Source organism: Melospiza georgiana, chromosome 5, assembly GCF_028018845.1.
Source record: "Melospiza georgiana isolate bMelGeo1 chromosome 5, bMelGeo1.pri, whole genome shotgun sequence".
Taxonomy (NCBI): Eukaryota; Metazoa; Chordata; class Aves; order Passeriformes; family Passerellidae; genus Melospiza; species Melospiza georgiana.
The window spans coordinates 18,083,466-18,226,891 of NC_080434.1; the positions used below are offsets into that span (position 1 = coordinate 18,083,466).

Consider the following 143,426-nt stretch of genomic DNA (forward strand, 5'->3'; position numbering starts at 1 on the left):
TTTTTGGGTTCATTTTTTAAGAAAACTGGTTGAAAGACACTGAACCAAGATCTCTCTATTTCACGGCTTCTAAGGCGTGTCTGATTTAATATAGTTTGAATACTTAAAGAATTACCAAAATCAAACAAGAAAACACACACTCCCCCACCCTTCCTGTCTCATTCCTAATTATATTAGGAAAAAATTTCTTCCCTGTGGGGGTGGTAAAGCACTGGAACAGTTGCCCAGGGAAGTTGTGGATGCCCCGTCCCTGGATGGGGCTTTGAGCAACCTGGTCTAGTGGAAGTTGTCTCTGCCCACAGCAGGGGTGTTGGACCTGGATATTCAAGGTCCCCTTCCAACCCAAAACCATTCTATGATTTTATGATTCTGTGATCCCACAATATATCTAAAGGAAAAAAAATAGATAAATTTGAGGTACAGCTTTTTCTGCTTATGACAGTGAAATAGTGACAGAAAAGTAAAAAGCTTGTTTTAACTTACTGCTTTGTCAAAAAAATCTGTAGTCTAAATTTGTTTTTTTTTTTCCTCACGAGCTTTAGCAGGGAGCATAATTCCACAAAGCTTCATTTTTTATTTCCCTGAAACTATCCAGGGATGTTCTCAGTAACACATAAGCTCTTGAAGAAATAGTTTTTAAAACATAATATCTCTGCCTAGCTGTTGGTTATGAAAACAGCTAATACAGCAATTTTTGACGAATGTAAACTGTGTAAAGCACCAAGGTTAGGCAAACGGGAGACAACAATCACGGATTTGTAGGTCTCGTGAAGTCGAAAGAAAGCGGCGGGAGGAAGCATCTGCTGTCCCCGCTGGCAGCAGACCCGGCGGCGGCCGCTCCCTCCCGCGCCCGGCCGGCACCTGCGGGCGGCGGCTCCCGCTGCCATTGGCCTGGCGCCGCTTCCCGCCTCCTTTGAAAGCTGGGGAAGGGCGGGCGGCGGCCCGGCACTCGGGCAGCCTCGGCACTCGGGCAGCAGGGCCGGGCTGGGGCGGCGCGGGCCAGCGCGGGAGGCCGCAGGTGAGGCCGGGCAGCCGGCGGGAGCGCTGTCCGCTGTCCCCGCGGTCCCTCGTGGGGGTGCGGGGCTCCTGTGGGCTCAGCGAGCCACTCGGGGGCTTCGTGCGAGGTGGTAATGCCGGAGCGACGTTTGTGTGCTTAGTGCGGCAGCGCTTGGCTGGGCAGATTAGTGCTTCATAGTAACTGGTAGTCTTCTTTTTCTTTAAATTATTTTTGGGAGTTGGCCTGTTAAGGTAGGCTTGCTATCTAAGCAGCTGAACTTGTGCTTGATCCAGCTGTGGTGATTTATAAGCATGTTTCTTAAGGCCCCTGCCTCTCTAGTAGTAGGGCAGGACTGTGTACTTTGGAACTGGGGCTTATGAAGGAATGATGGAAAAACTTGTCTTGTGATTTCTATTGTGGCTTATCTTTTCATCTGCTTGTTCAGATGCCAAAAAAATAGTGACATTAATGGTGAATTTACAAGGTAAGCTTTCTTCTTCTTCTAAAGCCCTTGAAGATGAAAAAGAGTCAGTGAATGGATTAAAAATAATAATCTGGAGACCTAGAATTCATGTCATTGCTGAAAGGCATCTAATTCAAAAACTCTGGAACTTATTTTTCTTAGGGGGTGTTTAAGGATTTAGGAAGTGTATACTGATGAAGAATCTCTTCATTGTATAATCCACTTACATTGGGCTTTTGTGTGTTTTACTCTTTTTAATTGAGTGGGAACAATAAATCTTTCTGGAGTTCCTCTATCTGTTTTAAGGTAGAAGTATGAACTAGCACCTTCACAGATATAAAAGGGCTGCCATGAGAACCAGGGTACAGAATATAATGTTAGACCTGCCTAGAAGTAGTTGGCAGGATTACCCTGATTTATATGCTACTTGAAGAAAAGGCAAGGAAGAACTGTTAGTGACTATAATTATGGCAGTGTATGGCATACTTCAATATTAAATATGTATGTTTTCATCTGCCCTTGACACATCAGCAATAAAGGCTGCAAATGCATGTGAACACCTAAGAACATATGTACTTATACAGTTAATTAGTTCTGAAACTACTTAGGCAGAGCACAGGTACATAGTTTTTGCCTATCAGTTTCTGCACAGAATTCTGCTATGGCTTGGCTACACAAAAAAAAAAAAAAAGCAGCTTTTTTTTTTTTTTTTTTTTTTTTTTTTTTTTTTTGTAGTAATACTGTTTATTCTGTCTATTAACTGTAAAGTCAGCTTGAACTAGAAATTTCTGTATGGTTCTTGGTTCCCCCCACCACAAACCCAATCTTGCAGCTTCAGTTCTCCCATGGCAGGACTAAGCAGGATTCTGGTGGTAGCTACTTCTGAAAACTGCCCAAGTGTCTCTTTGGAAACAGTCAGAATTTTAATGCACAAGCTGGCTGTGTTCTCTTATAGAATTACTGTTTCCAATAATATCCCTGCTGATCTCATGAAAGGGGGAAAAAGTAAACAGTAATGAAAAAGATGCTGGGTTTGTTCCAAGTGAATGGAACAGTAATTTTTCCCCTCAAAGCTCTTTTTCTGTATTCTCTCCCTCTCATCTGCCTCCCTGGGAGGTGAAAGGGAATGTGACTTGTATGTGAGTCTCCCCATGGAATTCTGTCTGTGTGTGCAAGGTTTCTTTTTCCTCAAAATGAGTTTTCATTCTGTAAGTCTTGTTATCTCTCACTTAATTCCTGTCTAAAAACAATCTTCTGAATTCAATTTAGTTTAAAGTAAAGGTCAAGAGATGTGCTGCTATTTCCTCTGGCAAGTTTTGTGACTTCACAAATTTGCTGCTTGCTTTTGAAGGTTTGTTGTTATGCAGGACTTGCAAACAGTTTTTACCAGATTAGTTCAAGACCCTCTCCTGGAAGCTGCTCCTCACAGGCCCACCCCTGAGCTCTACACTTCAACCTCTCATCTGCATGGATGGGCTTGTGGGGTTGGGTGTAAAGTGTAGCCTTGAACAGAGTAAGAAAATGTACTGCTACTTTTTCCTTACTCAAATGCAGTGATTCAGAGAATATTATTGTAGAGTAATGCTGGTGTTTCAGCTTACTGATCTCTCTACATAATTTGGAAAAATGCCAGTAAAGTTTCCGGTCTTTGCTTTTAACCTGTCTTCAGTGGTTCTTTTTTAATTATGGAAAACTAGAGGAGGCCTCATTGCTTTGCCTGTAGATAGTTGTTTGGGGTTTTTTTTGTTTTTTTTTTCACTTGTGTTGCTGTTTCTACTCTTGATCTGTTGCTCTGTCTGTTATTATCCTCTCTGTATAACAGCTTGAAGTAAGATATGATTCTGCAAAGGCACGCATGTGATTGTGTCTGCAATGAGGCATATGTAGATATCTCTGTAATCAGTTAAAAACAAATTCCCTGGCCATGGTACCTTTTTCTTTTTCTTCTATAGATTTTATTTTAAAGGAAGCATTACCTACTTAGGCGAATTGGATGGGGGTGTGGTGTGAGGGGAGATTACAATGGCAGTAAAGAGAGCTGTGAGGTTCCAGCAGACCTCTTTGGTTCAGCACTACAGGTGTGTATGTGTATTCACCTAGCAACAGGAACAGCAGTAGCCTTGCTGAATTGTTTATCTGGTATAAGAGACTGTTTGCATTAAGCCTGCAGGAGATAAAACTTGGAAATCCTGGCACTCTGTCTGTAGCAGTGCCCTGGCTGTCACTGTTGGACCAGGGCAGTTTCCCTGTCCCACAGAAATCCGAGAGTGCAGAAAATTTTTCCACTCTGTGCTAGAATAAAGCAGATTCTCTCTTCCCTTCCCCCAAGCTTTTGTGGAAAAAAACAAAGTGTGAGCAACCCAAGCAGAATAGCCAATAGCTGGGTGAAGGGGGCTTTCCAGGGGTGTGACGAACAGAGGGTCAGGTGCCTTCCTCGAACCCGGGCTTGTGCGCTGGGTGTGTGCTGTGCTCTGTCATGTGCCCGCTCGGCGCGCAGCCGGGTGACTGGGGCAGGACAGGTGTGTATCGGCCGCAGCGAGTTTCGGTGAGGATGAGTTGACACCTTCCTCCCCTCCCTTCCTCCCCCGCCAATCACATGCTTCTTACACTGGAAAACTCCCAACAAAATCTGGCTGCTACGTAGTGATGGGGGAACTCTTTGGAAGACAAAAGGGGGGGGGGGGTGGAATACCCCTCCACCCACCGAAAAAAAAAAAAAAAAAAAAAAGGCAAAAAAAAGCTAAACAAAACCCCAAGGATAGCCGAGTCCAGAGGCGGGGGTGAACACTTGACAAGCAGGGGGTTTCAGTGCCAGTCATCTCTCACGTGAGCAGGTTTGGGGAAATCAAATCCCCCGGCACAACCGGGAAGGCCGTGGCTGCGGAGGGCGGCGGCGCTCGCCTGTGGCCTGGCTGCGGGGCGGCCCCGGCACCTGTGCCCGCGCTGGCTGCGGGGGCGGGCGGTGCCCTTCCCGTAGCCGGCGTTTCAGGGCGGGCGGGGCAGGTGTCGGCGCCCCCTTTCGCGGGCTGACGCGGCTCCCGGGGCAGCCGTGCGGGGCGGGAGGAGCGGAGCGGGCGGGCAGGGCCGGGGTTCGGGCCGGGATGGGCCCGCCCGGGGCTGCCGCGGGCCCGGCCGAGGCGCGCGCCGGGGCGGTGCGGGCGCGCGGCCCCGCCGGGAGGGGGCGGCGCGCGCGCGCAGAGGCGCGTGTCGGGGGGGCCGCGCGGGCGGGCGGGCGGGGCCGGCACCTTGCGCGGCGGGCGGGGGCTCCGGGAGGGCCGGGCGGGCCGGCCCCGGACAGCGGCGGCCGCGGCAGCGCCGGGTGAGTCACTGCTTGGAAATGGAGTGGGCGGGCGTGCGCGTAGCAGAATGAATGATGTCAGGGAGCACCGCGGCGAGCATGAGGCTCGCGGCAAACGCGGCGGCGGCCGCAGCCCCGAACGAGCGCTGCCCCCGGCGCCCCCCGGCCCGGAGCCGCCCTCCAGCGGGAGAGCCCTTCCAGCTGCGGCACTGCTGAGGCAGGGAACCTCCGCGAGAAGTGTCGCCTCCGCCGCCGCCCTTAGAGCCGGTCCCTTTCGCCAGGAGCGAGAAGAGGCTGAGGCTGGGAGAGGAGCAAATTGCAGGGGAAGGTAGAGATTGTGGCAAACTTTCTAGCTGCTTCTGCGTGCTGCTGCCTCACTGGTGGGAGTGTCTGCCCGTAAGGAACTGCAGAGCCCAAACCCAGGAGCCCTGAGGCTCCAAAAACGACTCCAGCCGCCTTTGGAGGACGATCTGCCAGCAGTGCAAGATTTTGCATATACAGCTGAGTAGGTAAGTTGGGAGCGGCATAGGTGGCTTGAGAGCGTGGCGTACCACAGGTGCCCGCTTGGAGACCCCGTTTCACGGGAGACCTGCAGCTGTCAGCCGGACAGAGACTGGGAGGAGCAGTGCCACGCTTGTGGGCTCCCGTTTCTCGCGGCCCCTCCAGCTTGGGAGGGCACCCGCTGTTTTGATTTCTCTTGCCAACGTGGAACTTACCTAGGTTGAAAGTAAAATTCTACGGTTTTGGTGTGGGCAGTTGCGTACCTACCTCTTAGAGCAGTACCACATACCTAGCTACTCAGGAGGGGAATTCAAAACGTGGGATTTCAGCTCAGGAACACAAAGTATTATTATAAGGCTGTTGTAAAGGTCTTTTTTTGTAGGTTTGGGGTTTTTTTTTTCTTTATTGTGTGTCTGCTCTGTTCAAGCCACTCTTAAATTTCCTGAACTGCTGGTAAACTAAACTTTTGACTTAGTGGCAGGTTGCATTTCTTTTAATGTTGTGTGGTTTCTGGCGTAAATTTCTCTCTAAATTCTTGTGAAAAGTAGTTGATCCATAGTCTTCTGGCAAATTATTAAAAATAGGATACAATGTAGAATATCTTTTGTTCAGTTTAGTCCATTTCTAAACATTTTATTTTGTTTCATTTGAACACGTAGGAAATAAAACATCTGTCCTCAAACCACTTGACAGCTTTTAATTTATGCACAGTTAATTATACAAGTGAATGGTTCTGTAGAAGTATTAGCATAAACTGAGCAGGTGCATGGTTCTTCATCTGAGACACCAGGCCTTACAGGAGTTTTGGCAGGCTTCACTTTAAACCACATTTATTAAATGCTTTGTCCAAAATCAATTTGCCTTTTTAAATTATATTTAATGTAGTTACTTAGATGTATTATTATTTGACAAGGCAGGTTTTTTGAGGCTCTATAGCCTAAATATTTTCTCGCTGTGAAACTAATAACTTTTATTCCTTATTTTGCCCTAACTTAAATAATCTAGGGCTTAATTTACTAGAAAGATCAATGTGCTTGTTTCCATATTTCTTTCCTTTTAGATTGCTAGTCCAAAATCAGACAGATTATCACATTCTGCTGAAAAACATATGCTTGTCTTTGTCCTTCACAAAAATATTCCAGTGTACCCTGGATCATATGTTAGTCTTAGAGAGCATTGGACAAATCAAGTGGTGATCGGGAGAAGCTTTAGGTGAAAATCTAATGGGACAACAGTAGTAAGGTGATAAAGGCCCCTAATGAAGTAGATTTCTGTGCTGTCCTTGAAGTGAACTTACACAATGGAGAAATGACAACTTGAAGAGAGCAAAGATAGATTTTTTTTTTAAGTCACCAGTTGGTAATCTCAATATAGAATGCTTTTACTCCTATATTTTAAATATTGAGCCATGCATGGCATGTTGATAAGCATCTCCTTTTCTGCATTGTAAAAGTGTGCTGTAGTTGTAATACTGTTAGACAGAAATTAATTCAGAATTGAATGTTTCAAGTAGACATCAGAAGTGTTATATCAGGGATACTGTATAGTGAAAAACTGAAGATTTCCTTATCAATGCAAAAAACTCAGCCCACACACGTACCTCCCTGTCTCTGGAAGAGCTGAATAAGAGACTTAGTCTTAGGTATTTTTAATTCTAAAGCCTGGAGTTATTTATTTAAAGTGTATGAGTATAGCATTTTAAAGGTATGAAGACTGAAAAGCAGTGTATTGATTTTTAAGGATTAACAAAATAAGTATTGAAACAAGTGATGGATTTAAAAAAATAAGTAACCTTTTTAAAGGAGCAGAAAATGCAGAAGAAGGTTTTTCAAGAAATGGCTCATTACTTTTAAATCTCTTGGAACAGAAGTGGTCTTTGAAGATAGAGGTATTTGTAATAAAATAGCACACCTTTTCTATTTGGATTTTTTTCCCTAATTTTGGTGGGCTGTTGGCCTGTGCTAGTTTTTGATGCTGTTTGTGGACAATACAGATGTTGTGACATATTATTTAGTATGGCTGTGGTATTGCACTGGTCTGCACAGATGCTGCGAAGATTAATGTAACACTAGATCCACTGTCTTCAGAGATCTCTCCCTGCTGGGAGAATTGTTTGTACCATGGACACCACTGTCCCCAAAGATGCTGTGCACACTAAGAATGTCAGGCATCCAGGCACCGCTGTCCCAGCAGATGCTGAAGACCTTAAGAGCTGCTAATGGGCAAGTTTTATGTAACACAGATAGCTCTGTGTTACGTTTCTAACAGAAAGTCTATTCTGGACATTTCTTAACTCTCCTGAAAGCCAGCTGTTCTAGTGAGGCTCCAGGGTGTTAGTAACCACAAGCATCTCCTGTGTGAGGGTGCTTGCCTAAGTTACCACTAACAGCTACCACCGTTTCTCTTCCTCAGAACAGATCTTGTGGGGATATAGGTGATAGAGAATGAAGTACTTCTTACCAATAGAACTGGTTTTGGAAGTCTGTGGCTGTTGCTAGGAATTTTAATAAGACTAAAATATGAAGTAAAAGTAACTCAGCTTTAGGGAAACATGGTACTTACCCTCTAGCTAACATACATGCAGTATCTGTAAAATAAGGGGACTACTGTGCTTTGAGGTCATGCTTGTGGTTGCTGAGTAAAACTTTCTGCTTACTGTCTGTCAGGTGGATCCTGCTTGCAATCTGATGGCATTTAAAAATGTTGGAGTCGAGCCTGTTGTATAGAAGAAACAGTTTGTCAATGTCTGAGGCTGTTGAGGTGATCATTACAAATAGAATGGTTCTTAATGAAACAGTGTTTGGGTTTAGATCATCAGAGAAAATAATGAGCATTGGTAATCAGGAGACCTTCACTGCCTTCATTCTGACAAGAGAATTTTATAGCAAAAAAGCATATATTACTTATTTTTTTCATAAAAAATAGTTTCTCCAATATGTAACTCCAGAATGGCAGAATGTCCTGTTTATTTGTAGGTACCTGAACAAAAAAATCAGATGTCACTTACCCTCCCCAGTTGACAGAGGTTGACTTTCAACTGCCATGTGTAAATTTTAAGAACATTTCACTTATTATTGATAAAATTTGTATACAAAAATGAAGTTGCTGATATTAGGAGATCTGTGAGGGTTCTGAAGTCAGATCTTGGCAGTCACACATTGCAATGTCTTCCTGTTCCTAGCTTTTCTCCTGCCTTTTAGAGTTCATCTCTTTCTTATCTGTTGTCTTTTGTTTCTTTTTCTTCATAGTGATTTCCTTAGGCTGAATCTTACTAGGATCCTGTGCCATGCAGTGAGCTTTGCAGTAAACTCTGCAGTGTTGTTGTGTCTGTGGTTACTGATGCAAATTAGGATTAGGGCTGTACACCTGTTCTTCCTTGGGGAAATGCTGAGCCTCTTGGGTACAGCACTGAATGTTTTCAAAAGTTGCATCATCTTAATTTGGTTGATTTAAGCTGAACTGGTACAGAGCATTTAGGAATATGGCTAATTTTAAGAATGGCTAAATTTAAAATAAATTCCCCCTGGATTATTTTTGATTTAGAAGTAATCTGAAATCTTAAATGAATTAAGAGAGTTGGATTCAGTTTTTCAGATAAGATGTAAGCATATCATGGCTGAAACTGGGAAGGAAGTTTAAAGTACAAATAATGATTAACTGTATCTTCAGTTACAGTAAGGTTACTTTGATGGTGAGATTGATATCACAAAAGGAATCAACAGAAGTGAGCAATAAACCCCAGGAAGCTACTTATATTTAAGGTATTTTTTCTAACCCCCCATCTGGGAATTACAAACTGCCTGCAGCAGTTTATGATCACAGGTTTTCAAGGGTCCCCAGGCAATTGATGTTTGTGAAATGTTTCAGAGACAGGTTTACACGTTAGTTGTCATAAACCAGTCTGGCCCCTGTAGTGTTCTATAACCTCCACACCTTTGGGAAAGGCCTTTTTGCCTAGAATGCCTGTTGCTGTCTTAGGCCTGTGTCAGTCTTGCTGCTACTGTAAGCTTAAATATTCAGAGTGAAGTTTCAAGTACTAATATGGACTAAATACATATAAATAAAAAAGCCCAATATTAGTACATTTGTCTAAATTAGTATATATATATTATTTCTGTCTTTATGCAAGTTCTGACAGCGAGGTGTCACTAAGAGCTATCGAAACTAACGAATTTGTGTCTGTAGTGTCTAACTTAGAGAAGGATGGGTTTTTTGTTTTGCTTGCTCATACATCCATGATCATAGTTCATGCCTCTAATAATAGAACTTGAATTTGATTGGGTTTTTTTGGTTGGTTGGTTTTGAGTGTGTGTGTTTTGGGTTTTTTTTAAATCTAAGTTAACTATAAAATAAATGGGAGTCTTTAATCCTGTCAGAGTGCAGAAATCTGTCCAGCCTCTACGAACAGGCCTATTGGATCTTGTAAGACCTAAGCACAAGGTAATGTTTTCCATTTCTTGAAGTATTTTTAGAAGTATTTTGGCATATGCTACCTCTCTAAAAGAATCTTTAATATAACTCTTGTGTCTGTAAAAGTCCTTTATTAAGAAGTCACCTGGTCTCACTACTTGGTTATTTTTTTATGTTGAAATATGTTTGCATTTTCTAATCTTTCTCTTTTTGGAGTGTGTATTCTGCTTAGCCTCCTAAGATCTTAAATTGTTGTGTGATGAATGCTGAAAGACTTCTCACAGTTAGTTTCAGCCATGTGAAAGGTACATAACAGTGACAAAATGTTTACTTATGCACACACCCAAGTTCCTGCTTATGTTCACTCTAGTGCTGGCCAGTTGGTTAATGGAGCAGAGCTAAGTAAGGAGACAGGGTCTCCAGACTTTTTTTATCCAGTTTCAGCTGTGTTATGCTTATGCCCTGTCCAAGAAACTGAATTCAACCCTATATGCTTCATTTAATATTCCAGACTACTGCTAAATCAGAAATAATGAGGCAGTCTCTTTATTTAGGTGACATAATTTGCTGGAGAGAAGCAGCAGTAGAGAAGGTCATGCCTCATAGTCATTAATTCTGTCTTTCATCTGGAGGGCATGATATAATCCTGTAGCTTGTTGATAGTTATAGTATGCTTCCACAGTAATTACAGTTTATTTGATTATTTTTTAAATTTCTTTTTTTACTTCCCCTCGTCAGCCTTGTGAATGGGAAGCTGCACTTGCTGTCTGTAGATGCTTTATGCCAAATACTGCTTCCCATGTCTTGGTTTGAGACTGAACACAGGCTGTATTGGAGCAAAGTGTTCCCATCACTGCAGTTGCTTAAAAAGGACATCTTAAAAGCTGTAATGCTGTGTTACTGTCTTAACAGTGCTAAAGCAGCCCTTAATGTAGAATTCTGTTTCATCTTCTGGCAGTTATTCTGGTTCAAATTTATGTACTACAGTTTCAGTAAAAAAATCAAAAGCATTTACACTGAAATTCTGAAAGCCCTATTTTGTTTTGGTGGGATTTTTTTCTGTAAAACTGAGAGATATTAATTCTTATGACTCTCATTTGGATTAGTCCATTGATGCTGGGTTTTTTTCTGGTAACTTAACTTTTTCCGGAGTGTATAGAAACTGGATATGTTGTAGCTTAAAAAGTTAACTCGTGTTACTTTTAGTTCCTGTTTATTAGGAGCCTGACAGAAGTCCTACCAAAGCTTGTGGTTTTTCCTGTTTTCATAATGCTGTACTAATCTGTAAGGATGCCAGGTATGAGTTCCTTACAATGCCAGTCTGAGAACCATGAGCTTGTCTTCATTTGATTTTACTCAGATTTTATATGTTAGAGTGTCACTTGACAAGAGTTCATTCTTGTCTTCTGGCATACCATCTTGGTCTCTTAGAGGCCAAAATTTGGCTCTAATTTATAAGTAAAAAAAATTAGTACACTTGCTTAAGCTGTATTACTGAAATGCAGATGCTGTTTTTCACAGAATTGTTTGCAAGTTACTTTGAAAGCATGTGTATCCTTTGCATGCAGCTACAGGGAATGATCTTGAAATTTTTGGGAAAAAAAATCAACTCCACTTGATGTGGAAAATATGCCAGAAAGCTAAAGCTAGTCCTCCAAAGTGAAACTCTGTTTATTGCCATTCTGTGAGAAAGCACGTTGGCTGAAGTTGTTTGAATCCTATTATTGGCTATTGAAAGTGCTCATGCACTAACATAAAAAAAACAACACTCCAGTGTTTTTGTTTTCCTAGAAAATTTTTTTAACTTTCATGGTGGACTTCAGTCTTGTGAGGAAGGGCTGTGGCATCCTGTTTGGCACTGAAGCAAGAAGTATTAAAAGCATTGTTCCTTCCAAGGTGCCACAGTGAACTTAGAAGTTAAATTGGGACTTAATATTAAGGCAACTTATTGAAGAGTTTAGTGTTATGAGTTTGAACTTCTGTCCACTGCAGTGATTGTATCCTGAGTTTCAGATTATTCAAAATTCATCTTTTTAGTGATAACTATGACTTGGAAACTGAATACTACACATGCTGCACAGCTGAATGGCAAGTGCTTTCCAATGAGAATGGTTACTGCAGAACACAAAACAAAGGCCAACAAGAAAACCTTAGTCATTAGCTTCCTCCATGCCAGTCTTAAAAATGGCTCAGCTATTTCCATGTGTGCAAACAAGCATAAGTGTTAAGATAGGTAACATTTATTCATTCTTCTGTTTGGAACAAACTATGTAATGTAGGGTGGAATAATGTGTCTCTCTCTGGTAAAGTCAGTAACTTGTACTGACTTTTAAAGGTTAAGATGGATGAAATAAATCTCAGCTGACCATCAACATTGCAAGACTTAATACCTAAAATAGCAGAGCTTAAGTTGTTAGGCTAAATAAGTATACTTCTTGCTCTTAAAGTATTTTTCTTTGAGGTGAAGTGCTTGGGGTTTTTTAAAGTGTGATTTTACAGATTGCAGGCAGCTTATGCTTTCTTGTGTGCATTACTCCTAGTCACTAGACAATCAGAACTAGGTAAGGTGCATGGCTTAGTTTTACTGTGCAGAATGTTCCCATAAAGTTTCTTTTTTGGTTTTTTTTTCCTTAATTTGTAGTAAGATGAAGTTTATATTAAAGTCTTAAACATCATAGAGGTTGACTAAACTCTTTACCTCTTCTAGATTTGAAGAGCTCAGAACTGAATGACAGAATTTAAAATGGGATACTATTCCCTTTCCAAGGCCTGGAGGGCAGAGGAGAGGGTAGGAAGGCAGAAGCTCTCTGTTCTTCTATTCTGCAGCAAGGGCAAACACTAGAACCATGTTTTCTACCTTACTGTAACTCTTTTGAGTGTGCACACATATGTGCCTTCTTCCTATTCTCCCTCTGCATCCCATGGTAGTAGAATCAGGAACAAAGCTTTTAGCTCTGCAAGCCTTTCTAGAACGTGTGACAGAGGCAACACAGTTTAGTCACAATTTGACTGTAATGTGTGTAACATGCTGATAAAGTTCATTCTTATCAAAGTCTCTATTGCACTTACAAGGACAGCTACAGGAAGAATATTGTACTTTGGCTTCCATAATTTGCTTGAAGAACCATTATCTTGATTCATCTTCCATAACACTATTATGAAGATGCTTCTGATTTTAATGGTTTGTATTGCTCAGAAGGTTTTAGATTGATGTTACATAGCTTATAATTTGGTCATGCATTGTTGAGAATGTAGCCTGAAAAATGTCCTGGTGTTTATGGTGATATTCTAGAGTGTTTCCAATTAGATTCAGAGAAAAAGGCTTTCTCCTTTCATCCAAAGGCTTATAAACTGCAGGATGGTGTTTTTAGTGTTGTGTATTTGTCATAGTGTATGAATGGAGAAAAAGACAAATCTTAGTGGACAGAAAATGTATTGCTATTTAGGATGATGTTGTCTTGTCACTATTACGACTGTTTTATAACACTGTTTGCACACCTCTCATCTTCTCTTTTCATGAGTCCCGTTGGTCAAGGAGAGTTCAAAGGTCTGAGAGGAGCTTTGTGTCTGTTTACCTCTTAGCCAGGCAGCACCCACCCAGTGATTGCCCATTTGCAGATAACCAAGCTGTAAGTCAGATTTTCATGCTGGTACATGTCAAAGAACAGGCAGCTTTTTACCTAAGTTACAGCTCTAGGAGCCTGTGCTGTGTGTGAGCCCCTTGTCTTGTGATTTTCTGTCTCCTGTATATGTTAAGAAAGTGGTTTGTGTAGTTAGACTGAATAGTACCTGTTCCAGTTGGTGTTTGTTGGAAGTTTTTGTTTGCTTGTTGCTTTGTGTTTGTTTTTTCAATTGCCTGCTGTGAAGTCTGCACATTAGCTAACATGTTGAGGGTTAGTGGCAAGTCACTTCTTCCTGCAAAGTGTCTCAGTATGTGTTTTTGAATATTCAGTGTTCTGGTGCCTGAATATGCTTAAGGAATTTTACTGCAAGTTTTTATCCTGGACAATTCAGGTGATTGCCCTGACTGCCTCTTGTAGAGTAAGAGATCAATTTGTGCTCTTGCCCCATAGAAACACAACTGAACAAGTGTCAGTTCTGTCTAAATCTGTTTTATAAATATTACTGTCAGACATGAGGAAGCTTTGGGAAGCCATGAACTTCTCTGAACAATCCTTTTTAGATTTAAATCCAACTCATGCTGTTGGATTTAAAGTTCAATACTTAACTTGTTTGAGTGTATTCTGTGAAGCTCTCCCAGGAATATAGGGAAATGTAGGCTATGCAGATGCCTCAATTCTAGAGATGTGGCACTTATCAGACCCACACATCTGAGTATTCTATACTTAGGGCAGCTCACAATGTGCTTTATGTGAAAAGGCAATTAGATTTGTTCAAACTTATTTTTTGGGCTGATTTGTTTGCAGTCTTTGCTGGACTGTAACACTGCTGTGTTTAAAACCTGTTTCTTTTCTGTTCTTTGTCTTGCATGAGATATGGAGCTCATCTGGAAGGTTTCAGGGAGGAATAATATACCTACTGTAGGGCATAGATTCTGTTCTGAAGATCTGTGAAATTCTGACTCAATTTTTGTCCTGTGCTAGAACAGCATTTTGCATTCCTTGTGTTAAAAGACTCTTTTGAAACAGGGTTTTTTAAACTTTTTTAGTGTTAAAGTACTAGGAAGGAGAGAAAATGGATCTGCTCTGGGATTTCAGATTGATTTCTTCTGTTCTTTACCAATAGAACTTACCAATGCATGGGTAACCTGTGATCCACTATTGTTTATACAGGTGTGCAATATGGATAACTGCACTTCATGTGGTTCAATAAAATTAACATTGACCTGTCACATAAGTTAAACATGCATGGCCTAGACTGTTTGCATGAGCTTAACTAATTAATTCTGCTGCACTGCCAGTGGAACAGCTTAACATGGGCTGGAATATGCTAGTATCCCAGCCTGACTTCTGCTTCCAAATAAATAAAATGTCTTCCTGGGTGGCAGCTGGGTGGCCAGTCCTGAACCATCCCCATCTTTGTATGTTGTCTTGATAAAGCAGTGTTAAGAAATTCCTTGAGCTGGGATTGGTATGAAATGTTTCAGGCCATCTTGGTCTTCCCCAGCTGTCATTAACATCTTAGCACACCTCTTGAGTTACAGTTGTAACCTAATATAATGTGGAATTTTGATTTCTTCCTAATTGGCTTGCATGAGTCTAGAAGGCTGTTGCCTTTGCTCTGCAGACCTGTAATTGCTCCTGTGGGGGTGTTTCTTGTTATACAATGTCTGTCATGCAGGGTGTGGCATTCACCTGTTTAATATTGCCATGTGCAAGTTTTGTGCTTCAATTGTGCACCTTTGAGATGAAGTTACCCAGCTTTTAAAGTGGTGCTCAAGTGCAGCTGATGTGGGGACCTTCTAGGTGAGACTTCCCTTTGTTCTCTTTGCTGTATGTCTAGAATAGATTTGAATTTAGGGTGTTCTTGGTGCCACTGATAGTTGGATGTGCCCTCCTCCTCCTGGCAAGATGATACTCCCCCAGAGGAGAGTAGTTGACAGCAAAGACACCTGCAGTGGCTCTAGCTGCAAAGTGCAGGAGCAGTTCCTGCAACAGCTGCTGTTAGAGGCTGTGCTGTGCAAGCCCTTGTCCTGGCCTGCATAGCCAGGTCAGTACCTTAAAAATGGCCTGGCTTGCTGTAGTGCTCTGTTAATGAAAGCTCCTGAAATCCAAGCCCCTATTGGGTCTTGAATTCAGGCTATGCTCTCGACAACAATTTTCTCGTATTATGTCCATTTGTCCTAAATTTAGAAGGCTACTTATAAAGCCAGAATGTGATCTGTCCTTGCTGATAGATGCAGATTTTTTGACATATTTGGTATTTTTGAGGAAAACTTATGCAGGAACACAGCAGAAATAGCAGTATGTAATAAGATAGTGTCCTCCTTCATGGAAAAAGACAGTTGCTAGACCAGAATAATTATTTTTACTGTGCCCTAATTTTGCCAAGTTCTTCATTCTCCTCTTTAAAACTGCCTGGCACTATTTCCAGTTGAACACTTAGTTCTGTCCTTAGACTTTTGCAACAGATCACGTGGTATTAGTTGATTCACCACTTATTTACTGTACACCATGGCTGCTTAGCACATATTCACATCACTGTTCTCAGGGAGTCTAGAGATGAGACTGACTTTGTCCCAAACAGTTTTGTCAGCTGCAGTTCTGACTGAAGGAACAGTTTATAGAATCTTTGGCCCTCCATGTTTCAGAGAGTCTACATGGCACATCTTTGGCCTCCCTTCTTCTTCCCAAATTATTCTGTATCTAGGTGTCTGCTGGACATTGGGATAAGAATGCCATAAAATGCTTTTTGGATACTTTAAAATAGAAAGTATTCTATAGAAATTAAGCTTTAGGGCCTCCCATGAAAATGTGACCAAAAATAAGGATATATGTTTGTAAATCACTTTTTTTCAAATATCCTTCTTGAAACATCTTTTTTGATGACTCATTCTTTACTTCTTCTGCCCTAAAATTTTTCATGGACGGTAAGACAAAGATCAGAAGTGGTCCTGGTTTCCAGCCTGTGGGGTTTTTTTCCTGTGGAAGTAATCTCTTGACTCAGAATTTTAAGTTACAGTAATGTTACTTAAATGAAGAAATGGAAAATAAATAATGTTCAGTGCAGCATAATGTGCTGCTGGTATGAAACTGCCATTTAGCAGGCAGTTTGATTGGCCAGCTTCTATTTCCACTTCACATTCAGCCTTGACTGATTTGAGTGATCATTTGCTTGCCTGTGCTTCCAGAGAGAACAGGTTCAGTGATGACCAGATGCCTTCCTTGAGTACAGCACATAGTTGAAGGTGGGGAAGCTGCTACTTGAGGTACATGATGATACAGTGTCATATACATCATCCTGTGTAGATTGAGAGTCACCTCAGTACCTTCACACCAGGTTTTACCAACTGGTAGGATAAGATCAATGTAATTTCAGTCATTAATTTAATTTGTTCCCTTTTAGTTATGCTGTGTGTGCATGATGTGCAAGATGTAGGTGTTACAAAGCAGTTGTGTGATGTTGCAATGGAAGACTCTAATGGTAGCTTTTTAGGAGCAATGATGACTTTTCAGCTGAAGATGCTATTCAACTGTTTTCTTGCAGTTTTAATCTTATATTTTAATGAGTGGGAATTTGAACATCACCAACTTTCTCATTTCAGTCCTTTCTAAGTTGGTTCTTTTTAAAAGCTCTTAAAAAGCAAAAAGAATTCTCAAACTATTAGGCAAGAAGGGGAAGACAAATAAATGAAAGTACTGATGGGAATGGTGAAAACCTTTATGCTGAGTCTCACGAGCTGCTTGGCATGAAGGAATTTCGTTATTGCCCTGGTGTTCAATGCAGGGTTGTTCTTACCGAAGGCTGCAGTTCAGCAGGGAATAATGAAGAGAGGTTGGAATTATTTTGGAGATGTTTAGCTAGGTTCTTAAATAGTAGCTCTGTGAGGGGCAGTAAAAACATATTAAAAGGATTCTTGGCCTCTTTTTATGACCTCTAGGGTGGGGCTGAAATGGAGATAGCAAAATATATGAGAAGGGTATTACAGAAAGTTTTTAGATTATAGTTGTTATTATTTTCCACTGCTGCCCCACTGTTAACATCCTCTCAGAAAAATTATTCAACAATGATATCCTGTATTGTGGGGAGATAGGATAATCACTTCTCCTGCCTGACAAGCTAAGGAAATAAGTGTTCTGTTCATCAGTCTGTGGCAGAAACAAAAATGAAGGAAGTGTTGAAGTGCGCAGTACTTAAGTGTTTAGTATTTAAAGCTAAACACTGTCTTTTCTTAATTAAATAATATAAAAAGGAAATATTTTTTTCTTGCCAGCATAATGTGGAAAGTATTTTCTTCTATAAATAGAAAGCTTTGAGCTAATGGAATACTTGTTGAAGTTTAAAGAAAACCATGGCACTGCATTGAAAGCTTAGGCTCTGATGCCTTTTTTTAACTGTATAGTGCTTCAAGTTGGTGCATAGAACTTCAGTGAGAAACCCAGTTACATATGGAAAACATAATATAATTTTGGTTATTGCAAACTGGAAGCTTGAAGAGTATATTATGAAAGGGTTCTTTGCTGCTTTTCTAATCCCCTAAGTAAACATGTCTGGATTGCTCTTGGTAATTGCTGAAATTTGTCAGTACTCTTGACTTGGTGTTAGGATTAAATTTACCAGGTTTTAGTTCTGAAAGTGTGTCCACAGAAGCTTGGGGGGGAGGGGGGCATTGGCAGGGTACTGTTAAGGAAGCATGTAGTGTATGAGCTAGATGTAGGTTTGGATGTCTGAGCCTGTAAACAAACAGCTTGAATGAGGGATGTGTATTCCCATCTCTGGTTGACAGGGGTTGCTGATTGTGATGCACAAGCCTTAGGCTGCTTGGTGGTAGGCATGGCAAGAAGGTAAAGGGGAAGACCAAAATAGGAACTACATCATGTTTCTTGATGAGTTTTAGTCACTGTTTACTGTGAGCATCATCCCTCTTAACTAATACTCATAAAGTTTTCCAGGCAACTACATCAACAGAGCTGAGCAAGCTGAAAACTGTTCTTAGGGAGAAGAGAGGGGAAGCGAGTCATAGATTCTTTTCTGACCGATTTTAACACTGTGCATTGTGCTAGTCTTCTATTGTTGGCACAGAGGGTAAAACATTGGTCAGAATGCCATCAGACAAGGGTGTGTGTGGGTGTGTAGATATGGGTGTTTCTGCTGCTTGAGTCTCTGAACACGGCAAGTGTTGCTGCTATGTACAGAGTCACAATTTGTAATGTGCCACATGAGCTTGTAGTATGATACTAATTAGTTTTAAATATGCCCTGTCCTAAGAACTCATGTGGGGTGAGGACTACAGTCCTATGCTTTGCAAGGACTATTGTCTGTTTCAGGCTTTTAAAAAGGTGAATTATGAGATAGAGGACTCCGTGTACACCTCAGTGCTAAAAGCTTTTCTCTGGATTGTGCAACTTTTCTGTGTCTTATTGCTGATATTGTAAAATGCTGTGCAGATTTAAGCAATTACTGTCCTCTCATTTTAAACTTCTAAGGAGGAGGGTTATTGTTGCTGTAGAAAGTACACTAGAATGTTCTCAGAAATGTGACCTCTTACTTGCATGTGGGAAAGGCTGTGGATGTTGTCTGGACTTCAGCAGGGCCTCTGGCACTGTCTCCCACAGCACACTCCTGGAAAAGCTGCAGCCCCTGGCTTGGACAGGAGCACTCTTTGCTGGTTCAGAACTGGCTGGATGGCCAGGCCAGAGAGTGGTGGTGAACAGTGCTGCATCCAGCTGGGGGCCTGTCACCAGTGGTGTCCCTCAGGGGTCTGTGCTGGGGCCAGCTCTGTTTAATATCTTCACTGATGACATGGATGAGGGGATTGAGTCTTTCATTAGTAAATTTGGGGCTGACACTAAGCTGGGAGTGTGTGTCGGTCTGTTGGAAGGTAGGAGGGCTCTGCAGAGAGACCTGGAATGGTTGGAAGGATGGGTGGAATCCAGTGGGATGAAGTTTAACATGTCCAAGTGCCGAGTCCTGCATTTTGGCCACAACAACCCCCTGCAGCATTATAGGCTGGGGACGGTGTGGCTGGACAGTGCCAGGCAGAAAGGGACCTGGGGGTGCTGGTTGGCAGCCAGCTGGACATGAGCCAGCAGAGTGTCCTGGTGGCCAGGGAGGCCAAGGGCATCCTGGGCTGTGCCAGGGATGGTGTGGCCAGCAGGAGCAGGGAGGTCACTCTGCCCCTGTGCTGGGCACTGGTGAGGCCACACCTCGAGTGCTGTGTCCGGTTCTGGCCCCTCAGTTTGGGAAGGACATTGAGATGCTGGAGCACATCCAGAGGAGGCAACGAGGCTGGAGAGGGGCTTGGAGCACAGACCCTGTGAGGAACGACTGAGGGAGCTGGGGGTGTTTAGCCTGGAGAGAAGGAGACTCAGAGGTGACCTTGTCACTCTGTGCAGCTCCCTGAGAGGTGGCTGTGTCAGGTGGGGTTGGTCTCTTTCTCCAGGCAGCGCTGACAGAACGAGAGGACACAGCCTTAAGCTGTGCCAAGGGAAATATAGGTTGGATATTAGGAGAAAGTTTTCACAGAAAGAGTGATAAAGTACTGGAGTGGTCTGCTTGGAGAAGTGGTGGAGTCACCATCCCTGCATGTGTTTAACAAGAGACTGGATGTGGCATCCAGTGCCATGGTTTAGTTGAGGTTTTAGGGCATGGGATGATCTTGAAGGTGTGATTCTGTGATTTTGGAAGTAGCATATAGGGGAAAAATTTGTCAGGCAATATCTTCTTAATAATGACTCAAATATTTTTAGGGTATATCACAGATCAATTTACTGTTATGTAACTTCCTTTTCTAGCTGCCTGATTGCTGATAAGCTGTCACACAGTCACTTTAAAGCACACATTAGTCATTGTGACTCCTCACTGCCCTGTACTGAAAGTGGTGACTAATCTCTGGGTCTGACTTTCCATTATGAAGTGCAACCTTTACCCTTGGTAACTAGGTGGAGGACTTCACAAAATAGTCTAAAACATTCCTGCCTCCTGTGCTGGGTCCCCCTTACCTCACAGCCAGTGTCTGCAACTTTTGAGTCAGCTAGGAAAGATTTGAGGCATTTGTTGTGTTGCTAGGCTCTTAACAAATCTTTAGACTTTGCTATCTCTTTGAGAAGAATCTTGCTTTGGGTAGTGGCTCTTAATCAGTGTCTGTGAAGCTCTAGCAGAATGAAAGAAGCCAGCCTGCACATAAAAGCCAGATCCAGAGGCTTATTTTGGCACTCATTTTTGGCATTTTGTCTGATGAAACTGAGGTAGAACAGTGACTTCCATACTTTGTACAGTGTTTATAATAGGCTTTTGTAATGAATAGAAGAAGGTTACGAGCCAAACATTTTTTTTTTTTGCAATGTTACAAAATATGCAGTGGTAGAGAACCTTTTTGCCTTTATTCAAAAGCAGCTGATTCAGAGCTTAAATATTGCTTCAGGTTAGCAGACCTTTCTGTGCAGATCTGAAATACTGAAAGAGTCTCATTTTAGAGAGTATGGGTTAAACGGAAGAAGATTTAAACTTATTTTTCTGGTATAAAAAAGTTGTGAGGGAGTCTTTAGGCTTTAATGTTGGAATAACATTAATACTTCTTTCAGCTCTGTTGAAAAGGGATTTAGCAGTGTGCGTTGACCGTGAGGGCAGACAACATTGTCCTGAGCTGTATTTAATAGGAACATAGTCATTATTTGTAGGAAATGATTATTCATTCCTCTCTGCTCAGTACTGCTTGGCTGTCTAGAATACTGTACATGGTTTTTGGTCCTTCACCCAGGCAAAACATGAGATGGCAACAAGGCCAGCAGGGGGACGATGAGGGTGGCCAGGAGGCTGGAGCACAGGCCTGGCAGGGGAGGCTGGGGGAGCCTGGGTTGCTTCAGCCTGAAGAAGAGCAGTCTCAGAGGTACCTGACTGCAGCCCCCTCATACCTGCAAGGATGCCATCAGGAATTGGAGACCAGGCTCTTCACAGCACTGGGGAGATACAAAGGCTGCAACTTCTAATAAGAAGTAGATAAAAACCAGTAGACTTAACAATTAAAAAACAAGCAAAACAGCAAAAATAAGTCCAGCTTTCACTGTGAGAACAGCCATGCAGTGAAACAGGCTGCATGGGGAGGTTGTGCTTCTTTGTAGGCATGAAAAGTACAGCTGGATTGAAACCCTGAGTCACTGCTGATCCTGGCCAGAGGCCCAGGGACCTCCTGAGGTTTCTTCTAACCTGAATGATTCTGTTTGTTCTGCTGGTTCTACAGATGTATGACTGACCATTCTCAAAACACTTGTTTTAGGGAAGACTGTTAACCTGCAAATAAAACCAACTTTGTCATGTACATATGGTTTATTTCTAGAATGAGCTACAGTAGCACTAAAAGATAACAAGTATTGGACAGCTATTGTGATCTTGTTTCTTGAAAGATAAGGGTAATACTAATCACAAGGAAAATCTAGCCATGTCATGGTGTTGCCTTTAAAGGACATCAGACTCTTAGTTACCAAATACAGTCCTTCAGAGTCTGGGGACCAAACAGTTCAAGAGTTTGAAGATCCCTTCAAGCAGTTAAGGCAAACCTACTCTGCAGTGTTCAAAATGATAGAGCTTAAAGATACTTTTTTCCTTGCTTGTTCAGTTCCTGAGGACAGGTTGGATGGGGCTTTAAGGATTTGCTCTAGTGGAAGGCGTCCCTGCTCATAGCAGGAGAGTTGGAACTAGATGACTTTTAAGGTCATTTTCAACCCAAACCATTCTGTGGTGCTACAAAATGGGGGTTTTTTGGGTGCTTTTTGGGACATACTGTTTCAGAAACCTGGCACTGCTGTAGAATACGCTGGATAATGAATTACTAGGAAAATGAAACCTAACATACTTGTTACTATTAAGAGATATGAAGAAACAGAATTCTACAGGACTGGTAAACCTTGTTTACAAATGGATAACTTGTAACTTTGAAGCTTTTTCTCCTCTCTTTAGTGTAGGGATTTAGTCCTTAAATATGTCTTCTGTTGGTATATTAGTAATCCTAAATGAGGGACTTACAAATCCCCCTCTCAGGGTACAGGGAGTAACTGCTCTGTTTCTACTGCTGCAAATAACTGCATATGATGTAAATAGTTAATTATTTTTTTAATAAAAAAAGCTAACATTTCTGCAAGTGATAATGTGATGATAATGAACAGTACTTCTGTAATCCAGCTTTGTTTTACTTGCAATTCTTTAGCATCACAGCAGTTGTCTTTGGAGGTTTTGGGTGGTGTTGGGTTTGTTTTTTCTTCCTACCAGCAGCCTGCATGCTGTGAGATGTACATATAGCCTAGAGGAATGGATAGTGAGGTCTGGAATGCTTTCAAAAATCAAAATTAAGGAGAAACTCTAAAAGGAAATTTGTATTCATTGCTGTGTAGATGACAGTGGTAACCTGGCTTTTTTTAGTTCTAGTTCCTTAGGTAGTCCTAAAAATTTAACTGATCAAAATACAAGCTAGCAAAAAAATTGTCTGCCAGTAACTGTGTGATACAGATAAGTTACTTCAAATTGTACTTTGTTTGCACACCCCTTTTCTTCAGTTACCAAATACAGCTGTATCAGATATTTGATTGATTACCAACCTTAACAAAAAGCTTTAATATAGTACTATCAGAAGTCTTCCATTTTGTATATGAAAGTATAGCTAGCTTCTCTTAATGTCAGAATAGATCAGTCTCACAGTTTTGGATATTCTTGTTCAAGTAGTGTTTAAACAACAGGTTAAGAACTGCTTATTTGAAAACCCTGTGCAAATTGTGACTATTCAGTCCTTCATAAATTATAGAAATTAAAATATTTTGAGAAATGTGCAAGTTCCAATTCTGGATGAGAAATACTGTTTGGGAGCTAACTTTATGTGAAAATGACCTTTAGATGAAAATTGGATGACTAACAAGCTAAATAAAACTCTGTTATTCTTAAGTTCTAGCATAAAGAGCCAAATGCAGACATGCTTTCTGGTGCTTGTCTCAAAGCTGTGCCCCCCATCAACTATTTCTTTCAAATGACAGTCAAATGGGGATGCAGAGAGTTAAGGGCTGCTATTTGCATGGGAGCAGGTAGGAGCTCATGATAAAATATTAGGACACTTCCTCCTTTAGCATCTTGTTAATTCTAAAGATTTTCTTTGAAATATGTTGTTACTTGAGGCAGTTATGATTTTTGCTGTAAAGCTGCTGCTTAAGAAACTCTGCTTCTTGATAAGTTAACATTCATTTTTAGAAGGTATAGAAGCGGTTTCAAAAGAAAAACTTTCCTAAAACTTGGAGTTATCCTTTATAGGAATTTTATTTTTCCTTTTGGGTTACTTGGCCAGTTATTAGTGAGTTTGAGACTTCCCCAGTAGTTGCTCCCTATTTTAGAGCAATTTAGTATGCTTTGCAGACCTAGGTGTTGGCAGGATGGCCAGGTATAAGCATTGCTGCCTGGTTGCTGAAGGCCTTCTACTAGGCAGTTTGTGGGCATCTTCTGGTTTTGATATTGGGAAGTTTTGGATTTGACAAAAAAATCAAATGGATATTTTATCGAAAGGATCGTAAGGACAATGTGAAGCTAAAAGGAACCACTTTGGGTGGTGAATTATATTTGAATTGGGGACAGGAACTTGGCAGATGAACCTGTGCCTTTCTGGGGAGTTCCTTTTACAGCCAGTAGCAGAGGATGATTAGGCTGGTGGTGCTCTGTATCTCTCACTTCTCTGGCCAGTCAGACTGGCAGCAAGGGACTGAGAGACTTTTGTCTTTTTCATCAATAGAGTTGCTAATTTCTTTTAGAATATGGAAGAAAGAGATTGAAAAGGTACTATAAAGAGAAGCACTTACCTTCTTACCCATCACTCATCTGATGATATATAGCACCTTTAATTATCAATGTAAACAAACTTTTGGCTGCAGTATGCACTCTGCTTGAAATAATCTTGATGAGCCATCAGAAGTGGTAGATCAATATGCCTTACAATCCATTTAAAAGTACCAGGAAGGAACACAACTTTCTCCTGCAAGCTGTAGCTATAATTGTTTTGCTTAATAAGTTAATATGAGAACACGAGCACTACTTGACTTTTTAAGTTCTTATGTTATTGTTCATCTGTACTTCAGATACTCTTTGATCTTTAAGGTTTGGATCACATTAAACATCTGAAAGTAAAATCTTTCACTTACAGCACTAGGCACTCTAGGTTAGGTATTTGTGGAGAACAGAAGGAAATAACTAAGGTAGCTTGCTCTCAGTTAATGCATAATTCTAATAATGTTTCAACTGCACAGGATGTAAAATTTGCCAGGTTTTGCTGAGTGCTGCCTCAGTGGCTGCTATATGGGACATAATGGTCAGAAGTGGGGTCTTGACTTAATAGATGAATGTTAGGTACATGCATTCCAAAACATAAGCAATTGGGTTCAGTTTTTCTCTACTGTCACTAATGTGTTCTGTCATATGCTTAACTTTAGTGGTAGACAGAAGGAACAGAAGAGTGTGTGTGTTAAGAAAAAGACTTGTGAAAGCTTAAATACTATTCTGGTGTAGTTTTGAGTAAGTCTGTTGCTTTTGTAGATGCTCTAAATAGGTATTTTTAGTTGTAGGAAGCATCAGAAGTTGTTGTCTGGCTGATCTTTTCTTGGAGATACAGAGATCACAATATGACTGGTAAGAGGGAGAAAAAGCATCAAAAATCACCACTTGTTTTCTTGGGTGTCTATTGTTTGTGTGTGTTGTGTATGGATAGTTATACACTTGTTGATCCGGAATTTAGGGAAGGTCAACCAATGACAGTGGATTTCAGAAAATCTGCTAGGGCATAAATTTAGAAATGCTTCTCAGCTATTTCTGTCTTCAGTTTTATTTGTATGAACTTCATATTTGGGATCTGAACTTTTACTTCTTCTCTTTTTCAGTGGTTGGAGCAGCAGCCAGGAAATCAGTGAGATTTAGGTGCTGACCATGTTAAATGTCTTCTCTGTTTGGTGGGATGAGGCTGGAAGGACCAAAACACCATCACTTGACTTTCCAGGCTCTTTTTGGTTTAGATTGTCCTGTATCCATGTTCTTAAGCAGGTCCTGTGGTGTATGGTTAGGGAGACTGGCAGGTCCAGCTGCCATCATGGTGAATTAATTGCACACAAAGCATGGCAAACTGGCAGCCTGCAGTTGGCATGCAGACACTTGAGGGGGTAGCAGTGCTGAACTTCTCTTGCAGGAACCACTAAAATAGGAAAGAATCACAATTTACTGGTAGATGGGGAGCAATTTGTACATGGTAATACTATTTTTGTCATAGGAACTGAACAGAGTAAGAAAAATAGGTGCATCACAGCTATGGTGAGTAAGTGATTTCACAGAACTTTAGAGATGGGGAAATGGCCTTTATTTTTACTAGTGAGATATCTGTTTTCTAGAGATGAACTTCATTCTTTGCTCCTTGTAGAAAAACTTGTTATAAAACATGTGCACGTACATGTTTAGGTTGCAAAACTTTTATGAATTAGCAAATGCAGCCTGAAATAAATCCTGAGTAATAATGACTTTGTATTTGTTCCTGTTTAAAAACCTTCTAAATAGATTTGTTTTTAAAGTAGCTAAAGGACAAACACAGGTTCATTTGTCATCTGCTGTTTGTGTAGTGTACCATAACTAAGAATCAAATCCAGGGATATATTTCTCAGTTATCTGAAATTTCAGACATTTAGTGGATATTACAATGGCTATATAAATGCATTTTTGACTTGATGGAATACTCATTTAGATCTAATGAAATTTAATGGAGCTATCCATTGAGTAGATTTTCTAGATGAATCTAAATTAATTTATGCCCTACAAAATTGAATTCTGTAGTACACTTCTGTTTTTTATTCCCATCACCTGAACTGACAAGATTTGTCTGATCTATGTGGACAACCCATATTAAGATCTGTAGCAACTGTATGGTCAAAATCAGGATATTTTGTATGGAATATCTCTAAGCAGTAAAATTCAATGTTGCTGTGAATATGGAGCAAGTTTGCATGTTGCTCCAAATACTAATTAATTCTGATAACTGATAAAGCAAGTGATATCATGATCATTAAGGTCTGTGGGTCTTGTTCTTTAAAAAAAAATCCAAGCCTAAGTTGTTACTAGTTCTTAAACTGATATGAGAGATTTATCAAGTAGGAGTTGGCTTGAATTATTTCAGTAATTTGCCTTTTGACTGTGTTTCTAAGTAGACTTGGATGGAATTGAAATACTTAAAAATGCCTGTTCTGAGAATATTTTGTTCACTGTCATATTACTAGTTATGAAGACTCTCAGTATCTGTTTTGGGTTTGTTTTTTTTTTGCAGATTATTCAGCTCTAGAAGAAAGATTTGTCTTCACAAATTCCTTTGAAAGCACAATGGATGCATTTTAGAGTTCTACAGAAGTCATCTAGGAACAAGAACATTGGACTTTGAGGAATAACAGAGTTCAGAGAGCCCAGAAATTGGTCACTAATAAAGCCTCTTTGGCCATACAGCTTGGAAATGAATACCATTGAGACAGCAAAGCTTGAAGAGCACATGGAGGGTCAGCCAAATGAGACTTCTAATGGCTACTCACGACCTACTCTCTCAGTCAGTGAAGAGAACAAAAATGGCACTAGCAAACCAAAGGGCTTGTCTAATGGCTTGCGAAAAACAGCAAAGAAGTATCCTGATTACATCCAGATTGCTATGCCTGCTGAATCCAGGAACAAATTCCCTCTGGAATGGTGGAAAACAGGCATTGCCTTTGTCTATGCTCTCTTCAACTTGATTTTAACAACTGTCATGATCACTGTGGTCCATGAGAGAGTACCTCCAAAGGAGCTAAGCCCTCCCTTGCCTGACAAATTTTTTGATTACATTGATCGTGTGAAATGGGCTTTTTCTGTATCAGAAATAAATGGAATGATACTACTTGGATTATGGATATTCCAGTGGTTGTTTCTTAGATACAAGTAAGTTAGCAATATTTTTTTTTCTCTGCTGTAGGTTTACATTGCTCATTTTGGGTAGAAGAAATCATACAGTGCAATCCTTAACAATATTGTGGAATAGGGCTGGCAGGAAAATAACAAAGGAATAGCTTGTTTACAAAATGTTGTAGAGTGTCTATTCCAGATATGAAAACACAGGTTTTCTGATTATTGAATGTCTTTGAATTCTGAATTTCTGACACTTGTATTAGTCAAGTTAATTCTGAAACTGGGCTTTTCAAAGTGTGTTTACTGACCTGGGGATGCTTAAACTGGGGAAATCATGATTGTGTAAGAAAATCTTATTCAAATTTGAGGAAGAGCCCACTGTCCTCTTCAGCTAAATAGAAGTTTTCTCCTGTGTCTTCGCTAAACTATTTAAGTTGAGAATGGGGTTATAGTATGGGACTAAAAAGAAAATGCCATTGAATTGAGGAAAACTGCCTGGCCACACCTTTAAGTTAGACTGAGGCCATCTTAAATTGGTGAGAGTTTCACTCTATAAGGAGCTAACAAGACTGAAAGCTGAAGAGGGATGTTTTAATGCTTGATTCAGCAGAGTGTGTGGTGAAGAGCTGGGGTGAAGCTGCTCTTTCATTCTGTGAATTCAGCTATCTAATGTAGCTAAAGCTCCATAACTGTTGAACATCCTGCATGTAAACTTTGTACTCAATCTGTTTCCCCCCTTTCCTTACTTTCAGATCAATAGTGGGACGCAGGTTCTTTTTTATAATAGGAACTTTGTATCTGTACCGCTGTATTACCATGTACGTTACCACCTTACCTGTGCCTGGAATGCATTTTCAGTGTGCACCAAAGGTAAGAGTCTTTGCCTCTTGCTTCTTGCCTTAGTCTCTGCATTAGTCCTGATGGCTCCTTACATCAAATAGAAGATAATGTTTCAGGTATTAGTAAATAACACAAATTGCTTTCAGTTGATGTCTTCAGAAACATAGGTAGTGATAAACCAAAACTTGTGTGATAGCAGAGCCTCAAATTGTTGATGGAGTTGGCTGCTCCCTTTCAGAACATCTTAGGTTGAAATAGTGTTGCTACTAAATCAATCAACTTGCTTCTGAGGCTCAAGCTAGTCACTCTTAATACTGTAGCAATATTTTTTCTTATATGGTAGGATACCCCAGGTCAACACTGTAATTCATAGCCTGATATGCAAGCTTTTGTTGCTGTATCCCTGTAAAACCCCACACTGTTACCTGCTTTGCCTAGTTTCTCACACTATTTGGTCAAGAGTTATTGCAATACCTGAACTCAGCTGCCTGTCTTGGTTTCCAACCTGCAGAATGTATAGGAATGTGACTTAAATTCAGCTGCATAAATGAACTGATACATACAGAAACATGGATGTACTAATAGTTTTACAAAAATATTTTAAGAATTTAATGACGCTGGAGTTAAATGGTGACATAAAGGAGTTGTTACTCCCACTTTAGGTTACTAATAAAAAGTTGTAGACTTAAAATTCCTTGGAACAAACTATTGTGTTAGCTGTACTGAAAAAATGTATTGCCAGTTTAGTGGGGGAATAAATTTGTCACCTCTTGTATAAGATTTCTAGTCTTGAGTTACAGCATCATGGCTGTTGTCTTGTACATTGAGACAACTTGGGGATATAGTGGATGAAATAATTCTCTTGCAAATCAGTGTCTTTTTGAAAATGCTTTATTTAACTGCCACTATTGTAAAGATTTAATGGTTTTGTTCTAGCAGCTTGGGGAATGACTATGTAATAGACTGTATTGAGGAGTGAGAAGAGGTAATCAAAGGAAAATGCAAATGTCTCTGCTGAAAGTGCATTTTGCTAGCATGAAACCAGGATTAATTACTTGAACCCTGGAAAAACAGTTGATGATAATTTTTCTGGATTATTTTAATATGTGAATAGTTTTCTGATTATGGAAAACAGTTATCCATTTTCTTGGGGTTTTTTTCTAGAATAATTTAAAACAGCTAGATAAAACTGCCTAGTATCTATAAGAAATCAAAAGCTGGTCCTAATACGTGCTTTAAAAATGTACATCCTCCAAATGAGTTAAGTCCTGAATGACTTTGTAATTAAATCTGAAATGGAGCAAGTTTGAGGGTTTTACTTGGTAGTAACACTGGTCAACTCTGGACAGAATAACAGAATTTGTATGAAGGTTGTACCAGTTTTTAATGAGTTTCATTGATTATGTCAACTGCTGTGATGAGAGATCTGACCTTACAAATTTTTAATGTTTACCTTCTCAGTATATTCTGCATCTCATTCTCATACAATGCATATTTTAAAATAGCCTGGAAAAGTATAGATGAAAAATAGACCGACTATAAATCAGAAGTATAGACCAAATGCTAGTGTTACCAAAATGATCTTTATCACCTGTCAACTGGGAAATGCATGCTTATTTAAGAATATGTGAAAGAAACCTGAAGAAAATTAAGATAATTTGTCCTTTTATCCCTGTCTCCCTGACTCCATATATGTTTGCACAAGAAGTTTATTTGAGTCACTTACGATGCTTCTTTCTGGTGTTCTAGTTGAATGGAGACTCTCAGGCAAAGGTTCAGAGAATCCTGCGACTGATTTCTGGTGGTGGTCTATCCATAACTGGATCCCACATCCTGTGTGGAGACTTCCTGTTTAGTGGACACACTGTAGTATTAACGCTGGTCTATCTGTTCATCAAAGAGTGTAAGTGTTTGTATTTCAATGCACTTTCTTGTTCATGTTCATTGTACCAGCAAAACAAATGACAGAAGTACATGTGAAACTACTGCCCTCCAAAGGTTACTCATCAGTTGTACACAGCCTGTATTTATATGGGTTTGAAACAAATTGAGTGGAAATGGAGCTGTGGCTGTAGTAAAATCATAAAATGGTTAAGGTTGGAAGGGACCACTGTAGGTTATCTAGCCCAGCCTTTCTGCTCAAGCAGATTTCTGTAGAGCACACTGCACAGGATTGTGTCCAGACAGTTCTTGAATATTTCCAGTAAGGGAGACTTCACATCGATGAGGTTTCCCCTCACACTTCTCCAGTCTGAGCAGGCCTGTTGTCCTCTGTTGTTCCTCATAAGAGAGGTGCTCCAGCTTCCAAATCATCCTCATAGCCCTCCACTGGACTTGCTCCACATCTGTCTTGTACTAGGGAGCCTGGAACTCCAGATGTGCCTCACTGGGCTGTGTTGAGGGTCAGGACTACCCCCATCAACCTGCTGGCAATGATCTTACTAATACACCCCAGGCTACTCTGCCCTTTTTGGCCATGAGGTTGCTGCTCATGGGCAGCTTGGCCACCAGGACCCCCAGGTACTTCTCAGCAGAGCTGCTTTCCAGCAGGTTGGCCCCACCCTGTAGTGGTGCACCAGGTTCTTCTGTCCCAAGTAAGTGCAGGACCCTGAACTTGCCCTTGCTGAGTTTCAAAACGTTCTGCCCATGCCCATCCCTCTACTGTGTGAGATCTGGAGGGCAGCACAGCACCACTGCAGAGCTTTGTATTCTCAGCCAACTTGCTGAGGATGAACTCTATCCCTTCATCTAAGTTGTTGATGAGTAAGTTAAACAATACTGGGCCCAGTATGAACCTTTGGGTTGAGGTAGACTCTGCCACTGATTAAAAACCATCCAAGCCCTGCCATTCAGCCAGGTCAGTCCACCCTCACTAATTGTTCAGCCTTGCCTGTGAAGCTATCATGGGAGACAGTGTCAGAAGTCTTGCTTGAAGTTGACATAGACATCCAGCTGTCTCCTGGAATCTATCCAGCCAGTTGTCCAGATTTTAAAGGCTATCAGGCTGGTTAAGCATGACTTCCCTATGGTGAATCCATGCTAACTACTCCTGACCACATGCTTAGTGATGGCCTCAAGGGTGAGCTGTTCCATCACTTTCCTAGGGATTGTGGTAAGACTGACTAAAAGTGTTATAGGCTTTAATTAAGGGCTAAATATGGCTAAACATGTCACCTCTATCTTTATGTAAGTGTTTATTGCTTGATTAAAACAAGATAGATAGCTTTTCATCATTTGTTGACAGATGATTAAAATTTTGGATAAAGCATGCTGTAGTAATTGTGCACACTAGCTCTGTGCAGGTTAGCTGCAGGGGGTTGTAGGCTTGAGCACAGCATCATTGCACAGTTACACTGCATCTAGAAGCAAAGTTACTTTTCTCAGGTGTGCTATACATTAGTTACTGCAAGTGAAAAGTTAATTCATGATCTTGGGTTGTCTTGTGCTCCAGTCTCCTACTTAATGTTTCTTGTAGTTGATAAGAATTTGGCAGAAGATGCAGTTATGGTTTCTCCCTGAGCTTTACATTGCTGTGGGCAATGGGAGGAAACTTCTTCTGTGCTGCACTGAGAGCATCTATTGAAGTGTGAGAGAACTTAGCACTGACCTCTAAATCTAATATATGGTAAGCAGTGCTATCCTGGGAGTTTGGCCACTCATGAATGTGTAGTGGGGAGTTCCCTTCTCAGTTCACATGTTTGGCGTTGGAGTCTTCCCTCCTGTTGTTGTATCCCAAATTATGCAAATGCTAGCTTGGCTCATGGGAATGTGGAATTCTCATTGAAACAAAAATAAGACTAAGCAGCATTAGTTTGATGCCTTCCTTGTATTAAAATGTTGAGGGAACAAGGTGCTGCCGTGCTGCGTTCTGCCTTAAACAAAAAACACACTATAAAAGGGCCTCTTGCATGTGATAGACTCCAAATCACAGATTTGAGATGTTCTTTGAACAGTGGTTTAAGATGCTGATGATTCTTAGACCTAAGAATCATCATCGTTTTCCTTGTTTTTTCTGTTATGGTGTATTTTAATGCTACTCATGTGCTCAATTGTACCAGGAAAGATGAAGACAACCCAATATTTTCTGGGCTAATTTCTCCTTTATATTATAAGGGATTGGTGCAATTTTATCATGCAAATTTTTGTAATAAGCTCTTTGACTGCTGCTTAATTGTTAGGCATATATTTCACTGAAATTGTGCTCTATAAGTGAGAAATGCATAGCTTTCCTTTTTTTACCTCCCATATAACAATCAAAATGTCATCTGAACCAGGGCATAAGCCCTATAATTGCTCTGAATTAGAGGCTGCTTGTGGTGGTCTTTTTTGCTCTTCCAGTAACATGTCTTTGGTGTAAGATGCATTCTGAGGTTTTTATGTCGGGCTTAGTGGAGTTTTTGCTCTGTTCTTCTCTTCCTTCTGTACTCTGCCATTTTTTCACTTATTCTCTGCACAGCACGTTTTTCACCAGAATAGTTGTTCGTATTTTTAGCCTTGGTATGTCTGACTTTCTCAATGCTGTTTTCATCAACTTCTTGAGATTACTTGGCTTCTCATCTTAAAAAATAAAATAAAATCAGTAGATGGAGATCTGTCTGCAGGGTTTTGGGGAGAGTTAAGAGAATATTTTTGACACTTGCAGTTGTTTTGCACAGGCCTCTCGGCGCCTACTGGGTAGGCTTGTTGAGATCAGTAACTTTTCTGCTGGTATTGTGTGAAAGTAAAGGCTGACCATTGCCCCATAAGAAAAGAGGTGCCAAAACCTCCCACTGTGAGTGAAATGAAGCCAGTTTGCCTGTCAGAAGTTATGAATGATCATTGTGGCACTCAGGGCATTTTTTCAATGGGCAAAGAAGTACAGGAGAACTTTTCCACTGATGTGGCTGAAATGCATTTTGAATAGCTTTGCTCCCATTTGTTAAATCTTTCATCTAAGGGTATGAATTCACATACTCTTCTATACAGTGTATTTTGTTTCATAGAACTGAGGCTTCATGCAAATCAATTAAAACCTAATAATTGAGTGTCCTTCTGTTTAATTTGTGATCTCTGCTCAGGTTGTATCAGTTCTAGAGACTTGATTTTACTCGAATATAGACTGTGAAAAGAAAAGATTAATTACAATGAAGTTAAATAAGCAAAGTGTATGTTTTATCTCAATTTTGTCTCTTCCTCTGCACCCTAAATCCTAGAAATTATTTAACTGGAAAACTTAATTTGACTAGAAAATGGGTGGCAGTCTTGTCTAGCTAACCCATCTTGTGCTCACTTAAAAAAGTAAGAACACTGCAGTAAGTTTGTGTAATTCATTATGTAGATTCATACCAATCAAAACAGGGGATCTGTACCAGTGTGATAGCAGGGGATCTGTACCAGTGTGATATGAGTTGTGTTTTCAAATTTAGCAGCCTTAAATGAATTTTCTTATCTTTCCCCCTTGCTTTTGTGGATTGTTAGAATAACAGATGACTTTTTGCTGTGTTTTTCCCCATCGCCTCCCTGTCTCACAGATTCACCACGTAATTTCTGGTGGTATCACTTGATCTGCTGGCTGATGAGTGCTGCTGGCATCATTTGTATCCTGGTTGCTCATGAGCACTATACCGTAGATGTCATCATTGCCTACTATATCACCACACGGCTCTTCTGGTGGTACCACTCCATGGCTAATGAAAAGGTGAGTGGCCTTCACAATCCATGCATAGCCTACATTTGTTACAATTGCCTGAAGGTTAAATCTTCTTAAATATTCTTAATCTCAGAATAAAAAGATGTTCCATATTGAAGTTTAATCAGAATGGGTAATGAGTTTCACTTCATTGTTATTTAAGTAAATAATATTAATTTGCCTTAAGAATATTTTTGAGCTTTTGAGGTTTTAATACTGTAATTGATGTATAGAATACCCCTTCTTTGTCTCAGCTTATGAATAAACAGTAGTTGAGTAATAAAATTTCTGCATAACTGAAGTTATCTAGATAGTCTCAAGCTGCATCAAGGGAAATATATGTTGGATATTAGGAAAAAGTTTTTCACACAAAGGGTGATAAAGTACTGGAATGGTCTGTCAGGAGAAGTGGTGGAGTCCCCATCCCTGGATGTGTTTAACACGAGACAGGATGTAGCACTCAGTGCCATGGTTTAGTTGAGGTGCTAGGGAACAGGTTGGACTCGATCATCTTGAAGGTCTCTTTGAACCTTGTGATTCTGTGATTGCTACAATTCTAATGACAATTCTTGTGTAAGTGTCGTTAAAGGTACACAGTTCAGAAGGTTGTTGCTGCTGTTGTTTCAACACTTTCAAGCAGAAGCATAGCTCTTAAGCCCATTTAGTCTAATTCTCAACTATTACTCATCAGTGGAACCATGTCATGCCTGAAAGCACTCATACTGAAAAGTCTCGAGTGCTTTGTTGCCCCAAATTTTCCACTGCAACAAAGCATCTCTTTGTGGTAAAGATGCTCAGTTTGTAGTATGCATTTGGACTCTAATATCTGTCTCAATTCTGTGTTTTTAGGCTAAATACTCAGAGTCTTTGCAGAAATGCATGCACATGCATTGCATTTTTGCTGTTGTCTTGACTCAGTGTAATAGATTTTAAGCTTTTAAACTGACAGTTGCCTTTTCCTTTTTGCATGCTTGTGCCAATACAGACTTTAAAGGTGTCTTCGCAGACGAATTTTCTCTCTCGAGCATGGTGGTATCCAATATTTTATTTCTTCGAGAAGAATGTGCAAGGCTCTGTTCCTTGCAGTTTTTCCTGGCCAATATCTTGGCCTCCCAGCTGCTTCAAATCTTCATGCAAAAAGTATTCGCGGGTTCAGAAGACAGGAGAGGACAATGAAAAATCTACCTGAAGAAAAGAAGAAAAGCATCTGCTCTGTTTTTTTTCATTTTAGATTTTTTTTTACCAAAACATTAATGCTGTAACCAAAGTTCTTAAGAAGACTGTAACTGAAGAAGTGGACCAAGCTTCTGTGCAATTGATGAAAAGACAATTGTAGACATATATATTGCATTTCAGATGTTTTCTTCTCATCTGGCTGTACAGACCTATTCTACTCTTCAGTGCTGATGAAAAGCACCACTGATGGGATTTTTTTTAATTAAAGGAAAAAATGGAGCAGGATTGTGCTTTATTAATGAGATAGAGGTGCCAAAGACCACAGTCACACTTCCATTACTATCACTCATCTATCACTCATCCACAGAAGCACCCAAAAGTCTCCTCTTCAGAGCTCTGCAGTGCGTAAGGGCAAAAACATTCTAACATGTAAGCGCACGATATTGGCATACTGAGGTGTATAAAAAAATAACACAATTGTGGGAAGTGGTTTGTTGCATTATTCTTGTAATGAAGGTAAGGCCTTTGTGTGAATGGTACAGCTAGAAGCAAGTCTGGCTTTTTTACACACTGTGGGTATGAATATCTTAGGACCCTAAAATACTACTTACCACTGTTAACTCCCATGTATTCTACTATATACCAATTTTTACATTTTTATTAGTAATTTTATATTTAAATGGTTGTTACCTGATGAATTTGCAAATTAGAAACAGCTGCTAGCTCAAGGAGCCTAAAATTTTATTTTTAGTAAGAGACAGTTTCAACATCTGAATCTTGAATTACAACTGGCCTTGTGTATATAGCTCTACAGTGCCTGTCAGTGTATATAGATGCAGATATACACAAAAGCACATACCTTAAACAAAATTACTCACTGGGAAGAGTAATCCTAGAGTTCTTGATGCAGGCAGAAGTTGTACAGCTCTCACCTGCTTGAGGAATGCAAGGCCAGGTCCAAAATGGGGCTACATTTAAAACAAACATTTTAATTTTAGTAGCAATCTCTTGCTGAAGCTATGTAGCAGGTTTGCTTGGGAGCCATAGTTCTCCAGTGAATTTCTGTCTTTTACCTCTTGACACATGTTTCTGTGACTTACTTTAAAAAAACAACCAAACAAAAAAGTGCTAAGATAAAATATCTACAACAGCAGCATTTCTTCAATTACAACATAAAATAATTTCATATTAAATGACACTGTGGTAGGCCTCAAAAATAGATTACCTTTTTTTCCCAGGGCTGCAGTCCAGCTAAAATGGCTATCTAAACAAGTTGGCTGAGAATGGGGGAAACTACCATGGGGTGAACATGTAACAAAACCACAGATTAACAGCTGCCTGTTTCTTGTTGGTTTGTTGTTTTGTATTGTTGTGAAAGCAAAGTAGAAAATTAGCACACCATGTTTAGCCATTTATATTCTGTATTAATTTCTGCAGTTAACTCAATATTATTTTCAGATACTCACTAAAACCTAATGAAAAGATAAAACTGCATTGTGTTGAGGTGATACTAATATAAATGAAATGCTGCATATTTTAAGAATGTCTTGAACCGAGTGACAAGTGTGAACACAATTTAAATAATGACAACTTTTTAAAAAGTCCAGAGTTAGTTATAAAATGAAATACAGAGTATTCAAATATAAAAATTTTCAGTTAAGGGGATCTTTTTCTCTGAGTTGTACATGAGAATATTTTTGTGCATTTCAAATATTTTTGTGCATTATCAAAATAATACAATAAAAAGTGTTCCTTTCAATACATTTTTGGAAAAACTTAGTTAAGAAAGAAATTCTGCTGTGGTTTGGTTGTGTTATTTAAAATGAGTTTAGCGGACTCTGATAATGTGCCCCTCAAGTTGTGTGTATATGGGCATACCTGTGCTTTCATTTGCTTGCTTCTAGCAGACCTTGAACAGCTTTGTAGCTGTATCAAGTATCAAAAAACTTTTGAAAATCCTTTTTCTCTGTGATACAAATGAATCTGTTCAACACCAGTCAGTATATCTCCCGAGATACTTGTTATATCAGTACTACTTCATAGATCATCATTTTTAAAGCTAAAATCTAAGCTTTGTGATACCTTAAATATGGTCATGTTAATCCACTTGTAGTAATGCTGTCTTTTAGGAGTTATGAAAGGATTTCTTTGATAGTCACTGTGCCTTGAAAATAGCATGATGAAAAGCATTACCTAAGGAGCTTAGAGTGGTTTTCATCTGTTGGCTGAAAAATAAATACTTTGACAGTGGGTTTTCTGTAATAGATCTGCACAGTAGGCTTTCTTCATGCAGGATGAGGTGTTTGGGGTTTTCTACACTTATTCCTGTTTCAGAAGGAAAAAAATGTGAAAGTGATGAAATAGAACTAAGTAAAGACTCTGCTTTTGTTGGGCTGCATGAGCTTTTATTCTACTGCTAAATTTGTTAGAGACTTCTGTTTTAGTACAACAGGAAAGTTTAAGTAGCAGCTCTAGCTCAAAATACTTGGTTCCTGTTCTGGCTCAGTCCTCCCTTAAGTACTTAATATTTATCCATTGTATGAAAGCTCTCAAAGGGATATTTGTGTGTTTAATCAGCAGAAAGCCCCAGTTTTCTATCCTCTCAATAGCTTTTAAGTGCTTTTACAAACTTGGATGGTATAGCTGTATTTGATGACTCTTTAGACCTATATGTAAGGTGATAAAATGGGGTAAGTAATGATATATTCTAGTTCTTACTGTTATAGTAATTTATCCAATATAAACCACAACTGCTGTGTAAAAAATTACTAATTGTAACATCTTGGTGATCATTATAAACAAATACCACAAAGCTTAAAGTATAGTTTCATCATAAGAAGCAAGAGATTGCAGTAGGTAAAAAGGAGAAACTTGGACTTCCCTTAGGAAGTAGGTAGGATGGGACCTATCATCAAGTGGTTGTTGTATTATTTGGTCTGTGTATTATGACATACTTTGCAGGGTGTCACTAATTGTTTCTTTTCTAGTTACAGTAATATTTCTCAGATGTCACATGAGCTGCCCCTTTCCTGTGACTATAACATGCTCCTCTCGACTGAAGAGCATTTACATGTTGAACTTTACAGACAATTGGTAAAAAAACCCCACTACATTTGTGCATATCAGTATGATTTAAATGCCGATGGGCTTTCTTAAAATGCCTAACATAAATTTAAATCTGGATTTTAAATGTTAACTTGAGCATTTAAAGAAATGTGCTGCTAAGTGGTCATGCTACAGATGCCTACTCCTAACGCCAGAAATTGTTAACATCTACTTGAAAGCCCTGTAAATGGACGCCTTTTTCGGTACGTGCTTAGCACTCCCGTGTGGACACAAATGGTACTGTTAGTTATCCTTCACTGCTGTTTTCTTGGAAAGATCGCCGCAGGTGGCGTAGTAGCAAAAATAGCTGTGCTAAACATTGCTATGAACCTTAGTACGGGATTTGCTGCCCTCCTTAAAAAAATCTGGTTGGGAGCAAAGGAAACGAAAGAAAGCTTATGTTAAAATACACTACCTTCGTGTGATAGAGAAATAAAGCTCAGCAACAGAGACAGAACTGGGAAGTCTTAAAAGAGATGAGAGACCATTCTCTTAATTGGATTATTGCAAATCTGCTTACTAGGGTCTTAAATCAGAATCTCTGTTCAATCTCTGGCTTTCTCTTATCAGTAGTATCTGGCTAGACAGTTTATCCTGAGTTGTTTGGTACTAACCCAAATTCTTTTTCTCATTTCATTAGATGGAATGTTCTAGAGACAGATCCATTAGCTTCAGTGCAAGATGAAGTCTTTCCCATTAACTTTAAATGAACTTTCTCGTGCCTCTATGTTACTGTTTATGTTTGCTTGCAGGATTTTTTTTCTTTGTTAGTGGGGTTTTGGTTTTTGTGGTTTTGGTTTTGTTGGTTTGGTTTTTTTTTTTTATGCATAAACCTTGAATCTTAAAGATTCATGGGCTTCTTTTGAAAATGGGTCCAAGCTGCCATATGAACTGGAACCATTTTGCCTTACTGGCAGATGTAATAGTTGTAAAACTCCATTGTCATCTTGATATTTTCACAATATACATGTTTTGGACTTACCTAGAACTCTTTACATGGGCACACAAAATTAGAGTAATGCTATGAGATTGATTTTACAGTGCCTGGAATAGAACACTTCAATACAGAACTGTTCAACGTCTTAAATTCAGTTAGTGAGAATAGGGATATTAAAAGTAAATACTCCTATTAGGCATCATTCAAGTGGGTACTGCTGCTTAAGTACTCATTAAAAAAATATGCTAGCACGCCATTCAAGTAACTATGATGCTTCCTAGAATCCAGAGAGAAGTGCTGAGAAACAAAGGCATTTTGCATGAAATTGAGCTTAAACTACACCTAACTTTTTAGAAGTGTAGGTTTAAATTGTGTAATAGTTCTGAAAAAAACCCCTATAAGGAAGTAGCAATATTAAGCACATCATTCTGTGGTACAGCTGTGTGTCTGTGCTGGCTCTCGTCCGTAACTTACAACATAAAAACAAAACCCAACCCAGTGATAAATGCTTGGAAATTAAAGTACTTAAATATTATTAGCAGTCTTTTATAAGTTGTTCCTACAAGCTGTCACTAATAGTTTCTAAAACAAGAACAAAGTGCTGCAATGCTTAAAACATACTGAAGCTTTTTTCTAGTTGGCTTCAGTTTCCATGGATTTAACCATAAGATTAAATCTTATTAACCTATAAAGCAGCACATGAGGATGTCAGGCTGGATACAGGTAGCTCATGTATTTCAAGGAAACTTTCCAGTTTTGAACTCATCTTTCCTAACTAAACACTCAATGCCTGAATGATTTTTAAAGATGAAGTAACAATACTGTGTAGTCTCTAATGTGTGTATGAAATACAGGTGTTGAGGATTCCTTCTTTCTACTGTAAGTCAGTGACTAAAAACCCACAAAGGTCTGAATTGCTTTCAGTGAAAATTTTTTAATTGCAAAGGACTTGGTGTTGAGCAAATAGCTAGCTGCTTTTTTTCTGTGGCACTTGGCTGTGTATTAACCTTTAAGATGCAAATTAGAAAGGAGGAGAAGGCAGACCACTTCTTATTGGGAGGAGCAGTGTGTTTGCTTTTTGAATTAAAATTATATTGGCTGCATGTTACATGCAGTCTTATCTGTACTACAGTTGAAAAAAGATGCTGTATTATACTGTTATAGTTAGTGTTTGCACTTTTTAAAATGATTCTGTAGTGGTTGACCCAGTCCTTTTGCTGGCTGAGGAGTGAGTGTTTTTGTCTTTTACTTGCTGTCTGTATGGTGGAATGTAACTGGTTTTAGTTCTGGTAAATGTTAATGAAAAAATTGCAAATATCTTGGATACAGTGCCTAAGGTGTCTGTGCATGGGCTTCTTCTAGGAGAAATATTCTTCTTTCAAGCTGTGCCTAAAAAATAATAATGTTAGCTCTTGCCTTTTCTCTCAGCAAAATATGATCTTTAAGAGGTTAGCATTTGTGACACTGCAAAGAATTACTACAGAAGACTCTTCTTTGTGCCAAATGAGTTCAATTTTTACAAAGTATCTTTGAACTATGTTTGAAGATGACTTTTGGGGTTTTTTTTGCTTTTTTTTTTTTTTTTAATTAAGAGAAAAAGTAGTCAGAAATGAGTCTGAAATAAAAGCATCTCAAGCAGTTGGGGTCAGGCACCATGCAGGCACATGGGTGTGGAAGGGGTTTCTCTGGGATCAGCAATACTGGATTCAGTACACAGCGGCTTCTCTAGGAATGCAGACCAGGCTGTACTTGTACAGTACAGATGGCTGGGAGCATCTCTGTCTTTTTGAGCTTCTTTTGGACTGACAGTGCAGTGCTAAAGGTGACAATAGTTTAAAAAAGTGAAGGTCACTTACAAATCAAAACTATAAATGGGGCTGAAAAGGCAGATCTCTGTAAAACCACTTATCAGAGAGCTGCATTCCAATTCAATGGAGCATACAATTGGGTGTTACTTCAGGTGTGTGAGTTGCATTTAAGATGAGTGGGACTGTTTGCTTTCTACTTTTTTTTTAATTAAAGGTGGCAGGTGTGCTGAGAATACCAAGAGGAAATTTATCTCCCTGCTTACTTTTACCTCTGCCATTGAAGTGTCTGTGCGTGAACCTTAAATAATATTACTGAACTCCAACCCCTCTTTACATTTGGAGTAACTTAGCAGTGCTTTGTTACTTCTGTAAAAACTGGGTTTGCATTCCACTTGTTTCAGTTTGTTGCCATTCAAAATGCTGCTTATGCTGAAGCCTCCTGTCTAACTACATCTGCTTCTACTGATTGTATTTTCTAAATGGCTCAATACAGAAGAGTAGAATTTACATTTCAGAAGGCTTCAGAATTAATCCTAAAGCCACAGGCATTCTTGTCAGACACATCTTTGCACAATTTGTACTTGATAATAATTTCAAGTTTTGAAACCTGACGTGCTAGGACATAGTTCTTTTCCCTCAGGAATCAATTCTTGCTTCTTAAATGTTTAGCACATTTGTTTGTGTTTACTTTCATGATTCAGGAGAGCATGTGTGAGATGTGAAAAAGGTTCTGCTAGTTTTTGAGGTCAGGGTTGTACCAAGGAACCTGAAAGTAAAAGCAGAAATAATGGTTTGATGCTTGTGGTTCTCATGCTTTCCGTGTGACTTTGAAAACTCTCAAGACTTCCCTAAAAACAGCACAGGACCTCATTTTGGCTGCAACATGGTTTCATCCTTGTCAGCTGACAGCTTTTCTTGCAGGACTTCTCCCAGGCTGGATCCTAGGTATCCATAGCTCTTTATGTCAATTGCAGCTGTGTATCCAACCTTGGAAAAACTAGGCAAGAAAAGCCATTGGCTGCTGAGGAGCCCTCCAAGGTAGTATGAGAATGCTGTCGTGTGTGCATGATAAGAATCTGATAAGGTGGCATTGTTTTGTAGCTTCAGGGTCCAGTTCTGCAAACACCGTGCAGTAGACTACTGCAATAACAAACTGAGAAACCTTTGGTGCTCTAGTTTCTACTGATCTTTGCAAATTGGCTGTCATTTTCATAGAAATTCTTCACAATTAGCAAGAGTTGGCTTTTATGTTGTCAAACTTTCAGGATGACACTTTATAACTGATACTTTGTCAGGTAACTGAGTGTTATGGTTTGCTGTATATGTGCAAGAGGTACTAGAGCTAGAGTTGTGGTTTGTGCTGCAATCTGTTCACTGTGTTAAAACAACCCAAACCAAAACCAACTATTGCACTAGCTGTACTTTAAAGAAAAGCAATAATGGGAGCATCTTGTAGCTTTTCCCTCCAGAGGTGCTGTCTGTCATGGTCACTTCACTGTCTGTCACTTTACCAACTGTGAATTTGGTAAAATATGTTGAAGAAATTGTCCTATGTGTTTTACTTATTTACTTGGCACGTACAAGTTGAATTTTTTTATTGTCAGCCTGTGTACTAATTAATACAGGTGGACTACTTACATAACCACCCACATATTTAAAAATCTAAAACCTTATATCTATTTATGGTGCTAATAATCTCAAATATTATAAAGAGCTGTTATTCTCTTATTAAACATGAACACTAAGGAAAGCTGTTGTGACACCTTTCAATAAAATAAAATTTCTCTACATTTTAAGCCTGTTCCAAATGCTTTTTATATACATACAACACTTTTCTATTTCTGTTTTATATAAAAATGGCAAAAAACCTATTTTAATGCAGGAAAACATTACGTGTGTATATTGTTCTGAATTACATGTCAAATTCTAAATTTTCATACATTTAGGATAGCTAATCTTCTGAAACTGTCTAAAATATAAGAATTTCACTAGGTAGAATGAAGGGACAGACTGGCAGTTTAAATAAAATAATTCTCTGGCTTCTTCATCACTGTTGAAGCCTTGGGGACAGAGGGAGAGGATGTGAAGAGAACAAAGCTTTATTAGGAGGTCACTGATTATATAGTGTAGATGTATATTTCACTAAAACTTTAAAAAAAACCCAAACAGCTTGTGATGGATATGACCATGTAGCTGTCTAAAGAGCAGAAGTGAAACAATGTAATTGTCAAGGCAGGTCACAGTAGGACATTATAAAAACATGTGAAAGAACCTTAAACTAGATTGTTTTTAGGTAGTGAAACAGCAAAGTAATATTCTAGCTTTGTTTGAAAGCTTCACAAGCAACTTTTTCTTAATATGAAAAACTATCTTGTGCCTTCTGTTTGCAGAAGTTATTGTTGCCTTCCTCCCTGCCTTTGGTTGTGATTTTATTGTATATAATGGACAGCACACTTCCAGATCTTTCCAAGAGGCATTTTTAGGCAGCAGTACCTACACTTTCTATCCACAGAGAATACAGAGCCTTTAGTTCTTGTTGAAGGCCCTTACTTGTGAGCTTACAGTTGTGAAGTATCTGCCTGTGACAGGTGTGGAAATCCTGCTGGAGTCAGCTCTTAGATGAGCATGATGCCCTTAATACATCTGGACATGTGAACATGCAGAGTGGGTGCCATGCCCAGGTGGCACTGCAGCACACCCCTCTACTCTGAAAGGTTGTACCCCACGCTGCTATGCTTCAAATATTAGAATAAATTCTCTTTTATCACTTCCACCTAGTACTTCAAGAAGTAAATGGGCTTCTCTGAGATCTATTTGATGGAACTTCTATATCAGTGCAAAGAATATTCCATGTTTAGAGTAACTTAATTTAAAGCAGGAACAAGCCCACCATCTAGGATGAAACCAGGGCTGGGTGGGGTTTTTGTTGTGTGAAGGTGGGTAGTCTAGTAACAATAGTCTGGATTGTCTTCCTACTTGTGTCCATGCCTGCTTTTATAGTAGGACCCTTGGAAAAGCCAAAGATTGAACAAAGTCATCCATAATAGTCCTAAGCCACATTGAAATATAATTTTCCTATTGTAATTACTAGATGTTTCAGAGAAAATTTACTGTATTTTTTTAATTTACAAAAGAAGTGCAATACTTACAGAATATTAAGAGGCAAATTGCTGCATGTTTCAATGCCCTGCAGAAACAAAACCTTTATGAGCATGTGACATGCACTTCACCAATGTGGGGTTTCTTTAGCTTTAGCTGCTGTGTTACACAAACATGTTTCAGTGCATTTGTGTAACTCAGAACTTGCAAATACTTTCAATGTGCTTTTGACAAGGAGAGTGTTTTTTATGAATAAAGTGCCTGTGGAAGTAAAGATCCAAAAGTTGCGTGCAAGCTCAAATAAAGCATGTAAAACCACAGCCCATACTTGAAGAGAATGGGTGCTAAGTCAGCAGCTGCAGAGAACAGCTGGTCAACAGTCCTAAGCCTTGATGGGACTCAAAGATTAAGTTTGAGCAAAGAATATTATGTTGCTTTTGAGAGTTTACTGTGCTAATTAAACTTTCAATGCTTCTGCTTGGGCCTTAACTCTGTAACTTGGTTATCTTTAAGGAGAAATTAGTTCCTTTGAACTATTCTATTTTTAATGTTTTTTTCATGATAGTCTTTACTCTGCTGGGGATGTTTGTTTGCTTGTTATGTGGAGCTATTTTTTGACCTGTTAGAAGTGGAGTCACCAAATGCTTTGATTACTCAGTTAGGGGTAAAAGAGTTTGAAGAATGGTGTTTCCTAAAGTGCAGAATTAATGGGGGTGTATTTTTTATTACACTGATGCTAGGACTGAACAGGAAGGACTTCCATGGAAAGTACTATAGTGCTAAAGCTTGTATATGTAGTTATTGGAGTATGCAGAATATTAGTAAAGTACTTGGATATGTTTTGCTATTAATTTCATGCTTTTAAAAGAGGCTATTTGGTTCTAATTTAAATTGGAGAAACTGATTTTAATGTTGCAACAGCTATTATTTCAACTTGAAATATCTACTGGTATGTTAGAGGAAAAGTAATATTTTATCACTTAGCATTTTGAAATTAATCACATTTTCTATCAAAATTAATGTGCAATTTAATCTCTGGACATCCTAGAATTGGCTATATGCCACTGAAACCAAACTTTCAGCTGCATACATAGGGAAGGAAGGCATTTTTTAAATCTAGTTCAGCTTCTTGACGAGACTGAGAAGGAAGTGGGGCTAGATTACTCTTGTACAAAGAAAACAGACAAAAACAGTAATGTGTTTCAGCTGTGCTGAATACCTTAGCTTCTTATTTTTACACTACAGAATTTAAACTTTTCTGGAGACTCAGATATAAAATATCTTTAGTTCAGCTAAATTTTCATCTGTTTTTATATATTTTTTCTAATAGATGCATTTTATTTGTATACATTGTAATTAGCTGCTGAATTTCTGCCAAATATGGAGAAAATAAAAGCTGAATTCTATTCTGCCAGTCTAAATCTGTTCTTAGTTTTTATCTTTTGTTCAGTTCGTGGCTGGTAAAATGTCCACTTGCTGTTTAGATTAAAGAGACAGTTGCCTTAATTGCTCAGAGGAAAACTGACCTTGACTATTTAAAGATTTATGTATTTCTGAAATTGCTGTAACTTCTGTATAATTGCAATAAAACCTTTTTAATGCAGTTCAGCCACTATTTTATGAGCAACTTGTCACTATCTTTACTGAATGTTCAACTGTTTAAGAAAATAGTTTGTTTAGCAAAACCCTTTTTATTGGAAAAGCTCCCTTTATTCTGTCCATTGTTTTGGTTTTTGGGGATCACTTTATAGAGGGAGCACTGTGGGCAAAACATGAATACTTTTCTCTATTAGTGAGGGTATACCAAGAGCGCTTACTAAACCCACTGATGTTGCAGTAAATTATTGGGAAGATCAGACAGTGGCAGTTTATGATGTCTAATTACCTCTCTAGGGGTTAAATTTTATATTGCTGATCAGCTGGGAAGAGTGCACTCAGGTGTTTACTAGAGGGAGGGGGAAGTTACCCTCAACACCGCTTCTGGGTGGGTGTGGGGGATTGGGGTGTTTGGGTGTGTTTTGGGTTTTTGTGTCTGTGTTTGAGGTTTTTATTACTATTTTATTTGAGGGAAAGGAGGAGAGCTACATGTCTTTTTTCTCTAAAATTTAAGTGCCTCTCTTCGAAGCCTCACTGTGCTGTTTTACATTTGCTAAGCAGGGGACCTAAAGCTGGGACGTGGTTCTAGGTTCGTCCTTGGCTCTAGAAACAGAAAGTTTCGGTGTATTCCCTCGAACTGCCGGATTTTTGTGTTTGGGAACGGGGAAAAAGGATCCATCTGCATTTCCTTCCCTCCTAAACAGCTAAAAAAATAGACATTTGCGTAAGGAGCATTTGAAAGCAAGTCCTGCGGGGGGGGGGGGGTGGGGAGGAGCGCTTACTTTTGTTGTTATTGGTTTTTTTGGGTTTTTTTCCCACGAGCAGGACAGCGCTTAACGTTCAATCCTTTACAAACCGGGGCTCTGTCGCGCCGTGCCGTGCGCGGGGGCGGTGTCGGGGCCGGGCCCACTCCCCGCCCACAGGCCCGGCGGGCCGGGGTCAGGGCGCCGCCGGCCTCGCCTCCCGCCCGCCCCCGCCATCTTAAACCGCTACGCGCCTGCGGCGAGCCGAGGCCGGCGGTGCCGCTGCCCGCGGAGATGGCGGGGACGAGCACGGAAGCTCGGACGTGGCTGCTGCGGCCGCCCACGGCCACCGAGCTGCTGCTGGTGGCCCTGTGCTGGCTCGGCTGCTACTGGCTGCTGCGGCGCTGGCCGCGGGCGCTGTCGGGGCTGCCGCCGGGCCCCGCGCCCTGGCCGCTCGTGGGCAACTTCGCCTTCGCCCTTCTGCCGCCTCCGCTGCTGCGCAGGTGGGCGGTGGATGTGAAGGGCGACCGGCTCTCCCCCGCCTTCTCGCCCCACGTCTTCCTCACCGGCCTCACCAAGATGTACGGCAGCATCTTCCGGCTCTTCGTGGGCAGCCGCCCATTCATCATCCTCAACACTTTCGGGGCGGTGCGGGAGGCGCTGGTGCAGAAGGCGGAGGTGTTCAGCGACCGGCCCTCCGTGCCCATCGTCCTCATGATCACCCACCACAAGGGTAAGCGCCCGGGGCACCCCCGGACCCGCCCGGGCAGCTGCCGCACGCCCGGAGGTGGCCGGGGTGATGCTTGGGAGTGATGCGGAGCGGGGGCTGCTCGGGACCGGGGCTGCTCTTCCGAATTTATAAATAAGTCCCACGCATTGTGGACTGAACTGTTTGTTTGCTTTTTGCTCCTTGCCTGTGTCCCTCGCCCTGCTGCTGACAGAGAGAAACTCGCCCTGCCTTGAGGTGCAGCATCCCCGCGAAGTTCGCAGTGCGGTGCCGTGCACCACAGAGCATCTCTGCGTGGCTGAAGTGCCCGGTGCCTTTAGCTCTGTGTGCAGTAACGGGACTGGGGAGCCTTTAGCTCTGTGTGCAGTAACGGGACTGAGGAGCCTTTAGCTCTGTGTGCAGTAACGGGACTGGGGAGCTGCTGGACTGCTTTAGACTGGAGAAGGGGAGGCTCAAGGGGAGGCCTTATCTCTCTCTCCAACTGCCTGCAAAGGGCTTGTAGCCAGGGCGGGGTTGGTCTCCTGGGTAATAAGGGATAGGACAAGAGGAAATGGCCTCAAGTTGCACCAGGGGAAGTTTAAGTTGGGCATTCGGAGGAATTTGTTCACAAAAAGGGTGGTTTGACAGTGGAATGGACTGCACAGGGGCATGGTGGAATCACCGTCCCTGGAGGTGTTTATGGAAAAGCTGGATGTGGCACTCAGTGCCATGGTCCCATTCACAAGGTGGTGTTTGGTCATGGGTTGGAATCAATCTCCGAGGTGTGTTCCAGCCACATTGTTTCTGTGGCTGCCATTTGTGCAGGGCTTTAAGGCACAGCTGGTCTGTCACCTTTCTGATTTTGGCTGTGTGAGGGGAAGAAATTTCAAGTACTTGGGCAGTGATATGAAACTGAGCACTCCCCCAGCTCTTACCAAGGAGACCAGGCTTCTGCGGAGTCCCATGGCCGCGCACTCTGCGCTGCCTGTGTACAAGCTACTGTTGCTGAGATATTTGCAAATGTGTTATTCTGCTTGTCAAAACTTACTGAGCATGTTTGGGTTTGGTTTCTTTTTTTTTTTCTTTTTAAGTCCAAAGGAGAGTTACTAGTTTTTGTAGGAAAAAAGCATGAGGAGTTTAAACAGTGCTGACAATACTGCAGGTAGAATTTCTTCATGTTTAGTTTTTAGGTCATTACTGATCTCTGTGTTTATGGAAATATTCTTACCTTTTTCAGTTTAGGAGGTGGACCCCAGAAGGCTTGTTAGTGTGCTAGCTTGTTGTGAGATGTAGTTTTTTTTATTTTTTCCAGGGCTAGGGAAATCTGGTTTTTAAGTGCATGAAACATTTTTTTTTTTTTCCCCTATACCAGAATTGACCTAGTAAAGAGAAGAAAGTGAGGAACCTAGATCATGTTTATAAAAATGGCATCAGGTACCATTGCTGAAATCAGTTTAAAGAATAAAAAAAAAGATGAATTGTGTTGGTTTAATGATATTGTTCCAAGACAGATCTTACTGGCAAGTTGTTATCATGCGTGAGTATTTTTAGGTACAGTACTTCATGAAGAACTGGAGGAGGAAAGGGGAAGAGGAGTTAGATAATTTTAGCAGTGCTGCAAATCCTCATGTTCAGGCTAGATTTTTTTTTTCCCTTGAATGCTGTGAATTTCATATGTATCTTGTTCCTTATCAGATTTTTTGAATATGAAGAGTAGCCAGGGCAGCTGGCAGCTTCCACCAGTGGGTGCTCCAGGAGAGTTGGACATAGCAGGAACCTGTTGTCCACAGCCAGAGCATGCTGCAGGCAAGCCCAGGGACGGTGCCTGTCTGTGTTGCGCTGTGGCAGGGACATTGTGTTGCTCTGGGTTTGGTTTTATCTGTAAGGTCACCATAGGCATGAGGACTGCAGCATCAGGGCTGCCCAGGGGCCCATAAAACATCCCCAGCCGTTCCAAGGTGCTCATGTTAGCAGCATGCTGGATTGCCCCAGATGCAGGAATATTGTAGAGTGAACCACAGGGCTGGTGTGTTCTGAGTGCACAAAGGGTGAATGTGGGCAGTGGGGCCACTGCCCCCCACAAGCTGGTTCTCCAGATGCCAGTGGAAGCTGCAGGTGCTGTCCCTGTGCTGCCTTGGGTTTGGTGGTGGCATGAGGAGATGACTGAGTCTCTGCCAGGCTGTGTTTGTGCTAACACAAAGTGTTGCTTTTTCCGTCTGTGGTTTGTGGGGGAGGCAGACAGGTTACAGCACTCAAACTGGAGGCCTCTTAAGATTGGTTTGGGTGATAATTTCAGGGGTTTGTGGGTGAGATGTTTCTGCAGCTCTGGACAGCAGCAGTTGTGTTGGTATGTCCTAGGAAAGGAAACAGTAAGGGCAGGATGAGCCCTTACTGTTCATCCTTCAGCTCTACCTCTCAGAATTTGGGTACTACAGCTCTGGGAGGTTTAGTGTCCATTTTGGGTTCCTGCATGACCTTGGGTTCTTTGGGTTCCTTCATTCTCTAAGTGAGCTGTTGTGGTGAGAACTTAGAGACATTTTCTTGTGAGCTACATTTGCTGCTATAGTTTTGTCTTTACCTTGAGCTGCCCTGCCAGGTATGGAATGGAAGCTGTGTGGTTCTATTGCATGTAAGATGAAAAGAAAGTAATTGTGCGTGGGGGAGAGCAGGTAGAAGTATCAGAAATGACAAATACTACATTTCAGCAACTTGATTAGCAAGTGAGGGAGGCCTTGGCTGGATAGGAAATGCCATAAGAACTTAAGGGAGAAGGTAGCAGTCAATTCTTAATTTTAATTCATCATCACATATGTTTGCAGAAAGAGAAGTAGTAGACCGGGGAGAAACTAGACATTTCTGTGGTCTGATTTTAGTATTTTAGTTTTTTGTATTCTGTAGCTTCGAGTGGTAGCAAAGACTGAATCTGCAGAGTACATGGAGTCAGAGTGGTTGTCTGCCTTTATAGCCCTGCCCTGTGCATATCCACATGTGGACATCTGGCAACACAGAATTTGAATGTTTTTAAATGTCATGAGTGCTGTGTTTGTCATTGTTCTCAGGATTGTAGCAGCACTAGAGCTAGCAGTAAAAAATGTGGGGGATGGAGGAGAGTAAGTAAGCCTTGGATTTTAATTTTCTTTTTTTTGTGTAAAAAGGGGGAATAAAATGAACTCTCTGGTTTTCTGAGTTAGTTGGTTATGTTGAAAGGGTTTCATTATCAGCTCATAGAAATTCGGCCTCTGTAGTGAGCATGAAGTCCTGGTTATTGTTGCTTCAGAGTTTATTATTGTATGGCCTTCAGGGTTTTTTTGTTGTTGTTTGTTTTGTTTTGCTTTAATTTCTTTACAGGGGAGGTTATTTTTTGTTGTTTGTGGTTTTTTAAAGAGTAGAGATGTCTGTGCTGAGTAATTTGGCTTTTTAGGGCGGGCAGATTTTCTTTGAAATCAGCAAAGGACTATTCCATTATTGTAGCTTGCTAGGGATGCAGTTGAGTTTGCTTTCTTCTCTTTCCTCTGTTGCTCTGTCTTTATGCTCTTCTTTTTCCTTAATCTGTCTTCTTTGTAATTACTTCCCAATTTACAAATGAGTTGTTAGTATTCTGCAGCAGTTTGGGGTTTGGGGACATGAGAAAACACCGATGCTCTCTGCTGATTGCTGGAGAGGCTCACTGTGTGTGAGGACATTTGTTGTTGGTGTCAGCTTTTCCGTGGGCCTAGGCAAGTCTCTTTTACATTCAAGACAATAGATCTGTTTTGTTTTATTGAAAGTATTTGGATCCTGAAACTAATTTTCCTAACCCCCCCCAAAAAAAGGGAAGAGACTGTGGGTGCATAGTCTGTTTTAGAGATATTTGTTGTGGGATAGAAACAGTGATAATTTTGTTTTGTTCCAGGAAATCCATGTTTCTTTTGCAACCCAGCCACAAAGCCTGGAGACCCAGGGTTCTTGGTTCTTGGCCAAATTCAACCCAGGTTGGTTCTTGGCCAAATCCAGCCCCAAATACTCCCGTTTTTTCACTTAACCTACTTGAGGACACTAGTGCTAGCAGGAAACAGTTGAGAGAGAAAATCTGGAAAGATTTTGGTTCTGTTTTTTTGAAGGGCCAGGAAGTGGACATTTGAATAGATTGCCTGAGGAGTGTCTTCATGCAGAGAAGATGAAATTCAGCTGATTCTGAGCTTGTCCTGACTCTTCCTAATGTTCTTATTTAGGACGTTTGAAGCTAGGTCATGTGTTTGTATTCTTTGAGCATTAAGAACTTGGAACGTTAACTTGTAGTAGAAATGTAAGTAATGTTAAGTATTGAAACATGATGCATCTTCTAGTACTTATGTACTGCTTCTATTTTGTTATGACCATTTCTGTGTTTAAATTCAAGGTTAAGATTTGCAGTTGACAGATGAAGAACTGATGTTGCTTTTACAAAGTAACTTTTTGTTTCCAGAAAAAAAAAAAATTTAAAAAGCGGTATCGTTGTACTAGAAGAACAAATCCAGAACTAGATCATGTTTGATGACTAAACTTCTCTGGTTAACCATGGAGTACATTAGAAATTGCAGGTTGTGTATTTGTTACCCTGTGGTGTCTTTGGTGTGGTCTTTTAATTCAACATAAGAGATGTTTCTGTTTGAAAGTGAGTAATTGGGATTTAATTTAGATGGTGTTTCTTAATGACTCAATCATCTAGAACAAGTGCCTGCAGGCATCAAAACTGTTGAGATGCCTATCAAGCAGGATTTTGTCAAGTGTCCCTGAACCTGCTTTCACCTTCCCAGTTTTCTTGCAGTGTGAGTATCCTGTATTTTTATTACAACTTAAAGATAAAGCTTGCTTGTAATAAACACACTGGCGAAAAGTTTGTATAACACGAAGGGGAAAAATGCAAATCAGTTTGTGTTTTAATGTCTTCTGTTATGCCTTGCTGAAGAAGTTCATATCTCAGGATATTGGGGAGAAAAGGATGTATCTAACATATATCCCAGACTAACTGTTCCCTCTTCTCCATCTATTTGTTTCTTGCAAAGTCTAATGAAACTGGTGATGTAACTAGTGATGTAACTTGGATATTTGTTTCAGTGATGAGGAAAAGGAGGGACAGGATTTCCAAAAGCTATGATAAAGAACCTTGTGTTTTTCTTTTAGCTCCTAGACAGGTGCTTGGGAGAGATTTGCTGTGTATCATTTCCCTCTTTTCTGGCTCTTGGGTTGCAGGCATGGCTAACTACTTCTAATTGAAAGTTGGGCATTTTGGTTTCAGTGTCTCCCTTTTTCTTTCAGGTGTTATTTTTGCACCTTATGGCCCTGTGTGGAAGCAACAGAGGAAATTCTCTCTATCAACACTGCGTCATTTTGGAGTAGGGAGACACAGCTTAGAGCCTAAAATCATCGAGGAGCTGAACTTTGTAAAGGAGGAGATGCTGAAGCACGGCAAGGATTCGTTTAATCCCTTCCCGATCATTCGCAACGCGGTGTCCAATGTGATCTGTTCCATGGCCTTTGGCAAGCGCTTTAACTACGAAGATGATGAGTTCAAGACGATGCTGAAGAACATGGCCCGTGCCCTGGAGCTGAGTGTGAACAGCTACATGATCCTGGTCAACATCTGTCCCTGGCTCTACTACCTTCCCTTTGGGCCCTTCCGCGAGCTCCGGCAAACCGAGTTGGACATCACTGCTTTTCTGAAGAGAATAATTGCCCAGCACAGGGACACACTGGATGCAGCAAATCCCAGGGACTTCATTGATATGTACTTCATCCACGCTGAGGAAGAGAAGAACAACAAGGAGAGCAGTTTCAATGATGATTACCTGTTTTTTATCATCGGGGATCTCTTCATCGCCGGCACTGATACGACTTCCAACACATTGCTGTGGTGTCTGCTCTACATGTCTCTTTACCCTGAAGTACAAGGTGAGATTACTTTTATTGTAGGTGATTTATCCCAGACTGTAAAGCTCCAGATGGATGCTCAGAAACAGAAGCAAGCAGCAACAGCGAAGGAATCATTTGGAGAGCCAGCAGTTTGTGTTGTATGTGTGAATTGAAAGGCTGGTGTGTAATCAGGCATCTTCTATCCTGCTGTTCTATGATGGTTTCTGGGTTAGTGCTATATATAAAGTGCTAAATAGCCCTTTAACCTGTGAATTTCTTCTGGTTTGGGACAACTTTATCTTTCCCAAGCAATTCCAGGGAACTTTAACATGTTTGAAAAAGTTTGGCAGTTGTGACATTCCAGGCTTGTAGTAGTGATAGAAGATGTGTGAAGACCATAGTGCTAAGGTCTGCTTTTATGGCTCCCTGAGCAGCGAGATTCTTGGACCTGGCAGCAGAGTCTGGGGAAGTAAAACACCACCTGCTGTAGGGGAGGATCAAATCAGAGACAGCTTAAGCAAGCTGGATTTGCACAAATGCACAGCACCAGCTGCCAGTGTTGTTAGAGGGCCTCTCCCCATCAGTGCTCAGGGCAGTTGGATGGGTTGCTGATGATGAGGGATGGGGGGACACAGACAGAGGCAGAACAAATTGGTCTTGTTCAGTGTTAGAGAAGGATGACTGAGGGGATACCTTATGCTATCTACTACTGTCTGATGAAAAGATGTTAAGAAGATGGAGGCAGTCTCCTCTGAGGTGTGCTGTGGAGGGAAGGGAAGCAGTGGAAACAACCTACTGCAAGAAAATTCTGATCAGATACCAGGAAAAGAAATTACCCTGTCAGCGTGGCAAAGGAGTGACACAGATTGCCCTGAGAGTTAACAGAATCTCTGGTTTTGGAATTTTTCAAAACTAAGGGGGTCATGACCGGTGGTAGTCTCATCTACCCTGAGTTGGATCTGTTTGGAAAAATCTCTTCAAATAGGTCAAGATCACAGTTTATTGCACAAAGTCAAACAAACTGCAAAACAGGGAGAGAGTTCACTGGGGACAAATGTGAAGTAAACTTTTATTGCACAGGCTTATTCTTCTGTTTTAATGCTGTCTGTTATCACTGCTTGACTTGATATGCACTTACATGGATTATATGCATTCTAAATTACACAAATGGAATCCAGAAGAGTTTTGTGTTTGTTTTTTTAAACTTTTTTCCTTCTGCCTGGTGCTGTATGTGTATGTGCTAGTCAATTTTCACTTTTCTGCTGATCTCTAACAATTTTATTACCTCTCTGCTTTCCCCTTATGCTGTGGCTCTTGTCAAGTAATCTAAATATGCTCAGTAGTTCAGACTGCATCACTTTTAATATCCCATTCCTTTTATCCTGATTGCCTTGGAGCTGTGTATGGGCCCCTTTTTTATTCCTGGAAATACATTTCTCTTAAATGTATTTCCTTCGTAGAGAAAATACTGGAATTATGTTTCCTGTAGAAGTGGCAAAAGTTTCTTGCAGTCATGGAAAGGAAACTAAGGGCTATCAGAGGAAAAAAAGTATTTTTCTCTGTGGAAAAAGGTTTTGCTTTTACACGGAAATAGAGAATGATGTGGATGGACAATATGGTGAAGCCATGGGGAGTATTTGGTTTGTTCTGTTCCCTGACTTTGTTTTGGTCCTTGACTACTGAAGATCATTGAGATTTTTAAAAATATGAAAAGTTGTGGAACAGTTCAAATAACGTGCTGTTGCAGAGGCTGCTGGAGTTTACATTTTGCAGCTGAAAATGTGAGCAGCATTTTGGCTGCTCTCTGTGTAGTTCCTCATATTTTTAGAAACAATGAACAAATTAGTTGTTCAGGATAAAACACTGATGTGACATTCGGTATGAGACAGTCTCATTATATTTTTTTTAATATTGAAAACTTTATTTATTTATTTATATTACTGTGAACATACATGCCTGAATATAGGGCTACGATAGGCCCCTAATAGAAGGGAAAGAAAGAACATTCTTCCCCACAAAGAAAGTACTGGAGAGTCACACCGTCAGCTCGTCTCTTGCTGTATTTTTTGTGTTTTTCAATGTTCCTCGTGCATGAGCTTTCCTTCTGGGGCAAACCCAGTAGGTGGCAGCAGCGGCTCCTCAGACGCAGCTCAGGCAGCAAGTGGGGATGCTGCTCGGGAAGTGGAGAGTTTTTTTGCGTTGAGCTTTTATTTAATCTTGTATCACTGTTAAGGAGAGAAAAGAGCAGAAACTCAGAATATCAGCCTGGTTGGAAAAGGCAAGTGGAACAACCACAAAGTATGCAGGATATAAAGGGTAAAAATAAAAGTTGACTTTTATTATTATTGAATAAAGGTTAGTTTTGAGGTCTCCTTCTCCAAGATTGTCTTTTGTGGTGTAGCCAGATTGTAAGTTACCTGCAAGAAAAGGCACATCATCCTGTATGTATGTTGGTGAAGCAAGTCCTGAATTTGGAAACTTCTATGAAGAGAATTATTTGTATGCTGAGGCTTCAGCATACAAATAAATGAAAGGGGCAAGGAAATAATCTGATCTTTTTTTGCTCCTCATGAATGAGAAAGTTGATAAACTCATGAAATTTTTTGACTTTGCAGAAGGGCTGCAAGGGAAAGGAGCACTGCTGCAGCCTTTGAGGGAAATGGGAAATACCTGATTTTAGGTTCTGTGAATAGGAAGTAGGAAATGGCCTTAACAAGTTAAATGACTTCAGTGCTTGCAGTAACAGCACCAGAATTCCTGCTCCAGAATGAAGTATCTAAAGACACAGTTCTCTCACTGTTCAAGTTTTTAATTGCAGAGCAGAAGCTTGATCTTCCCATCATTCAAATGACTGTATAATTAAACTCCTAAAGTAAGATTATGAATACATTTGCAGTAGCAGCAGGACTTTTCCTGTATTTTTCCAATACTGCAGTGCTAGAAATGTCTGTCAGCTCAGTAGCTTTACTCTTGACTCTTGTCAAGATTGTGCTTGGTTGTTTTCTCCTTGGCTGAGTCTGTTCCTAAGGCTAATGTTGGCATAGCTGTTTCAGCTAGGAATAACATCTTGAAGTAATTTTGAGAAATCTAAGTAAACAGTGGAGCAAGCACAGTCAGATGAAATTGAGATTATGTCTTCTCACATATTATGTCTTTTGACTTCTTTATTTTTCTTGCTCCCTTTGAATAGAGAAAGTTCATGCAGAAATTGAAGCAGTTCTGGGACGTGACAAAGTTCCCTCTCTTGCTCACAAGGCTCAAATGCCCTTCACAGAGGCAACCATTATGGAAGTGCAGAGGATGACTGCAGTTGTTCCCCTTTCCATTCCTCGAATGGCCTCAGAAACTGCTGGTAAGCATTTCTAGAGACTTGTTACTACAGCATTTCCTCTGGGGCTGAAGATGTGATGGGATATCTAGTGATAATTTGCAAAGACCTCATTTACCTTATTAGACCTGTAAAACAAATATGTAAATGTCCTTTCTAGGAAGCAGGAGGCCTTGACATAGTTCTCTGTGTAAGCAGCATGTCTGACCTGACATCCAGCAGTTTTTCTAATCTCAGTGATTTCTTCTCTGGGAGTCAGCATGTATTGACTAATGTGCTGAGTCCATAGCTGGCAGCTGAGACTGCAGCTTTGTACCTGAAGCAGCAGAGCTGTTCTTGGCATTCTGACACAGAGGTCTGAAAACATCAGTTTAGAGTGATTGGTTTGATAAAGGCTTACACCACTGACCTCCACACGTACAGAAAACATTAAGAAGTAGCACCTCCCAACTCAGCTATGTGTTCTCATAGCCATAGCTGAGCACTGGCCAAAGTCAGTGTGAGAGAGCAATACTCAGCTTTTAAACCTATTACTGAATTGATCAGCTTTTCTAAATGTTTTGATTTGCAGGGGAGTGAGGTGCAGCAAGCTGAAATGAGACTAGTAATTTCAAAACTCTTGTGTCACAACACTTCAAAGTCCATCCTTTGACTGTGGTGGGGCTCTGTGACAGCACAGGAGCAGGAGGAAAGTGGGTCACAGTATTGGGGTGCTGCAGAGTGCATTTCTGACAACTGCTGCTTCCTTCTCTCTGCAGAAGCTGTTGGTGTAACTTGGTGTCTTTCCAGCTGCTCAGGCTTGTGTGATTCTGACTCAAGCAGCGTAGCAGAGATCACCTTTGCCTACAGCTTTTGCTACATTTGCAGCCCACATCTAGGGATTGATACAATTTTTTGTGACATCCTCTTGTTGTCTTTTTACTGTTGTTTTTCCTATGTTTCCTTCTAGCAACTTGTCACATCTCTGTCTCTGCTTTTGTTTAAAGTGCTCCAGGGATATACTATTCCTAAGGGTAGTGTGATTGTGCCCAACCTGTGGTCAGTACACAGAGATCCGAACATTTGGGAGAAGCCAGATGAATTTCAACCGTCAAGATTTCTGGATGAAAATGGCCAGCTAATAAAGAAAGAGTCATTCATTCCTTTTGGAATGGGTAAGATAATCCACATGGAGTCATTAGCTGGGTGGGTGGTGGTGTTTCAAGTGTAGGGCGTTGGGAGTGAGAGATGTAAAAGTTGCACATAGGACCAATTATAGAAATAGATTTATTATCACAGTTGGTGTCTTGCAAAATGGTTTGGGTTCCTAAGAAGCCAGTCACTAGACAGAAATTATGAATTGTCCTTTGATACTACTTTTGCTTTGGATGTAAATGTTGTTAATATGAACTAGTACAGCTGAGCAAGGCTTACACTCAAATACAGGGGGCCAGAGCTTCAGAGGTCATAGCTTAATAGTAGTTTGAGCCTTTTTTGGACTGTGGTAGCACATGTGTGTTAACAAAGAGGTCAACTCTATAAAGCCAGTAATACCTCTCTTCTAATTGTTCTTTAGGTAAACGTGTGTGCATGGGAGAGCAGTTGGCAAAAATGGAGCTGTTCTTGATTTTTTCAAGTCTTATGCAAAGTTTTACCTTTATGTACCCTGAAAATGCTGCAAAACCATCTATGGAGGGAAGGTTTGGTCTAACTTTAGCTCCATGTCCATTCAACATAATAGCTTTGAAGAAATGATGCAGTGTCAAAAAAGATTAAGCAAAGAAATACTGCACTTTTAAAATACACCTTTTTTTTTTTCTTTTTTTTTCTTTCTTTTTTTTTTATTATTATTATTTCCATCTTATTTTGTTACTTTCTTTCCAGAAAATAACCCCAACTGCTTAGGCCTTCCTAGTCAGTGAGAGTGATCCATTTAGCCTTCTGGAAAGATTTTTTTTTGTCAGCTGTTGCATTCCACAAATGAACTGACAGCATAGTTTTTAATTTGATATTAAAACTTGGTGGGCTTAACCTCTGCCTATTATGGTCAGTTTGTCAAATGTTGATTATGGGAGAATGGTCCAAAACATTTGTTACTGTTCTGGCAAATAGTAATTGTGAAAAATTGTGAAAGCCACACATAAACATTTCATTTACCAAAGGAGTGAAGCACATCATGTAATATTAAAAATATTAATGAATTGTTAGCATTTTCTGTGAAAAGAAATGTTATAACTGAGCTTAAATAATTACTTATACTTTTTGGAAATTACAAAATTCCATTACTTTTAACTTTGGAGGATTGTTTTTTGTAACTAACTTTAAGTGTAGTAGATGAGATCCAAATATCCTTGATATTCAGGGCTCACTATAAAAAAGCAGGTACCAAGTTGGAAAAGCCAGGATTTGAGGCCAAAGGAGTCCTTGACTATGCCATATTCTCAACATGTAATGAGTGTGCAGCATCAGAATGCAGATGTTTCATCTCAGAATACAAACAAGAGCGGAATTCTCTAACAAGGAACAGCAGAACTCCATTCTCTCTGGTGCCAAACATACTCAAGACATCTGTGCTGCCTCTGGCATTCATTGTTTACCTCATGGCAGCACTGGCTGCAGGCTGGATGGGACCAGCAGCAGCTCACTGGGGAAAGCACTACAGTCTGCAGTGTGTAGTCCTGAAGTCGGGGCTGGTGCTCAGGTTTTTCATCCACAGGCAGCGTGGACAGTACTTCCCTCTGGCTTTGGGAACTGGAGTCTTCAAATATGGCATCACTACAGCAGTACAGGTACTGCTTATGCATTTAGCAGGAACAGGAGGATGGGTCTCTTTTATTATCTTCCATATAGAGTAAAAGAATCTGTAGTTCATGCAGCATTAGTGTATCAGTACTTTTTTCACATGCAGAATCTTAATGCTCTTAACCACTGTCAAACCAGCTGCTGAGGAAACCTCATGTTAATTGTTTCAGAACAGGACACTCAGTCTTGCCTTGTATTTCAGACATGGAAAGTGATCTTCTGGGGGGCTATATAACAACTAACCTTTAAATAGTTGTTCTTAATCATTCTTTAATCTCTTTACACTCCTTTTCGTCTATCAGAATTTCATATCACATTAATTAAGTTCTTACATACTCTTCTGAAGACTTTTTTCCCCCTCACTGGAGATGTAGAGAATACTTGGAGTCCTCCTGATGTCAAGTTTCCAAGACTGGAATGTGAATTTGAATGTAATTTGGAATTGGGTATTCCATAGCAGAAACAAAACTTAAATTGTAGAAGAGACAACTTTTCAGCTTTAAATTAATGTCTGGTTTTGTCACTTTTAACCTTGAAGTTTTAAAAGCCAGGTAGTGCCTAACAAAGACTGTAAGATAGTTATTTTGCATTTAAATTAAGGTTTTCTGTTACCTGTTTTGAATAACAGAGTGCCTTAATTTTTGAATTATGTATTTGGTTGGTGAGGTATCCCACTGTTTCTGTGAGAACTTTCAATGCCTTTCAATGTAATTAGGTTAACTTTGGACTATATAGGCTTGTGGGTTTGGTTTTTTGGTATGAAGTTTTTGAAAACTTAGTACAATAAAAAGTTGATTTTTGTACCAATGCTAGTGAACGTGCTCTAAAACCTGAGAGTACTTGAGAATTAAGCACTTTATTTAATTTAATTTTGTATTTTCCAATGAATAAATAGATTCTATAGGGTTGGGATATTTGTCTGGCAATCTTAAAATTATGCTTAATTGAGAAGCTAAAATTAAGTGCTGATAATATTTATCTTTCTGTTGAAATGCCTCTTTAAACAACATAATGATGTTGGTGTGCAACTGATCACTTTTACAAAATACCTGTCCTTTTAATCAATGAAGACACATTTGAAAAGCACTTTAGTATTTTTTTACAGATGCCAAAGAACATGCAATTCACATAATCCTCTGGTATGTGAAATTGTACATATTTGTGCTTGTTTTGCCTGCTGAGTTTAGTTTAAAATGTCAACTTTGAGAATTAGTCTTCTACAAATACTACTTTGAGAATGTGGGTTTTGGTGATACCTGTGATCAAATGCTGCAATGTGCCACATGCTAAAACTACTAACTGGAAATTCCAACCACTTCAAAGTGTGCTAGAATACAGGATGCTGTTGGAATAAATAAAGACAATAAACACCTGTCTTTCATACCTTCCAGGTGCATTGAAATTTTCACAGGATACCATAAAAGTAGCTAAACAATAGCATAAAAGCAGCAAAATCTGTGGTTTTCAAAGTGTGTTGCCATCTTTGGCTGACTGTAAAGAGTGGTAGCAAAGCTGGTTTGTTTTTGTAAATGTATCCTCCCCCTCTCCTTTTTTTAGCAGGGGAAGCATCTCAAATGCCTTGTTGAAAAATGTATGCCCAGATAAGTGGGTGACTGTTTCTGAAGGCTGCAAATATCTTTATTTCTAAAATTTCTTTGCTTCAATGTATTTTTATTTTGAATAAAGTAATTCCCAAGTAAGTGTTTCACAGCTTTGAAAAGTCATTTCAATGAGTTCCACTTACTGACTAAACTTGTGGTGTTTGGCATCTTACATCTTGCAGAAAAAGCTTCTGAGTGAGAAAATGTTAAAAATACACTCTGGATGAGGAGTGAAGGAGGTGGGGAAACAAAGTGAAATTGGGAAAATAACATTGCCAGGCATGTTATGATCAAATGATAGAAAGAGATTTTAAAAAAACACTTAACTAGAATAGAAGAGGGAAGGGTAGGAGATAAGGAAGATAAAAAAGCAAATTAATTGTCAGCAGGAGGAGGTGTGCATTCTGCAGGAAAGGAAACCTGGGCAGAGAGGGAAAGGGGAGCAGGCAAAGGGCCCCCAAGGGGTCTCAGGGGAAAGTGGGACATCCCTATGGAAGAGCAAGGGGCTGAGCAGGAGCCAGCTGAAGTGTTTGTGGGGAGGGGATGGGTATCAGCACTGGTGTTAACCAGGAGCTGTAGGTGGAAATGTTGTGTCTTATGCCCTGGAGTTAGGTTGCAGGTTACTTGGTATACTGCTATTTTTTGTTTGTTTGTTTGTTTTTAGGGGAAATTCATTAATTACCTCTCAGCTGTCATTTGTATAGACAAAGATCATTAAGGGTGAGTCTTTGGATAAAGCTGTTTCCACAGCCACTTCCTGCTCCTTGCCTAATCCAGGTGATTTCTTTTGCAGTAGGTTTGTGGTACAAAGTGCAGAGATATGAGAATACAACACTTTATTTGAATAAAACAAGTTGCTTAATGTTTACCCTGATGCTGACTCAAGTAGTAATTGCTGTGTTGTCAGCTGCTGCTGAAGTGCAAGTCTTTCTGGTGATAAATTAATTAGATGGGAATCAGGGCAGTCTGCATCTGCTATGATTCAGCTGTTAGTGTTAATAATGGAATAATTTTTTCTTGATTTTTTATTATATTTGTTTATTATGTATCTTGTGCTAGCCTGGAAAGAGCATCCCCTTCTGTCAGGAAACTTTTGTTGTGGGGAGAGAGCTTTTATTGATGTGAATAGGAAGAAGATTGAGGTGCTGGAGCGTGTCCAGAGAAGGGCATGGAGGGTGGGGAGGGTCTGGGGCGCAGCTCCTGTGAGGAGCGGCTGAGGGAGCTGGGGCTGTTCAGCCTGGAGGAGAGGGGGCTCAGGGGAGACCTCATCGCTCTCTACAGCTCCCTGACAGGAGGGCCAGCCAGGTGGGGGCAGACCTCTTCTCCCACACAACCAGTGACAGGATAAGAAGACACAGCCTTAAGCTGTACCGGGAGAGGTTTAGGTTGAACTCTGTGTTCACAGAGAGGGTGGTTTGACACTGGAATGGGCTGCCCGGGGAGCCGGTGGAGTCACCGTCCCTGGAGGTGTTTAATGAAAGACTGGATGTGGCACTTGGTGCCGTGGTGCAGTTGACATGGTGGTGTTTAGTCGTGGGTTGGACTCGATGGCCTCGGAGGTCTTTCCAGTTCATTGACTCAGCGATTCAGCGAGCGTGAGCAGCGGCAGCGGGCAGGTGAGCGCTGAGGGCAGCGCGGTGACCTCTGAGGCAAAGGGCGGCCCTCAGCACAGCCTCGGCCGCCGGCCCAGCGCCAGCCGGGGACTCGCGGGCGTGCCGGCAGCGTGTCCTTGCCCTTGCTGCTTGGCTCTTAAGGAATCAGAGGTAGCGAAGGTGAAAGACCCAACACGCCTGCCCCGTCGGCGGGCAGCTGGGACTGGGCAGCCGGAACGGGCCGCCTTCCCTCGGGGCGGAGCGCGGCCCTCGCCCCGCCCGGCCCGGCCCCGCCTGTCCCGGCCGCGCCGCTCGCTCCGCGCCTTCGCCATGGCCTTCGCCACCCGTCAGTTCGTGCGTGCTGCCTCTTCCGACGCCGCCACGGCGGCCGCCAAGAAGCTGCTCATCAAGCATGTCACGATCATCGGCGGCGGCCTCATGGGCGCCGGCATCGCCCAGGTGAGCGCGGTGCGGCGGCCCGGCCGCGCGGCGGGAGGGAGCGGAGGCGCCATGGCGGCCGGGGCCCAGGGCGAGCCCTGCGGCCAGCGCGGGCCCGTACTGGGCTGCTGCTCCTGCGTCCCGGAGCTCCGCTGGGGCTCGCTCGGAGCTGAGCCCGGCCGTGGCGCTGCGCTCCGCGCTGTCCCCGGGCGGGAAGGGACGAGCTCTGGTGAGGGCGAGCGGTCAGCTGGCGGACCAGCATTAATTAAACCCACAACTAAACGTAACAACCCTCCTGGCGCTTCTCAGGACGTGTTACGGTCCATGGTCAAACTCCTTCGGGCTTGCCTTTCCAGCCTGGGTTTGTGCGGGAAGCAGCGGCTGCGCCGGCTCTCGGCCCTGCCCCTTGCCGGAGTGCCGCGGGTTTGGGCTCCGCTGCTGCCGCGACGGGCTGCGGCGCATTGCTGCTCTACTTGCTCTACTCTCACACTTCTGATCCGCCCATCCTCAGGTCGGACGGCTTGGAGAGGAGAACCCAGGCTGATGGCTTAAATTGCTTAAGGTGGTTCTTAAGACAATGCGTGGGCTAATTGTAAACAGACAGTGGGGCTGTGGAAATACGTGGAAAATGTTGGTTGGAAAGAAGATTATTCTGACTTGGCAAGAGAGCAGATCTAGTGATTTTTTTTTAGACGTTTTACATGCAGCAGCTAAAATGAGCATTTAGCTGCCATTCATCTTCAGAATTATGAAGTGGTTAATATTTAAATAGGGCTTATTTTCCCAGAGTTTAACCTCAGGCCTTTGGCTTTTAAGTTCACCTTTGGCTTGATGGCTTTAGGACATGAAATTGAAGAGTCCTTTCAGAGATTGAAAATTTTGGCACTTAGTTAATTCAGAGAAAGAACCCGTTGCCCAGGATACCAGCGTGGTTCACTAACTTCACAAAGAATAAGGGGGCAGGCAAACATCCGAGGGGAAATGGACAGTGGCTGGAGCTGGAGCTCATGAATAGCAGTTCTCCATCTCAATGAGTTAAAAGGTTTGCCTCTCAGAAATAAAGATTTCTTACATTCCTGGCAAATGTCTAGCAGGTGGAATACAGTGGCGATTTTTTTGGCTAAGAAAATAGTTGTTTGTTGTCTTTTCTGATAAAAACACTCCTCTGTATCATAATACTAAAGCCTGAGGTTTCCATTGGAGAGCCATCAAAGAACAACTTAGAAAAAAGTTGTTCTTGTGTTTGAGGAAGACGCAGACTATGCAAAACTTATCATTTTCCAGGTAAGTATGCTGATCTCGTTCTGCTGGACTGAACATTTTCAGAGAGCAGCTTGTCACGAGAAACATGTCTGGTATTTGACAGTAACAGGGGTTGCAGGCCTCTACCACTGTTAAGGACCCAGGATTATTTTGCTGACCATCTGCCTCCAATTTATCAATCCAAACTTATCTCAAAGCAGAGGTCATTATAACACTGAGTGGTGTCTCCCCTGTACCCTGTTAATAAAGCTGCTTTTCATCCCTTTTTGAGTACTTAAGAAATTGCATCTCCTGTTCTCCTGGCTTTTCATACTGTCAGTGAAGCAAGCCTCTGCTAAAGTGTATGGCTTTATTTATATTTATTGGCTTTATTATAATTTATTTATAATTTTTGATTATGCTCTGTGAAAAGCACTTCTGTATGAAAAAAGCATTGATTTCCCAGCACTTGTGCTTCTTATTTAGAAACACATTCTTAAGATCATTGGATAGTAGAGTTTAGGCAAGTGTGTGATTGAGTTGCAAGGAAATGGTATGATCCTGTCTCATTTTCTTCTTCCCTGTCCATGTAAATATGGTGGGAAATGGGAGATGTTAATTTTTCTAGGATTTCTCACCAGCTGGTCAGTGACGGTGTCATAAATGGATCCTCAGTGAAGCACCTCTTAAAAATCTGCTTGGTAATGATTTTTCATCTTCAGGTGAAAAAACACTGTTACAAATTATCAGCAACAGATGAAGTGTTAGGAGTAGAAGTACAAGTTTGGTTTAAGTGGTTTTTATGGAATGGCCATAGTGAAAATAAAAAGCCAAGCTGGATAAAGAAATGTCTGTCTGCAGACTGACCCCTTGTTAAAGCTCTACTGCTGCTGTCCAGAGACAATCTGGCATTTCTTTATTTGCTGGGTTAGTGAGGCAAATTGGATGAGAACATCACCATGCTTTTCTTCATGAGATAGCTGCCCTGCACTCTCCATTTCAGCTAGCTGTGTTGGAGTGGGTCTTGTGGGTTGCATGAGTCTTTAGTCATCACATGTAAGGTTAAATGCAAGGTAAAAGATTACAGATGGGAAGCTCTGAAGTTGAGTCACTTTAAAACCATCAGTGGAACTGTGTTTTAATATTTGTTTTACACAGTTACTAAATCACAGCTCTGTTAGTTCAAGGATTCTAGAAGTGAAGAGAGGCTGTTGCTAACTAACAAGAGGAACATAAAGTAAAAGTGAAGTAACAGGTAATGAGCACTTGATCTTTAATGTGCTGATGCAGCGTGAGACAGTGATGTTACATGTTTGAAATTGATTTAAATACCAACCAAAAAGGCAGTCCAGTAGTGCTGTGTGTAGCTGAGCCAGTGTTTGCACCAGGTGCAGAGTAGGGAGACTTTGCAGCCATTCTTGTCTGTGAGGAATCCTGAAGTGGCAAATGTCCACTGCTGCTCCCAGCTTCTCTGTCCCAGTGTCACCTTCCTGTTGTTGCAGGGACGTGCTCGTGGCCTGGCAGCAGAGCTGTGTTCTGGGGACACAGGGTTGGCCATCCCCTGTGCCACCTGCTCACCCTGCCAGCGTTCCACTTTTGGCCTCCACAGCCCTTTTTCCTTCCAAGATCCAAGGCTCTCAGCTGAAATGCTTGTTCCTTTCAAGACAGCTCTTTATTCTGTAGCCATGGCCACAGAATTTAGATGCCTTCAGACACAAGATTCTACACATAGTATGAGGGAGAGATTTCTTTTTCCTTTTCCTTCAAGTTGTTTGAGACCTTTATCCCTTCAGCATCACCCCAGCTGTATACAGGCTTTATGATTTTTCTAGTTAAGTGTATTTAATGCAATGTATTTTAGCTCTCTTTTGCCTAAATGCCTGGCATGTTGTCTGTCAACACAAATGAATATGGTTGATTATGTTGTGACATTGAGTTGAATTTTTGCTTTCTTTTAACTTCCAGGTTGCAGCAGCCAGTGGTCACACTGTGGTATTAGTTGACCAGTCAGATGAAATCCTTAAAAAGTCTACAAAAGGAATTGAAGAGAGTTTGAAGAGAGTGATAAAGAAGAAGTTTGCAGATAAGCCTGAGGTTGACACCTTCTTTATTTCTCTAGGAAAACTGGGAAGAATAAAAACTGCCATATTGAAGTTATGATATTACAGTTATGCATTATAGAGCGTGTTATTATACTTGCTTAAAAAGGAAACTTTTTTTCCCAATGTACTCAAGAGCCTGGACTTTCAGTTTGGTTTTTATTTTTAATTTAGGGAGGTTGAAAGATGTGTTACCTCACTTTCTTTCCTTAATAAACTTCAGCTTTAAGCTAAAGATCTAAACCAACTTAGCAATCTTTTAAAACAGATGCTAAGTGTGAAATGGAATAAAATTATTCATCTTAACTTAAAAGCAAGCAGTCTTTGAGTGCTTACCTGAATATGCACCCATTTTGTCCAAAAGCAAATAGTAACAAAATTGTCTTAATACCTGAGTAAGGAGTCATTTATTTTTTTTTTTCTCCTCCTAACACTTGGGCACAGGATTACTGCAAAGGAAATGAGAGTGCAAGTGACATGTGTTGGATTTATAACTTTACACTTGCATTGCTGAGGAAGTCTTGCCTACAGCCAGCCACTGTGGTGCAGTTGATGAGTCTAGCTTTGCTTCTCTGAATTCCTCAGCAGATTCATTTGTTCTTTTGATACATATTAACATATACAATGTATACTGGTATTGATGATTGCCAGAAAATGATGCAGCAGAGGAAGGAAATGAAAAGGGCTTGCTTGCAGGAGTATGGAAGTGCCAGGATAAGTAGAGCATTATGGAGAGCCTTTTAATCAAAAAGAAAACTATCCATATAATACTTGCACTTTTTGTATGACATTATATTCTGCCATATAGAGTTTTTTTTTTTATTTTTACTGTGTCTCCATGTACCCTTGGCTAAAAGTCTTGCATTTCTGTTTGATTTCTGCCCTCACAAACTACGTCCACACATTTACTAGTGAGGAAACATTTTTCCCCACTTTTTCACTGATACTTTAGCCACTGATTGACCAACCAGGTGATCACTCAGACTCTTGTGCTGAAGGTTGGACTACAGCAAATGGTCTTCCTGAAAGAATGAGTTTAAAGGTCTCCTATTTGATTCAAAACAGATTTGATTGGCTAGGAAAACTTTGTCACTGGAAGGCATCGTACCTCTACACACTTAGAACCTTCTCATTGATTTGGGAATGTGGTAGACTGCCTGCATTTTGGGGGATCAAAACCACCAGATAACATAAGGGGATTCTCATATAAAAGTAAATGAAATCACTGTAAATAGACATTACAGCTGCTTGAAAATGTTTCAGGCTGGTGCTGAGTTCATTCAGAAGACCTTGAAGAACCTCACAACAAGCACAGATGCAGCATCAGTGGTCCACAGCACAGATTTGGTGATAGAAGCCATTGTGGAGAACCTGGAAGTTAAAAATAAACTCTTCCAGACGCTGGATAAGTTTGCTCCAGAGTATGTATATTTTTCCTGTTACATTTTGAAACTTAGACTATTTTCTGTTTTTCCACTCACAGTTGGTTCTCTGTTTTCTTAGCTGCTTTATTTAAGAATGAGTTTTGCTGTCTCAGACTAGCTCCAGACTATTATGTTAGTGTGGAATAGTTGTGCCAGGTGCATATGTTATAAACATTCTCAGGTGTGTTGCATTGCTTCATTTGTTGTTCCAGGTGTGTTTAGTCATTAGGATTGCCTACCTACTTGGCAATTTCAAATCTTAATCCAACTACAAATGCTGAACAGTAGAATTGACTTGTTCCAGTGGACATGAGTTACTGTTAATGTTGTGTTCCCATACTTAAATTGGGAATTGGAGTTATAAAGTATTTGTTTCCAGCACACCTGTCATAAACAAGTTCTAAGAAGTCTCAGTCAGCTCAATAATGTTTTAAGTGAACTAACTTTACTTTGTATTATAGGAGTTAGGAAACAGCCAAAGATGGTTATTGTGTGTGATGTAAAAGGGTAAATAGTATTTTAGTAGGTACTCATTCGGTTACATAAAGTCCCTGGAAATGTCCTTGACCTATATTTGATAACTGTTGGAAGCTACTTTGAATATTATCCAAAGCCAAAAATGCTGTTAAGGTGAGCATGCAGTCTCAGAAATTTGAGCCTTGTAATTGATGAGTCAGGATCACAAGACCTTGACTGCTTGTTGAGATTTTAACTAGTGCAAGTAAATTTGAGGGTATTGGCTAAGAGATATTCTAGACTGTCTGACCTGTTAACTGGGCAAGCTGTGGCTTGAATATCATATCAAGGGAAAAAAGATGTTTTCATTAGTTGACTTCAGCCTGGGGAGATTGTCAGGCTTCCTCCTCCTGTCAGTAATTACAATTACTTGGTAATTTTGAAAACAGTCAACGATCACAAGCAGCCATGTACTGAGCACAGGGTAACTTGCCATTACCCTGACACACAAAAGTAAATAGATGACTTCAACGTTTCTGAGAGTACCTTGTTGTGGTTGGTTTGTGCCTATTTTGTGCAAACAGACCACTGCTTGGCCAAGTATTTAATGAGCAAATTGGAGTGTACTAAATGGTAAACTGTCTAAAACCAGTCAGCAAGGAAATATGGGCATGGGGACTTGGAGCCTCACTTAAAAATATGTGTGTTTGGAACACCTGAGGCTGTTTTTTGGACGCCTGAGCTGTTTGTCAGCATAGCTGCTGTAAAACATCAGATTTTACATCACAGTGTTCAAAGATACTGGGGGTTGTTCAAATCTGCTCCTGCCCATTGCGAAAGGGATGATTTTGCAGAGTTGGGAAAAATGGCTAAGACAAGAAGCCTTCCTTTTTAAGAGGATATTTGGAAGCTATTATAAACATACAGGTATCTTATGTGTAGGATAAAGGAAGTTTAAGTGGATGGCAAAAAAAAAAACGGGTTGCAGTGTTGAAAGTCTAGATGAAAAACTGGTAAAATAGTGAAACTTAGTAGTCAAATATTAGCTTTGGATACAAAAGGTAATTTGTAACTGTGAGAGTGTATAGAGTTGCAGATGGTGTGCTTAGTGTGGGGAAAGACAGAAACCTGTAGTGAGTGTTTTTCCATGTGTTAGAAGGAAGAGTAGGCTTTACTCATCCCACATGGCACTGTGCTGGAATAGAAATCTCTCCCTGTCAGTGCAAGCATTCTACAGCCTTTTCTAAGATTGAATAGTTCAAAATTTATAAACCTATTGTATGAACTGTTGTGTCAGCTCAGTAGGGATGGTAGACTTGTGGTTAATTGGTAACAAAGTCAGGATTTGTTTAAAGACAGCTTTGGATGTCAGGAGGAGCTTTGCTTCTGAGGGCCTCTGAGCATTGGTGGCCCTCTGAAGTGTGGGTTACAGGGAGAGACCAGGAAAGACCAGTATGCTGTGAAGGAAGGACTCTGAGTTTCCAAGGTGCTCTGGGCTTCATTCAAATCTCAGGACTTCCCAGAGGGGTGGATGACAGAAGGTGGAAGTGTGAGGGGCTATGTATGACAGTTGTTCTGACAAGATGAATTCTGCCTGTGAAATGCAAGGTGTGTGAAACCCTGCATTTTTCTTCTTTTTTGATGTATTTCATGTTTCTTGCATTTCCTCAGCTCCAACATGTACTTGTTCATCTCCCATTTTTGCACTATGGAGACATCTCTGAGGAAAATAAGTCTGGGAACTGCAAAAAACTGAAGTATTGCAATAGCACAATTAACTTAATTCCTTTTCCTTTTCTTATAAAGTAACTGTAATTCCTCTGAAAGTGGATCTAAATATATAGGGGACGGGAAAGCTACTCTTTTATTGAGAGAAGTTGTATTTGTGAGTGGGGAGCAAATTTCTCATGAGTGTTCAAATCAAATGTAATAAGCCAGGAGCATTTGGAAACCCCAGAGCACCTTGGAAACTCAGAGTATTCCCCATCTGGGTAACTGTGCAGTTGAAACAGTGGGTGCTGTTTCTTGGGTGCCATTAGTCTGAGAACATACTGGTTTATGTTCTCAGAGCAAAAATTTATGTTCTTGCAGCTTTGCAAAACGTGGAAGGCAGAATTGTATGTTCTATTCCTCTCAGTATTAAACTCACCATATTTGCTATTTATTACTGTGTTACATGGTCATCATCTTTGGACCAGAGTAAAGCATTGCTACCCATTCTTCAGTTCTGTTTTCCTTTTCTAGAATGGAGTTAGTCTTGCATTTCCATTTTGAAAAAGGTCAGGCTAGGATTTTTGTAGACACTGCAGCACTTTTCCAAACAGGGTTGTAACAAATATGACAAAAGAACTTTTGCATTTCCAGTTTAAGAACTTTTCTGTACTTGATTTTTGTTTTGTTTTGTTTTGTTTTGTTTTGTTTTTTTTTTCTGGGATTGTAGGAAATGCTCATCAATATTCCTTGGTCTAGGAAGGAAACTCAGCTTGGACCCAGCTGTTCACTGTGTTCGAATGAATGTGTTAAAAAACTGTTAAAAGAAGAAGTATTACTCAGTGTTTGCTGTGTAAGGCAGCTGGACTGTAAGAGTTGGATTTATTGGAAATATTTATTAAGGTTTCTCTTGTGTTGGGCTCTGCTTTTGACGTCTTTCCCTGAGCCACTAGATGGCACCACGAGAAAGCACTCTGCTGCTGGGAAAGCCATTTCTGTGGCTTCACTAGTTCTGGCTTCCCAAAGCCTCCCAACTCTGCTGTCATCTGAAGCGTGGATTGTGTAATTCTAAGTCACAGAGGCATGAAAATTCTATTCTAAACTCAATGAAATGAATTGGTTGGCCAGAGAAGAAAGTGTAACTAAAATGTACTTATTCACAGTGCAAATCCAATGCTTTTCTTTTTTCCAAGGCTTTCTATTGTGTGAGGCTACAGAAGAAGTACTGAGGTAAAATCTCTTAAGTGAACTCAGATATAAACCTAGTAATTATATTTCACAAATCAATGTGCTTCTTTTTTTATATGAGTATTTTAATTTTTACATACAGTGCAGAGAGTAAGTGACTTTTGGTATTCACTGACCTTGCAAGGTCAAAACTATGAAATGTAGAATGCTCCTTTTAGTACCTCACCTCAGACCAGTATAAGGCCACTTTATGGTGGAGAGATAATAAAAGAATATTTGTAAGAAGAATAAGCAGGAATTTTCAGGACTTTTTATTTCTTCACTATAACAAAAAAGAAAACATAATAAAAAACTGAAAACAAAGTGAATGTTTTTGTCTTGAAATGTTTTCTTTAGTGCCACTATAAGATATCACCATGACTTGGACATAACTTTTTCTGAAAGCTCTGTTGTAAAGCTCAGTTACATCTTAGTACAATGTAAGCAAAATATCAACATAGATAAACATTCGCTGAGTCCAGTAGGATCATATAAATATGTCTGTTACATATTTATACATTCAAGGTGGTTTCCTGCAAAACAGAAAGGGATGGTAGAATGCAGTCCAAAATGAAAGGTAGGTTTTAATCTCTAATTTAGTTTCTGATTTTCTGATTTGAAGAAAAAGCCCTTTCTCTAAGTTTTTGGTGTGATAGCAGGGCTGTTGAGGGTCTGAGATATTTCTGGGAGGACAAACCCAAACAAAATACTCAAACCATTAAGAATTGCAGTTAGTAAATTTGGTTTATGTCTGGAGAAGGACTTCGTATATGTCTTAAAATTCTTGGCATTTTGTAGATCCTTTGCGGTGTCCTATGCATGGCAGGTCTTACATTTTCTCTGGGTTTTTTTTCCCTATTAAATCTTTGCTCTGGTGGTAGGTTTGCTCATCATGTCTATCATTGATAATTTCAAAATAAAGTAGATTACAAATTTTCTGTATGACTCCAAAGTGCATTTTTGACATGGCATATTATTGGGTTTCAATAAATGTATAAATATGTTTAACAACAAATAAAAATACCCTTAGGTTTCCAGGATTGCTGAAGGAATTACCTAGAATGGATTTGGGGAGTGAAATAAAATTTTCTAATTGCACAGTCCTTTTTCCTAGCCCCTAATAAAAGCATTCAGTATAATTCCTCAGGAATCAGAAAGTCACACCGTCTTTGCAGTGGTTGTTTGATTAAATTGCTGTGCTTGGACCTCAGCAAAAGGACCGTGATAAACTGCAGGGATATTTCTGAGAATTCTTGCATGATTAGCCAATGGATGTCTGTTTATGTTTAGTGCCTCAGTCTCCTACTGTCCTTCATGCAATCTATATATTTCTTATTCCCAGGCACACGATATTTGCAAGCAACACTTCATCCTTGCAAATCACAAAGATGGCAAATGCAACCACCAGGCAGGACCGATTTGGTGGTCTCCATTTCTTCAATCCGGTGCCTATGATGAAACTTGTGGAGGTGAGTGTCCTGTGTGCACGCCTTACAGGGGCTGCTATCATCATGTTCCATCAGCTACAGCTGCAGCCCAGCAGTGCAGTTGTCAGCAGTGGGATTTCACTTAGATTGACAGGGCAGATCTCAGTTTGCAGCTGCTCTGATATGGAATTTGCTACCTCTAATGATTAGAGGGTATTGCAGTCTCTGGTGAGGGGCAGGTTTAACAGACAGAGGTAACTCCTTCATCTCAAGGCTCCTGAGTTCCCCACTGAACTGCCAACAGAGGTGCTGTTTATAGCCATCATTTCAAGCAGGGAGGCTTATTCATAGGAATTGCTGGTACTAGTGTAGAAATAATAGAAAATGTCAGGAGATTAAATCTTATTGCCTTGTCACTTTTCAAACAAAGTCAGTTGTGTTTGTTTCAATATTTCCAGTGCTACAGGCTGGGGAAGAGGGGCTGGAAATCTGACCAGAGGAAAAGGATCTGGGAGTGCTGGCTGACAGCTGCTGAGCATGAGCCAGTGTGTGTCCAGGTGGCCAAGAAGGCCAATGCTATCCTGCCTTGTGTCAAAAATAGTGTGGCCAGCAGGACATGGGCTGTTACAGTCCCCCTGTACTTGGCACTGGTGAGGCCACACCTCAAATGCTCTGTCCAGTTCTGGGCCTTTCACTACAAGAAAGACATTGAGGTGCTGGAGTGTGTCCAGAGAAAGGAAACAGAGCTGGTGAAGAGTCCAGAGAGTAACTCACAGGAGGAGCAGCTGGGGGAGCTGGGATTGTTTGGCTTGAGAAAAAGAGGCCAAGGAGAAACCTTATCACTCCCTAAAATTATCTGAGAGGGGTATATAGAGAGGTGGAGTAGCTGCTAGAACTTGTTCTATCAGGAACTACAGCTGTTTAAATGGGTCTCTAGGATGATGTCTTTGTGTTTCCCAAGACAAGAGACTATGTAGCTTTTAGAGTTATTTTGATACACTATAATCTCTTAAGTGTGCTTTCAAAGAATGGTTCCTTTTACCATCCTTCCATAGTGGCTGAGTGGGAAAGTGTCTTAAAGAAACACAGCATTGCAAAATGCTGTATCTATGTGTAAAATAGTGTTCTGTGTCTGTTACATATTTATACATTCAAGGTGGTTTTCTGCAAACCATTTTGTGAATTTCTGGAAGAGTGTTCGGATTACATTGCTGCAATGGGAAAATGGGAGAGATTCTGCTCATTAATATGCTTATGCTCTCTCTACCTTCCCTGCACCCAGGTCATCAAGACTCCAATGACCAGCCAAAAGACTTTTGAATCACTTGTGGATTTCAGTAAAGCAGTAGGAAAGAGTCCTGTCAGTTGTAAGGTGAGTACATTTTGACAGTATACTGTTCAGAGGGTCTGTCCTTGTAGCCTGTCAATTTTAAGGTGGTAGGTTTTAGTAGATGTATGAGCACTTCAAAAATTTCTAGGCTGCATCTTGTCCAGTTTGTCTTCATAATTAAAAGTAATTTGACAAAGAAAACACCCATATTTACCACAAATTCTTCAAAGTTCAGTGACCCTGGACATCTTGTCTAGAGCAGCAAAACTCACAGGTATCAGAGCTTACTGTTATGGAGTCTTTTTTTCAAGTCCTGCAGAAGTATAGATTGGAGAGTTTAAGCAGGAGTTCATCTTTAGCCATGCTAGAGACAAAACTGCTGACTCTTGTACTGTGAGGCAGTTGGCTGGATCCTTCATGGTGTGTGCTCATTGCAAGGTTTTCCTAAGACTGCAGTAACTAGACACATATTCATCTTAATTTCTTCTCAGCTTTGGTTTATTTTCTCTAGAGAAACACCCTACTTTGAAAGCTCACTTTTTCTGAATCCATTAAGCTGTGGTCTGGATAGCTTTATGCAAGCTACTGCTTTGGGTTTCGCAGCCCCCAGGGGACAGCTGATAATAAAAAGAAGGGCCTGCAGTCTGGTTGTTACTGGATTAATTAATTCAGCTGCTGGATGCTGGACTCTGATTCTAGCTATGTTCTCTAAATTCTGGCTTAATTGTTCTGTGGCCTTAGCTGACTTTTTTCCCATTTCTGTCACAGTTTAGTACCATGCAATGTGCAGAATATAGGAAGAATTGTTATAAATTAGCTTGGATAGAGAATAATGCAGTATTCATGCCTGAACTTTTTTTTTTTAATTCTTGCTTATAGAAGAAACATTGCTTGGGATTCTCTGGATTAAATACTGAGACAAAGTGGAATGAATAATAAATATCTGAAACAGTAGTAATATACAAAATAATATTATATTTGCAGAACTCTTTCTCTTGTTTTTGATTGATTCTGCTTTTGATTGATGCTTGTGCAAAAGAAGTTTTGTATTCATTTGTTACCTTCTGACAGCATGTGTCTTATCTTTTCATTGTCAGTGTTGATGTTTACTGTTAAAGCTCTCCTAACTTTCAAAAGTACGGGTCACCAGTGAGCAGTGGGGGAGAAGCAGACTATTTAGTCAGGAGTGCTTCTGGTAGTGGACACACACAAAAAAAACTTTCTAGGGAAGAATTGCTTTTCTCCTAACTTCAGGAAATTGTATCATTAGACTCTTGATAAAGAAAAGACTAGCCATATTAAATTGTTTCAAGATGGATTGCTTTGGCTTGTAGTAGTCTTATTATTCTCAGTCATGATGACTGTTTATATGCCATTCCTTAATGTTAATATGCCATTTCACAATGTTTTATGCTTTAATACTGAGCAGAAAAATTAGATGAAAAATACAGATCAGAAAGTATCTTAAGTAATGATACAATAAGTGTCTTCATCCACTTGTTTTATTTGTCACATAGCATTGAGTGTAGTTCTGGTAAAGAGTGTTTACTTAGAATGCCTTTTTTATTTTTCATAGGACACTCCAGGGTTTATTGTAAACCGTCTCCTGGTGCCATATATGATGGAAGCTGTTCGTCTTTTTGAGAGAGGTACTTGGTTGGATATTCACTTCAAGGGAGGTTGACCTATAACACTACTAAATGTTACATTGCTTCAGAAAAGCCATGGGATTCCCTCAAAATTTTCAGACATTAAAAGCTGGAAATGAATAGAGAATGTTAAATATGAGCCAACATGTGTAGCTGGAAAGGCCTTGCCTTCTCTTTGAAATTATGCAGAGTCAGGTTATGCAGAGTTGGAAGGTACTTGTGTGTGAAACCCCTGGTGGTGGAAAATGTTTCTGGCTAGGTGACAAGGTGAGTGTAGAACCATTGTAAAAACATCCATTGCCACCTATTCAGGAGCTTTCCTCTCTCTGTCCCAGGAGACATTGATAAAAGTGATTGAAAGTCCCATAATGGGACTGTTAGTAAAGTTCTCCTGAGTTCACTCATAGGGGGCTTGTGAAATAAACCCCCAGTTTCGAGGTAAGTGGTGTAATAGTGTCACATTGTGGTACTGGTACTGAAGTGATTTCAGCTCAGCTACTGCCACATAAAACTTTCTGTTCCCCTTCTGTGTTGATTTTTAGACATTGGTTCTTCAGGAACTCCTGTCTCACTGCTGGTCTCTTTTACATTAATATGTAGGTAAAAATAATTATGAATCCCCAAAGAACCACTGAATTTTTCAAAGCATTGAAGCTTGTTTTGAAAAGAAGCCAATAATGAATGTAGTAGATAAAGATGAAATTACAGACTATAATTGCTTTTATTTCAAGCTCTCTGCTCATAGCTCTGTGCTACTAAGAATGTCATTTGAAACATTTTGTTTTTGAAATCACTGCCTTTTTACAGATGAAAGCACTCCATTTTCAGGATTCCACCAAGTATGCTTTAAATATTAAAAATCTCTTTTAAAGCACATGGAAGGGATGGTTTGATTTCTAAAAAAAAGTAAAACAACACTACTTGTTTATCCATCAACAGATGTACCTAATTACATCTCAAAGGGAGAAAAGAGCAAATTTAGTGACTTGAAAGGCAAAGACATGAATGTGAGGGGGCATTATTTTTTTAGAAAAAGTCACAGTTTTGAATAAAGTGTATGGGTGTTTCAGTGTGTTTAAAAGAGGTGCCTTTGTTAAGTGACATGTATCATTATGCATATTTCAGGAGACAACAGAACTTTTTAATTAAATGCAGGAGAAAACAGTTACTGGGTTTGAATGTTAAAACCGAGTGCTTTTGCCTAAGCAAAACAATATTTCGATTTAATCTTTATTCTTTTTGTATCTTCTCCCACAGTATAATATTTACAAAATTTCTAAATTTCATTTGTGACTTTTTAACTTCAGTGAAATTGATTTAAAAAGCTAGTTGATGTCATGGGAAGGCTGATGGTTGTCTTTTAATTCATATGTTTGAGTGAATCAAGTTAAATTTCTATCATATCTTTTGTGTTTATTCTCAGAGTAGACACTTGAGCCAGATTGTCATCTACATTAAATGAAATTGTGTCTCTTTCCTAGTAATCCCAAGCACTGAAATGCCATTTTATTGGGCTAGTCCTTGCATTTTTATTTGTACAAAATCTCATTCTGTTAAATGTGCACTTTTGCTTAAGCAATATACCTTTAGTATATTAACAATGACTTATACGGGGCTTATTGTAAATATTAATGTATAGTGGTCTGTACTGCTCTGCCCTGAGTAGAAAAACTAAAAAGCAGTCAGCTGAGTTTCTATGGAAGTCTGCTTTATACTAGGAGAGACCAGAATGAGCTAGGGATATAGCCCTTGTTTGCTCTTTTACTGCTTTTTATTGTGCTGTAATTAAACTGTCGGGTGGCCTAGTACCAAGTTTGACAAAGTGGATCAAATCTATTGAGGGAACAAGTCTGTATACCTCCATCAGCTGCAAGTGAGTTGAGAGTTTAACTGTGTTTGAATTTGGGGAACTGAAATTATGCTAGAATTAGGTAAGACTACTCTCCACAGCTTCTCAGAAATAAAATGTGGCTTAAAAAAAACATTGTCAGCTTTAAAGAGTAAAAGGAGGTATATAAATTATTAGTTCCTACAGAAGTGTCACTGAAGTTGTTACCTTTACAAGAGATTTTGTAAATTTATTTCAAGGGCTCTCTGATCTTAGGCATATAAATTGCAGAAGCCTCTGTGTCTGCCACGCTACTGGACACCGTGCGTGCCTGTGTGCGGTGAGCATGGAGGTTACTTAACAAGGACCTCTGGGGTTTGTATAACTTCATCCTTTTTGTAGCATCTGCAGGGAAAGTGCACTGCCTTTCTCAAAATGTGAATTAGAGGTATGCAGTAGAGATGCATCTGCTTTGATGACAGTCTAAAATATGTATTCCCAGCTAAAGAATGAGGTTAAAGTTACTGTGACAATGTGGCAGTGCAGGATTTGTATTTTTATAGGCTCAGACTGAAGTAGACGTAACAAATTTCTGATAATTTTGATTATTTCTTTTAAAGTAATTTTGGAATTCTATAATTCATCTGCACCTGTGCAGTCATTTCAGGTTTCTGTTATCTGCCATCTCTGATTCCAACAGATATCCTCTGGTGATGGGTGCTGTAGCTAAGTGTGTTACTCAGACGCTCCTGCCCCCCTCTCCATGCCTGCCTTACCCATCAGCTGGATATCACTTGTGTTCTGGCAGCTGTAGTGTAAGGGTAGCTCTGTCCTGTGCATCATTCAAAAGCTACTGCTGATCTCATGGAGCTGAAATTGAGTTGTTTCCTTACTTACCCTGTTATGCTGCCTCTAAAAGAAGCTCTTGTTTCTTCATAGTGACCAGTTCTTCCTTTAGTCATTCTGATAGGGTCAGCGTGGTAGCTGTGGCTCCATCAGCAGTGCAGTGCTCTGTATTGAAATGCAAGAGGAAACCAGGAAAATAGAAAAGAGGCCTGCAGGGCTTGTTTTTTTTTTCTTTTTTTGTGAGAGATTCAGCTTTATGCTCCAGCATGTGTATTCTGACTCTAGTTTTTGTGGCTGTGAAACATGCAGAGTTTTTTGTGAAGAGCTGCACCAGGGTGAAATAACACCCTGTTAATTATTTATAGGTGGTGCCAAGGAGATGCGGAATCTTCTCTGTTCCTCAAACTGTCAATCTTTTCTCTAGGAGATGCATCAAAGGAAGATATTGATGTTGCTATGAAGCTTGGGGCTGGCTATCCCATGGGTCCATTTGAACTGCTGGACTATGTTGGGTTGGATACCAGTAAATACATTATAGATGGTACTGCATGCTTCTTTTTTTTCTGCTTTTCCACTTTCTAGCTAAATTGTAGATGTTTTAATGCAAATGTGACTCTTAATTATTTAAACTGAATGTTTATGGTATAGCCTTTGAGCTGTTGAGGAGAAAGGATTCAGCTGTTAGGATTCAGCTCAGAATGCTGTGTGAGTACAGCATTTGTACTGCATGCCTGTACTCTTTGTACTTGGGGACAGAACAGTGGTGGCTTTGCTGACTTCATCAAGTGCTGTTGGAAAATAGTAATGATATTAACATTAATGGTACTTTATATTACTAAAAAGAATCAGTGGGAAGGGTGACGTACTAGAGGTGAGGAATTCTGTGAAAATTGACAAATGTTGAGATTCCCTATCCTTTTTCTACCAGCCATGTTTTCATTCTTAATTAAAAAGAAACCCAGCAAATATCTCAAAAGATGTAAGTGAACCATCTCCCTGTCACTTCAGTTAATAAGTGGGCGAATGTCAATACAGTAACAAAAACTTAAATAACGGTGATGACTTGTTGATGGTTGTTGTGTTCTTTTGAATGAGCAGCTTAAACATTCTCTGAGGCAGAATGTCACTTTGATGATGGCATTTTCAGTGGAACCTCTTTTCTCTTAGTACTGTGGAGTAGTGTTACATTGTTCTAAGTCACCACGTGTTTTGCAGGTAGAAATTCAACTTGGGATTTCCTTGCACTTGAATTTCTTTTCAGCAGACCCTTTATTTTATTTCCTTGTACTTAACTATGTTTCAAAAGTTCTTAATTGTTTTAAAAAATCCTCAATTATGGGGACTATAAGGTATTCAGAGTACACTGAGGCTGAAGACTAATTCTTAGATTAGTGCATAATCATCAATACTGATCTGGGCTTTATGGAGCTGTACTGCAGGGTCTCAGAGACCCTAGAATAGGTTCCAGTCCTTCTTCAGTTTTCTGACCTTTGAATGTTTTTCTAAGGAGATGCTGATCTCTATTATCTTTGCATGTAAACAGAACTGTTACTAATTCATCCACTTCCCTTCCTTTCCAGGGTGGCATTCATTAGAGCCCAACAATCCTCTTTTTGCACCCAGCCCACTCCTGAATAAACTGGTAGAAGAAAAGAAGTTGGGTAAAAAGACTGGAGAAGGATTTTACAAATACAAATGAACTCCAGACCTGAAGAGGTGTTAAGCAATCTGTATATGCTATTCAGCATTGCCATAATACAGGTGTTTAAACCCTCCCAAGGGTGGCACAGGCTGCATTTAGAACATAACTCACTTGAGAACTGAGTGATTGCACTAGTTAACTATGGTCAAAGCTTGATTTGGTAGATTGTTTTTTTCTTGTAATTCCAAAAAATCTTTCAATGTACAGTGCCTTCATGAAATGTTGATTTTTCTCAGGTGCAGTACAGAATGACAAGTGAATTTATGTATTTGAAACGTTATTATATTGATGGGGAAAATCCTAAAAATAACCTCATTTTCTTAAAAATAAAACTTTCAACAATTTTGTATTGAGTGTGAGGGCTTGCAGTTGTATCTTGGATGGAGCCCACAGGGTGGCAGCCTCTTCCCACACTGACAAATGCAGCCTGGAAAGGCAGTGGGTTGTTTTGTTAGGATTTTTCTTAAGTGCACTGCTAATCTGTAGATGTAAAATACAGTGCCTTGACCAATAATGTTTTGAAGGACATATTTACAAACAAATAAAAGAATCCCACAAAGGCAAGCTGCTCCCCAAACAGAAGGTTCCCAACAAAACAGTTAAAAGCAGAGGTCATGATTTGCATTGGGATTTTCTGTCATTTTCAATTAGTGGTTGAGGGCCTACTTTTGCTAGGTGCTGTAGAATCATAATGAAGATTTCTAGGGGATTTCTGGTCTCAGGGGCATAAGCTAGGATGCTGGTGGAAGCTTCTGAATGTTTTCTAGAGTCCTGTAAATTGGCTGTATTTCAAGTGTCATTTTTACACCATACACTACTACTGCAGTTGAGTACCTGCAGGATTGCAGTTGGGAGTTTGTGCTGGGTAAACAAATAAGTGTGTCTGGCTGTGTGAAGCACCTTCTGTTTTGCAACTTCATTTCCTTGGGGCTTAGCAGAGCTGAATTTGTCCATGGTGGGAGTGCATCAAATCCTGTCTTTTCTCCATTGCAGAGCAGTTGGGCATGAGGATTGGTGTTCCAGTTCAACTCAATAGTAGTGTTCCTTTACTTTCTGTACTTAGTGCTTATATACCTATTTTTAGTTACAGAAATTATGAATAATTATTTAATGCCAAGTTGCCTCTTCCTCTCTTCTCCATCATCTAATTCAGATTGCATCTATAGAAACTGAGTGCTGACAGAAGTTAGTTTCCTGGACATGATCACATAAGAAATCTTTGAGTAGATTATAAAATTTTTGGTTTATTGGATCCTGGTCCTTAATTACATGTCATCTAATTTTGAGCCACTTGCCTTCAAAGAAAAGGGTTAAAGGAAAGAAACAGTACTATAAACAGCTTCTTTTCTTTACTAATATGTTGTTAAACTGACTTGGTTTTACTGGAATACAGTCCACTTCTCACATATGAAGTCTGTTTCACTGAAGGTTCTTAATGCTTGTAGCTCAGTTTAGTGACTTTTAAATACTTCAGGGTGAAGATAGCTTCAGTACTACTGTTTTCAGTAGTAATTAGGAATATATATCACTCTTCTGTCTTAAAAATGCTATTTGCTTTCTACAAAAAACATTTAGGTAGAAGTAATTTACTACTGGTCCTTGGATGATGATCTTTAATTTGGAAAGGGGAAGGTTTATGGCAAGACATAGGCTATTCAATGTTAAATGTGCAAAATATTTTTCACTAGTAGATGTGATATTTTAGAAAAATAAACTTTCTCTAAAACAGTGTTTTCCTTTTAGGAGCTCTAACAGGTACAGTATGTGTATATGTAATAAGTAGAGGCATTTTTGAGTTAGACTTGCTATTTGAGAAGAGACTTTTTTTTAGCGGAATTGGCCCTGTAGAGGTACTTTAATGGTGGGTGGGGATAGTTTATTTTATCAGCATGTGGAGTGCTGGGCCAGGATGAGTAGAGATGAGGTAAAGGGTGAAAGCTTCAAATGCTCCCTCTTAAATCTAGATCAGAATGCAGAATGGTAATTTAATGACTGTAGTCATTGAAACAAGGTAAGCCTTTTCTTTTGCTCCTCATTGGGGAGGCATGGAGAATGTAGAAGTCCTTTTAAGAGAGGAAAATTAGGAAATTAGCCAGAAGTAGGATATTAAGTAGTAACTCCTGAATTTTCCAAGAATTTCTACAGCTTTGATAGTTTAAAGATTTCTAGAGAGCTTAAAGAATGAATATGTAATGAAATAAAGGAGTTGTCTGTTGCCACCTTTTCCTCAGTAAAGATTATTTCCCATCCGTTGCTGTGGCTGTGACTTGAAGCAGAGGTATCTGAGCCACCTTCCACTGCACACAGTGTGGATGAAGGGGAATCTCCTGCTGGTCAGTACCTCAGACTAGCATGTGGTACATTAGACCTGCTCTCACCATTCAGCTCCCTTGAATTTTTATTAATAGTGGAAAAGAGATTGTTGAAAAAAAATGAGGGATAGAAGAGAAGGGAGGGAAGGGTGCTTGGTTTCCCTCACTGCTTACTTTTAAAACCTTTAGTCTTTGTTATCCTTTCTGTCAGCAGCCTCACAGATTTAGAGCATTTGCCCCGCTTTGGCCAAAGCTTTGGGATGTATGCTTGGCACAGCTCAAGGGCAGCTTGACAGCCAGCAGCCGAGGAGTCGGACGTGAGCCCAGCGACTGCAGCTGGGAAGATGCTCCAGATTCAGCATCTGGGTCATTTCAGCTGCCAAATGGGCTCCATCTGTGGTCAACCTAGCTGCTGACACGGCAGGGGAGAAAACGGGAGCACAGCAAATTTTAAACAGGGACTTGAAAGCAGAATCTTTATTGGGCAGAGGAGGGTGCTCTGCAGGGGTGGCTTATGGAGAATAAAGTGCAAGAGGTGGCAGTAAAGTTTGATTGGAAGGGAATTAAGTGTGTAGAATTGATTAACTCAGCAATTGCATAAAATATCTTGGAAAGGTATCTTTTTCATAGATGAATTGTATTTGTCACCGAAGCCATCTGATCCAAGGGTTTTGAGGTGACAATGCAAATATCCTTCAAAAACCAATTAACAGAAGTTAACTCCAGCATCTAGCATGGGCTCTTCAGAGTCAAGAGATCCAGTACTACCAGCCATGCACTTCAGCAGTGAATCAGGTCTCTGAAAAGCAAGGTAGTGGCTTCTGAATGAGATTCCATTGTGGTTTGGGTTTGTTTTCTTAGTGCCATATTTGGTGGCTTGTTCTATGGATGGGGCTCTTCACACAGGTATCTGTGAAACTTTTGAGGTTCATCAACCAATCTCTTCTGGAGACCCACTTATAATTATCAATTAGTGAATGTTGTCAGGGTGAAGAAGCAAGAAAGAAGATATTTGCTGTATAAAGTGAAGTGTAGTGAGATACAATTGTCTTGTTAAATCTGTATCTGTTACTAGAATGAGAAAGGCATCTGAAAAATAATTGTTTTGTTTGCCTGCCAAAAAGGTGATTTTGATGTGAAGAGGTCTTGTGTGTTCCAGACTTTGTGCCAGGCTTTGGTCAGTAAAGTCTGCAAGTAAGTTAGGTGTAAGCTAATGCTATGCAGTGTATTCCTATGGGCAGGTGTGGTGCTAGGAGGTGGGAGGTAGTAGCAGACATTCTCTGTTGCATGCTTGTTATTGCATCTAGAGAAAGCCCCTTTACACTACCAAGTGACTTTAAAGATGTGGGCACACTACACACAGCTTCTGTAGTTTGTAGAGACCAACTTTTCCTAAGAATTTACTGCTGACAGTTTTGGAGCTATTTTTTCGAGAGAGGCACCTGTAGCTGTGGTGCTACGTTCTTTTCTAACTAGTACCACAGCAGTGATCCACATCTCAGTATTTTTATTCACTACAGTTTGTGACCATGTGAGCAATTATAAAACTGACCTGAATAATGCCTTTTCCATGTGCTTTTTGGAAGAGCTGAGACCAGTAACAACAGCAGATGCTGTGATTCTTTTGAGAGCTATATCTTTTCATGTTACATGTTTCTTCAGTAGCTTTTTCTGTTATTCACTGCCAGAGGGATGTGCTTCTACTGAATTCTGTTAGAGAAGGGTTAAGTAGAGCCACAATCTGGTAACTGTAAAGATGATTTGTAGAATGATCTGCCTTGAGCTTTATGATCTTCTCAATAGTTCACATCAAAACTGAAATGGCTCTTTATATACCATTTATTATGCAATACTTGTTCATTTATAAATGCAATGCTATGCAGAGTCTTAATTTAAATGTATGAGATCACAGAACAGTCTGTGATGATGTCAGGTGTTACTGATAATGTATTAGATTTAGGTTTGTATGCCCATGGAGCAACTTTGCACTTGTTTAATTCTCTCTTCTCTTTGATTCCCCTAGAGGCTTTCTATTTGGTTTTCCATAAATTGAAAATAACTCACGGCAGTGCATTCTTTGCAGAGAAACCAGCACCATAAAGCTCTAATGCTGGCTGGAAGTTCTGGTTGCTTCTGGGGCAGGAATAATACAAAGCATCAAACCTAGTTATTAAAGGAGCCATTTCTTTTGTCATGTGGTGGCACAAGGCATCACAGTGAGGCGTGAGGCCAAGCTTTGTTTCCAGCCTGAGGTCAGAGGCTGCGAGTTGGCCACGGCACAGGAGGATATTTTAGCACAAGGCTTTTGCTTGGCGGGCACTAAGGAACTTGTCGCTTACTTTGGCTGTCCCATGCTGCCAGATAACAGGATTTTTTCCTAGCCTGTTGTTTGCTGCTGCTTTGCTGTGTGCATCTCTGTCCTGCCTGGTAACAGCTTCTTCTATTCTGGTCCATTTTTTTCTGCCAGCAACCACTTCTGGGCGGTTTTCTGTAAATGGAGAAGCCCTTACAGTATTCGCTAGTTAAAGAATGCAAGTTTTTTGTCATTAGTAACTTAAACCCCCCATTTGGAGTCTTGGCTTCAGCAACAAAAATGTTGTGGATTAACCACTTTCACCAGCAAGAGGCTTTCTGATGTGCTGTGGGAAGAAGTGTATGCTTGGTGGTAGGTCTACAGTAAACAGCTGGAATTTGCATGTGGTGAATTAGCACCAAATAAAACCCCCATTTTTTTCCTTAATTATCTTTGCATACTCAAATGGACCTATTAAACATTTGTGCAATAGGAATTGGTAAAACCACACATTTACAGTAAGTGGATCTTGGTTGGGCTCAGGCTGACATTTCTGTGCTCTGTTGGTGGCAGGACCTGGGTAAGTAACGTATAATCCAAGGAAGGGACCACTCTGATCCTTGACTCCTTGGCATGCAGTGGTGCCCTGACTTGGATTGGAGCACTGCAGTCATTGGAAGAAAGCCCTTGCTTCAACTCAGAATCTTCACCTACTTTACATTAACTTTGTTTGAGACCTGCTGCTTTGACTCCCACACAGCCACAAGCATAAGCAGGTGTAAGATACACTGCATCTGTATTTCACAGGCTTTTCAGTTGTTACTTTTCTCTAAAGGGGTTGTAAAAGGTGAACTGTTTCTGACAACTGCTTTATTTCTCTGAATATGTCAAGAGGGCTAATGGGTTCCTTACAGCTGATGTTGCAATTCTTTTTTCATTGCAGTTTAGGGTGAAATTTCTAAAAGCCTTTTATTTCAGTTGGAAGTCTAGTGATGTTTTCCAGAATGCCTAAACAGATGAGGCATCTAGCTTCCTATGATTTCTTCTCAGCACTGAAATCCCTCTCAGAACTTTAAGAAAGTATTTATTGAAGAGCCTAATTTTGGGGGCCCTAGTTTACTTTTAAATCTTGAACCTAATTTCCAAAATAATGGGGAATATTAGAAAAGAATTGGCATGGACTTTGATGGCAAGTTCTCCCACCTCCTTTCAGTTCTTGAGACAATGTGAAAGAAAACAGCAACTTTCATACTTTTCTTCCTCTGTTTCCTCTTTGTCTACTTTCTCAAACACAATTCCTTGCAGGAACAAAATTCTGCTCTTGCTAATTAGTAACTTCAGACAGTAGCAATCAGACTGTGCTTCTGAGGGTTGGAAAAAAGTACTGCCTCCTGATTTCTTCGCCCTGCTTTTTCTTCCTTTTGAGTCAGAGGGTTATCCCATCTGCTTATGGATGGATTTCTGAGTGCTTCTGTGACATCAGTGTCAGACAGTGAGCAGGGGACACCCCAATAATGTTTTAAGTGCCTAAAGAGACGTCTGTGAGTCCTTTGAGGAGGAGCATGGGTGAAATAGAGTGCAGGGAAGTAGTTTATTGAGCGGGAGCTGATTTGAATGAGGCTGTGGGTTCTCAAACCAGTCAGGGTGCTTTTAGGAACACAGCAGTGTGTGTGAAGTGTGAGATTGAGAATGGCCATTTAAATAGCGTACTTTAAAGTAAGAGACAGAAGAGATACTTGCAGAATTTAATTAATTTAGTACTAGAGATATGAGGGTTTTAAAATGGTATTTTTTTTCTTTTAATAGGAGAGAATATGGAGGGACAGGGAGAAGATGCTATGAATTTCACATAAATGGTTTTCCTGATACCATTTTTTAATTGCTTTAAATAAAAACATTACTTAAAACTGAGGAAGAAGTCTTTCTCTTTCTTAGGGACTTTTATTTTTGGCAAAGACTGAAAGCTATTGTTGCCTAAGCTGACGCTTAACTGGCAAATCTATGAACTGAAGCCAGTATTGTTACTTGGATCTAAATTTGTAAGGACATTTGGTTGTCATAGATCAAAAGATGAACATATAGTTACCTCAAAGACAGAGTCATATTCAAAATACTATTTGCACATGTTTACAGCTGAAATCATTGCTTAGCCTATTGACATGTGATATTTGAAGTAGAGGTGGAAGGGGAGAATAATGGCAGTGATGAGTATGTCAAATGATTGTACAATTGGCACTATCTTTACCCACAGACTCATTGCTTTCTAGCAAAGACCAGAGCTTTTCCACAGTGGTGGACATTTCTGACATTACAAGGAGGAAAGTTGCTAGTGAAAACTATTCCTTTGAAAAATTGCTTTTATTGTGTTTTTAGGGAATGAACTATTTCAGTGACAGATAAGACTAGTCTTAGCTATTGCTGATATCAGTTTGACTCAGAATTGTGTGTCATTCATATTATGAGAGTAGTGCTAATCCACAGGCACATAGCTCAACTTGCAACAGATTTATATATAAATTGGGAAATCAATCTAAAATGAGTGCGATATTCTCTACCCTCTGCAGGCAAGGAAGTGGCTTTGGAGAACTTGCTGAATCTGCTGGGGAATGGAGAGAGAAGTAACAAAGTTTGATATTTGGCAGCTGGAAATCCAGCATGTGTTTAGAGGATTTTAGATACCCTTGACTAGAAGTGATTTCAAGATTTGAGTTAGCAAGGACATCCTTCAACCCCAACTCCTGTATGCTGTGAAGAATGTGGCAGACTTTTCTATCCTGGTTAGGAGTTGTCTTCTGCTTTATTTAATTAAGTATTGGCCACAATGTCTAAATAAACGGTATGAAATCTGGTAAAGGGACAGGTGAGAAAGTCCTACCTAGTCTTCATTGTTCAGTTGAGAGTGATGTGTTGGCAGTGGTTGGAAGTGGTGTTTGCACTTTTCCATCTTTTCTGTGAGATGCTGCTTCTATTTTGTTACACCCTAAGCCTAAGCATGCGCCTCCACACTTCCCTGGGGCCACGGCAGTGTAAATGCTACAGTAGCAGTAGTGCCCAATAGAAAGTAGTTCAGGTGAAACTCTTAAATCCTGGCCCATCAGCTTTCTCTGTGCTTTGTTTTTTTCTGTTCTTGTCTAGGTTTCCTTGCCATTGCCTCTGAGCTAACTCCCACCCAAAAATGGCAAAGGGTTAAGATAGGGAGACAACTGCTGGAGTAAGGTGATCTGAAGAATTCTTTGAATTTTGGTTGATAAATACAGTATATTTCATATTTATATAATTGTGTGGTAGCTGTTGTGACAACTGTACCTGTAGTGTAGCTATATGCATCTCATTTAATATATCTCTTAATTCTTCTCTCTGTGGTTTACATGAGTTACATATAATTCTATCTGATCCTGACAACATACCTGGGAGCTAAGGAGGTACCTACCATCCTTCAAATGTGCTTGGGGAACACATATGCAGGGAAATTCTTCCTTTACTTGCCTAGAAAATAGTCTTTCTCCCCTTTCTTCCTTCAAATTGTATTTATTTCCAAACTGGACAGAATGAAAATACAGTGTAAGTGTTAGACCTGTGCTAGATTTAAGTCAATTTTTTTTAGGTTCATATGAAATCCAGCATTAGGTCATTGGAAAGGGGGGGACTGCTTCTGAGTGGGCAAGAGCAGTTAGCAGAGCTGTTCAATCAGCAGGGAACTCCTGCCAATGAGGGCAGGGCAAGAGCAGAGGAGTCAGTCAAACACTGGAGAGAAGGGGGAGAAGGGAAGAGACCTAGAGTAGAAGTAAAATCAAATGGACTAGAGGAAGAAGGGAATAAACCACTTGAATATCGAGAAATGGCTTGCAATTTGCTTCAGTATGTAATTTCAGTAAATTCACATTTACTAAACAATTAAATATTAGTACCAGTATAGGCAGAATTAGACTGCTCAGTGATTAACTCAGTGCTGTGAGTGGTTTGATTTCTGGGTCATGCAGTTATACCAGTCCCACTCAAAGGGAAAATTTGACCATACATGAAATCTGCCTTATAAAATTTGAATTTTCAAACAGTGGCTAAAACCATTCATGGTTAAATTTGTTGAGGGTTATTAGATGAGGATGTTTTGATTGTGAATTCTTTCAGGTTATTGTCATAAAAAGTTGAGTACAGTTTGAAGCTACCAGGTCTTTACAGGAAAAAAGCAGTAGCTGTTCTGTCATGATTTTTTGCAAATATGATTACAACCTATTAATTTGGCATTAATAGACTGTAGAATGAAAGAAATTGTTGCTGCTGATGTTATTCATGACAAAATTAAACATTTCACAGAGAAGAGTAAAAAGGAAACATATTTCAGGGTAGCAAAAGCAATGACTAGAATGTGAGAATCTTGTCCATCTTGGGCTTTTTTCAGTCAAGGGATGTAGTCACTGCCATGTTGTGCTGTGTGCTGTTTCCTCTTCTGTTACCCAGCACTTTGCTTTCACAAGCAGGTGCCCAGAAGAACTAATCCTTGTATAGAATTCTGCTTTGTCAAGATCTGAGTCCTTGTTTCTGTGCCTTTTTCTCTGTCTTAAAAGACAGATGTCCTAACTCAGCCAAACAGATATCCTGTTGGACTTTTTTAGCCACTTTTCTTAGCTGTAGGAAATTTATACAAATTTAAAGAATGGCCTGTCCAAATAACTCTTCTGACTATCATTAAGTTTTGGAGTATGTTATTTTCCTTATTCTGCTGAAGATTTTATTATGTCAGTTACCTTTTCTCAGCACAGTGAACAGACCACTTCTTGGGTGAGTTGCTCTTCTAGTATGAAGCAGAAATTCTCCTAGCTCTGTTGGTTTATGCTGATTTTCCGTAGCTGGCAGGTTAATGAACCTGTTGCTTATTTGCATTTGTTGGGTTTCTGGAAGGTGGGATGGGTGAGTTTATCAAAATGTGGTTTGTAGAACAGTGTTCCCAGGAAGAAAACCTTGGTTTTTTAAGGTTCCCAGACCAGGTATGCAGTGACTGTTATCTCAGCCAAGCAGACATCTGTGATTCAGGGAGGGCATGGTTGTTGCAGGAGGACTGTCCAGAGAGAAGCCATCATTTAAAATCCATGGCCTGAAGGCATGACTGTTTATCTAGGAGGATGGGGAGTCCTTATTTTGACCTGGCCAAAACCTGGTGATTAAGAGGTTCATTTCCCCTATTTCTGGCACATATGTTCCTTTTCCTCGGCAGATACCCATTTGCTTGCTTGGCTTTCTAAACTTGAGCTTCATATCTATGAGGAGACTCAAAGGGTAAATTCATACACTAATCCAGAGTTTCTCTTCCTGATGTGTCATGGAGAAGTGAATGTGTTTGGGCATACTTTCTAGGTTTTTGGTTTCGTATTGGAATGTGTTTATAGCCAACCATTTTCCTGTTACAGCTTCTCCTTTTGCCTTCCTTTTTAGCCCAGTAGTTTTTCACTGACCTGACTTAGGAGAAAGGTATTCATAGCGGACAGACTTCTGGCTATTTATGGACTTACCTATTTCCCCTCTACTGTTCTACTTTGTGTTAGGTCCTTGTTCTGAAGGAGAGGCTTCCCTTGCATGTTAGTCCCCTTGCAAATGAAGGGAAAAACCTGCAGCTGCCTTATGGGAGAGGTTACAGGGCATTTCTTAAGTCTCAGTAGTGTCCTTCATTTTCTGCCAGTCTTGCTTTAGCCTGATTAGCTGCCACATAGATGAGAGCAGGAGGCCACCAGGAAACAGAATGGTTGCTTCAAAACCTTGTGCACTGCAGTGGTTTCAAAGGAGTGCAGACATGCTGTGGATTTTGCTGTCCTAGAGCCTGGAGCAAGCATTGGGTCCTTAAGGTCCTACATTTTGCAAAATTGACCCAGCCATCAAACTAAGTGACTGCCTTTTCTGTTGCCTAATCTAAAGTGGAAACTACAACACAAGATAATTCAGTAGAGCTGGTGAGTCCCTATAAGCACAACTAGTGAATCTGTCATCACTTGCTGCATAAGAAGCCAAAGTTAGCTAAAGCATTGTTCTTTTATGTAACACAGGGAAAATGGCTCTGGTCCAGGCGATGCAGAAGCCTGAGGAGCCAGACCATCCTGTGAGGTTGGCCTGGTTAGCTGTAAATAATCCTGGCTCAACTCCCCTCTTCTGTATCTGCTGGTTTTGGTGAGGGGAGGGGGAAGGCTGTGTGTTTCCTAGGCTCTATGTTTATGAACTAGACTACCCATGCTGTGATCCATGCAAGAACTGCTTGTAGTGCATGCACAGAACCAAGTGTGGGGGCAGAGAGTGGTTTGTGAGTGCTTGTACAGAAGTGTCTGGATAATTAACTCAGCCTTTAGGTAGGAACATTTAAATCCTTGAAGATGTTTTCTGTGGGAAATACATGATAATCATCTCCTCAGGCACCCAAAAGAGACAAGGTTAGATTCTGATGTCTGCCTAAATTGCACATCAGGAATTTAGGTGCTGGTTTTGATTTTCACCTGGAATAATTTGTTCCATGTCACAAGGATTTAAACCTAGTCTTACTGCCAGGGTAGCACCATCATCCTTGGCCATCTTTACTAGCTCATGTGTCTCCACTGACAGCTGGCACAGTGCAATGAGGGCTCTCTCAGTCCCACAGGAACAAATGCCAATTAGCAGGGAGTGGACACAGACCCAAGTCACAGGGGTATTCCAGGATAGCAGGGTTACTCTGTTTCAGGTGCTCTCATGGCAAAATCCTAAGCCTTGCATATAAGTTAACATTTCCCATAGCTGCTGTGTGTGAAAGGTCTTTGATCTATGAATGAGCCCAACACATGGTGCTTGTTCACTGTATGTTAACAGCAGAGGTATTATTTTTAGCTCCCAAATTCTTTTTCTTCACTATTAGAGCTGAAAAACCTTTCGTCCTTAAGGCAGGCAACTGTTCACAACAGTGTACTGGGGACAATGTGCCACATGAAGCTGACACTTCCATTTGGAACAATTTTTTTCAGAATGGATAAATGGCTCTTTAAATAGCCATTACAAAATCTAAACAGTAGTCATGTTTTATAAAGTTCTAAAGAGAACTGTTGTCTTTGGAACATGTAATTTGCAGATCTCACTGCAGTAATCTTTGATTTAGAACAATTACAGCACTAAGTACTTGCCTTTTTCCCCTTTAAAAAACAAAACCAAACCCCAAACCAAAAGCCAGACAGGTTTCCAGCAAAGGCTGGGATAATTGAATGGAAACATAGCCAAGTCTTGCAAAACTCCAGTATACAGTTGCTATTCTCTCATGAGATATTTTCTCCTGCCATCTGAGAGCCTGGTCACTTGTTTATCTTTTTTTTTTTTTTTAACGTAATCACCAGTTGCTAGAAATAAATATTGAAAGAACTAATATGCTAGTTACAGCCTTAAAACTGGGCATGTGTGCAGTGCACAGTGGTTGAAGAGGAAGTTGTTTTATAACATTTTTAATTATGAAATTTCTTATGCAACTGAGTTAAAGGGTCATTTATAAACAATTCAATTCCAAAGCTTCCTTAGGCAGTAACTGACCTATGTCATTTCTTGTAGCTTAAGCTTGACTCAGTCCAGTCTCATGCCAAACAAGATTTGGGAACTGGAATATAAAGAATGCTGATTCAACGTACAGTTCATAATATTTCTTTCCCACTCAAAAACAGGTGGAGTAGTTCCACCTGTGGCTCCAGTGTCTGGTTTTCTTACATCCCTTAGTAGAGGTGAGGCAGCTGTGCTGCTTGCTATGGCAGGAACATCTCCCAGGCACCACTGGCAGTAGGCAGGCCATGCTGACTCTGGATCTCAGACCATGAAACCAGGCCTTGAACAGCTGATTGTGCAGCCAGCTTCAGTCTCTGACTGAGGAATTATTTATACAGCTACAACAAATTTAACTGCAGGCCTCTACCTCTTGTGTGGGCATGGAGCGCATCCAGAAAGAAGCAAATCCTTATTTGTAATCATCAGCTTAAAACCACTGCCCTTCCCTAAGATTTTGCTAGGAAAATGATGACGGAGGGATCCTTAATACTTCCACTTAGGCCAAAGCTAACTGAGAGCACAAGGGACCATCCCCATTCCTTATTCTTGCTATGGATCTGAGACTTCTCATTTTTCAAAGAAAAAGTCATTTTCCAAAATCACTTCAGGTGAGCAAACAGCCAGACACACTGTATTTCCTACAACAGAAGACTGAGCCAAAAGTCTTCAGCCTTACAAGTGATTGTGCCTTCCTGAGCTTGCTTCTACCAAAACCCATTTTTGGTTGTTTTTTTTAATCCAATTTTAAAGACAGTTAAATTCCATTTTATTACAAAGCTTTTATTAAAAAACAAATGCTCAGCACATTAACTCAAACTGGAATGACAAAAAAAAATTGGTTGACAGTATTTTTGGCAAAGGCTGTGCCTTACTATTTTAAAAAATGGGTACATCAATGCTCATTTCAACAACTGGCATAAAATCCCACTAACAGGCTAACAAAAACAGATACAAATACAGAACAATTGAAGTAATAATTCAAGTGCTGGGCTTTTTACAAGGAGAAGGGGAATGGGTGAGAAGGAGAACTCACTGCAGTCAGATTTGCTGAATGTATTGCTTATGTTTACAGAGTAGATGATGCAAGACTAACATGTCTACTGACCAGCTGACTGTTGTTACATTTATTTATTTCTATAGGACACTGTATTATATAGACTGAGAGGCCACTATTTGTTACAAATAGTTTAACAAAACAGCCACCTTTTTTCCATACAGATTTTTTCCTCTGGAAGAAAAAAAAAAAAAAAGAAAAACTCCTTTTACTTAAAAAGTATTTCAGATTTTTGACACTTGTTTAAGCTCATACCTAGTAAAATATACACCAAAGAAATTACAAACTAAAAGTTAAAATATAAAAGCATTCAAGTTTCTTAAAAAAAGCTAAAACCAAAATTGATCCTGTCGCACCATTAAATAAAAAGGTTGAGCGCGTCATCCTGGTCCAGGCAAATTCCATCCCTTGATGTGCTGTGTGGGGCAGCTGTGGTCTACGGAATTCTGCTGGCTGAAGCAGGCACAGACAGCCATGCTACTGTGTTTGCTGACTCAATATGGACACAGATGAGATGGGGGCTTAAGAGTGCAAGGCAGAGGTGAAGACAAAAGCTGCTCTGCTGACCCAGGAGCTCATTTGCTCTATTTATATCAGGGCTGGACCTCGTGATAGTGAAGGATTTTGGCAGTGATTGTCTTTATGATTCAGTGTCTCTAGCAGTGACATCAGGGTGGATGACATCCTAGACAGACTCCTTGGGGTGGTCTGTGTGGATGAAGGACACACCTAGGGTTTAACAAGCTTCCATCTCCAGAAGGGGTCCTGGTGTCGCCGCCTTTGCTTTGCAAGTTGAGAAAGCATTTCTTTTCCCACCTACAGCGAAGGGGAGGAAAGAGAGAGAGAGAGTGTGATAAAGACTATCTGGAGTCTTTAAAAAAAAATTCTTCAAACAAGCTGGTGATGGGTCACTGTAACTCTTACAGCTCTATTAGTGGAATGTGCATTACAATGTCAAAGTTAAATGCAGAATTTATTACTACTTGCTTTTGCTTGAAGTTTGCAACTATATTTATGGAAAGTACTTTGCATTGTAAAGAGATACCAACTAGAAAGGTGGGGTTTCAAACATCCAGCATATTACAGAATTTCTTCCCTTTAGTAGTGGATTTCATTTATCTACAACATTTGACCCAGATACCATTACAAAATTAGACATCCTCAGGCTTTAGTACTGCAGTGCAGTGGTTGAGGTCAATTAAACCTCTCTTTCAGAGCCTCAGGCTCTACTCCCTGCACACATGAAAAAATGCTGTCTTCTGCAAGCAGTTTGGTAGAGGTATGTGGTGGATGAGGCTTGTGTGAACACTGATTCTACCATCCATCCTCATGACTGGGGAGGATTTATTCTGCTCTTCAGTGGAGTAGGGAACATCTTCCAGCTGTGTAAGATCCATGGGCCTCCTCCCTAGCAGTAAAGTTCACTAGATCTTGGAAGAGATTTATATTCTTCGAGCATGTGAAATGGCCCACAGTACAGGCCTAATAGGAATTGCTGATCCAGAGGAGCACAGTCTAGGTTACATCAGCTGATTTATGAAATTGCCAACTCAACCATCACCCTTGCCATTCTGATCCAGACAAGTGAGTTATAAGAGGGTCTCCACCCAAAATCTTTCTAACAAGTCAGACATTATTCCATTCATGGACACATGCTCTCCAGTAACTGTTTGGGGATTATTGGTATTTCAGAAAAATCAACATTAACCTCTAGGTCTCCATGTACTACTCAATTGCCTAACAAATAGAAGGTTTGGTGAGCAAAGCTTTTGAGAGTGATCAAAATTAGCACAAGAATGCAGTTCAGTGGAGAAGGTAAACGAATTTTCACCAGAAGAAAGACAAAATGCTTAGTCACATAAAGATACACTGCCAGCACCTTGAGTCAGACAAGGCAAGACAGAACAAGTTTATGAAGAAATGGTTTAAACCACAAGTTAAACTTCTTTTAGACTAATCATGATAGATAGACTGCTTAAGCCTGCAAGAGCTACAAGCTGAGTTAATCAGCAAAATTTACATTACATTACATTTCAGCAGTATTTAACCAGGGCCATTTATAACTAAGCACCCACCTCCCATCTGCTGCAGCTTCCCTGTAAACCATTGCCACACAAAGTGTTTCACTCATAGTGGCTGACGAGTGTGGCAGCTCCTGAGTAAGGAGCTACACTGCCTCATGTAGTCCAGGCTAGAAAGCCTCTAAAACTGATTTTGTACCCTTTGAATTTAATCAGCATAAGCTGAGGTCCCAAAATCTTATTAAACAAGTTGACTCCTTATCAGAGGTCACCCATGTGGCTATTGTTACAGCAGAAAGGAAAGCTGAGGACACTTAACTTTAGCTGCAGACTAAGGTAGAAAAGACCAGCATGTATTGATAGCAAACTGCTCTGTATAGCTTAGATTTAATGCAGACTCCCTTGTTGCCTACATAGTGCCATCCCTGATACACAAGAAATAGCTCACACCTGCTGCTGGTAGCCACAAAAGGACATTTAAAGCCACTGAGGCCTCTTGAACAGCTAAAAGTCCACTGGCAAACCAGCAGTTTTAACAGAGGTGGTCTGTATTGACTAATTCAATTCCTATTTCCTCATAAAACCAGCCCATGTCCCAACTAAAAAAAGCCTCCTGAGCTTCCTGCCTTTTTTTTACTTTTTTATAAAGTAGCACAGTGCTCCGTAACACGTGCGGATCAAAGAGCTACGAAGGGCTCTACCTTTCCAAGGAGCACGAAAGAGAGGCCAAGCAAACAGCAGAGCAACACTGGGGAGAGCACCCTGCAGCTTTATATTTATTTTGTGCCTTTTCATCCCAGATTTTCAAAGGTTTGGTCCAGGTTGCTCTTCCTGGGAAGGTTTTCCTCTCAGTCTTACATGAAAACATTCAGCTTCCTGTTGAGGAATGGCCTTGAGGCGCCAGGCCAGTAGTTCACAGCAGTCTGATACAAGCGCTGTGATTCAGAGCAACTCCCCATTAGCAGCCAGGAATGTCTACTTCACTGAAGGAAATGAAATGCTCTTCTGTTGAGATGGTTCCCTGCCTCCTCCCCCCTTCCCTTACCAGCAAGCTGTCTTTGAAGTCAGGAGGTTAAAATAGCGACCGTGGCCTTGCTCTGGCCCTCAGCTTTTTCCAACAGCAGCCATTGCTTCTTTCTCAATCCAGAGGCAGCACTGCAGCGCCTGCCTCCTTTCCATAGCTCCTAACTATGCCCAGCTCCTCCAGAGAGGCTGCAGACACCACGGTGATTCTGGAAGGGGACAGGCACAGGGAAGCCCCACGTATTTTTATTTCCAAGCAGTACAGCAAATTATAGAGTAGCTATCCTGAAAACAGCATCTAGAACCCAGCCTTTCCCTGGCTGCACATTAAGGCTACACGCTGGAAATTGCTTCTACTGCTGATAAACCAAATAATACCTAAAAAATACGAGTGATGATGGTGTTGCCTTACAGATATAAAACAGGTCAAATCAGGATTCTTTTCAAGAAACCACAGGCATGTGCTAAGGAGACTGAAGACTTCCCACATCTAAGGCTTCACTGGGGGGCTGCAGCTGAAGTCTCGCCAGGCGAGGCATGCCCTAGCAAAGCCCAATCCACAAGCGAAGTCGGCACAAATCAAAGACTGCAATTACAGCTCCCTGGCTGTGGTTAGGCTTCAAAGAAAGTGCTGCAAGTCACATTTTACATATGTGAAGTCTTGAGCCTGAGCCACAATAGGAGGCACTGTCTGTGCCATTTGCAGTGTACATCTGACTGCAGGAGGAAAGGGGAAAAAGAAAAAGAAAACAACACCTCGAGTAAGAAACAGACATAAGATTCAAGAATAATGAAGTGCAAAAAGAAAAGCCTTACTATTGAAGTGATAAAACTAATTCAGGAATTGCTGCAGTAAAACTAAATTCTCCTAGCAAGCCTGGGCTCAGTGGCTAAGGGGATCACAAGGGGATCTGAAGTCCTCCCCATGCTTCAGAATGAGATGGATGAAGGCTGGGTCTGTAAAAGTTTTGTTCTCCTCCTCTGATCTTTTAACTTTTCTAGAACAAGGGAGAGAATTATGCAGCTTCATCCAGGTCATGCTCATCAGAAAAGGTTATTGAAGAAAGTCAGGAATGTCCGGATCAATACAGGAATAAGTACTGAGTAAAAGAGATACCTAACCCTTCACAGAGGGCAAGGGATATTAAACATTTTGAACAAAGTACTTTTTTCCCTATACCTTTTCCTATCACATTGTTTGGATACAGTTCTAAGGAGAGACAAGACTACATACAACAGGCAGTTCCATGTTTGTTTTTTTTAAAAGAAAAAAGTTCATATCCAAACCCGTCTTTTAATACAGTACTTCAAACAACATGGCAAATTCAGGGACCCAAAAGCTGAAACTGTCATTTTCTTTGTAAGTCCAAACCAGATATGTTCGACTTACTGCCAGCCATGGTTTATTCAATACTCCAGAAAGCCAGCTATGCAAAACCAGGTCATTATTTATCAGGGCAATTCGTGGTGTTTGTGAAGTCCCTCTGTATTTTCTTTAACAGCAGAGTTGGAGAGGGTTTCAGGCACAATCAGGCACAAGCAGATAGAAGCCGGCGCTGCCGTCTGCTCCTCTTCCTGCCCAGCTGTGCCATGGTTTGTGGGTTTAGCCCAAACCAGATCCTTGAGATGTTCAGGGCAAACACAAACAAACACTCCACAACCCTTGTTGTTTCTAAACAAAAAAAGCACCTCCCAACAAAACCCCAGTCATTTAAGTAATCCAATTTGCTGCAGGGTCCCACAAGCTGTTACAAAACATGGATGGAGAGACCTACAGGAGATAGGAAAAAGCCCTCTCTGTAAGAGCTGGATACCAGCAGGCAGCAGAGGAAACTTTTTAAGCTGCCTTTCTATCCAAAGAAATGACACAAAATTGTACCATAAAACTGTAACAGATGCTGCCATGTTGAGACTATGTTAGTATCAAGTTCTTCTTGGTCTGTCTAACCCCTCTATCCTCCTTGCTACTTTTAACCTCAGTCCATTGCTGCTAACTAAACGGAAACTCCAACAGCAAATTATTCACTGTTGTTTTAAATGCCCTGAATTAGCTGCCCCTAAAATACCTCCTCATTGACTACAGGTAGAGCCTGGAGTCCTAACTTCTGTCCTCACAGTTTGACCTCAGCTAGATGCATTAAGTGAGCAGCAGGAATATTCCTCCCCCACCTTCCCAAGCCAGAGGCCTCTTCCAGAGCAGATTAGTTTCAACACAGAAAACGCCCAGGTATTTTAGGGTTCCCGTTTTGTGCAGCTGACGGCAATGGTGCCAAGCAGGTGTGGCTCTTATCAAAGGCCCCCAGTGTAGGCAGCACAAAACTACCAGCTTTATCACTTAGCTAGAATCTTTTAAATTATCTTACTGGAAGACCCAAGACATGCTTTTCCTGTTGGGTGTGGGAGGGGAGAGAGGCACCATGTTTATAATAAAAACCAGATTGCCTCTAGACAGCTGTCTCTAGCAGCTTCTTAAAGAGGAACAGTATCCTAAAGGCGAGGAAGAGGGAGGAAGAAACAGGCTTGTCTCCTTTCTGTATATTTATGGCATATAATAAATATTCAGGAGACTATTTTTAAAATTATTTGTTTTCTAGACTGAGAGCTAGGAGCGCTGAAATTGCTACTTCAGTTTTCACCTGCTGTAACAAAGAACATGAGGTATTGGTAAAGCAATAAGTGAAGATTCTTTCAGAAGAAAGAAATAACACGGGTACAGTTTCCTCTTTAGATCTCTTTTGTCTGCCACAATTAAACATAGGTTAGAATTTACAGTACTTGGGAAGACTATCTCAACAGTTAAATCTTCTGATATATGGAATAATTTAAGTAGTTGCTTTCATGAAACCAAAGGCAAGTCAGATGTAACCTGAATAACTTCTTGAGCTTCCATCAACTCTTCTACGCACAGGCACCCACAGAGCAACACTAAAAGCATAAGACAGCAGTACACAGAAACCACCACAGAATTCAAACATACCAACTTCACTTGGATGCACTTATCATAAAATCTCTTCTGGTCCAAAACACACAACAGGAAGTCTGGGTACCTCAAAAGACCCACATATGTGAAGAAAACCAACTATTCACCAAAATGCAGTCCCACCTAGTGTGTGCATTTGCCTTTACACCATAGAAACCAATTCTGTGTAGTTATTTTGGCAATAATATTTTACCACGTGCAATTTCAGGTATCCCTGAGATGAAGGATAGATACAAGGCTCTCATAACTCCTGAGTTTAACTCTGATACAACTTAATATTAATGAGGGAACACATATCCTGTGACTTTCGCAAGGAGGAAGCAACTCCAGAAATTATGTCTCTCTGCTCACTTAAGCCTACTTAACTCTCTTTAAGGCCTGATCCCACTGTACTGATGCCTGTGGCAAGAACAGCCATTCAGAGATGGTTGCTGGTACCATTTTCCTCAGTTGCCTCTAACCCTTCTCACACATTACACCCCAGTGCCAGTGACACCTTCACTGCACAAATGCTTCCAACATTTGCTCCTACCCTTGGAAGGAGGAGCTGAAAGCTCTTGTTCTGAAAGCTCTCACTAAAGCCCATAACATCTCACTGACTCACCAGGCTCATGTTTTAACTGGCCAGACAATGGTGCTTCAGCTGGCCATGCTATGAGCTTCCTTCCTTGTACAGCTTTCCAAACTGTCTGCATGGTGCAATCTTAACACGCAGGTAAAGGGTCAGAGATTTAAAAGATGACTTGCATAAAAAAATTCATAAAATAGGGGATTAAGGAACTGACTGGTATGAGAAGGTTTGATCTGTTAGCAGTGACTTTTGCAATATCACGGTTAATACTCTTTGGTTTTGTTCTGTTCTTTTAGTTTTGTCTTCAGGATGGCTAGGTTTGCATTCACGTATATCAGAAGAACTCTTTAATCGTAATCTCTAAAATCAGAGGCAAATGGAAGCAAAACTCAGTGTTAGGGTATGCTAGGGTTTGCTAAGCTTTGATAGAACTACATTTGAATACAATTCTGTTGAAATTACAAGACAGATTTCACCCAAGCTTAGTCTCTAGAAACAAAGGGGAAAGACTTTGACAGTGCCATAAAAACTTGCTTTCTAGCTCATCAGGAACACAGTATCAAAAACTCATTTTGAAATTTTTCATGTAAATACACTAAAAAAAGTGAAACTGCAATGCAGACCTGAGAAAACCACTAAAATTCTATAGTTTGCTTCCAATTGGAAATGAAACAACATTTCAAAACCTTACATCTTATTTATGAAACAGTTTGTTTCTACAGAGTTTTTCTCATGACCTTAGACTTCTCAGTCTGGTGGTCAGTTTACTAAATCCACCAAAATATACCGTTGTTATCCAGAGAAGAATGGTGCACCAGCAGTCAACTCCCTGTCCCCACCCTATCCCACAGGAAGAGTTAGAACAATAGTTGTCCCACTGCTCTCCTTCGATCTAGCCCAAGCCACCTACTGCTAACACCTCAGAAGTGAAACAATAAGGGGTTTTTTAATCACTTGTAAAAGTGGTTAAGTTCAAACTTCATTCAGCATCTCTAATTTCACAGTAGGTTCTGCAACTTGAGTATCTCCAACAAAACAAACATATACATCGACCTCCTGAATTACCTATTTTTTCCATTTGTCAGTGTCAATTTAAAGTATGAAAAGCTTCATAACTGACGGCACTGTGCTTAACATTTTTTCTTATTTCTCTAATCCCATATCTATGCTCATTATCTAGTCGAAAGTGTTCTGTGTTCTTTAATTTGTAAAACCTATGCTTTGCTACTACCCTCACTTACGCCTCCCACAGCGTGATTGCACTGAAAACAGCTCTTCCTTCCTTCCTGCCTTCCTTCCTTCCTTCCCTTCACAAGGGCCCTCCACCAGGATGATAATGGGAAGCAGGGACCTGGGTCTGCTCTGATGACCTCTCCCAGCAGGTGTCAGTGCCCCTCTGTACCTGCCACCTGCATGGTCAGAAGAGCAAAGCCATGGCTTCTCTTCAGGTTTGCTCTTCTGACCTTTTCCTTGATGTCAGACAGTCTGAAAGAGAGGAGGGCTTCTGTCTTTCACCCCAGCAAGATTGATGTCAGATCAGAATTAAGTTGCTGGAGGGACACACAGAAGGGACAGAATGCCATCCAGAGGGACATGGGCAGGCTTGAGAGGTGAGCTGTGCAAACCTCATAAGGTTTGACAAGTGCCAGGTCCAGCAACTGGGTCAAAGCAATCCCAAGCACAAATACAGGCTGGGTGGAGGATGGACTGAGAGCAGGTGGAGGTGTTGGTGGAAGAAACCCAGCCATGTGCACTCACAGCCCAGAAACTCAGTTGTATCCTGGGCTGTATCCAGAGCACCTTGGCCATCAGGGCAAGGGAGGGGATTCTGCCCCTCTGCTCTGCTCTGCTGAGACCCCACCTGCAGTGCTACATCCAGCTCTGGGGTCCCCAACAGTAAAAGCACATTGGATTGATCCCAAAGAAGGGCACAAAGATGCTCAGAGGGCTGGAGCAGCTCTCCTCTGCAGACAGGCTAAGAGAGTTGGGCTTCTTCAGCCTGGAGAAAGTTCCAGTGAAACCTTACAACAGTCTTCCAGTTCCTAAAGGGGGCCTACAGAAAAGCTGGAGAGGGACTTCTTTCAGTGCCATGTGGTGATAGGACAAGGGAGAGTGGCTTTAAACTGACAGAGGATAGCTTTAGATTGGATATTAGGAAGAAAATTCTTTAATGTGAGGGTGGTGAGGCCCAGGGAAGTTGCCCCATCTCTGGAAGTGTTCAAGGCCAGATTTGATGAGGTTTTGAATAACCTGGTCTAGTGGAAGGTGTACCTGGCCATGGTTGGGAGGCATTGGAACTAGATGATCTTTAAGGTCCCTTTCAATCCTAGCCAGGATCTGTCTGAGGGCTATACTCATTTTCTATGGAAATTTTATACCTATCTGAAATAATACAAATATTTTGATGCAGAAATTTTTTTTTCTGCTCATTCTGTCCCTCTTGCCTGTGCTGAAGGCCACTATTCATAGACAACTGGGGAATAGGGAAATATGGGTCACACAGGAAGCAATTTTTAAAGCAAATCAGGACAAATCTCTGCACCACCATCACCACACACATTCTCACAGAGACTAACTTCTGTGCAAGTTCTCCAAGCTCTGTTTAAAGCTTCTGAGCAGTCAAGAGCTATGGGAAGGGGGAAGGGGTGGAGCATTTGTTTCAATTTTAACTACTCCAGCAGCAATTTCAAGAGCACCGGACAACCCAGGTTTGCAAACATGCCTCAGAAAGGAAGGTACCACATCCTCTTTGCATCTCCTTTCTCAAATGCTGGCCAGAAACCTATGGTCAACCACAACCACAGTCATCAGACACTTCTTTTCCACACTATTCTGGCTGTGGACTGGTCCACTTTAGAGTCTGCTTTCACAGCCTCACTCCAGTTTATTTTTACGTAATAGGGAAAACATAATCCAGTCATAAACTACTGCTCAAGAATCACTTCTGTGCTGAAATTTGGCTCAAATTTCCACATAGGAAGTTTGAAATGTTAAGATAATTCATTCTTCAAAGTTAAATGGTCTTAATCTGATCCTTTTAAGTACTTCTGATTGCAAATCAGTATTAGTCAAGTTTTCTTGGTTTTGAAAGCTTTGCTAATGTAGATGCTAATTGTCATGGAATTTTGCAAGCCACAAATAAACTTCTCACAGGTTTTCAGATGTCTATTAAGCTTCTCTATCACTCTTTTTAGCCCTTGAAGATATGCCAAAACACAATGTTAAATTATGTAGTTTCCCAATTGCATCCTGCCATATGTTGAATGATGAGCCTTTTAGAGTTCTGTACAGAGCAAGTCATAAGAAGTTAAGTATTTCCATGCTGCAGAACAATGAGGAATTTTTCTTAGTACCCTTCTATTTCCTTGCTGATTTCAAAATACTCACAAGATGCCAAAAATCACTGGGTTTTTTCTTCCAAAAGTCAGACTGGATAGGAAACTAGAAATCTCCACTTCCAAGACAGAATTGGTTCTATTTACAAATCCCCTAGAAAGCTGTGCTTAAAGTAAAAAAAAACACCACTCACCTTTCAGAAAGGTGCTCAACAGGTGATCTCTATTTTGTCCTTTATCTTAGCTTTCCTCATTTCCCCTTCCCTCCCTGGCCTCACCTCAATTTATTTTTTAGCATTATCAGGTTTAATTCCGCTCTTGGTTGATTTCAAAAGAAGAGAATAAATAACACTTATTTCTTCAATAAATCAAAGTTATTTCAAACAGTTTGTTGGGCCACATCAACTGCAAACAAAATCCTTCCAGGGACAGTTCCACAAGTCTTGAAGGACACACTTTAGAGTAACCCAGGATAATATAGCAAAGACTGGTGCAGAGTGTCACAGTATTTCTAGTGCATTCTGAAGTGTTTTACAAACTGGCCATTCAGTAGGTTGGAGTTCACAGAACTTAGTTCAATCCTAAGCAGTGAAGCCATAAGATGCCTTCCACTGTGCACAACTCTTGGAAAGGGGGCAACTTAATGCTACCACCTTGACTTTACCACTCTAATCATGCTCAAGTCATAAAGCAAGATTAGAGGTCCACCTTAAAAATCAGTTACTTGCTGAATGTTCATGGACAAAAAAAAAAAAAACCCAACAAAAACCCCACACCCAAAACTTTCACAGTATCTTAAATCACGTCTGTTTGCATGTCTCTTCCGTTACTTTCCTCTGAACATCCCACCACACAACCCTCCCACCATTTCATCCTTCTCACTTACATCACTGTAATTACAGCCCTGGCTGATCGCCTTTGTGCTGATCTTGAGATTCTTTCTTTGGTCTTGCCACCTACTCATTTCTGATTCTTCTCAGATAACAGAACGCTTGTCTCCTTCCCAGACCTCCCACCCTCCTTCTCCCTCTTCCTTACACCATCCATACGAGTAAGAAAGCTATTCTCAAACTTATTATCTCCATCCAGTAAAGACTACAACAGCTCTGCTGTGGGCCTGGTAAGATATTATGCTTGTGGGCAAAACATTCTTTGGATTAGGCTTGCAGAGGGCAAGAGCCTTAACCTTCAGAAGTTTACTTTGAAGTCTGGTTGATTCAGGTTCCCTAAATCATTCTGTGCATCTACTTCCAGCAAGAGCACATCTGCACATCTCCAGAGCAGATCATTCACTCAGCATGAAACACTTAAAGAGGCTGCCTTCACATGCATATATGGAGTCAACAGCACACTTCCCTTTCCCTGAAGAACATACTACTGTTCTCAGACTCTGTGTTACAAATTGCCTGAAGACAGAGAGACAGATATTGTCAACAGTTTTGACACTGTTACAAAGTCAAAGAGGACTCAGGAAGGCAGCAATGTAAAGGTCAAAGGGAGAGAAAAAGCCTCCACATTCAGAACATTCAACCTGTAATACAGAAAATGCAGAGAAACTCCAACAAAAGTAGGTCAGCATAGGCAAGACTGTAAGGCATCCAAGAAACCAAATATTTCCTGTTTTTACTCTGTCACTTGAACCTTAGTTGTATTCCAATCCCAATCAAATACTCTGCACGAGTTCAGATAAAATTATGGGTATTTTGCCTACTGGTACTGTGTTAAGATCAAAGTGAAAAATGTTCACAAGAGTCATGGATGTGGGCAACTAAGCTGAAATATCAATTATAAAACTCAAGGTTAAAGCACTTTATTTTTCAGTAGGTATAATGCTCTAAGTAACAATATTTCACAGCTACATTTGTTGTATAGACTACAGAACCCCAACACTGCAATCCACATCATCTCAAAGCAGCATGACTCAGGCACATTGCAAAGGGTAAGGCTGCCTTGCCTGAAAAACTTCTGCTTATTAGGAAGAAAAAAAGAGCACACATTTTGTCTTTTCACTTCAGCTTAAAAAAAACACAACAAACAAACCACCAAAGTCTTAAGTTTAGACTAACCAACATAATGGCATAACTTCAGAAGAGGCTTGAATCATGCTGACTGCTGACTGACACACTGCACACAGCAAAGTGAAGTTGGCTTTCTCAGGCCTAGAAAGTCAGAGCAGAGCAGAAGGCCAACAGGAGCCTGCTTTGCTGACTGCTCTGGAGCACCACAGGGAACCCGTGGCCAAACAAGGCAGAGGAAGAGGACAGAGCCCATTTCTCATACAGCACATAGGTGATTTGGAAAAGTTGGGGTTTTGTTGGTTTTTTTGCATGATTCCTGGAATTCCTAGGGATCTCCCAGGTGCAGTATAGGTTAGTAGCTTAGAAGCTACTATTACTTCAAATTAATGCCATTCCTACTAGAAAACACATCATGCTGAGAGGAAGAGAAGGACCAGCCTTCCAACACAGACACTGAGAAATTAGAATCTCACTGTGGTACTGTGTGCACTCACAAGCTGACTAGATGGTGTTATTGCACATGTGCAATCACTAGGCATTCCACCCTTAGTGCAGGTAATATGATATAAAGAAAGAAAACACATGCTGGAAATACAACGACCACAAAAAACCCCAACCTGCACCGCAAATGAAATACCACTGTTACAGCTGTGGGAAAATTTCTTGAAACAACTGAAATACAGTCCCATTTTCTTAGCAGGTGTTTTGTTAGTATACAGGTGAATAAATTGTTTTTAAAAGGTGTACCCAGCCAGCCAGAATCTTGTTGATGTCAGGACATAAAATGTGCTTCAAAGCCAGTGTCTACCCTGCTCTTATATGAGCTGTGACAGTCTGGGAGGGCTTGCACCACTTAATAAACCCATCCCTGGTTCACAGGCAGACTTGCATTGAGTCAGTGAGGTGTGATCAATTTGAAAATGTTATGGTTAAGCAGTGAAATGGTGAACACCTAATAGATAGCCGGTATAAAAACCATCAGTAATCAAAGTAACATTAGCTTTGGGATATGGTAGCTCTGCAATTTTTGCTAAATCCATATTATTGCAAAAAATTTATAAGAAGCCATATTTTACAATTCAGTTTTATCAGCAGGAAAGCTTTAGAGATGTTCTTACCATGCTTCAGATGTAGGCAGCTGTCATTCTGGGGCCTGTACCTGTAGAAGATTGTTTTCCTTTAACAAATTTCTGTTACAGAGTTTTTGCACATTCCAAGTAAGTTTGTTTGCTACAGTGTTACATGGAATTTTTTTGTGTGTAATTTTTGGTTTTGTTGTTTGGGGGTTTTTTTTATGGTTCTTATACCAGCCATTTTTTGTTGGGGAAAACAGGGTGTTTCTTAATACATATTTTAAAGACAAAGAGGAGACCTCACTGATGCTTTTAGCCAACCTACTAGGCAGCTGTTAGTGTACAAAGAAATGTAAAATACAGTGAGATAAAATACAGCTACTACAAAAGGTCTGTGTAAAGCTTCCAGTGTCCAAAAATACCACACAGTATTTGAGCCACAGTTAAGTCTAAAGATGATACAACACGGATTGAGGAGAAAAGCAAAGGTAAAACAGGACAGGGTTTGCAGCAATGCGTAAGTTCAGCCAAAAATGTTGATGCCATCAGGACTGCTGCTCAGAAAGGTGTAAGGGAAAGCAGGCATGGGTTGTGTGCATGTTCACAAGCTTACATTCCAAGTGAAATATCTTAAAACATCCATCAGAAGCAAGTGTTAGACAAAAGCTCGTAAAAATTAAATAGCGCAAGCCCTGGTTTCTAAAATATACCTGAGGTAAATGGCAAGTAAGAGGTGGTCATGGCCTACCTGATGCTGATTCCTGTAACTTTTCTCTCTTCCTCTTCTTTTTCTTCCCCTGAAAAATAGGAAATTTTATCGTGCCATTACATTCATAGAACTTTTTTGTCACTTACCTCACAGCAAAAGTCATCTGGACACTGAAAATGTTAGGGAAAAGCCCAATTATTTTCAGGGTAGCTTTTCTATCCCAATTTTAATGAGTTCAATGGTAACAAAGTTTGCTCTGAGCATCTAAGGAGAAATATGCACATCAGCAATACATATATTTACATCCACATGGAATTACAATTTCTGGCAGTTTTTCAACTACCACTGGCAGCCGCAAGCACCAAAAAGCCTTCTCACGCTCAATAATCTGATGACACGTATGTTGATACCATAATTTATGGCTCTTACAAGAACTCTTCACACATTCAGATACTTACACTGTCACACATGGTAGGAGCAGACAGGGTGTTGAAAGTACCTAGGACGACCATCACTTGTCCCCAGGGTGCAAACCAGCCCACAAAAGCTGTTCTGATAATGTTGGTACCTGAACAAAAGCCAAATCTGGTGTGGCTGTGCCCGGAGAGCACGCTCTGCAATAACCAAACAGCAGAGACTGTACAGCAGAGCACCCTTAACATGGCTGAAGTGCAGAACACAAATAAATGCCTGGCAGCTGTCTTTCTGAGAGACCACACTGGCCACAGCCTGCCAACCTACACACTCAGCCTTCTCCTGCACCCCTTCTATGGAAATGGCCACAGCTCCTGCTTCACACAGTCTCTGTCAATTGAAACAAAAGGTCAGCTTAGACCCACAATTTTAAACCTCAGTCATCTTGCATCACCCTAACCACCACTGATATTCCTCCATATGTCTTGTCTTTACTGCCCTCTATAATCAGTGAAAGCTTTTTGTGTGTGTTTTAAGAAAAAAATCGTGTCCATTTATGTTTTAAAGAAGCCTCCAGACAGGCTGCAACAGATGAGCTCTGGCAAAGGCTGATGCAGTTGCTGTGAGCAGGGCTGCAGCCTGCTGCCCATCCTCTGGCCCCCACTCTCATGGCTGGCAGCTGCATGTCCCAGCACAGAGCATGCCACACACACAGTGGCCTCAGAGGGGAAGGGCTGAGGAGCTGGCACACATCTTTCCACACACTGGCTCTGCAAAGTACTGGGATGGACAGCAGGTGATGTGAGAAACCACCTCAAACCCCTGCAGTGCTCACTGATTGATAGGACAGCAAGGAAGGACTCCAAATACAGGCTGTGGTGAAGCTCCAGCACATGAACTTAAGTAGCCTCCACTCTGCTCTGACAGTCTGGGCCTGCCTGACTTTCAAGCTCCTGTCCTTATTTATCCCAAGGCTGGCAATTGGGCTGGCCAATGCCTTGTGAGCAAGATCCCAAAGTCAGGACCAAGACTATAAGTTGGAAAACACATTTCAAGGGCTCTGGGGAGCTCCCAGCAATATGCTTTATCACTTAGGCACCAAGGCAATGCTTTTTTGAGAGGAAAGTGCATTACTGCAGATGTTAACATGGAAAAGTCTTGGGAGGAAGATTTGTTTTGCTCTCTATATGTCAGGCTGACTTCAAGTGCTAAAACATAAACTGAAAGCTGATCTGAGATCTACCTATGAGATAGCACAAGTGAACAAATAGAAGGCTGGGCTGAAAACTAGTTGTAAGCATTCCCAAGTAAGATAGTTTCTGACAACTGCAGCACACATCAACCCTCACATTGTGGAAACATTGTGCTTCTCATGTCTATCACACAATTTTGCATGACTGCTTTGGGTATCAGTAATAAAAAGATATGGAAAAGATAGTTTCAACTGTTGAATAACAATGTTTAACATTTTCTTCGAATTCCTAAAATCAGGCAAAATTCCTAAAACCGGGCAAATCAAAATAAAAGAACTAAAACCAAGCAGTACACTTTTTTCACTTGTACTGTTTTGTGAAACAGAAGAACCATCCCTAAGTAACTTCCAACCCTCAAAACACTACAGTAATACCTGTGATAAGTAATTAAAATTTCACTTTTTGACTGCCTAAGTTAGGAAAACCAAAGAGAAAAAAAAAAAAGATACTATATATCTGAAAAGGTTTCAGTGATACAGTGTGCTCTCCTATGATCACTGTCTGACCACCACTGCAGAGCGTGTGCATTCCCTGAGAGGCAGAGGGGAGGGCAGCAGGAGGAAGCCAGCAGAGTTCTTCATTGTAACATACAGGACTGGAGTATGTCAGAGCTATACTTCCACACAGGATGTAGGCTGGAAGCACATCAAAGAGATAACTCATACGTGCCACCTCACACTCTGCAAATGTCTGTCAAGGCGTTTCAGAAAGCGCAGGTCTGCTGCTCGTGCTGTGTGGCACAGGCTGGGGCAGAGCACAGCTTCTCAAAGCCACATGGTCAAACAGCACAGGACCATGCTGAAGCCTGATGGCCAGTAAGCACGAGCTGACAAGACTCCAAAGTGGTGTGATTTTCCAGCAAGTCAATTTGAGACAAGCTAAACCTCCTTGTTTCCAGGGAATCTTCCCTAAGACCCTGTTTGTTCCCAGCTGTATTTCAAAGCAGCTCTGTTGACATGGTCTGGCTACTGGAAATAAACCCTACCTGTGTAGTGGCAGGACAGTTTATTGGCTGTATAGAAAGGACAGAAAGAAGCTGCTAGGGCTTTCAGTTGTGGCTGTGCTTAGAAAACTGGGCATGCATGTCAGCAAGACCAGGGCATTTCCTTCTGAGATGATCACATAGTTTCTGTGTCAATGCATTCTCTGCTAGTTTCTACAGTTTCTGTTAACACTGTGTTTAGGTACCTCAATCCTCAATGTCCAAAGACATCACTGAAGTAGAGAAAAGCTGCTGTCCCCCTAATGCAGAAGGAAAATTGAGCCAGATATATCATGTACATTTCCTATCCCAGTAGATGGTGTCACATCTAATGGAGGGACAGAAAGCAGCTCAGAGCTCAGGTTAGGATCAGTCTCTCAGGACTGCAGCATCTGAGTTTGATTTCATCACATTTGGCTACACTGACAGCTCACTGTAGGCACCAGAGTGCAACCATGCAGCGCAGCCTATTGGATATTTAATTATAAAACAAGAATAATTGTAAGAAAACTTCTTAACGTATACATATATATAGGTATATGAGCCTATAGACATATATACATACATATATATATATATATATATATATATATATATATGTATAGAGCCTATAACAGTAGGCGCTATCATGAAGGTTACTTATACAAGATTTCCATATGGACCATTCTGAATTAATTTCATCTGAAGTTTAGTCTGCCTTAGACCCCTGGGCTTGCAGTTCTCCTGAAAATAAAACATCCCTTTTTTTCTCAGGTCTAAGAAAGATTTCTGGATAATAACTTATCAGATAGAAAATGAGGGAAAATTCAGAGGTGTGCAGTACAACATGAGCTTCCAGACAGTACTGGCCATTGTCTTAGGAAAAAAAAACTTTCCATGCTATTTTTTCCCCTCAAAAACTGTGAATTTTGTAAGAAGCATCTCGACAACAAAATACCAAGTTTTCTGGGTGCTTGAAGTGAAAACAAATTTTTGTTTTCACTTTTGTTTTGGTTTATGCTATATGTATGTTCACCATCTCTTCATCCAGAACTTTCCACAAGTTATAGAGGAAAATAAGAAACAATAATAATTTTAGAAATTACAAAAAGAAAGTGAATTTTAAAAAAGAACCTTCAAGTGAGTGACTTACATAGTTGTCTCTTGCAGACCAGCCTGGATAAAGCTGCATGTGTAGCTGCCTTTCTTTACGAGCTAGTTCATAATATTTTGCTTGTTCTTCACGGGAGAGAGCATGCCACTGCAAACAAAATAAACACAGCTTTAGACTAGGAACTAACTTATACCTAGGCAACAGATGACTTGAGCAAGTGTTTTAGTGACTTTGATTCAGTCCTTCCCCACTGCAAAAATGAAATTCATTAGCAATTACAAGCACCTGTGTTTATTAACAACTTTCAGGCATTTGTCAGCTCTGCAACTGCCAAGTGCCTTGAGCAAGACAAAATTATTTATGGAAACAGGGCTCACCAAATAATCTGCTCACAGAACCGTTCTCTCCCAACACTACTTAAAAAAACCAACAACAAACAAACAAAAGCAAACCCCAACAAGAAAACAGCAACAAAAACCAGCCTTTAGCTCCTGACAGAACTGAGGGGGTTTGTGCTGCTTTTCAAGGGCAGCAATCTCCCCTTGACAGAAGGGTCTGCTGTCTTGGTTTCAAGCAGCCCCTGGATACAAGTTTTCAATGCCAACACAGAAGGCTTTCCGTGCACCAACAACCCTATTCCAAAATCAACTTCTAAGTATTGAAATTTAAAGTACCTGCTTTCTGATTGAAAAAGGAAATGACAACTGCAAAAGTTTCAAAGATAAAGAAATTACAAATTATATGAGTTGACCTTTGTAGCCAAGCAGGAATAAATCTCCTGGTTTCATGTACTTAAAAGTAAACCCCCCCCCCCCCCCCCCCAAAAAAAGGCAAACAAAAATAACTCACAACCTGCACATTTGGAAAGGTACCAGCTACATTAGTATCTAATAATTTTGTTGTTGAAACACCTATCAGAGACCTGAACCAGAAGGAGTAAAGGAGTAAAGGCCTTTTATTTAGAATTAAGTTCCACTGCTGCAGCATTAGATGCATCTTCTTGTTTGACAACATCCATGGGGAAGTAAGGGGAGAAAAAGTTATTCAAAAATCTAAAAACCAGACAATCATTAAGAAATCATTAAGACTTTCATACAAGACTGACATACAGAACTAAGATTTCAGATCACATCACTTTTGTATGATTTAATATGTTGTTTGGTTACACAGCAGAGGATGGCTCTTGTCTGCCTTGACTTGGCAAGTTGGATGTGTTGTTGAGAGCCCAGGAGCTCAGCCTGTCTGCAACTCTCAAACTCTGCAGGCACATTCAAAAACTGGAAGGTGGTAAACACAATGCTGGAGCCCAGCAGCATGCAAAGTGTCAGCTCAAGAGAACAGAGGTGGCTCCTCCTCTGGGACAGCAGGGTAAATAATGACCAGGATGATTGAACACAAAACATTTGACAATAATTAATGCCCAAGCAATTGGATAACTCATGCCCCGTTTGCACCACAGGAGAAGTGGAATTTGAGGTACTTTCATGGAGAATAGTAACTTGAAAAGAGGAGTCCAAGCTGCAGAAAAAGCACACAAGACTGAGGCTGATTCCTTACCAAAACAGAGATAAATAAGCCACTGCCCTGGTTCAGGCCAAGAAAACAAGGCTGACACACTAAGCAACTAAGATCAGTCCTCTGGGACTGCCATCACCTGTAAGGGTAATTCACAGATCACAGAATACTTTGAGTTGAAAGGGACTCTCAAGGATCATCAAGTCCAACTCTTAGCAAATGGCTAATAGATGATCCTAGAGACTTGCATGAAAGCATGGAAAAGGCAAGTGCCAAGATGTCCTTTAAGGGGAGTAACAACAACAGAAAGCAGAAGACTGCATGAACTGGGACAAGTACCATTAGATTTCAGCTCTGTTTGGAGGGGGAAGTCTTCCAACTGTAATATAAAAGGAGCACTTTAAGGTCATGTAGAGATTTCCCACTTAAAAGTACAGGGTTTTCAGAGAGTCACAGTGCCTCTCAATACTGCCTTGATCAGTGATCAAAAGGAGGTATTCATGGGGAATTTGAATAATCCCTACTCAAACTCAGATCAATACAGAAAGTCATCCCTTTCCTCATTTCTGGGAGTCAATTGCAAAATGGGCATTTACCTCTGCTGCCTTCCCTTGGATGAACAACACTGGCAGAGAGCACAAAGGCTGTCTGTGAGTTGGCCTGCATAGGGTTTTCTGTGAGCCTGGAATGTACAAAACACACCTACCATGCCACAGAAGCATCCAGCACTCAGCATGGCTCTGCTACATGAACTGGCACATCAGTACACAGCTGATGGCTTCAGAGACATTCAAAACTTGGCTGGGAAGGTTCCTGAGCAACCTGATGTAACTGGACCTGCTTTGTGCAGATGTTGGACTACATGACCAACCTGCGTGGCTACTACTGGACCATGTTATATTCACTTTTGAGTTTCATCTCCAGTGGCATCCAGTGTTCATCTCTGAACGATCCCTTCCTGCCCTGATGGACACTATCCTAAGGAGGGACCAGAATGTGATTAGAATGCTCCTTCTATGTGTGACTGAGGTTATTTAATGTCTGAGATTCTGACACCATAACGTGAGTGGAACAAACACAAATTTGATGATGTTGCTAATGCTGAAAAAAGAAAGTCAAGATACTGTTTTTATTTTTGTTGCATGTTTTATCTTCTGTAGCTAACTTGATAGTTGCACATAAGTTATCACCTCAAGCAGAAAGCCAGCCTTCACACTCAGTTAAGGGAAACACAAATTAGCAGCACACAAACCCTGCTGTACATACCCTTCTGCCAAGGATCTGGTTGATAGCTGCACTTTCTTTCAGAGTACACTCTGCTACAACGTTTGCTCTCATTTCTTTCATGTACAACATGAAAGCATTCAAAGGTTTCTTAATATGAGGTCTTTTTGGCTCTTGTTCTTTTCTCTGTTCGTGCTGAGGCTTCCTAAAACGTGGTTGGGAAAGGGAAAGGAAAGGAAAAAAAGCATTAATTTGCCTTCAACCTAAAAAGATCCAGTGGAAAATTACTAACTTATGGTTACAGTAGCACTTAAGTACTAGGAATGAGAATTGCAGTGGTCATGTTCCATCCACTTTCCTATCTTTTAGTTTAATACTCAGGAAGGACATCAGGTTGACATTCTCTAGCAAGTAACATTTAATCTGTGAATCTGCTCCAAAGTTGTCTCAATTCTCTTTCTGAAAGACTAACCATGGTACCCTAAAAGACCACTGCCACAGGCAGGAGAATAGCTTCTCATCCCCTTCTTTCCTGGGTCTTTTGCCTTGAGTACTAAGCAATGCCACTGCTTTTTACTAGTGAATTTTGCAGGTAAGAACTTTTCCAGCAGAAGTTCATGAGTTCACACTCAAGCACTAGTCACAACTGGACAGGTTCATGATTATGGTTGAATGGAGATGGCTGTTGCCAACAGCTTGAAAGTGTTGGACTGGAATGAAAAATGGCTTCGCATTACCCTTATCAAACACCAGTCCCTGTTTTAGTTATAGGAGAAGAGTTAAAATTCAAAGAGGTCATGAAAGGCACTTTTTTAAAGCATCCTTGACTCTTCTTCAGATGGAGTTAGTTCTCAAACGTTTATTCATCAAGGGCTAGAGCAGAAAGGCAGACTCACACATGCATTAGCTCACTGTCGTTGTGCAGATGTTCTTGTTTTACTTGAGGTGTTACAATAGCTGGGTGAGGGATTCCAGTTGTGTGAGGGCCTGGAGGACCAGGAATCATGTGATGTGAAAACCTAAAAGAGAAAACAAGGCAAGGTCTGTAACCCCACTGAAGACAGCATCAAACATGTATGACAGCAGCAGGACACTCCAAGAATGCAAATGCTGTGGAGCTTGCAATTAAGACAACTCTTAAAAAGCACACCAAAGATATTTGGCTAAGATTTGTGCATTGTAGCCCAATTATTCAAGAAAAACAAACAAAAAAAGTGAGTCAACATTTTGGTTGTAAAGAAGTTGTTTTATTACCTTTCGGACAGAAATATTTAATATTTGTACTATTGCACTGTCTAGCAATAAAAATACACATTTCTTAACCAAAAAAAAATGTATTTCCACACCAAGATATAAACATCCTTGAAATATCCACCACCAGCCAATGCAAAGGAGGAAACTGCCATGCAGAAAAAAATAAAATGAAAGAAGAGTCTTTTCAAGAAGTCTCTGATGGCTTTCTTTACTTTTCCAGGTACTTAAGGTAAAAGATTTTAACATCATTTCATCTGAACCCACTATTCTTACCTCGAATGCTTAAAATAAACTTTGAAAATCCTGCATCCTGGATGACGGATGGGAGCAGTGAGAGATTTTTTTGTCCTAATTAAAGCTTCCTTTCATTTGTACAAGAAGGAAAATGAAAAATAAAACCAAAATACTGCTAACTGAATAATCCCACCTTACTAACCCAGGTAGTTCTCAAGGACAGCTGAGACAGATCTTGAAGGTGCTAAGCATTGCAAACTCAGGTGCAGCAGAAAACCTGCATGCTGCATTTTAAACTAGTGGAAAAGCTCATGCTCTCAAGTTTTGCTGAAGGAGTGATGGCTAAGGAATGCCATCCAGCCTTTCACCATTCCCTAGTCTCCTTGCTGCCCTTTTCCTTCATGTGATCAAAATAAAGGAAACACAAAGCCCTGTAACCAAATCAAGTGATTTTATCATGGAGAAAGAATGTGTTTTCTTCCCAATCACCCTGACAGGCACATGCTTATCATTCCCCTGTAAAGAAGTGAAGGGACAGTGACAATCCAAAGGAGCCCACACACGAAGAGGTAAGAGGACCTACCACTTATCAAGTGGCCTGCCTTAAATCCCTGTGCAGGAGGATGTCTCTCTACAGATGACAGAAAAAAACCCCAAGAATTGTATTTTGCAACCTCTTGTACACCAAGCACAGGATGCAGAAGCTGTCTTTAGAATGCAAAAGCAGAGCATAGGAGGTCTGGAGTGTGTCATGGCCAAGTCTCAATTAGCATTGCTTGCTTGCACTTAGACATAAAGACACAGTGCCTGAGTCACACACCAGTACAGTTACTGTGCTGGCATCCCCTGCCATTAGTGGCTTTGGGCTATGAAATACCTACTTGTGAGCAAGATTCCTCACAGCATTACCTATGTGATTCAAGACTAATTACCAACAACTTTGAAATTGGGACTAGAGAATGCAGACTAGAGTGACAATCCACCTGGCTGCATACTGACATGAGCAAAACCCAAGGATGCTATGCACAACACCATGTGTTGCATCTAGAAATGAACTAATGACTAATTTCAGATGAAATAGCTCAATTAATTGTTGACAATTCACTGGGTGCTCCTCATTGCAACACTTCAGAGACTGACAATAAAATGCTGAATGAGACCAGTGTGGGATCCAGGCAAACTGCATATACACACAAAAGTTAAATAAAAATGTATGCATAAGGGTTTAGCTGACTGAAAAGCAAGCAAAGGCAGACCAAGATGCAAGCAGAAGAGCAACTTGCCCTCTAATGCCAGCAGTTACTCCCCAGTCAGTCATTCACCTCCTACACCTACCTGGACATGGAAGGGTCGACTGAGAGTGAGGATGGATAGGGCTGCCTGAATCCACTCGAGATGGGATATACAGGCTGACCTTGCCTGAGGTCACAGAAGAAAGGAACCCATCAATCATATGATATGGTATTCAATCGTTATTCTAGAGTTACAAGCTCTTGATGGGAACTCAGTACTAGTCACAAATAAATAGTAAGAGCTAACACTTTCAAGAGTTCTGCTAATGAAACTAATGAATGCTTAAATGCTTTGAACTTTCTCCCTTGCTATTGAAAGATTCCCAATCTAAGTTTCCACTGGGAAGGAAAACAAAACAACCCACCTTCCTCCCCCCCAAGACACACATACTCATGCACACTTCTCTATCTCCATCCCTCTCTCACCCAGTTTCAGAAGCACTGGAATCAGATTTGTCAAACAAGCTCTTAGGAAAAAAGCATCTTATTCCAAATAGTTCTACTGTAGATCAGTGTGAGAACACCAGATGGTGAATTATTAAGCTAAAAAGCCTTTTGAACAGTTTTATTAAGTCTTTGAAAACTTATGACTCTCTCCATTAGCATATGCTACAGTGAAGTACAAGTGGACAGCTTTTCTAAGTAGAAACTGATTCCATAAAAAAACCCCAACCACATAAAAGCCCACAGTGACACAAGCCTATCTTACTACTTAAAGATCAAACTTTGTAGTCCAGTAAGAGAAGCTTGTGTGAAGTTCTTGTCTCCTTTGCACTTTAACCTATACAGAATATTTTGCCACCAGTCCATCACTTGAGGTCTTTAATTTTTATCATCATCACTAAGTTTTGATTACTTGATGACTACAATGAACCTCCTGAAGTAGCACGCGATGGTAGCATGAGCAAATACCAGCCCAAACACCTCTACTAGCCAGAGGGACACCACACACATCAATCCTTTTTGAACAATTGCTTATCGACTGGTCAATCAGCTCTCAGATGAGAAAAAATGGAACCTGGCCTCTGTAAGGTTCCAAGAGTGAAATCTGTAAGGACACAGATTTCAGTCTTGGAGCATATTACTGGAAATGAACAGTGCTTAAAGGAAAGAGGAAATGAAAAAAAAAAAAAAAAAGCTGAAGGAAGTGTCAACAGTGCTGCCACACAGCAGGGAGCCATAGCATAAGGGACAGCTGAGTATGTCCCGCTGTTGGTGAGTGCTGCTGAACACATCCCTGAGCCTTGTAAGGTTGCATCTTGTCTCTCCTCTTCTTTCTCTTTTCCCTCTTCCCTCCCCCCAGTTTCTGCACTGAGAAACCATTCAGAAGAAATGACTGACCACATCTGGAAAATGCATGCTAGCAACTGCCTGGCGGCAGTGGAAGTGAGGAGTCAGCTAAGCAGCAGAATGGGGAAAGGGGGGCTGAAAGATTTAAAAAATAGATGGTCAGATACTTCCATATTTTAGTTTGATATCTACTAATTATTTGTTCCAAAAAGGCATGTGGCCTTTCCTGAAAGATATGCCAGAAATATAACATTTCACCATCTTCTGCTCTCTACTTTCTCTGCCTGTTGTCATCTGGATCGTGTTTCCCTCCCATGGAGACATCAAAAAATAAAAAAGTCTGTATCTCTCATTGAATGGGCACAGACTAGTCACAACATAGATTCTAAAGCACTGAAATTGTGGCTGAGTTGCCTTATTCCCTGCTCCAAGAGAACTGAAGGCAAGTACATATCTAACCCAAGCAGACATGAAGCACCCTGCCAAATCTATCTCTCTGAAAATACCACATTTCCTCCAAAAGGAAAATGACACCCTGAGTGGCAGCAAGAGATCCTGAGAGCATTAGCAAGAGCGGCAAGATCTCCCAGTGACAGAGACCTCTCTGTACAGAAACTGTAAAAAGCAGCAGGTTACAAAAGTTTGTTCTCCATCTGGGGCAGTTTCAAGATTTAACCCCCCCCCCCCCACTTCAAAGTTCTTTCTTACCTCCCATCTCCTCAGTAATTGAAATTTTGTTTATTAAAAATTACATTTAATTACTTGAGAACCGTTTGCTGCTATCTTTCTGAAAACTAAGAGCCACAAATCTGAGCCATAAGAAACATACAGACTTCAAAGTGAAGTCTACACACTTCAATTCCTGTATGTGTTCAAAAAACAGATTCATTTCATTTCAAAGATCGACTTTTTTACTTTTTTTCATCTTTTCAACTAAAATAAAGTAGCAATTTCTTACTGGAATGACATTATTATTATTTTGCTACAATTGTGATTGCTGCAATTGATTCAACAGGAAATGGTGTGAACATGCACCTGTCTGAAAAGAAGCTAAAAAATCTTACCAGCCAAGAGGTGGTGTTATCTGTCCAACCCCCCCTGGAGACAAGGGAAAGAAGGTAGGGAGATCAGGAGCTGGAGGATGCCTGGACATGCCTGTTGAAAAGCACAGAAGAACAAGTGAGCTTCCCCTCAAAATACTGCATATATGACCTACAGTTCCCAGCTGATACTACAGTGGAACTAGTGCTGTGGATAAGGAATAACCACCTTCTTGGTTAGTGTTAAAAGCAAAAGGCTCCACGGGCCACCTTTAAAACAGTTTGCACACAATACTGCAATTCAAAGGGAGATATCAGAAAAAATAACATGGAAGGAGGAAATAAATGTATGGGGAAAGACCTGTGCAAGTTTAGATCTCCTGTGAAGTGCATTAGGTGCTACTGTCCTCTCAATGGTCTCACCAAACCCAACAGGATCCTGAGGACCTCTTCTAACACATCATGAAACAAGGGGAAAATAAAGCGTTGTCAAAGAGGCAGAACAGCAGAGCTATTAGATTAGGTAAATTGCTACTTTTATATTTTCACGGGTTCCCTTATGGACTCACAGATTTTGGAAACTTGCTACGACAGAGGATCAGCGGTTAATTAAGAATCATTTTCAGGCCTGTAATGGTCACACTTGATATGATTCATTTGGCTTCCAATTGTCACTCCAGTTCCAACTAAGCTCTTCATCAAGTTGACTCCTGTGGGCTCCAAGGTCAATCTGTTTTGCAATGGTAGTATTTCATGGAAAAATAAGAGTCCCATCAGGAATGATCCATCAGCTCACATTCCCCAGAACACAGAGTCCTACAACTGCAAGAATCACCTCAAGATTAAAGCTAATCCTTATCCCAAAAGGGTCTGTGGTCTCCATTCTTCACCTAAACCTTGTTCCCCCAGGAGACATGGAATTACAGTTGCAGAGGCCACAAAGACATTGGTTTATTTAAATGTGTTTGGGGAAGAGGGGGTGAAGCAGAAGGAATTGTTAAGTCTACTTCACATGTTAAATCAGCTGCTTTAAAAGGGTATTAAATATTTATATGGTGACACTCCGAAGGTCCAAAACTGAGCATGTGCTACCTTGAGACTTAGTTTATAGATTGATATTACTGATTTATTCCCCTGCTCAGTTTGTACTTAAATCTTCAGAATTTAATTACAAGATTTGAAGAATATCTGTTAGGACTGTGTACAGGAAAGCATAGAAAATAATACCAGCGGTGTCATTGTCTCAAAAAAACTGGATTTTCAGACTTGGAACCACAACCTATGTGAGAATCGAATTTCTGGCCAGCTGTCTTTTCAAAGGTGTAAAACAGCTGGTAGCTGACAGGAAAGGAAACACTTTACATATCCCAGGGCTTTTACATGAGAGGGAGCACTCTTTCCGAGTGGTTGAAAGAAAAGAAAACCAAACAAGGTGTAAAAGAAGCCCAGCGTCTCATCTCTCACATCTCTGATGATGACTGATGCTCCTGGAAGTGATGACATGACCTTGCCCCAGCCAGACCAGGTTCTGCACACGAAGCTGGGCCACTCCTTCCCCAGGATCTGCAGTTCTGACCCATGGAGACAACACTGCTCCCTCTGAACTAATGCACATTTGTTATGGCTGTTCCAAAACTTGTGGCCCATTATGGAGGGCTACCAGCACCTAGCGCCCTCAGAAGCACACCAGAGCTACCACATGGCCAGAGCCCTCCAAAGCAAGTTCTCTTGAGAGGGTTAAGAAAAAAATTAAAATTAAATAAAAATTAAAATAAAAAAATAAAGAAGTGACTGCCTTTAGGAAGGTGGTGCTGTGTGTCCATCCCAAAGTGCCTTGGGTACAAGAGGCAGTCCTGAGGGCAAGCTGCTGTGGACCCCCTTGTTGGAGGATTTTGGTGGGAGGAGGGCACCAGAGCTAGGGCGCCAGGGCAGTGCCTTGTTCCAGACCCACAGTGGGAGGCGAGGACAGAAACAATGGTTGGAGGCGTTTGGCAGAGGACCTGAGGAAAAAAAAAATCCTCTCTTTGCAGCAACTGCATGGGCTACTTCAGTGCGGCTGCTCCCACACGCCGGTGGCGCCGAAAGCGGGAGTATGGACGGAAGGACCACACACATCAAGGAGACCATCCCAGACAAAACCAGTAGTCTCCAGCCTGCATTATCCACATCATCCATCTCCATCTTTGCCAGACACTGAGCAAAGGGATCAAGAGCCTGTTCAGGAACTCCAGAGGGCAATGAGCTTTGTGCCTCCTGGCAGAGGCCCTTAGCAGGCTTGCACTCGTGACTGGTGGGATGCTGGACAGGGGAGAGGGTAGAGAAGAAGCAGAAGAGAGGATGTGCAGCAAAAACAAAAAACCAACAAACCAGATGTTGTTCAGATGGGGTCTGCTGTACAGGAATACAAAAATAAACTGGGGTAAAGGCAAAAAGATGGGGCACAGAAGGGCAAACTCAGCATGCAGTACGCAGAAACATCTTAAGCTCACAAACTGCAGCAGCGGGTTGTGCCCCAGCTGTCACAGCCAGCTTCTGCAAGAGGTGGAAATCCCATTCTCTTATCGCGTGGCACCCCTGGGATTTCAAGGAATGAGTGTGAATATCCTTCTCCTGGGCACTGATGCAAAGGAGGAAGACAAATGAGGACAGGAGGTCTCCATTTGCTTCTTCCAAGTCTGAAACAGATATTGTATATGTATTTACAGGCCAGGTTTCCAGGCAGAGTGCTTTTTGTATTCCCCCTCTCTAGAAAAAAACAGAACCTAACTAACAAACAGCAAAAACCACACAGAGCCACGAGGCCATAGCATTTTCTGGATGTAGCCCATGTTATTATCTCCATAGCACAGCCAAAATAAAACCTAGGCATTCAGGGAAAGACAGAACAAAAAAAGTCTCTCTCCCTGAGCAATGACTAAAAGCCTCTTCAGATAAATGGGACAACTGTGCATATGGATGTGAGCCCAGGTAAAGCAGAGCTTCAGGACTTTGTCAAATGGGTGCCATAACACATGGTGGGACATGCAAGCGCAGAGAGAAGCAGGGAGAGGCACCCTCCTGGACCAGTTGTGGCACTGACAGGCTTCCTGCCCATGCAGAGATGCACAGACTACAGTGAATGCCTTTGTAAAGCCTCTGCTCTCTCTCCTTCCCTCCTCACCACCAGCTCTCCCATGTAGGCTTTTTGTGCTCAGGTTCTTACCAAACCCTGGGTCAGACCCATGATGGCCATGGCCATCCCCTTCCACCTCCCCAGCTTCCATCACATCCCTCCCCAGCTCCTGCAACCCATTGCAAGCAAGCAGACCCTTCCCAGGAATCCCTTGTGTTCTCCTGGGTATAGGGCATCAACTCTTGGCACAGGCTGGGACTGACACCTTGGAGACTGTCCCCTCTTCCCTGGGGGCCTGCAGACTGACCCTGAGCAGGGCTGGTCTGACATTCCCACATGTGCATCTAGGAGGCTTTTGTGTTTGCCTTAAGGGGTCCTAGAAATGCAGAGAAAACTGACATCCATGACTCAGACATCTAAAAAGATGCTTTCTGTAGAAGGCACCTCCCAGAAGAAGGTTAAAAAATGTTGGATTTGTAAAGCTTTTACTTGCACAGGTTCAAAACTAGTTTTATGGGCCATGCTTTGATTATGCTAACTGACATATGGACAGCCAGAATACAAGGACATAAAGTGAAAGAAAAGCTTTCAGTAACATCACTGCTTAAGCACTTGTCCCCTGTTTTCAAGATGGTTGTCCTTTCTGTATTTGCATGCTGCAAGCCTTGGGCACCACAGGAGATGGTGAAGACTGGCTGCTATTTACTGAGATTTTGAAAGACTTTGATGAGAAAAGCAAGCCCAAATTATCACATTAGATGGAACACAAAAATTTAAGCAGCCACGTTAAGCATCAGCATCACGACAGAATGACCACGTCTGAAAGTGGGCATATGCACCTGGAAGCCTCCCTCTAAAATATTACAAATTGGTAATATTGGTTCTGTCAGCAGCACAAAGGGCACCAGGGCTACCCTGCATCCCCACTGTGCTGGAAAGGATGGGCTCACCTTGTTTGGAGCTGACATCAGAGGGGACGTGAGACGGGTGTGACCCCGGGGAAAAGTGCTCATCGCTGTAGGTGATAAGAGGGGTGAGGGGGTGAACCGCATGAGAAGGCTGTACCACGGGCACCTTGTTGGACTGCAAGAGAAGAACAAAAATTAAATTGTGTTAGTGAGAGGAGGCTTCTGCTTTGAAAAAAAACCCAACCACCCAACATTTCCAAAATGCTATTTTTAAATATTTGCATGACTAAAGCGGGGGAAACAGATGGACAGACATGACATTGGGGCTAGTGGATGGAAAGCAGGTTTGCTGCCAGAATCGGCATCCTCAAACCACTGGCACCCAAAGAGGGATGCAGATATTGAGGAAATGCAGGGAAATGGGTGGGGGCCGGGAGCAGGAAGAAAGGCATTTGGGAGCCATTGAGACGGGCTGCGGAAATGGCAAACGGAGAGCTGCAGGGCAGAAGGAGCAACGTGCTGGGCAGGCAGGCACTGTGCACCAAGGACAGCAGAGTCAGCAGCAGGGCTGGAGAAACCCTTTGGTTACAGGAACAGCATTTAAAAATAAGGCTTAAAGTGCAGGTTTGCCATATCTCCAGCCTTAAAAGCTTCATCAGCTTCTCTCTTCCCTCCCACCGCTCTTCCTGCATAGCCATGGCGTGGCACAGCTGGGACAAACCCCTGCCATCACCAGAGGAATGGCAAGTTTGTCCCTTGCAGTTTTACAAAGTCTGGTTGAAAACTCTTGTCTGTCTAGTGGGTAACTAAAGGGTCACCTTTAGAAGGCTGATTTCATACAGGAGCAGTTGGCAGTGACCTCTCAAGAGGGTCAGTTAGAGGGGAGGCACAGGAGCGCAAGGAACAGCTGGGAAGCTGCTGACTCTATCAAGGAGAACTCAAAGCGCTACAAACGCCCACAAAGGTCCTGAAAGGGGTGCCATAAGGTGATGTCCTTGCAGGGCAAGATGCACACTTCCCACCAGCACTTCCTAGAGCTCAGAGGCACATGGGAGGAGGCAGGCAACATGACAGAAGGATGCTGTCCAAAATTACTCCCTAAGATCAAGGTTGCAAGACAACAGAACTCCTCAATCCCAATGAAATCCTGCATTATTAATGCTGCTTAAAACTCAAGTTGCTTTTTCCACAGTGAGACGAGCCACAGTGATGATGCCAGCATGTAACAGGAACTCCTCATTTGTGCCCTGCCACTCTACCTTGCCCCTTAGCACAAAAAAATTATAGAACAAACAGGCTTTTAATAAAACCCCCCCCAAAAAATAAAGCTATCCTTCAGACAGACACACTGACAGCAAGGACAGCCTGTCAAACATAAGGAATTAAAAAAGAAAAAGAATTTAAGAGGCGAATGAAATTAATTTTCATTGAGTTCACTATTGAAATTCTGGCACAAAGCAGACATTAAGACATAGCTCCATGCACAAGTCCATGATTTTTCTGGACTTCTGGAAGCAGATGGGTTATTAAATGGACAACTCAATTTATTGTTAAGGCTGGTAGGAGTAGAGGAAAGGAAGCAAACGGGAACCAGTGCAGCATTTTTTCCTTTCCTTGTTTCCAGAGCACCACCTTAAGGAACTTGCATTAGCAGGCAGTATCTTCTTAATGTCTGACCTATCCCTCCAGTCATATAGCTCAGAATCTGGTGCCATGAATTTTTGCTAAATTATGCTATCCTTGCTCTCCTCTTAATTTTACGGTTTTCAACACAGATTTGCTTTCCTGTGGGAAAGAGATAAGAACCTGAGGATTTTAATTTAAGCTTCGGCCTTGTCTTATATTTTGCAAGATGGAGAGAGAAAGCAGCGCTAGTAGGTGTTTTAAAGCCAACAAGCATTAGGTCCATTTTTGTGACCAAATAATAAAAGCAATATGAATTCTCAATAATATCTATGAGTTGAGTTGTAAAGGGGATAGCTCAGACTGCTATTCATCTTCCCCATCCGTATAAATTCCACAAAAAACAGATGCCAACAAATTTCAGACGATTTACAAATCGGGCCTCAGTCTTTAGCTATGAGAGTCATGGGCCAGCCCACCATTCAGCCATTACTTTATCAACAATAAACTGTATATTATGAATAAAGATAAGCAATAGATGTATTTAGGTCACACACACACACAGCTGCTAATCAGCATTAATTTCTCAAAATTTAGTAATTAACATTTTGTATTGTACTGGATGTAATTGTCATGCATGCCCCTGGTATCAGGGTTCCTTGCTTTCAGAAATCACCCATTTATACTTGGAGCATGCCAATCCCTGTACCCCCTCGCTCTCCAGCATCCTGCAGATTTTATTTTATTTTCTAATTCTCGGCACCTTATCCCCTAAGCCCATGGCAGCGGCTTTCAACGGGCGAAGGAACCGTGAGAAGTCGGGAGAAAAGCAAACCGCTTGTCAGCGGGCTTAAAATTAACATATAAACGGGCCATATCTCCATTAAGAGCATTTGGGGGTCTGCAGAGCCAGAAATTGGGAGGGGAAAAAAAGAACAATAAAAATAGCAATAATGCAAAGCTTCCAGCCTGCCTGCCCCACACTGCTTTGGGAAGACCCAGGGATCTCTGGCAGCTAAATCCTGCTGGTCGCCCCAGCAAGACAATAGACGGGGGCTCACAGGGCACAGGCTGAGCCTCTCTGAGATGGCCACAGTGACCAACAGCAGGAGGACACACAGGGTGACACATGCACGATGAAACCAGGAGGAGAAAGGCCTGATGACGTATTTTCCAAAAGCTCTATGGACTTGAAATGGTTCTGCCATGGCACCTGCCCTACAAGGCAACCCAGACGGGTTATGTGGGCCTTCCTCACAGAGAGGGTTCAGGGCAGGAGACCAAGACCTCATATGCAGACCCCTGAATGCCCCTCTTGCCACCCTCTCAACCCTCCTATCCCCTGCAGTAAGGGATTGGCCCCAGGCACCCCATCCAGGCCATGGACACTGCCCTGCACCCTTTCCCCTGGGGACACCTGGACTGGGGATGTTGCCAAAGCCCCTTCCACCATCTACTGCTCCCAGCGGGCACTACTGCTTTCCAGGGCTGTGAATCACGGCCAAATCCTACCTCACACTGAGGTACAAAATTGTGCTGATGAGGCTGCTTCTACTGCTTCCCAGTCTTTACCTAGGCTGTCTCTTCCCACAAACATGGCATCCCTACTACATATGTCTCCCCAAGTCCTCCAAAGACAATGCACACAGCTGCAGAAACACTTGAGAGACTGACAGAGATTCAGTCTTGGGCAACAGACCTCCATGCAGGGGGAACTCCATTCCCCATGGCTTGCTGAGCACCTGCTGACCAAGCCCACAACCAGCTCTCCCTGGCACACTGGTGACATTTATATCTAATTCAGTCATGGTCCATAGAGTATCTTTTCTTTTCTCCTCAGCACAGCCTGAAAATCTGCAAAACCCAATCAGTCCACATGCCTTCAACGAGACAATTACATAATTATGCACTGTCCTACATGAGGTTCTTCGGTATTTCAGTACAGAAATTATACTTCATCCACCCATCAAAACATAGCATTTTGGTGCAAATAGGTACTCAAGCAGCTTCTAAAACCACAATAAAGGGAATGAGGATTAAATTTCCATTTCTATTCTCATTTCCAAGACAATCTGGAGAAGCTGAACATTTGTTGAAGCTGCCCCTAGCACAGCTCTAATGCCACATAAATGGTGCATTACCACACCAGTGAAGTTCCATTCTCTTTGCCTAAGGCTCTTCACACGACCTGGAAAGTAAGGGAAATGGGACATACAGCACAGCACAAGATATGCTGTTTGGAAAAAGTAAATTACATAAAAATGAGCACCTGTTTTTTACAGCCTGAAGACCTCCTGTTCTGTTTTAGGACACCTTATCATTCATGTGTTGCCTGTTACAAACACTAAAGGCTAATGGCAAAGGGACAGCCTATTTCTGTTAGCCTAGGGACACACAGCACTCAGCTCAAAGGAACACTCCTGAGTGACTCAGCCTCAGTGGTCTCCTTCTCAAAGACCACATGGCTACCAGGGATCCAGTCCCAGAGCACAGTCTTGCAGCACAGACCACACCAGCATCCTTTGGGAGCTGGCCTCTGTGCAGCCCTCCATGGGGCACTTTTCCTCATCAGCTTGGCCTTCCCAGTCAGTATCTTTTATTTCTCCCAAGCATGTGCTCTCAGGCTGAACTGAGGCAGTGCAGGCAGGGGACAGTCCCCTGAAGGACACAACTGTACTGGAAACAGCAGGAACCAAATTATTTGGCCAGTTAGGGCTAAGATGAAACTGCTATTCAGTTTTATGACTGACCTGAAATAAAACCCCAAAATCCCCAGTACAATGTTGGTGGGCAAAGGGTAAGAGCTTGCAGGGAAGAGGGCCCTGACCCAGCAGTCAGCACTATCCCAGCAGGAGCTTTGCTATGCACCAGACACCTGTTTAAAGCTATTGCTGAGTTAAAGTAACTCAGGAACAGGTCAGCACAACAGCAAGCACTTTCCTTGCAAACAGCAATCACAGTCTGCAAGCGGTAAAGCTTGAACTTAACTCAGGAATTTTGGCCAGGGCAAGGAGCAGAGTGAGAAATCCCCTGGCTGCGACACTGGCACAGCTGCTGCCACATGGTTGGGTGACCCCTGTGAGTGCCCCGCACTGGCAGTGCTGCACCTGCACTCACAGAGCCACTCACCATTTCAGACATGTGCCTGCCCTCTCATCCGAGGAGCACACTGTGAGACAGTTTAGATTAATCTCTGGTGAGTTCACGGTGAAATGCTGTGGCACAAATTCAGTCTGAACCCAGTGAGTTTTCCCTCATTTTTGAAATGCTTCTGAAGAAAAGCAAGAGTCCAGAAAAAAACAAACCTCAAGCCCTGCCCAAACAGCCAGATAATGTTTCACTGAAGGCCCACACCTGTAAGGTATCTTATATGCAACAAGTGTGCAAAAACTATAAAAAGCCTGAGACAGCTACGGCAAAAATGCCTGTAGGTCAGCGCTGGGCGAGGCGGGCAGCTGGGAGCTCCTGCTGGAGCTGGGGCCACCATTTGTTCCAGCTGCTGCACAGAGAAAGATATTAAATTAATGACCCTTCAAAGGACACACATCTACAAAGGAGGTCGCAGGCAGGCAGGGAGCTTGCAGAGAACCATGAGGCAAGCAAGGCTCTGCACACAAGACCCGAGCGTCCCTTGTCAACATCCAAAGAGGTGCTGGGTTGGTTTTTATTTTTCCTCTTTTCTTTAAAAATGAAGTTGCTCCTAAAAAGCCAAAAAAAAGGCCCCAGCCTGTCTACTCTTCCTATTCTGTCAGTAAGTTATGCACTAGTTACAGATACTAGCAGATGGTCTTCTCAATTAAGACTAAAATAAGTCAACAAAAAACACCACAAAAAACAAACCAACTTAAGGATGAATAAATGCATGCATTCCCTTTCACTTCTGAAAGAGGGGGTCATTTGAAGAAACAGCTTCAACTTTTTGACAACAAGCATTAAGTTTAGGGGAAAAACACAACAGATAGCTCCTTAAAAAAGAAACCCACCACCAAAACCTTCCACTACTGTTACTGCAGTACCTCAAAATAAAAGGACTAAATGGTCCTGTTATTGTGAGAGAATTTGAGGCTACCTTGATCTAAAGAGACAAGAAAAAAAATCATCCCTTTTTTACCCTATTCTCATTTCTGGAGCCCTAAAATCCTTTGGCTGAAGGTTTCAGCAAACCCAGAAGACAGCAGTTTCAGCTGTCTGGTCAAAATACCAACAGCCTTTTAATGGCTAAACTAACTCTGTATTTATGCCTTTGCCCATCAGCTGTTGCAATAAAAATGCAAGAGCAAGAAGAATGTTATTTTGGAGCAATGTCAAAACCAGGCCCACGTCTGGGTTCATCATGGACAGGCTGCAGCAAACTACCAGTGGTGGAAAAGGAGGAGGTAACTAGTTATTGGCCAAAACTAGTTACCAGTAGAGGAAACAAGCTCATCAGCACCAGAAGTAATAGCAATCACAATCTGCCACCTCCCTGGGAGCAATTGTACAATCCCTTTTCATTGACAACTTCTCAGAGATGCAGCAAGGTCAATATATAGAGAGCTCAGGTTACTCCCCTGTCCCTAAACCATTGTTCAGAGAAAAGAGTTTTATGTCCAAAGCCAGCTTCTTTCTAGGCTCTTGACAGCAGAGATAATTTTATGCTTAATTTTCAAAACCTTCTCCAATCCTTGGACAGTGCAGTTGGGAAAATGCCAGAATAGCTATGGTGGGGAGTGGCTTGCAGCATTGCTTTTAGTCTCACCTGGAGCTAAAAGGAACAGGGATAGGAAAGCATGCCTGCAGGAACACACTGCTCACAGGAAACAGGGGCTTAGGAATACTGTGATTTATGAAAGACAAATAAAAAAGGTGCAGTCTTTTAACCCTGCTTCACAACTGGGCAGCAGGAGGCCATTTATCTCGCTGACCTTTCATGCTTACCAACAGCAGGGGGGACACCCCAGGGACTCGCCATTTTAAGAAGGTGCAGTGAAAAGCTGCCATCGATGCTGATGTGAAACTTTCAGCTTCACAACTGCTAACACTTACTCAGAACAAAACTAAAATCAAAACCACACATTTCAGGGGGCAGACTGATGGCTTGACGAGGTCAGAAAAAAAGTCCTCCTTTTCCTCATGTACTCTATTCAACTCTTCACCATGGAACTAAGTTGCACTTAGTGCCAGGAGTCAGGAAAGGGGTGAACAAAAAAGTTACCTAAATCAGTTATTGAAAGTTTCCCCATCTCCCAAGGACACACTTCATCATGAACCCAGAGCCGGAGCGTGCCAGGAGCCCTCAGAAGTTGGAGAGAAGTTGCGAGTACATCAGCAGCAGGTAAAGGAGGTACCCAGGATGCTTGCTAGAGCTCCCCATGGTTATCTGGGAGCAGGAAAAGTTTGTGACCTTCTTCCAGTTGCTCACACCACTTTCCTTTTTGGGAAGCCCAGGAGCTGTGTCTGCAATGCACAGGAAAGGCAGCTTCATGGCCAACAGGACCATGGCACAGTCCACAGGCACGAGGATCAGCACCTGAAGCAAAGGGGCGTCACGGCTGAAAGTGCAGGAAGCACTCAAGGATGGGCAAGAGGAACTGGAGAAAACTGCTCTGCCTGAAGGCCAAAGGGTTGATGTGCAAGAAAAAATTCAGTGCAATAGCCAGGGGAGCATTGCACAAGAAAGTGTAAATGTGATTTGACAAAGCCTAGAATAAGGATCTAGCTGGATAGATGGATTATAATCAGTCACTTAGGTTAATTGCAACACTACTGGCTTGTCTACATTTTTGTCTTTTTCCAACTTTTTCATCCCTCCCTCCCCTTCAATCTTGAAATTAATATAGCACAACTGTGATTTTTTTTTTTTCTGAAAAGTTGTAATAAGCATTTGAGTTCCCTCAAGACAGCTTTAAAAACACGGGTGTTGAATATCTGACAGAAACATGCTTTATTTCAAGTGTTCATTAAGCACTGCCATTAAGTAAGTGATTAAAGCACACCCAGTATTAAAATAGCTTGATTAGAAATCCCCTGCTATCTCCATTTGCTTCTCTCCCATGACTTCTTAATTTGTTTGTTCTTGCCTGCTCAGGAAGGCTGTCAGGAGACCTGGAGTGCTGGTGAACCGTGTGGGGAGCCAGGCAGGTCTTGTAAGGCTCTGATCAGGGGAGGACAAGCCAGCTCAATTTCTGCACTGTGAGTTCACATCTAGAGAGATTACACCCAGTTTTACACAGCCCATTGGTTTGGGAAATATCACTGATAGGGCACTTAATTAGCAGAGAAGCCACATGCTCACAGAAAAGACTTTTCCTGTTACAATATTTTGCAATGTCTTATTTCGCTCTCTAAACTCAGCAATGAGTTCTCTTAGATGGAGATCAGCTGCCAGCAAACACTCCACAATTTGACAGCCAATGCTTGTTTTAAGCTCTGATTACTTTTAAGCAAGAAGGTTCTTTAACTTTGGCCATCCTGAACAGCCCATCTTTTTCCTGATGTAAAGACAAGCCCCACACCCAACAAGCAGGAACCTGTATTATCAAATCACACACTCAACCCCAGGAGTCTCTCAGCACCCCCAAAAACCTGGTAAATGGGACTGCTGCCATGGCAAATGCTCTGGATGGTGACGCAGCCATGGGCCTTTACCCCGCACAGTATCCCTTCTTTAGCCTAGTGCATTTTTGTCACATACAAGCAATTCCATCAGCTGGAAGGATGTTTTCCCCATTGTTTCCAGACCTGTCCAGAACACTTTCAGTTCATTAGCAGCTAAAGAGAACAGAGGCCCAGCAATGTTTTAACAAACCCAAGCTTGAGCCCCTGGGTTGCAGAGTTCTGACTTATTACTTGCTTGGACAATAAGGACAATTGTCCTAAGCCACCAGAGAAAGCCCACTGGACATCAGAGGAGCCAGTGCCCAGAGCCCAGCAGCTTGCCAGGGGGGAACAGTGGAATGTGACCAGGGACCCCCAGGGGTTCTGAGTGGGGGGAAGGGGGCTGGAGTCTATCCTGGTGTCACCTCTTGTGCCATCTTCAGCTGTTTCCTGGGGACAAAGCTGCTCTGGTTTCTGTCACCAGAGCTGTCTGCTGAGTTAAGACAAAAACATTAGTTTGTTTTGCTTGCCTCGAGGTTATCAGGATCCCTGCTCACAACAACTTTGGCATTTTCTCCAGCGTACCCAGACCCACAAGATCATGTGCTTCTCTCACAGGCAGAGGGATGTGCTTCAAACCTTCTTCAATGTGTTCAAACCTTGGAAATGGCTCAGTAAAACTCCATCTGCCACATAAGCACACGAGTGCTGTGTGAAAGCAGGTTGTCCCACAACAACCTCTGAAGCCCAGCATTTCTGTTGTGGCAGACAATGTGCGTCACAGGATGGGATGACTTTTCCTCATCAGCCTCCTCAAGTCCCACAGGATACAGTCCCAGGCTCCTGGGGGGAACCAAGAAAAAAATCCATCCTGCACCCTGGTGACAGGAAGATGCCTTTCGGCACTGCACACACAGTGGATCAAAAGTGCTTGAAATAGGACCTCTCTTAAATGTATTTACATTAAGTCTATGTTACAGCCTATCCAACAACATGTGTCATAACAAAGACTATCAGAGGCCCAGAAAACTGAGAAATGGGTCAACTTCTCTCTGAGCTGCAGCTTTCAAGGTGCACTGAATAGAGATGTTCTCGATTGAGAAAATGCAAGAGTATGACATGTATTGGGAAAACATCTTAGCTCTGTCACATAGGAGGTAAGGACAAGGGCTCGACACCTGTCCGAGCACCTGGCACACCTTTACATTTTCAAAACCTCTGTCTACCGTGGCTAAGTCTGCAACTTAGAGGTTGACCAGGCAGCATCTTCTTACTTCTAGCAAAGCAGAGATCACACTGGGCTGGTCAAGCTGACTGATGTTTTTGGAAGTGCCTTTGCCTCATCCACCCTCTAAAAAACTGGGGACAAAAAGAAAAAAATATAGGAATGGATATGATGGTAGAGGAGTGACAAACTTGATGACATCAGTGACTCCTCTCAGCTGGACTTTGCTCCTGGCAAGCCCTGTTCCCCACCACACTGATGCTGCTTGAAGACTCCTGCAAGGAAACCAGTGCCGAGGCCAAACCCCCTCTGGCTCCAAGGTGGCTGCACCAATTAGCCATGAGGTGAGGAGATCCTGCTGCTGGGATTTTAGCTCCTTCAGGGGGCTTTTCTGGCAGCACCGGAGCAGACGTGAGCCCAACATGAAGCGCAGTGCTGACAGCTGAGGCTGCATGCACAGCACTACGGGTGGTGGGGGCAGGCAATGCTGGTGGGATGGATGCTGCATCCCTGCCCTCAGAGGGGGCATCTTCTCCAAATTCGAGGCTCTCAGGCATCACTGACCCTGAGTACGCACTGTAAAAAGTTTTCAAGTAACTTCCTTGAGTCCGGCTAAACCGTATTAACAGATTTATCCAATAACATGCAAATTCAGGTTTTAATGAAAAGTCTTAAGTCCCAGCTCTAAGTGATTTGGACTTTTCTGCTAATGGCATCGGCTAATGACCAAAGATTTAATGCATCAAGTCTTAGCATACATCAGTGCAAACAATATAACCATTTAGTGGAGGCAAAAAGTCATCTCATTAGACATCCATCACTGGATGCGGGCAAGATGGTCCAAAGGCTTAAAATAAAATATTCATTTTTAACTAAAAAAAAAAAAATCCCTAAAAATGTACAAATGATTAGGCCAAAAGAAGCAGTCTGCTAAAGCTTCACTGGGATTGAAAATGCAAACTGCAACGTTTATCTGGAGGTAAAAAGCATTTGCAAGTACTTAATTTCGGCAGCACTGTTCCACAGAAGACAAAACCAATTTTAACAGGAATTAAAGCAATAGGGCCCTCCAGAAACAGGATGTCTCTTAGACAGGTTATTTGAACCATCAGTAGAAGGTCACAACAGGAATTATTTCTCTACCACATTGTGCAAGATGATTTCAGTACAAACAAAAGTGTTGAAAAGCTACTAACTTAATTTTATAGATCATTCCCACGAGGGTTTGTCACATCAATGAGACACAAAAACATGCCCTAAAATTACATTTTTATGTCGCTAAAAATACAAAAATCACAGCAGACAGCTAAGGACGAGCAACAAATGACCCAAACAAGGCATGGGCTCAAAGAAGCAGGGCTGGAAACACTTTTTTTGGCCCAAACCATTGATGCTGAATGTTTCATTTGGACTCTTGAAATAAGGAGGAGCAATAAACCTACCACATAACACAGCTGGATGCTGAGCCACTGACATAAATACTAAATGCTCATTATTTTTAGTCTTGTTTGCCAAATGGCATCTTAAAAGACATAAAAAAATCCAGACTGATGCCTCCCAGCTATGGGCTGATGGTGGGAGATGACTGAGATAAGGGGAGGACTGTAATTACAATAGACCTGTGCAAGCTGCCTGTTTGCAGGTGGAGTGGAAAAAGGATATCCAGATAAGATAGAGCACCCCACTTCTGTGCCCATGTGCATCTCTCCTAGGGCAGCTTAGGAAATGTTTTTCTTCCACTCCCCAAAAAGCAGATGGCAACCTCACAGCAAGCTCTGCCTCCAGACACAGAGGGAAACCAACAAAGGAGCCCCGGAGAGATGCTCCTACATCAGCTTTGGAATTAGATCATCCCCTAACAGCTGCCTATCCCCACAGAAACACACACTTGTGACCCAGGGAGTCCTCAGGACCCTAAGCAAAGCTGTGTCAGGGGAGGTTTAGGTTGGGTTTCAGGAAAAGGTTTTCCACCCAGAGGGTGACTGGGCACTGGGACAGGCTCCCCAGAGAAGTGGTCACAGCAGCAGCCTGACAAGAGTTCAAGAAGTGTTTGGACACAAACTCAGGCATGGTGTGACTCTTGGGGTGTCCTGTGCAGGGCCAGGACTTGGGCTTTGATGATCCTTGTGGGTCCCTTCCAGCTGAGGATATTTTATCATTCTAAGAAAATGCATCTTTCCCTGTGTTGGTGGCATTGGCTATCCTCCAACTCTTCACCAGCCCTGTGCACCACCCATCCCTGCCTCTGCTCCACTGTCCTGTACTCACCCCTGGGAAGCTTCCTGGGCCTCCTGGCCGTGCTTGGCTCATTTAACTGCACGGCACCCTCAGGCTTCCCAAAACCAGGCATTTCCTTCAGCTTTCAGGCCTTACCCATGCAGGTGCATGGCTGTCCTGGGCACTGACCTGCAGACACTCTGGTGGCTGAGGTGGCAACCCATGAGTTGGGGGAGACAGGAAGAAACCTGGGGCTCACCTACTCCCTCTTCTCACCCCACACAACCTGGTCTGTTACAACTAAGCTTCTTCACCCACTTGGCCAGAGGGCTTAAAAAGGGTTGCTGGTATGCACAAGACACGTGATGCCTTTTAAATCCTGCACAGGATATTTCTGCCTGCTGCTAGACTTGAATTTTTTTTTTTTTTTTTTTTTTTTATTCAAGAGCTGCCTTTAAAATTTAAAAATTACTCTTAAAAACAAAAATAATACACCCAGCCCACAACCGAAGTTCTGTGCAGCAGGCATCTATGTCCTCATAAAAGCCCTGGGCTGTGCTTTATAACATGGGTAGAAGTCTAAACATCGTAAAAAAGAGCCTAAATTGCCAGATTGCCCAAGCCTCCAGTAAATCACCCTTCCAGATGGGCTTAGAGCTGCACATAGAGCCCCACTAGTAATAATGGGTCACCCTGCAATTATATTTCAATCCTACTAAACTCAAACAACATTATATGAGAGTTATGCTCGACTGCCTTAAAGAGACACTTCCAAAGTTTACCATCACCCTGTCATTACCAACAGTTTGATTTTTCATTCAATTAGTCTTCCCCTGTGCAATTAACTCCCCCCTCAAAGCATGGCAGGGGCCAGGATGGACAATTTCGTATCATAACTACATCCCTCCTTGCTAGTTTTCACTGCAATAAAGGCTGTGCTTGGGAGAAACACAGTGTGTTAAGAGTCTGCAAAACACCACTAAACAATTTATCAGGCAAAAAAAATAGCTCATGCCAGGAGAGCTTGGGGAAGCACTCAGGCCCTCACCCCCCTCCACTGCTGACAGGGCAAATGGTCAAGAGTGCCACAGATGCCCCAATGCAACTTTTAATCCTTTTCTTTTTGGTGTGGACATACAAGGGATCTGCATGAGACCTGCCCATCCTACAGCGGCTGCCGTGGGGCAGCAAACCCTGGAACTGCTGCAGTGCCCAGTCTGGCTTGGCACTGGGGCTGGGCAAGCTCTGCCAGCAATGCTCCCAGCCAGCAACCCCTCCAGCTGCCACCCAGCAGCAACGTGGGCAAGGCTGGCAAACACATACTGGAGACAATTTTTTATTTGGGTTTCTCTTCCCCCTGCTCCTACCAGACCAGGCAGACTCCTTCCCCATTGTCATCGTTTCAGAGGCAAGGACCAGACCCTCACCTCTCCCCTGCAGAGGGAGCAGAGTTTTTAGCTGGATGATCTGAGGATCATCTGGCAGTCAGGCAGGAGACACAGGCACTCATGCTGCAGGCCCCATAGATGCTGCACACAGACATTTTGAGTTTGCTCCAGAGGCCACACGTTCACAGCCGGCCACACAGTTTACCACGTTTATCTGTAGATGAGGCAAATTTTTACTGCCCCCTTTTTCAAGAAACAGGCTGGGAGACAGATTAAGGGACATTCATTTAAGCCTTTTAATTAAGGAATCAAGTGCTCTGCTCTAAAAAATTAAATTTTTTTCCTATTTATGGCAAAAGTACCTTTTCTGATGGAGAAAAATTATGGCCCCTCTTACTTCTATCCTACAACTAGAATAAGGATACCTTAGCCTCATCTGAAACTGAAAATTACCCCCAATTTCAGGCAGTTAACATAATTCCACCATCTCACTACTCACACTATGAAACAGGCAGAGTCCCCCTTGCCTTTCTCAGAGTTTCAGCATCCATGCCTGAAGACAAAGATGCCAAATACCCTCTGCCAACCAACAAGGACAAGGACCGTCAGCCTCCAGACTGCCAGAGACAGGACCATGAGCCATGGGGTGAATCCCTGTCACCCCTACTCAGGGGATGTACTTCTCCCATGCCACTGAACTAGGACAGATGCAACACTACAGCATTTCGTGTGCAGAAGCAGAGACAGACAGGATTTGCCCATCTCAAACCTCTTCCTTCCCTTCGCCCTCCCAAACCTCCCTGTCCACGCACAAGCAGCTTGTGGGGGAACAACAGCTCAAAGTGAGAAACTGAATGCCCGTCTATCAAACGGAGTCCATCAAAAGTCTATGAAATCAGTGAGAAAACAATATCCTCTCACTGGAAGACACTAGATGATTTCTCATCTGCCCAGGATTTTGGCACTCACCGTTGCTACTAACTGCACAGAACTGGGAGCTGAGAACATGAAGAGAGCAGCCCCTCGGTGCAGCACAGACAGAGCACAGCTTTTATCGGCATTAACTCTCTCGCGCTAAGTCAGAGGAAGGAAATGCCGCCTCCCCCACAACATTATTTTTTTTTAAAAACAACCACCTTTCCTCTTCAGAAGGCCCAGGCCAGGTGTTACATGCTCTCCACATCAAGCTAAGGCTGGGCTGGCTAATCTGTAGGTTCACTCGTTAACAAGATAAAGGACTTCAGTTCGGTGCCACGGCCGGGCTGTGGGAGCTGTGGGCTGGAGCAGCGCTGCCGGCAGGCAGCTGAGTGTCACTCCTGGAGGAATGCCTGACCTTTCCCGGGGCTTTGATCATGCTGGCTCGCAGCGTGAGATAACCAGCCCTTTGCAGAATCCGGAGGTAATAAAAAAAGCAGCTTTGAGGCCTCGTGTTTTTGCAGGGAAATACTTACCTGTGTTCCCAGCACACTGCCCAGTCCCCACCACCGTCCTCCCCAGATTTCAGCCACTTTACAGCCAAACCCCACTGCTGTCAACTAAGGGAATCATGTAAAGCCCTCAGATGAGAGTTTTTAGCCTTGTTTAATTTCTCTTAATTGAAGAGGGTACTTGTGCACTGTTCTTAGGGAAGATACAGAGACTCAAAAAAGAGCAGAGCAATGAAAGTAAGGTCCCCAATTAGTATGTGATTAAGCTGTAAGTAGGATAATAGGAGGAGAAATTTTGTATCTTATACAAACAAGATAGCAAAAGAGATAGATAAAAGCATGGAAGGGGAATAAAGCTTTATCCCCAGTTCCCCTCTCAACACTCAAGCCATACAGAAAGGAGTGGATTTGCTGAGGGTTTTTTGTTCGCTTGTAATTCTTTTAAAGGTGGCTGTCTTTCTCAGGATAGTTCATGGTGGGCAATTTAAACAAGCCAGTGTAGCACCAGGTTAGTAAGGCATGAAATACTTGGAACCCTGGGCTGAATGTGCTGAATTTGTAAGTGATAATTAGATCTGTCTTGAATACTTCCCTTAATGAGTCTACACAAGCACCTCACCCACCCAGTCTGCTTTTGGTTACCAACCTAGAGAAGCTGAATGAGAATGATTTTCTCAGGCTGGGGTGGTTTTTTGTTTTGCTCTGTTTGGGACAGGGCAGCACAGTCTCTGAAGTGGGAGCTACAATTCCTTGATGCACTCTGCAGGCTGTAGATGAGGCACAGGGCTTGCGCTGCAGCACTCCTCAGCTGCAAGCAGGCTGATGCCAAACCGAGCAGACCTGGATAAGTTACCCCTCTGGGGGGGAAAAAAGTTGTACTCAGCTACACTGTCTTCCTCACGGGGTTAACTATGTAGATTTCTGATGCAAATTTTACTTTAGGGCAGGCTTTATGGTATTAAGAGTCTCTTTTTCAGCCTTCTGAAATTTCATATGTATACATGCTAGAGCTCTCTCATCTCTCTTAATTGGGTTTTGTGGAATTTCAAGGCCCGGGGGCCAAGAGGGGAGGGCTGCTGATTAAAGCACGCCATGCAAAAGTGGATGCAGAAGTGTTGCACAGTAACAGGAGTAAAACAACTCCTCTGAGCTACCTGCCTCCACGTGCAAACCCCATCTGCCACTCAGGAGGAATCCCATCTTTTGTCCTGGTCTTCCTGAAGGTGCAAGGATGGCTCCTGCCCTCTGCAACGGGCACTGGAGGGAGGATGTTCAGCCCTGCTTCGCTGGATGTGCAAATCAATTTCAGAGGTTTACAGGCAGCTACATTTGTTTATTTCACTGGAAATAAACCTGTGTGCCTGTGTTCCTCACTGCAGACCCAAATGGGCCTTCTTCCCACAGCCCTAACCATGACTTACACACTTCAGGACCATTAAGGAGGAATTAAAGGGTATTTAATTTCCCTTTATCCGTTTTCATAACCCAGCATATACATGTATGTCAGAATTTGTTAGGTTGTGAGGTCTGAACTGATGAGATGACATGTGTCTGTGTCCCCACAATGAGGACACAGAAAACACCCGTTCCTGCATTTGGCCAAACTGTATTTCTCCACATACAGGGATTCAGTCCAGGAGCCTGCTTGCAGCAGCTAAATACAGATATTCACACACCCATTATAAATGCAGTCTAGTTTCATTTTTAACCCACAGGAGGGTGTGGAGGGAGAAGACATCAAAGCATGGACACAGGCTACCCTGGCATTCTGGATGTGCAATTTTATCTTCCCCTCATTTCCCTCCTCTCCAAACCAGCTGCTACAACTATCATGATGCTTGCCCTCCGGCCAGTAGGCTGGAAAACTGGCTTCCAAGGCAGTCATTAATCTCTCCCCATTGCCCAGCTGGCACAGGATTTAGCTTAGATGGGAGAAGAGTCAGCCCCGTGCCCTGTGGAGCACCAGTGGCAGCTCCTGCAGCCATGCATGCCAGGCACCCGCTGCCCACCCCGGCACAGCCTGGCACCGCTCCCCTGCCACGGCACAGGGGTCACCACGCACCGGGTGAGAAGGGTAAAACTCAAGCACAGGCTCTGCAGAGCACTGAAAGAGGAACTCTGCATTATATAACCCCCTCCTGTCAGCAGTGACGGCGAGAAGAAGCGCTGTGCATCTTTGGGGGAAGATGTCTTGGCTCAGAGCTAAGTTTAGAGGCTGACTTGTGGCATAGCAATAGCAGCAGAGAGTAGCCCCTACATATGCAAGTTATGCAAGTGAAATGAAGATGCACATAAACCTTCAGCAGGAGAGCACAGCTCAGCAATGCTGTGCCTTTCATTCGGCCAGCAGGGTTCAGCCCGTCTGAGGTAACGGGGCTGGAAATACACAGAGGTGTTTGCTGAGCACCAGCAAGGGCTGCTCCAGCGCAGCCAAGCCGAAACGAGAGTAAAACAGGCTCACAAAGTACCCCGTGCACCACTGCAAGTTTGTCAGGGAGATAAAGTAACAAAAAGTGTGTTTCATGTGGTTATAGTCTGAAACATAGCCATTTTACTGTCCCCCACCATGCACTGCACTGCCCCAGTAACGTCTGAGGCCACATTTGACCATCTACATGAGTCAAAAATCATCTTTTCAGATAATACTTCTTTCCTGTGTTGATGGGGTGATTCATAAACTTGTCATATCCTCTCAGTAATGTCACTAATTTGCCATTTTCAGAGAGGGAAAATGGGGCCCACCAAGGCCCCATGAATACACACCTAAAGCTGCATTTGATCTGTCTGTAGTACTGTAGGCTTCCCAAAGAAGAAGAAACATGCAGGCAACTTTTTGATCTTCCTTAAAGCACCGCTTATCTCAGCTTTTGTTTGTTTTCTGTTTTTCAGGTGTGGGGTAGTGTCTGATGTGAATGCCACCCACTGTAAGCTATCTAGGCAATGAAACAACCATCATAAACCACCATTGGAACAAAAATAGCAGCACCTTTCTCTCCCCTGCCTCCCCCAGGCACAGGCCACATGCAGGACAGTGCTGACAGCATGTGCAGCTACAAGCACACTTTGCAAAGCACAAACTCAGAGGTGCTAAGCATGGGTCTCCCCTCATGTATCTTCCAGCCACTTGTTAGGGAACCACCGAGTCCTTCTGGATGGCTACCAGAAAAGGCAGCTGTTCATAACAGCTGTGGAGCAGAGAGGGGTAGTCCCTCAAGGCTGCTTGTGGGTTCAAACCCCTGCTCGGCCTAAGGAAAGCCAGCACCTGCAGTACAACCAGATGAGTGAGCACTTACAGCAGCACAGTCACACACAAGAAGCCTACACCACAATGAACTGAGCCCTCTCCCACTGCCCGGGCTTTCCTTTTCTCACCCCCTCCTCTGCTGTGCCAGTCCACAGCTAGACATAGGACAGGGCACAACAGCAATGGTACTAACTAAAAATCCTAACTTTGAATGGGGAGACACATCTGAAAGGGATTTACATGAGGCTGTAGATAAACAAATATTCATCCACACTTATGGCTCAGTCCCTTTTACCTCTAGAGCAGGCTGGCCAACCGCAGCCACACCTGAGCTTGGAGGTTTCCAAGTGGCTACTATGCTCCTACCAGCTTTGGGAGAGAAGAGAAAGGACAGAACAACCCAGCAGCCAGGTAGAGGAAGCGGCTCTTCCTGAGCAGGAGGCAGCAATCAGCCGCTGCACCGCCTGCTCTGCAGCAGCCGGCCGGGTGAGCATGCGGCACACGGGGCCACTGATGTGCACCACATGAGCTCTCCATCCCCAGCACATCCTTCCTCACTGGGAAAGGACAGAAACCCCCGGGACACCCAGATGTGGGGTCTGCTGCTGAAATCCTGCAGGGCTTCTGCTGAAAAAGGCACTTCAAACTCAACTAAAAATAGAGCCTGCACTGATGCTATATTTAGCAGGAGGGTGCATGCTTTCAGAAAAAGGCTGTCGCCCCCTCCAGCAGCAGAGGGAAGGCAGCCAGGCATGCCCCTGGGATGGTCCTGCATTCCAGCCCTGCTGCTGCAGCAGCACGTGCTGGCACCCCAGCATGAGTGCCTCAGGAGAGCTGCCTTTTCCTTTGGAAAGGTGAAGACGGGGTGCACAAAACCATTTGCGAGGTCACTGGATAGAGGCTCCTGTTCCACAGAGGCCAAGTGGGATGCAGGACCTTGGACCTCCCTGGGAGCTGTGCTGCTGGCCAGTCCCAAAACTGGATTACTGCCCTGTGCTGGGGTTTTTCTAAGTGCAATAATGAGCATTAGGTTTTTCATAAAGCACTTACAGATACCTTGTTTCATCCAGGAGAGCCAGGCATGGCCACTGAAAACTTGTCAGCTAGTGAAAACACAAAACCTCGCGCTTTGCCTGTCAAGCCAAGTATCTGGCAAAACCTTTGACTAACTGTCTTTCAAGTAAAGGGCAAAATGCTCATTCCCTGGCTGGACTACTTAGGCTGTGGGGACAGATCCAGAGCTGACGCAACACAGGTACCAGTGTCTGCGCTGGCAAGACCAAAGGGGCAGGTTTGTACTTTCCACAGTTTGTGCTGTGCTTCCTCTCCCACAGAGCAAAGCTGTGGGGAGGTGTAGCACAAGAGGATGCCCCTTGGTCCACGCAGATGCTGCATGGGAAAAAGTGGCCCCTTCTCCCCTTGACTCGCTGAGACCTGTGGGGTGGCAAGATGTGGCAGGGGGCATCCCACCTCCAGGGCCCAGGAGGAGCCACTGAAAGCCAAGCTTCTAATTAAGACCACAGCTTTGGTTAATTGAGTCCAATTCACCTGTGACATGAAGAGTCCCAATCCCATCAACAATAATGGAACTGCATCGGCTTACACCAGTAATGACTTCAAATCAGTGGCATAATAAAGCTAATTCAATACTTGTCCAGGTCCAGCTGAGGAGGCTGCCGAGGGAGAGCAGGAGACAGCCTTCCTCCCTTGGCACCAACACCTGCTCGAGGGCAATGTGATCAGCCCAAGGCTTGGAAAGACAGGAAATGTAAAAAATAAACTATGCTTCCAACAAGACCAAGGCTTAGTTTCAACACTGAATTACTCCTGCAGGTGACCCTGTGCAAGTGCTGATGACAGAGCAGCATTCCCCACACCTACATTCCAGGAGGAAAGGCAGCCACAGGTCCCCAACCTGCTGTGTGCTGCTGAGCCACCCCACCAAGCTGAACCCACCAGCTTGGGGCACCGGCAACAGGACTTGTGTCACAAGCTGGTAGCACCTGCCAGGGCATGGGAAGGAGCTCCTGAGAGACAGCCACGTGCTGTCAAGGCCTGGGGAGGAATGTGGATGAACATGGAAGTTGCCCGATGTAGGCAGACATGCAAATCAGCAGCTGCAGGGCCACACCGACAGCCTCCTAATTGCCTCGGCAACCTCCTAATTGCCACGGCACCCCCAGCGCTCTCGGGGCAGGGACCGGCAATAGCCAGGAGGAGCGGGAAGGAGCGAAACCCTCCCACGGCAGCAGGGGCTGTGCTGCCAGGTCGGTGCCGCCCTGGGACGGCCCCAGTGCCCCGAGGGATGGGAATGGCCCGGCTTGGCCCCCGGCCGCCCCACACAGGCCACTGCCTTGCGCACACAAATTTGTCTCTGCCTCGAGCCAAAAAAAACTAAGCCGACACTCTTTAGAAGAGACGTGCATTATTTTAGAGCAGTCAAGTTATGACTGGTCTGATTTCCATAATACACGCTCTGCAAACATCTGCCTGTTATTTAAGGCTTGTCTCCACTGGGACAGAACTTAACAGGGCAGACCTCTGAGCCGGTGTCTGTGGAGGGCTCCTTGGTGCCAGAGATATCCCGGAGCAGCAGTGTGCCCGGCCGGTCACTCCCCACTCCCACAGCCACAACCAGCTTCTCATTTCTGAGCCTCTCCCCATGCACCCACTGCTGGTTCCGTCCCCCCCTCTACCAGAAGTGTCTGCTCGTGCCAGTGAGCCGGTGTCACCCCTCTGAGGGCCCAGTGACGTCTCTCATCGTGGGTACCTCGCAAATCACCTGGCACCTTCAGGCCGCCTGCCATTTTTGCAGGCCGACTGCTGAAAGCTGAGTGTCCCAATTAGATGAAGTTAAATGCTGCCCTGAACAACAAGAGTTGCTGGCAAGAAAGTTATCCCAGCGTTATTAGACTGCTCCCTTCCTACGAAGAGACCGCAAATTGGTGTTTACTTCAGAGGCCAAGTAGGCCAGCTTTGAGAAAGCATGCCTGCCCCGCCATCCCACAGGTTTCCCATGGGCTCCTGGTTCCTCAGCACACACCTCCACGCCATGGCCATGCTCTGCCTTTAGCCCGGGCTCCAACCTGGCCTGACACAGCATTCAGCCACTGGGTTTATCCCCTGCGTGCTGTACTGGGAGAGCTGAAACAACCCAGTCTCTGTGCTGCAGTCAGTTGACACAGGCTAAGTCAATTAGCTGCTATTGCTGCGATGCTCAGCTAGGCCAGATCAAAAGACAAAGAAAGAAAAGCCTCACACTGAGAGGAACCAGGTCCAATCAACACATTTGTCTTCAATACTTCAATCAAAATATTTGAAATGGGAAAGGGAGATGGCAAATGCTTCCCAAAGCAACTAGGTACAAGCTTGCTTTCCTAGGGCAGGAGGGGCAGAGGGGCCAGGCAGAGCATTGCAGTTCCCATGCACCTCTGCTCCAACCTTTGCTTCCATTCAACAAATCCTTCAAATAAACACACAAAAACCAAAATATATTCGGTAAGTTCCAGCTAAGGCACTTTCCATTTCAGAGTGGGCTACTCAAGCCCTGTAAATCTCATCCTGACTCAAACCAACACTCTTTACAGCTTGTGCATAGCATTCTTCAGGAGGGACACAAAAGATCAAAATGCACCACAGGCCTTGCATGTGGGCAGGATTATTATTTTGCAGGTCTCTGCTCTGTATCAGCCATCCCAAGGACCACTGGTCTTCTCACTGGCTTTTGCAAAACTACATTAGTCAG

General features: G+C 41.9%; 4 protein-coding genes across 7 annotated transcripts in view; 3 read left to right on the forward strand and 1 right to left on the reverse strand.

The window, feature by feature from the left end:
- The first annotated feature begins 5,221 nt into the window (after positions 1–5,221).
- On the forward strand, positions 5,222–35,585 carry SGMS2 (sphingomyelin synthase 2). The gene is made up of 6 exons (XM_058024522.1): positions 5,222–5,267; positions 26,615–27,249; positions 27,969–28,086; positions 29,806–29,959; positions 33,567–33,733; positions 34,710–35,585. The coding sequence occupies exons 2-6, from the start codon at positions 26,795–26,797 to the stop codon at positions 34,911–34,913; spliced, it is 1,098 nt and encodes a 365-aa protein (XP_057880505.1). The 5' UTR covers positions 5,222–5,267; positions 26,615–26,794; the 3' UTR covers positions 34,914–35,585.
- Positions 35,586–46,482: 10,897 nt separating this feature from the next.
- On the forward strand, positions 46,483–60,574 carry LOC131083433 (cytochrome P450 2U1). The gene is made up of 5 exons (XM_058024145.1): positions 46,483–46,921; positions 52,172–52,804; positions 55,956–56,117; positions 57,080–57,247; positions 57,649–60,574. Exons 1-5 carry the CDS (start codon positions 46,483–46,485, stop codon positions 57,825–57,827), a joined length of 1,581 nt encoding a protein of 526 aa, XP_057880128.1. The 3' UTR covers positions 57,828–60,574.
- A 1,789-nt stretch (positions 60,575–62,363) lies between these two features.
- On the forward strand, positions 62,364–79,792 carry HADH (hydroxyacyl-CoA dehydrogenase). Its single transcript, XM_058025250.1, has 8 exons — positions 62,364–62,526; positions 65,713–65,841; positions 67,110–67,267; positions 72,006–72,132; positions 73,373–73,462; positions 74,997–75,069; positions 78,168–78,284; positions 79,324–79,792. The coding sequence occupies exons 1-8, from the start codon at positions 62,398–62,400 to the stop codon at positions 79,440–79,442; spliced, it is 942 nt and encodes a 313-aa protein (XP_057881233.1). The 5' UTR covers positions 62,364–62,397; the 3' UTR covers positions 79,443–79,792.
- An 11,727-nt stretch (positions 79,793–91,519) lies between these two features.
- Positions 91,520–143,426, reverse strand: part of LEF1 (lymphoid enhancer binding factor 1) — a 71,480-nt gene continuing 19,573 nt past the window's right edge. Inside the window, exons 5-13 of one of the 4 annotated variants that reach the window (XM_058024049.1) lie at positions 122,024–122,156; positions 117,986–118,076; positions 115,675–115,758; positions 113,748–113,870; positions 112,894–113,056; positions 110,152–110,259; positions 106,410–106,458; positions 105,707–105,747; positions 93,375–93,456 (exon numbers count right to left, since the gene is read on the reverse strand). In XM_058024049.1, the coding sequence (XP_057880032.1) occupies positions 105,713–105,747; positions 106,410–106,458; positions 110,152–110,259; positions 112,894–113,056; positions 113,748–113,870; positions 115,675–115,758; positions 117,986–118,076; positions 122,024–122,156 (786 nt within the window). In that variant the 3' untranslated portion in view covers positions 93,375–93,456; positions 105,707–105,712. Of the gene's footprint in view, positions 93,457–105,706; positions 105,748–106,409; positions 106,459–110,151; positions 110,260–112,893; positions 113,057–113,747; positions 113,871–115,674; positions 115,759–117,985; positions 118,077–122,023; positions 122,157–143,426 lie in introns of all 4 variants that reach the window. The other 3 variants (XM_058024048.1, XM_058024051.1, XM_058024050.1) reach the window with 3 other exon arrangements.

What these genes read in the sequence shown, in the direction of transcription:
- LOC131083433 (XM_058024145.1), top strand. Translation starts at nt 46,483, where the DNA reads ATGGCGGGGACGAGCACGGAAGCTCGGACGTGGCTGCTGCGGCCGCCC. An exon ending in TCTTTACCCTGAAGTACAAG is followed by an intron (nt 52,805 to 55,955) that starts GTGAGATTACTT and finishes CCCTTTGAATAG; the next exon opens with AGAAAGTTCATGCAGAAATT. An exon ending in AATGGCCTCAGAAACTGCTG is followed by an intron (nt 56,118 to 57,079) that starts GTAAGCATTTCT and finishes TTTTGTTTAAAG; the next exon opens with TGCTCCAGGGATATACTATT.
- SGMS2 (XM_058024522.1), top strand. Translation starts at nt 26,795, where the DNA reads ATGAATACCATTGAGACAGCAAAGCTTGAAGAGCACATGGAGGGTCAG. An exon ending in ATTTTCAGTGTGCACCAAAG is followed by an intron (nt 28,087 to 29,805) that starts GTAAGAGTCTTT and finishes CTGGTGTTCTAG; the next exon opens with TTGAATGGAGACTCTCAGGC. An exon ending in CTATCTGTTCATCAAAGAGT is followed by an intron (nt 29,960 to 33,566) that starts GTAAGTGTTTGT and finishes CCTGTCTCACAG; the next exon opens with ATTCACCACGTAATTTCTGG.
- HADH (XM_058025250.1), top strand. Translation starts at nt 62,398, where the DNA reads ATGGCCTTCGCCACCCGTCAGTTCGTGCGTGCTGCCTCTTCCGACGCC. An exon ending in TGGGCGCCGGCATCGCCCAG is followed by an intron (nt 62,527 to 65,712) that starts GTGAGCGCGGTG and finishes TTTAACTTCCAG; the next exon opens with GTTGCAGCAGCCAGTGGTCA. An exon ending in AGAGTCCTGTCAGTTGTAAG is followed by an intron (nt 73,463 to 74,996) that starts GTGAGTACATTT and finishes TATTTTTCATAG; the next exon opens with GACACTCCAGGGTTTATTGT.